The sequence below is a fragment of the Amblyomma mixtum genome, chromosome 7 (genome assembly GCF_055824585.1).
Source record: "Amblyomma mixtum isolate Tamu chromosome 7, ASM5582458v1, whole genome shotgun sequence".
In the NCBI taxonomy this organism is placed as follows: Eukaryota; Metazoa; Arthropoda; class Arachnida; order Ixodida; family Ixodidae; genus Amblyomma; species Amblyomma mixtum.
In genome coordinates this window covers 80,289,364-80,433,542 of record NC_143018.1, presented here as the reverse complement: position 1 = coordinate 80,433,542, position 144,179 = coordinate 80,289,364, and the positions used below count along the sequence as shown (strand labels likewise).

The 144,179-nt window shown below is 47.8% G+C and overlaps 1 protein-coding gene and 1 pseudogene across 1 annotated transcript; one reads left to right on the top strand and one right to left on the bottom strand.

Annotated features, from left to right (window-relative positions):
- Positions 1-20,983: 20,983 nt before the first annotated feature.
- On the bottom strand, positions 20,984-21,080 carry LOC149336616 (U6 spliceosomal RNA; annotated as a pseudogene).
- A 44,898-nt stretch (positions 21,081-65,978) lies between these two features.
- On the top strand, positions 65,979-136,987 carry LOC149336615 (uncharacterized). The gene is made up of 2 exons (XM_089554189.1): positions 65,979-66,661; positions 136,873-136,987. The coding sequence occupies exons 1-2, from the start codon at positions 65,979-65,981 to the stop codon at positions 136,985-136,987; spliced, it is 798 nt and encodes a 265-aa protein (XP_089410315.1).
- The last annotated feature ends 7,192 nt before the right edge of the window (positions 136,988-144,179 follow it).

Genomic DNA, 144,179 nt, shown 5'->3' with positions numbered 1-144,179 from the left:
CAAAAAAATACTACTAGAATTTAAAGCTTTCCGTAACCGTCTAGATAAAGATATAAAAAAAGCCAGACGTGAATATTTAGACAATGTATTTATACCTGCAGCAGGACAAATGGATGCAGTTTGGCGTAGACTGAACTCGATGCTAAATTACAAGATAGGAACTGAAAAAGTGTGTAAGATAAAAAGACATGATGCTGAGTTAACAGGAGAAACCCTCGCGAACGCATTCAACCAACATTTTGTTCAAGGTAACACCGCCATTTGCTCCAATGACCTAGCAAACTTTCCGCGTAATGATAACTCGGTGTTTCTGACTCCAGTAAGTGAAACAGAAACTGCAAGCATAATTCTGAATTTAAGAAATAGCAGTGCCAAAGACGTAGATGGAATTCAGGTGAAACCAATCAAACACGTTGCACATTATCTCGCTCCATGCTTAATGCATGTACTTAATTTATGCTTTCAGCAGGCCATATTTCCGCCCAAAATGCAGGTCGCTCGAGTAAGCGTGCTATATAAGAAAGGTGACAAAAATGATATGGGAAATTATCGGCCCATATCGATTCTCCCGGTCTTTTCCAAAGTCTTTGAAAAAGCTATTTTAAACCGATTGACAGCATTTCAAGAAAAGCACAAATTGCTAGCTAGTAGCCAGTTCGGTTTCCGCAAAGGATTTAGCACTGAACTTGCCCTCTTGACGCAGAAAGAACACATTTTAAGTGGTTTGGAGAAAGGTAAGCTAGTCTTAGGCCTTTACGTTGACTTCTCGAAAGCATTCGACACTATCAGCCACGCAATACTTATTAGGAAGTTAGAACATTATGGCATTCGCGGAAAGGCCGGTGTTCTTATGGAGTCCTACCTTAAACATCGTACCCAAATTGTAGCCATTGGTGATTCTTTATCAGATGCACTTCATGTTTCCCAGGGTGTGCCGCAAGGCAGCATCCTGGGCCCCTTTTTGTTCAATTTGTACGTGAACGATGTTTACGGTATCGCTCCATCCGCTACTTTTGTGAATTATGCGGATGATACAAGCGTGTTTTTCACAGGAGAATCAAGTGATCACCTAATAGCTGCAGCAAATGTAGCGCTTGCTAAGCTTGATGAATGGACCCAAAAAAATAGCTTGAAGATTAATGCTGATAAAACTAAAGCAGTTTTGTATCATACTAGGAACAAAAACATAGACACACAAAACACAATTACACTACGGTCAACTCCTGTAGAGATTGTGTCTAGTTTTAAAACTCTGGGTGTCATTTTTCAAAACACAATGTCATGGGATGCCCACATAGATTATATTACAAAAAAACTATCACAAATAGTAGGCATTGTTTCGCGAAATCGCCATGCATTCCCTCGCCACATTCTGATGCTGATTTATAATGGTCTTTTCTCCCCTAGACTTAATTATTGTCACTTGGTATGGGCATCGACTACTAAATCTAATATAGACAGAGTGCTCATTCTCCAAAAAAAAGTTTTTAAGAGCTGTCGAAAACGTACCAATGCACTACCACACACATGAATTATTTAAAAAATACAATGTAATTCCAGTAACAAAATCCTATGACTACCGGCTTTGCAAGTTGTTCAAACAAGAAACTAAATGTAACAATTGTACTATTCAGAACATAGCTCAGCTAGAAAATAATGTAGTTTCATACCAGACGCGTCATTTTGAACCATGGAAGGTTAACACAAATAGAACTACATGCGGTCTACAAATGCTGCAAAACAAGTTACCCCGATTACTAAACAGTTTGCAAGTTAAAAATATCCAACTCGACAATATAACTTTCAAAGCACTGCGCGATCTTTTCAAAACGAAGTAAAACGAGATTTTGTGTCTATAATATTTCCCCATGAATGTATTAAAAATGTGAGTACGTGTTACACTGAAATGTGGTAACAGTATATATGTTTTAGCGTTTTTTCTTGTAATATGTTGTTTTTTTTTCACTTTTTTTTTCTTTACATGTTGTGATAAAATATGCTGTGTATAAACTTTGTTTTACGACATTCCGCCAACTGCCAATGAAAGGGGGCCTGCGGCCCTGTCAAGCTGGCTTCTGGCAGCTTTTTCTGCAGGCTTCCTGCATCATGTAATGTGATGTGAATAAACTTCTTCTTCTTCTTCTTCTTCTTCTTTGCTCTTTGCCTTGGAGGACGGCAGTACGCCGACTTTGGCACCAGTGTCGATGAGGAAGAGCAGGCCAGAAATGCGATCCATGACGACGAAAAGGCGGCCAGGTGGAAGAGCGAGGTCACACGCCGCCGTCAGTGATCTCGCTGCACGTTTTCCGACCAGTTGCATGGTGGAGAACAGTGGCGAGCGTTGTGCTGGAAAGTTCGGTGATACCAACAGAGACGCGAACTGCGAGGACTGGACGTGTGCGGTCCACTCGGCGAAGACGAACGGCGGCGAGGTGTTGAGGATAAACCGTGCGGGGCATGAGAGGACGTCCGAAGGGCATCGATAGAAGCGGCCAGCTGATCGATCCGGGCCTCTAACCGTGAAATGACGGAGGTCTCCGATGGAGAAGAGAGCGCGGCGACGGAAGGAGAAGTCGCGCCGTGGAGTCGATCAGCGAGCTGGGCAAGGCGGTCAAGGGTCAAGTCGCCCGCAGCAGCCGAGACGAGGCGGGTGGACTGCGGCAAGCGTTGCAGGAAGAGTTGCCGCAACAAAGCGCCGTTCGAGTCTGCATTGCTTTCGCCCAGGAGCTGCCGCATGCTGTTGAGTAGCTGAGAAGGGCGGCGGGCTCCAAGCTCTTCGTAGGTGAGCTGCTGCTAGAGGCGCACACTCTCTGACGCCGTGGTGCGGTCCAGAATGCCCTGCTTTAGTCGCTGGTACGGGGTATCACCCAAGGGTGCAGCAGTGATGCCCGCTACCTCTACAGCCACCTTGGAGGTAGGTTGGAAAGTAAATGATGAAACCGAGATGCCTCCGAGGTGACGTGGTGCAGATGGAAGATGGCTTCCACTTGGGCGAACCAGATCTGCGGACATTTGGAACAGAATGTTGGTAGGCGGAGCTGGAGAATTGGGACGTCCCGTGGGCGCAAGGTAGCGTCAGGCGGAAGGTCGCCTTAGGGCAGTAGGTTGCTGGGGTCGGTCATGTCTTAGGCCGGAGTCATCACTGTTGAAGATTTGCGGGGTCGCAACGGAGCACCAGAGAGACGACCAGCGTGGCAGGCTTTTAGTTCCGAACTGCCCGTGCCGGGCGTGCGCTCCCAGCACACGCAGTCCATCTTTATTTTCCTCTAGCGCGCGCTGGTACCGCCGATCTCAGCGCCTGCGCTTTATAGCGGCGCCGGGCGCTATATCCATATCATTTGACAACACGAGAGCGTGATGCTATCAGATATGAAGTCGAAAAAATGATGGCACGGCGTCATCAAGCGGTCTAAGGGCTCAGTGCGGTCATGTTTTGTTTTCGTGAAGAAGAGATGGCACTCTTTGGTACTGCATTAATGACAATAGCTTCAACGACATAACTACGATTTGCACCACTCCCCTGTATCCAAGTAAATTTTCAAAGGTTCTTCTCTTCCTTGCACCAGAGGTGCCCCGCCAGAGACGGTTTGTTCACTTGAAGACTTGAAGACGCAGGGATAAAAAAAGGATACTTGAAGTTTTATATACAGATATTTACAGCGTATAGAAGTTTAGACACTCGAGACAAATTAAACGGCAAAAGGACAAACAACAAAAAGGGTGGAACTGGCTAATACTAGGGGAGGCCCCTACTCGGCGTAGCCGAAGATGCGTAGCATCTCACCTTAGCCCAGAACCGCGCTTCCAGCTCCGGGGCCCGGTTTTAAAGCCCTAAAGGCCCAGCCCACATTCGGTAACTTCCAATCATGTTGCACTATTATCATGATTGGCTCTTCAAGGGCATGGCCAGAACTCCGGCTTTTACAAGGTAGACGACACTCTCTACCACAAAATAAAATAAAAACGAACACAAATATACATTCGTGCCAGTACGTGTCCGAATCGGTACCGCGGAGCGGGGGACACCCGTACTTCCTGGCGCGTTCGCGAGCGGCCGCGTTCCGAGAAAGGAGACGCTTCGCTTTGAGCGCTCCCAGCCGCGTTCCGATGACCCCGCGTACACTAACGATCCCTTACACGCCCTTCCCAAGATTCTACAAAGGGCTCAAATGCCACTTTTAGAATTATAACAAAGGGATCGGTACGGGTCACAAAACCACCCTGTGGGTGACATACCGCGGATACACTAGCACTGGCACAAACAAAACCAAAAGCAAAATCATGCACATGTGCAACAACACAACATTAAGGAAAATGCTTAAGGCACCAAGAAAACATAGGCAAATTGCACACTAAAATACACACAGTCGCATGCCTGCCGTGCGCCGTAACACAGCATCCAAGTTGGTGCGTTGCACCCAGTTCGGCAACTCCAAGAACACACCCTCGTCCTGCTCGCGAACGAGCGCGCGCGCGCGCGCGCGCGCACACACACACACACACACACACACACACACACACACACACACACACACACACACACACACACACACACACACACACACACACACACACACACACACACACACACACACACACACACACACACACACACACACACACACACACACACACACACACACACACACACACACACACACACACACACACACACACACACACACACACACACACACACACACACACACACACACACACACACACACACACACACACACACACACACACACACACACACACACACACACACACACACACACACACACACACACACACACACACACACACACACACACACACACACACACACACACACACACACACACACACACACACACACACACACACACACACACACACACACACACACACACACACACACACACACACACACACACACACACACACACACACACACACACACACACACACACACACACACACACACACACACACACACACACACACACACACACACACACACACACACACACACACACACACACACACACACACACACACACACACACACACACACACACACACACACACACACACACACACACACACACACACACACACACACACACACACACACACACACACACACACACACACACACACACACACACACACACACACACACACACACACACACACACACACACACACACACACACACACACACACACACACACACACACACACACACACACACACACACACACACACACACACACACACACACACACACACACACACACACACACACACACACACACACACACACACACACACACACACACACACACACACACACACACACACACACACACACACACACACACACACACACACACACACACACACACACACACACACACACACACACACACACACACACACACACACACACACACACACACACACACACACACACACACACACACACACACACACACACACACACACACACACACACACACACACACACACACACACACACACACACACACACACACACACACACACACACACACACACACACACACACACACACACACACACACACACACACACACACACACACACACACACACACACACACACACACACACACACACACACACACACACACACACACACACACACACACACACACACACACACACACACACACACACACACACACACACACACACACACACACACACACACACACACACACACACACACACACACACACACACACACACACACACACACACACACACACACACACACACACACACACACACACACACACACACACACACACACACACACACACACACACACACACACACACACACACACACACACACACACACACACACACACACACACACACACACACACACACACACACACACACACACACACACACACACACACACACACACACACACACACACACACACACACACACACACACACACACACACACACACACACACACACACACACACACACACACACACACACACACACACACACACACACACACACACACACACACACACACACACACACACACACACACACACACACACACACACACACACACACACACACACACACACACACACACACACACACACACACACACACACACACACACACACACACACACACACACACACACACACACACACACACACACACACACACACACACACACACACACACACACACACACACACACACACACACACACACACACACACACACACACACACACACACACACACACACACACACACACACACACACACACACACACACACACACACACACACACACACACACACACACACACACACACACACACACACACACACACACACACACACACACACACACACACACACACACACACACACACACACACACACACACACACACACACACACACACACACACACACACACACACACACACACACACACACACACACACACACACACACACACACACACACACACACACACACACACACACACACACACACACACACACACACACACACACACACACACACACACACACACACACACACACACACACACACACACACACACACACACACACACACACACACACACACACACACACACACACACACACACACACACACACACACACACACACACACACACACACACACACACACACACACACACACACACACACACACACACACACACACACACACACACACACACACACACACACACACACACACACACACACACACACACACACACACACACACACACACACACACACACACACACACACACACACACACACACACACACACACACACACACACACACACACACACACACACACACACACACACACACACACACACACACACACACACACACACACACACACACACACACACACACACACACACACACACACACACACACACACACACACACACGCGCACACACGCACACACACGCGCGCACACGCGCGCACACGCGCGCACACGCGCGCACACGCGCGCACACGCGCGCACACGCGCGCACACGCGCGCACACGCGCGCACACGCGCGCACACGCGCGCACACGCGCGCACACGCGCGCACACGCGCGCACACGCGCGCACACGCGCGCACACGCGCGCACACGCGCGCACACGCGCGCACACGCGCGCACACGCGCGCACACGCGCGCACACGCGCGCACACGCGCGCACACGCGCGCACACGCGCGCACACGCGCGCACACGCGCGCACACGCGCGCACACGCGCGCACACGCGCGCACACGCGCGCACACGCGCACACGCGCACACGCGCACACGCGCACACGCGCACACGCGCACACGCGCACACGCGCACACGCGCACACGCGCACACGCGCACACGCGCACACGCGCACACGCGCACACGCGCACACGCACACGCACACGCACACGCACACGCGCGCACGCGCGCACGCGCGCACGCGCGCACGCGCGCACACGCACACACAGACGCTCGCAACTGGAGCGTTCAGTAGCACTGACATGAGGTCCGTTAGCGGCCACGTGAGCGTCCTTGGTCGCACCGAGCGTCCCTGTGTGCGTTCGAGCCCCCACGTGTCTCAATCGACACGATTAACACCTAATGGTCGCTATGCTCATTAGGCTGGCGCCACAGCGGGGCGAGAGCTCAAAAGCTGGTGCCCTCCAGGGTCAAAGACGTCCCGGTCCTTGATGGGTCCAAACCCCTGACTACACGAAGCACCTGAGGGCCCGCTTTCTCTGGCGCGCCGGTACGAACCGCGTGCTGCGTAAGGAGCATAGCCCTTGCCCCGTCTAACCATACCAATGCAGCCGGTCTCGCTACACTTGATTTGGTGACCTGCAGCACGGAACATAATGTTCCAAGAACCGACTTTCAACATGAAAGCTGCGCACCTGCCTCCTGGCACTTCGCCTCGCTTAGAGCCATTTGCCCCGTTCCTGCTCAGGCAAACACTGACGTTGCCGTTCTCTGCTGGATAGGCATTTGCCGGCTTCGTGGCATTGTCTAACTCCGAGGCTCCATGAGCTCCCTCGCAGTCACTTGACCCGAGCTTTCCTTGCGGCAAGTCGCCACTCATTTCCGGGTCCTCAAACGACCTGACCGGACACACACCGGGTGCGTTCGACAATTCTGCGGCGCTCTGCCCGGTAGGCGCAACAGGCCCACCTCCGTTCCCTGCCCCGGATGAAAGGCTCTTGCCACCAGTAACGCTACGGGGCACTTCATGACCTATGGCCGACACAGTGGGTGTTTGCAGCAACGCCAGATTTTCACCTGTTACTAGTTCTCTGTCCGAGGTGACAATCTTAGTCATAGAGCCTGCAGGAATTCCACTGCTGTCCTGTTTGTTATCGGACACCTTGGTCTCGATTGGTCCTAGATCGTGAGAATTGGGCTGCTCCTGTTCTTTGCTAGCCGCCCGCGGTGACGGAAAAGGTGTGATATTTCCGCGTCCTTCAGGAATCCTGTTGTCACTTCCTGAACCTTTTGCGGCGTTTCCTATCAAAGATGCGTTCCCGCATACCGGCTGATTGCTTTCAGCGTCCTCACTGCTGTTTCCCTGACCTGTGCATGACAAGCATAATCCTTTGGCTTCCAGCACAGCGGCCTCACCTCTCGGGACTCGGAGCAGTTCTCCCTGGCTGAATCACTGGCTCTTCTAGACTCTTTCAGCTCAGCGAGCTCCAGCGCTAGCTGCTGGCGTTTTGCTTCTAATACCTCCAAGACGCACTTAACATCCGGAGGTTTTTCCTCGCATTGCGGCGCCTTTCCTCCATTCACTTTTGCAAGCTGAGCCTGATAATAAGCTAAGCGCGCCTTCGCCAATTCCACTCGATACTTCACATCAAGTGAGGGCCGGCTTGAATAACTCTCCATACCGCCTTCCGTACCCCTCAACTGTCCTACCGGCTCGAACACAGGGACGTGAACAATGCGACCAAGGAAACTCACGGTTTCGATGCGTCGATCCGCATTGCCAGCTCCTTGGCGTCGAAGTCCACCTCCACTTTCACCGCACGCTGCGATGAGCTGTCGGACGCCGCTTGTCCTGTGCCCGCTGCTGTCGCCTTGCTTCGCAACGCTGGTGACTGTCGAGTTATCGACGCGCTGCTTTTCTGGACCGTATGCAGTCCCGCGTCGCTGGACTACTGCCGTGGTCCTTGCATCCTTGCCGCCGTTTCTCCGCAGGTCCGTTCTAGAACGCTGACCTGTTACCTTGTCGTCGCCTTTCTCCCTGCGTTCAATCTTCTTCCTGCGCCGTCTTCCGATGGCCGCAGGATCCTGTCGACTGCGCGAGTAAATTTTCACAGGTTTTTCTCTTCCTTGCACCAGAGGTGCCCCGCCAGAGACAGTTTGTTCACTTGAAGACTTGAAGACGCAGGGATAAAGAAAAAGGATACTTGAAGTTTTATATACAGATATTTACAGCGTATAGAAGTTTAGACACTCGAGACAAACTAAACGGCAAAAGGACAAACAACAAAAAGGGTGGAACTGGCTAATACTAGGGGAGGCCCCTACTCGGCGTTGCCGAAGATGCGTAGCATCTCACATTAGCGCAGAACAAACAACACAAAGTGGAACTGGCTAATACTAGGGGAGGCCCCTGCTCGGCGTAGCCGAAGATGCGTAGCATCTCACCTTAGCCCAGAACCGCGCTTCCAGCTCCGGGGCCCGGTTTTAAAGCCCTAAAGGCCCAGCCCACATTCGGTAACTTCCAATCATGTTGCACTATTATCATGATTGGCTCTTCAAGGGCATGGCCAGAACTCCGGCTTTTACAAGGTAGACGACACTCTCTACCACAAAATAAAATAAAAACGAACACAAATATACATTATATACATTCGTGCCAGTACGTGTCCGAATCGGTACCGCGGAGCGGGGGACACCCGTACTTCCTGGCGCGTTCGCGAGCGGCCGCGTTCCGAGAAAGGAGACGCTTCGCTTTGAGCGCTCCCAGCCGCGTTCCGATGACCCCGCGTACACTAACGATCCCTTACAATCCACGACACCCGGATCTGACTGCAACTCGAAGTACTTCTCGTCGGTGGTCTCAAGATCACGCCATACGGCGTATTTGAGTCCAAAAGAATTATATTTGGACTTTGGACCGCATTTTTTCTGCAGATCACGGGCCACGGGTCTGCAGGTCTGTGGTGGCCGAGCTCTGTTGTTTATTTTGACGACGCTATGCTCTTCGCGAGCAGTTTCGAGGAACACCTGAGGAGGCGAACCAAGTGATAGACGCAGACATATTTTTCGGACTTAGGCTGAAGTCAGGAAGGCTCCGCTTCCCCTACCAAATCTTGTCCTCGTTTTCAGCAAGGACAATTTGGGATCCGGCCAAGGAACGACAATCCCTATTTAATATTTCTCGAATCCAACCGAAAAGGAAATCGTTTGGAGGCATTTTTAGGCTGCAACCCTATCCATACAGAACGGTTCGTAAAGGGCCATTGTCGCACTGCCGTCGCTTTTTGATGCAGGCGAGAAAAGTAGACATTCTGTTTCAATGGTAAACACCGCAAATCGTAGGGCTCAAGGAGCTTTATTCCCGTTTGCAGGCACCACCAGTCCTCGCCCACCTTAATTGAGAGATATATCTGCTTCAGTATGAAGTTTTACCTGCAACATGAAACCCCATTTTTCGCCCACACAGCCGAGCATTTCTATCAGCATAATATGCGTAGTCAGAATATCTGGCCTTTAACACTTACGACTGCATGACGCTTACAGAACTGGCCTACTTGGAAAAAATTCGAGGTGCTTCTAAGTCTTCTTAGGTGCAGCAATGCGAAAGCCTTTCTCTTACTGCTGCCAATCAGCTCTACCACATGTGAAGGCGTGGGACTCGTTTGCAGAGCGTGTAGTAAGCACGCCAAAGTACTGATTATTTAGTGATTAAGCAATTGTTCAGTTTCATTCTTTACCGATGGATGTGTGAAGTAATTCAATAGTTGAACAAATTGAACCATTAATTAGTTTAATTATTTAATAATACAGTAGACTAATGGTAATGGCGATTTGATTGCATGGAACTGAATTCATTGTTTAATTAATTCCGTGCTTATAGCCGCCGCGGTGGCTCAGTGGTTACGGCGTCCGGCTGCTGATCCGAAAGACGCGGGTTCGATCCCGGCCGTGGCGATCTGATTTTGATGGAGGCGAAATTCTAGAGGCCCGTGTTCTGTGCGATGTCAGTGCACCTTTAAAGAACCTCGGGTGGTTAAAGAACCTCTCAAAGCCTTAGTCGCTTCAAGACGTTAAACGCCCATAGACCAAAGCAAGCAATAATTAATTCTAGAAATATTAATATGTCCAATCAAATATTTTACCGAACAATGTTTGTAATAATTGACTAATTGAAGTCGTGAATGACATCAATCAATTAGTTACCAATTTGATATACCATTTTGGTGAGTTAGATATTCTTGATATATACAAAACTATTCAATTAAACCATTCTATAATTATCCCTATAATTGATTGCTGACAATTCGCGCGGACGCGCTCTGATGATATGCTCTGCCGAGAGGTGCTGTACGCCCCACTCATAACACAAAAAATGCGTTCGCATTAATACCAACTTTCTGCGGCACTCACTAGAAGTTCTATTAAAAGGAATATTAAAAACACATTGCCACGTATTTCTGAACCCGCTGAATGCTGATTATGTATTTATTTATTTATTATACCCTCAGGGTTCAAACGTACATAACAGAGGAGTGTGGCTGGTGAAGAGGCATACACACTGTACATAAAACTGTTATTACTAAAAAATATACATAAATCTCTGCAAACCCAGTTCGAAAACAAAACTAACCACACAAAAAAAACAGCAAGAACACAGGTACAAACAGTAAATATCGAAATCGGGATTAGTGTTAATAAATACAGAAGAATATGACAACGAAAATAAATACATTTGCATTTGAAAATAAATACGTTGGAATACAGTTTATTTATATTTATTTATTTATTTATACACAGTACCTACAACGCCCTCACTGGGGCGTTATTGTAGGGGGGGAAACATCATAAATAAGAACAAACATCTAGTACACATTAAATTAGGCAAATGATGCGGTCTACAGAGAAAATACAATAATAATACAATAATAAACAATAATAAACAGTTGATGTGAATATTCCTGAATTTTTGCGCTACTCACATTTAAACCGATCGCACTCCTCTAACTGTATTGAAACTGCTTCCTACTTCTTCCCTTTGTTTTTGCGCGCATATGTGCCCAATTCTTTTTCTGTATTTTTGTTTGCTACCTAAGACTGTAGGGCTCACTGACTTGTATTGTTCTGTGTGCTTTGTGTCAGAGTACTTATATTTCTGCACTGCTGTCTCTTGCCACGTACTGCAGAGGTCGGCGCACTCGACCAGCTGCTCTTGCAGCCTTTATATTCAGCCCTGCCAAAGCAAGACAGGTAAAACAGTTCAGTTCACTTGTTTGAGAAGTTGACTTGTTGCGTTTGCTGAAAATCTTCGCCTCCTCTGTGTTATCTGAGCACCAATCTTTGCGAAAATTATTCTTCGACGCAAACAATAATCTGGCATGCTTGAGCTGCCTTAACACGTACGCTTCAACAAACCGCGTAGATCCACTTACGACGATAGATACACTACGGGCACTATGTCTAAAGCTGCCTTGAATTCACTAATTATTGCTTGAGATGTCGTTTATGTAGCGTCTTTCCTTAAAATGTGCGCGTCCTGTGTGTTATTTTAACATCAATATTACCGAGCATTACTCTTTCTTCCAAAAAGCAGCTCGTATGCTTGAACCAATAAAATAAAATATTGCCGAGTGAGTAAGTCGAAAAAAAGCTCAATTTCCCTAACGGCACACTTTCTTTTAACTCTTTTCGCAGAAGCGTTGTGCTTTCTTGACTACCAGGACGGAGGTTGTGTTCGGGGCCCATTGCAGGACAACGACCACCGTGGGAAGGCGGTGAACACTACCAGAACAGACCCAAAGCTCCGTATTCGCTCATGGAACACAATTCGTCCGGGCAGCAGACACCTGCATTGAAAGGAGATGTGTTCAGCTGCCCCGCCTTCACCTACGGTGCAACGAACCTTGCCGATGTAACGAGACACATGTACCTTGAGAGAGGAGGAGAGCCATTTAAAAGCTCGGAGGACCCAGCGGAGCTAGCGAAGTGCGATGGCAAGGGAGACATGCGGTGCCACACAGGAGGACGACCGCATCAGATTCCGATGTGCCCCTTAGCAACTGAAGACTGGAAAGCACTAACACGGCACAAGCCTACGCACAGTGGCGAGAGCAGCTTCAATAGTGACACGTGTCCTTCTACACCTGCAGATACGATAAATGTCATTACACAATATAGTACGCACAGCGGCGAGAGCAGCTTCAATAGCGACATGTGTCCTTCTACAGCTGCAGACACGATAAATGTCATTACACAATATAGTACGCACAGCGGCGAGAGCAGCTTCAATAGCGACATGTGTCCTTCTACAGCTGCAGACACGAGAAATGTCACTCCACAATATAGTACGCACAGTGTACAGAGCAGCTTCAGTCGCGACACGTGTCCTACAGCTGGAGACCCGAGAAATATCGATGCACAATATAGTGCGCACAGTGTCCGAGAGCAGATTCAGTCGCGACATATGTCCTTCTGCTGCTGCAGACCCGAGAAAGTTCACTCCACAATATAATACGCACAGTGTCGAGAGCAGCTTTAGTCGCGACATGTGTCCTTCAACAGCTGTAGACCCGAGAAATTTCGCTCCACAATATAGTACGCAAAGTTTCGAGAGCAGATTCAGTCACGACACGTGTCTGTCTACAGCTGCAGGCCCGCGAAATTTCACTCCACAATATGTTGCGCACAGTGGCGAGGGCAGCTTCAGTCGCGACACATGTCCTTCTACTGCTGCAGACCCGAGGAATTTCACTCCACAATATAGTACGCACAGTGTCGAGAGCAGCTTAAGTCGCGACATGTGCCCTTCTACAGCTGTAGACCCGAGAAATTTCACTGCTCAATATAGTACCCACAGTGTCGACAGCAGCTTCAGTCGCGACACGTGTCCTACAGCTGGAGACCCGAGAAATTTCGCTGCACAATATAGTACGCACAGTGTCGAGAGCAGATTCAGTCGCGACATATGTAATTCTACTGCTGCAGACCCGAGAAATTTCACTCCACAATATAATACGCACAGTGTCGAGAGCAGCTTTAGTCGCGACATGTGTCCTTCAACAGCTGTAGACCCGAGAAATTTCGCTCCACAATATAGTACGCAAAGTTTCGAGAGCAGATTCAGTCACGACACGTGTCCTTCTACAGCTGCATTCCCGCGAAATTTCACTCCACAATATGTTACGCACAGTGGCGAGGGCAGCTTCAGTCGCGACACATGTCCTTCTACTGCTGCAGACCCGAGAAATTTCACTCCACAATATAGTACCCACAGTGTCGACAGCAGCTTCAGTCGCGACACGTGTCCTTCTACTGCTGCAGACCCGAGGAATTTCACTGCACAATATGGTACCCACAGTGTCGACAGCAGCTTCAGTCGCGACACGTGTCCCTCTACAGCTGCAGACCCGAGAAATTTCACTGCACAATATAGTACCGACGGTGTCGACAGCAGCTTCAGTCGCGACACGTGTCCCTCTACAGCTGCAGACCCGAGAAATTTCACTGCACAATATAGTACCCACAGTGTCGACAGCAGCTTCAGTCGCGACACGTGTCCCTCTACAGCTGCAGACCCGAGAAATTTCACTGCACAATATAGTACCCACAGTGTCGGCAGCAGCTTCAGTCGCGACACGTGTCCCTCTACAGCTGCAGACCCGAGAAATTTCACTGCACAATATAGTACCCACGGTGTCGACTGCAGCTTCAGTCGCGACCTGTGTCCCTCTACAGCTGCAGACCCGAGAAATTTCACTGCACAATATAGTACCCGCAGTGTCGACAGCAGCTTCAGTCGCGACATGAGTCCTTCTACAGCTGAAGACCCGAGAAATTTCACTCCACAATATAGTACGCAAAGTGGCGAGAGCAGCTTCAGTCGCGACATGTGTCCTTCTACAGCTGCAGACTGGAGAAATGTCACTCCACATTTTAGTACGCAAACTGGCGAAAGCGCGTTCAATCGCGACACGTGCACATTTACACCTGCAGAGTCTGGATATGTCAGTCCACACAATACCATGCACACTGGCGAAAGGCTGATCAATGCCAACACGTGCACTTTTGCAACTGCAGAGCCTGGTTGTGTCAATCCACACGATTCTATGCACACTGGCGAAAGCCTGTTTAATCGCAACACTTGTACTTCTGCAGCTGCAGAGTTTCGATGCGTCAAACGACACGATACTATGCACACTGGTGAGAAACCGTTAAAGTGCGACATGTGCCTTTTTAGAACTGACGACTCTTGGACCTTAACTCGTCACAAGCGTACGCACACAGGCGAAAAACCTTTCAAGTGTGACTTGTGCTCTTTTACAGCTGCGCGCTATGACACTCTCGCCAAGCACAAGCGAACGCATACTGGCGAGAAACCTTTCATTTGCAACATCTGCTCTTTTGCAGCTGCAACCTCCGGCAACCTCACTATACATAAGCGTACGCACACTGGCGAAAAACCGTACAAGTGCGACCTGTGCGCTTTTTCAACTGCGCATTCTTTCAATCTAACTGTGCACAAGCGGAATCATACTGGCGACAAACCCTTCAAATGCGACATGTGCTCTTTTGCAGCCGCAACCTCCGGCAACCTCACTATACATAAGCGTACGCACACTGCCGAAAAACCGTACAAGTGCGACCTGTGCGCTTTTTCAACTGCGCATCCTTCCGATCTAACTTTGCACAAGCGGAAGCATGCTGGCGACCAACCCTTCAAATGCGACATGTGCTCTTTTGCAGCTGCAAGCTCCACCAGCCTCACTATACATAAGCGTACGCACACCGGCGAAAAACCGTATAAGTGCGACCTGTGCGCTTTTACAGCTGCGCGCTCTTCCTATCTTACCATGCACAAGCGAAAGCATACTTGCTAGGAACCCTTCAATTGCGACATGTGCTCTTTGCAGCTGCAAACTCCAGCAACCTCACTATACTTAAGCGTACGCACACCGGCGAAAAAACGTACAAGTGCGATTTATGCCCTTTCAGGTGTGCAGAGTCTTCAAAATTAAATCGGCACAAGCAAATTTAAACCAGGGAAAGACCCTTCCAGTGTGATATATGCGATTATGCAGCGTAAGTGCGAGGGGTTTTAAAGCGTCATATGCTGACCCACACTATCGCAGAGGGCTATCGCTGTACCCGGTGCTCATTCGCGTGTTTAGATAAGGAGAGCCTCAGAGAGCACCTGTCCGGGCACAGGCAGTGAAATCTTCAGATAGACGCGCCGATATCATGATGATGCTCCTGCAACTGGTGTACAATCTCATGCGCCTTACCACATAATTAAGTGCCCAACGATTAGCCGTCACGCGAGACGTAATTTTTCTAAAATATGACGGACATCCAGTATTAATCACTTGGTTACTAACGCAGGGAAATAAATACACGATATCGCATGTTTTAAGCTTTGTTCACATTTGCGCGCTGCTGCATTGTCTTGCTGATAAGTGACATTTTAGAACTGGACACAGCATCACTGCTTCGATATTTGTCTGAAAATCAAAGATTGTATACTGACGGATTTATGTCGCAAAAATTGCGAGCGCACTTTAGCCTAGTTTTGTGCTATGAATGCGAATGCATCGGTTTTGTATTTTAATCTCCGTTTAATTTCATTTATGTTGTGATGATTTTTTCTTCTTTTGTAATGACACGCCCACTCATTGGCATAAACTCGTAAGGCAACGCATATCTTACGTTCACCTTTGTTCGTCAAGAAGCATTGTGTTTTATGGCCTGTGCGTTGTATGCTCGCCTCGCAATCTGAAAGTCCTTGGCTGAATCGCTTGCATATTCGGAAGAAATGTTGTTTTTCTGTTTATATCATGCTGACGTCATCTGGCTGTCCTGCGACTACTGCAGCTGGTGAACGCTGACCCGGCGTTTCGTTTCCGATGAGCCACATATTGCTTTCGCAATGATAAACTGTAGACTACAGCAGGCTTGGCCACCCAGGGCATGCTCCTTTTTATAATAGAGCGTCACTTGTTGTGAAATATTCATAACTTCTTTCGATATCAATTTCGCTACTCCGAGCTCATTTCCAAATACCTGCTTACAGTGACAATGAAAAAGTCGCCTTGCGGACATTCTGTATGTTGCAATAAATTTATCACGGCACTTCGCCAGGAGGTTCTTGTGTTGACTGCGTCCTATTGTGTCTGCCGTTGTATCTAAGCTGCTCATTTGCACTTCGACATTGAAAAATGATTATTCACTCCACGTCTGAAGATTCCTTTACAAGAAAATTGTCAAACTGCTCGAACTTGGTTGCATAAGAAGCACAGTTCTCAGACTTGCTTCATTACACAATGCATGCGCTTTATTACACCAGCTGATGTGGGGGGGGGGGGGGGGGGGCAATAGAAAGCCTACAAGAGATTCCCCGTTAAAGCTAAATGAATAAAACCACAAAAATTGACGGGTGACTTCAACGCAGCTCTCCGCACGCCACCTGCCACAGCTGGAAGCTGGCGTCTTACGCTGCTAGCCGGCCTCCGGGATCTTCCCGTGGTGGCCACGTTCGGGTTGTCCGTTCCTCCGCTCTCGCCGTGGCAGGTGGCGTTTCGCTGTTCTACTATATGCCATGGTTGTCAGGTGGTGTGGTATGACAACGCCGACAGGGACGACTACGGTGAGGAATCCATGAACAGGGGCTAATTAGTTGGTTTCGAGGAAAGTAAATGACGCAATATCTGTCTCAGATATTTCGATGCACACCTGAACTGCGCCGTAAGGGGAGGGTTAGGGCGGAGTTAAAGAAGAAAGAAAGCAAGAATTGCCGAAGTGGAGGGCTCCGGAGTAATTTCGACCACATGGGGATCTTTAACGTGCGCTGACATCGCACAGCACGCAGGCGTCGTCTGCATCGAAATGCGGCCGGCGCGGTGCGGTTGGAACCCGGGTACTCCGGCTGAGTAGACGAGCGCCTTCACGGAGGGCGGGGGGGGGGGGGGGGGGGGTGTTGTCTGTGGTTTAAAAAAGCAAGTCGAACCCTATTCGTTATGCGTGCCTGATATAGCTAGGGTTAATAGGTTTCTAAAGCGCTACGAAGCAAATATACATCACTCCGCCAGCACCAAGATGCCATCTATTTGCGCAGCATTTCAATGGAAAATAACTTTGGACAGCCGTTGGGCATTGTGCTGACGGGTTTGTCATAGCGTGAAAATATCTTTCTTGCCGAAGTTGCAGTGGTACCAGGATCCCTTCCGCCATTCAAAATGGCTCAGTGAATAGGGCACTCGGGTGGTGGGCCCGATGATGCCACTCTATCCCGGCTTTGAAGGCAGTGTTTACTTGGGGTCGAAGCTGAAAAGAATCCATGCGCTGTGCGATATCAGGGTACAGTCGCAAGCCAAAAAGATTAGCACGCATGACGGAACACCGGAGCGCTGGAATGACAACGCGTGGCGCTGCGGGTGGCGAAGAGGCTGATCACGAGAATGCCGGGCAGTTCCCATTCCACAGTATTAGGGGGGTTCAGCGGACTGTCACGGACCGGCAAAATTTCTGGCTAAAAGAAGCGCTATCATCTATTGTTCCTGCGAGTTCGTTTTGACAAACCATCGTGAACATAAAAAAACAGTAATAAAAAGAAGCCATTTTTGCTCATGATGACCGCCCCAAAATAAAAGCCGCATGCACACTCGCGTAGGGTCGGCACTTCAATGCTCGGGCGGTGCACGCTTGATAAAGCGCACTTCCTGCCGTCACCCCCTAGGCTGCAAACATGGAAACGGCCCGGTAGGAGGTCTGCGAAGCGCAGCGCCGCCTGGGGAGAGATCCAAATTCTGATCGCCAGGGATCTGTGGTAACATTTTTTGCTCGCGACTGTACGTTAAAAATATCCACATGATCGAAAATATTCGGTAGCCCTCCACTACGGCAGTCGTTTATCTCTTTGCTTTTTCCACCGACTGCATTGTCTGTTAGAGTGAAATACAGAAAATCGTTTTTAGTTAATTTTCTATTGCGCACTTTACGATACCTCACAAGCTTGAATAACACATCGCGGGCTAGTTGGTTCATAGCAAAGCAGAACTGCAAGCTACTAAGGGACAAGAAAAGAAACGAGACACACACAGCGCTGACCTGCAACTGAAGGTTTATTTTTTCCCGCACTTCGCTAAAAATATACAGCAGCATCAAGAAAATAAGAAGAGCAACCGAGTCAGAAAAATGGTCATCGCCACCAGAAGTAACAGAGAACTCAGATCATCCAGCTACCGATAAAAAGCGCAATTCATTATCTTTAAGGGCTATGGAGGGAGTGCTGACACAACTTTCTAAGATGCGCGATTTTTACGGCTTCAGTGATTTTTCGCGTGGCTTTTTCATCGAACCTGCGCAGCACAGTCGTGTTGCCCAGCTCAGGAGCGCATTTACAATCTTGGCAGTGAATGCCAAGATCGCCTGAGATTTGTTGCTGCGTTACATTGTATTTGTGCTCGGACAATCTCTTATTAAGACATCTGCCGGTTTGGCCTACGTATGCATGACCGCGAGACAACGGAATAGAAATTCACGCCGCCTTGAGCACAAGAAACGAACTGGGCGCGATGATCTGTGGTGCATCCTGAGTGCTTACGACCCATTTGATTAACGCGCTTGCAGAGGCTTGGCAAGCGATACGGAGCTGAAAATAAAGCATTTATTCCTACTCTTTTTCCTGTCATTCTTAAGTTGTGTGAAATACCGTGTGTGTAGGGAATGACTGCGGCTTTATCCTTATCTCTTATTCTTTTTTCTTCTTTGGCTCTCAACACGGCCTCAGCCACTGAGGACAAAAGTGTCAGTGGGTAAGCAGCCTGCAGAAATCGGCGCGTATCGGCTAAAAAGCTGCTTTACAGTTCGTGGTTGCAGGATTTCTGTTCCAGAAGTCTGACCATAATTTTTACAAAAACAACTGAAGCTTCTAACAGTTGGCAACCCATTTTTGGTAAAAAATGAGGGACCTGTGGTTGATTTTTTAGAAGGTGACGGCGAAACGACATTGACAAGATTTTCTGTCGACATAAAGGACTTCTATTATGCCGTCCCTCATGTCGACTTGGTCAGTCGCATCAAGAACTGTACAGACCAGCATGGAGCTGTAAAATTTCAGAATTCGAATTGCATCTCAACTGCCGGCTTCCTTGAGCTACTGTGTAGTACTTAAGATCGACATCCGTGGAATGGAACAGTTCGCTTTTCATTCAAAGCAATGGAATTTGTATGTGCTCATCAATTGCACGTATCCTCAGTGATCTTAGCCATGCGAGACAGAGCGCTACACAGGTCCCTTCCGGGCAGCAATGTGAAAACAATCTATAGATTTGTGGTTGATTACTTTGTGACATTACAAAGCTAAGCAGGACGTCCTCCCTTCCGCAGTTTTCAAAGTTCTTAGTAATTTTTCAAGCATTCTGAGCCCATTGATTGTCGCTCAAGAACTACCACCAAACGGCTTCACACGGTTTCTAGAATTAGGAATATATTTTAACCCCCATCACGTCTGCTTGGCTTGTGTGTCTCGGGTCAACAAACCTTTTATCTCTTTTGATTGAGCGCACTCGAAGTGAAGGTGACTTTACTTTTAATCTGTAGCACTGAAGGTTGCGGTTAGTGGCTATCAAGACGATGGCGACTCGTTTGCCTAAGCGGTCGTAACGAAAAACATCGCAGTTTGGAGTATGGCCTGCGGTTCGGGGTTGAGGATTCATTTAGCCAAGTTTCAGCTAGTATGACTTTGCGCAGCAGCCATGCCAATCTTCTTTGTATCGTTCCAATTTTAGTATATGTACTTTGGAAGCACAAAGGGTTCCATCCCGGCCGCGGCGGCTGAATTTACATGGAGGTGAAATTCTAGAGACCCGTGTGCTGTGCGATGTCAGTGCACGTTAAAGAACCCCAGGTCGTCAAAATTTCCGGAGCCCTTCACTACGGCGTCCCTCATGGCCTGAGTTGCTTTGGGACGATAAACCCCAATAAATAAAACCAGTATGACTTTGTTGCACTAAGCGGTGTAGACTAGCAAGTGCATCGCATTTTGGTAACGGGCTTCTGATGTTAGCCCAAAGAAACGAAATAGAATTCGAAATCTATTTATGTTGGTGACTAGCGGGTAGCTACAGGGTAGACAGTATTACCTATTAGCTGTTATTACGCGTGATCAAATATATACGAGGTGTTTCCAGCGGCCATCTTGTTGTAACAGAGGGCGAATTTTTCTTTCTGGCTTTTCGCAAATTGGATGAGGTTCTTACGGCAAGACGGGTGTTGTGGAAATAGTATTGAGAGGTGCTATAGTCGGTTGCTTATTTCTTTTCGTTAGTGGTAACGTGCTGTTTTACTTTAAAACGTGAATTTTACTACGTATTACGGGTCTGATCTTCTTAGAGTCAAAACGGCTGCGCCTTTGTGCCTGTTCAGGGTCCATCGGTTCGATGGAAATAATAACGTTAGCCTTGCGAGTTCGACTATTATTTTATTCTGATTCAGCCCACCTTTCCTGGTTACTGTCGTCGAGCGCAAAGAATAACAGGTTACAACGACGAGCTCGATCTTAAGAGTCAAGTCTCTGAAAAATATCAGCTACGTTACTCATATTGTTTGCGGCAAGACACTGGACGTTGTCAAACTGTGCTTTAAGAGAGCGTAAATTTAAGGGATCCTAAATTTAAGGGAGCCTAATTAATAGAACGTAATTAAGGGCGTTAAATTAAATGTGCCTAAATTTAATGCAACATAAATTTAAAGCAGCCTAATTAAGGGAACCTAAATTTAAGGCTACCTTATTAAGAGAGCCTAATCCTGAATTATCGGGTCTTGTTTTAATTTCGTCAAACGTTTTCTCCTGATGGGCAAATTTGTCACGAATAGTTTTCATTTCGCATAGAACAGATGCCTGCCCAACCTTGACATCGTCCAGTGCCAGCAGCACTTCGTTGCTGCTATCACTGTTATTATTGGCGCCGCCAGTGCGGGTGGTAGGCTCAGGATGTAGCTCGACATCACCACACAGCAGTCAAAGATTGAGTAATACATGTGTAGAGTCATCGTCAAGAGGAACAAAGCACCGTGAACTCGGCACCACGCTTCAGCCCAGCCTAACGAGTTCGATTTGCGAAAAGAACGAATGAATTATTTACCTGCCCGAGGCAAAGGTGAGGCATATTAGCGAACCTGGCCGTCGCAGTGCCGCCGAGTCCTCCGTGAACTGCTTATGGGCTAACAAACTTGATGGGCTAACCAACTAGCCGAAACACTGGCGGTGTTGAATAAAGAAGTGGTCCAAACGACGATGTTGATGAGGATCCAGATACCACTTATTCCTGACTTGATTGGTCATGGCATCACCCGGCGCTCGGTAAAGACGTCTTGAGCACGCATTATGTTGTGAGGCGAAGCATGGAAGCCTCCCTCTTCGAAGGGTGGTCTTACTGTCTTCAGAACTGCACATTCCGAGGTGCTTATTCGAAAAAAACAGCACTGCCATGCTAGATATATGTTATCACAGATCAGATATGCCAGTCGCTTGCAGTTACTTTCAACGAATGAAGGCTGTTAACTGAATCAACAGAATGTTTAATGCGGTCATTAGTCGGAGTGTTTCAGCATCGTGAGTCCTGAAGTTGCCCAAAGAATGAAGAACACTACGTATTCCGCTTGAATGGGCTTGCGTCAAATGACGGACCTGCATTGAGCGCGTGCGTGGTGGCTGGAGCGGTGGGCGTGCTGGGGATACAGTAGTCAGCAGTTTGTTACCTTCAGAGCTCGCTTCTTCGCTGCGTGGTCGTGTTGATCGATCTGACCAGCAGATTAAGTCAGTGCATGATATGCGAATCGCAGTGTGAACTGGGGTGGAACAGTTCTCGTAACCGCCGCAGCTGTTCTTGAAATAATTTTTCAAAGGATCTGATGGAGTTTTCTATAACTGTACTCTGGGCGTGGCACAGAAAGCGCTGTTCCCTGGCAGCACTTGTCGACGAACGAGCGAAGTATCATCATGTGGGACTTCTGGCAAGACTGACGTGCTCATAGGCTCTACACCTCGGCGGGCCATGTCCACAAGAGACCAGTAAGTGATTTAATGCTGCTAGGCTTCAGTGCGCGCATTTGAACAGCTGCAGACTGGACAGCAGGAATGGAGGAAAGGCAGGACGTAGCGGCTCCCGTTATTCCCATTAGATATCGGCGGTTAGCGAATGCCGCTTTTTGTTCGTGGTGCTTTGGGGCACTCTAGTATTCCTTTTTAAAGGCTCTCCGTATCTCACATGCCCCAAGCTTCGTGCATGCAACTCTGGCCACTGCTACTGCGGGGAGCTATAAAAAGCTATAATCCGAGCTGCCGGAATCATTAGCGTTTTACTCCGTGTGATGTGTGCGAAATGTATTCATCAATAACTTTTAATGACAGGGGAGGCAGCACGTGTATTGCCACTACACATGCTACTGAGCGTCCCCGCAATTTCGTCCGCCTCACCGCGGTACGGAATACTTGCTAAATGTTAAGCCACGGAGCGATGATGAAAAAATTAACCTCTTCAGACCATGAAATAATAGCGGGGGTCAGAAAAAGCTAAAGCTGGAGGAAGGACAACTGGAATCAAACATACTGTGCGAGCGTCACAGGATGCAGGTGTTTATGCGGCTATCATTCCGATCGAGTCGTTAACGTAGACAATGTGAGGTGAATATAGCAAACAATACCAAGAATTGAAAACAAATATGTCGCGTCTCAGCATTGCGCGCAGCCAGAAGCTTTCGAATTCAGTGGAACCACCCACGAAGCCACCAGTTCACGATGCAGGTTGGTAAGCCTTTGCCAAAGTAACAAGGCTGCATGGTTTGCTTCTAGCTCGTACAGTGGAACCTTTACAGCTTCCCTGAAGCTGAAATGGTCGTTAAAGGTAAGGTCTGGGGGTCTTCTCATCTTCCAACACCTTTCGATCGTTAGGAAAGCCACAAGGGCTCCACTGTACGAGCTTGAAGCAAACCATGAAGTCTGGTTACTTTTGACAAAGACTGCACTTGCCGGCGACATGAGCCGGCGTTTCCTACAAGCCATCGCGCAATATCGGGGACCCGTCGATGTAGCGAGAGCACCGAGAAGTGATTGCATAGAGCGCCTTTGCGTGCATTAGGCCTCTGATGATATCGCATGGAGTGGAGGAAAATTTACTCCTTGGCTAACACGTTGGCCAGAATGTCGCGGACAGTGGCGGGGATAACTTTCTGGCTGCCTTGATCACTTAATTCATTCTTCCACGTTGTTTTCCGTGCTTGGGCTGCTGGCATGTTGTTTAGCGTATTCTTCGATGCGTTATCCATGCAGGTACCGGGCAAAAGGGTACCGGTTTCCTAGGTAATTCGTGAGTTGTACCCATTGCATTGAAATTCTTGTAACCATGGATCAGTTCCACGCCCGCTGCGCAGAGTTGCTGCGTCGCAGCTTCGGGAGACGCCTCTCATACAGAGCTTTAGCCACTGCCTCATGGTCCAGAAATGAAAAGGCCATAGAATAAATAATGCTGAAGTGGTCCATCCCAATCTCAATGTAACTGAGAAAGTGTGTTCTTTCGAATGTATGCTAAAATATTCAAACCATTAGCAACTGCGCACGGCGTCATTGTAGCAAAGGGCCCGAACGTTTCTTTCAGTAGCAGTGGGTGTTGCTTTCGACGTGGTGTGCTTTGCCTTGCTTATCAAAGTCGTATGTGTTTCTCCTCGTGACAGTACCCATTCACTTTCGGTTACTTTTGTACATATTCCTATTCACAGTTCAATGGAAGTTCAAAGTTGGTGGGGTGACTTAATTCGATTGCCCTTTAAAAAAAATCAACAAACAGCCAGTACCTTGGAGCCGTGCTCTCACGACCCAAGAACCCGTGGAACTCCAGAGAGGCAAAAAGGCTTTCAATGTTGGTGTGATGCAAGCGCAAAGCAACTGCGCATGGCTGTAAGTGGCAGTTTGTTACATTACATTTCTCGGCGTCGGAAAATGGTAACCGTGCCCGCCGGCCAACGAGGGAGACACGATTCCACCCAGTAGCGCATTTTGGTTCCCTCAAAGTCCGTTGCACTCTGGCCACTGTGGCTGCTGTGTCATCTCTGCGTGAAATTGAAACGACCTGTGTCTTATCATGCGCCACTGACATATGGAATGACATTTAGGAATATGGAACAAATTGATTTTGCATGCACTGCGGATACACAATTTATAAGTTTGAAAAAATTGTTTCTTCTCATCCATTAACGGTAATATGACTGTTAAGGCTAGCTGTTTCGCTTGAATAGTGCAGAGCACGTTTTACTGACTGATGCGAACTGCATGCGTAAAAGGATTAGCAACGTCTTGTGGGCGCGCACTGGACCATACGGATCCTATGTAACCTGTACACATGCAGATCAGATTCTGTCGCATGATGTAGGCCCGCGGCTACACTGTCAAGCCAAAGTTTTCTAGCATACATGCATTTTCTTCTGAAGCAGTCTTTCAATGAAATTCGCCTCCACAATCGAACCCCGGGCATGCCCCCTGCGTGATAACTTCAAGCTTGTCGAATATCCCTGTTCAGAATAAACTTGACATAATGATGCACACGTACAACTTCCGAATCGCTGTTCACTCTTCTAAGCCTTTTTTAACATTTGCACTTGTTGGCCGAGACCTCAACTGTGAGGGAACAGAACAAGGTTTGAGTGCACGGCAAGGGAATCATTGTACTACAGTGCTCCGCAATAATTTCCGTTGGCTAGTACTCCGCCTGCGGGAGCCCTTAGTTTTGCGTTTCGCCTCTAATTAAACATCGACACCAAAACCTGAGTATATAAAAAAAAACATTTCGCCTAAGAATGTTAGCTGTTCTTAAAAATAGGGTTCTTGAGTCAAAGAGCGTTCTCTTCGGCATATCACTGTCAGTGGTACTATGCATCAAAATGTTGCTAGAACATGGTAACTATCAAGGTGATAAAACAATATTGAATTATAAATGCACGTTAAATAAGTGCATGTTAAATAACCCTAGGTGGTCGAAATTTCCGGAGCCCTTCATTACGGCGTCTCTCATAGCCTGAGTCGCTTTCGGACCTTAAACCCTAATAAACAAAACCTATTTGTTGATAGGATTAATTTGTATTCTTTCTTAATATGAATATGCTTGCAGTTTAACTTCTTTTGCAGAAAATCACAACCATTCCTTTTTACCTACGTGTATTCATATTGTGTGTTTATTTTTACCCTCATGTCATACCTTCGAACCGAGGGGCCTTCAGGGTATCATGAATGAATAAATGCATGTGGCACTAGTGTTTCAAAATCTCTAGTAGCACACAAGCTATTGCTCGATGAGCTGTTACCGCTTCTGTAATTCGATTGAATTCAGCGCATTGAATATTGGGTAATACACGTAATCTTTGGGATGAATCTCAGCTTTAAGATGCATCATATATAACTGCCAGTAGGAGTGCTTAATGTAGTGGTGGCACAAAACCTTCAAAGAATTTTATTTTTTAATAAACGCTGTTCATGCACAAGCTTAGCACCCATAGGATTTGGATCGCATGTGCAAGTGTGAGCAAAACTGCTTACTTGGAGAGAATTTCCTCCGATGTCTTCGTTTCGATTACTGAGACCAGTGAGATGCGTGTTGTCATTCTTAGGTATCACAGAGTGGTTGGCTCCAAACAGTACGCCAGCGATGGTGGGACGCTGCATTGTCTGCTAACCCTGCACGCGATAACCAATGCTGGCTTGAATCCCTGGCGTTTCGAGCTGTTTTCATAATTTGTATTCAGATATGACTGTAAGCTCTTTTATGCCCCGTACTCTCGGAAGAAGCCGGGCTCACAGGTCCGCAGAATAAATGCTCCTACCCTTGTGTAAACTTTCCCTCTTTTTCTTTCAGGCAGAAATATTATACCAGCCGCCGCGGTGGCTCAGCGGTTATGGTGCTCGGCTGCTGACCCGAAAGACGCGGGTTCGATCCCGGCCGCGGCGGCTAGAATTTCTTTGGAGGCGAAATTCTAGAGGCCCGTGTACTGTGCGATGTCAGTGCACGTTAAAGAACCCCAGGTGGTCGAAATTTACGGAGCCCTCCGCTACGGCGTCTCTCATAGCCTTAGTCGCTTTGGGACGTAAAACCCCCATAAACCAAACCAAACCTTAGTCGCTTAAGGACGTTAAACACCTTAAACCAAACCAAACCAAACCAGAAATATTATACCTTTTTTTGTCGGATCGAAAGTATTGTTTAGCAGAAATCGTCTCTGTACAGTGCTGCAGGTCTTGAGTTCGATGACAATTCCTTCCAACAGTATTGCGAGTGCAGCCACGTCCGTGTCTCTTATAAGCTTTAGGAATTCAGGCTGCATGCTAAGACAGATCCTGTTGTAGTTCACTGGGCAATGGCTCTAATGTGCAGTAAACCTCTCTGTGGGACTGTTAAAGCTTCTTAACTCGTTGTTTAAAAGCTTAAGCAGAAGCATAAGCTTAACTAGGGCAATTTTGTTTTTCTGTTTCGTTTTCAGAGATGGCATGATCAATGATGGACCTTCCTGCGGTGCAGAGGCGGCTTTCCAAGCCTTTCTCTACAATTTTCCATGCGTCGACATCTCCGGTCTGAGAGATTTGATTCGGCGGTTCAGAGAAGAGTGGAGAACGTTCGTCGCCACAGATATCTTCCATCCGTGCTCTCGCTCGAGTGACACCCCGACCTGCTGGATACTTCGCTTCCTTTCACCGCTCAATAAATTCCTCCATCAAGCTGACGTTCACGCTACCGAGAATGCACCAGGGTACATAACGCTCGGCTCTCTCAGTACTGAGAAAGCCATTCAAGTCGTCGAAATCGACTGCCTCGTCGGCTGTTTTGTTACACTTTTCCTGCTGAAGATGCACCGCTGTGTGCAACGTCTGGATCTGGACTTCTCCGCACTTGTTTTCCACTATCCAGATGCTCTGGCCGCGTCCATTGCTGAAGCGCCTGGTCTGAGAGACATTACCTTGGACCCAGATACCAATTTTCCACGGGAGTACAGTTTTCTCCCCATAATAGCTGCACTGAGGCGCAGTAGCAGATTAGAACACCTCCGCCTCACTGGATTTGCGGTGGACTATGATATGTCGAATGAGTTCGAACATTTGCTGCCAAACAGCGGCATTAGCTTCTTGACCATCTTGTGCGACATGCCCTCGAGGGTGGCGAAGAAGGTGTTAAACGCAGTCAACCGTGGCGGTTCTCTGAGGGAGCTGTCTCTAGATGACATAGATAAGCAACCCTCGGACAAAGTGTCGAAGCTTCTAGCTAGTGCCTTAGCGAAGAACAAGACCCTGAAAACCCTCTCCGTGATAGGCGTCACAATCAAGGCGGCAAGATGGATCCTGCAGGCACTGAAAACTTGCGCTCTCGATAACTTGGCATTACACGGCCGAGGCTCTGGCCAGGGAACTCTCTCGGGGGCCGAGCTTGAGCAGGGCGCCGCGCGATTGAAGTCGCTGCGGTTGTCACTCCGATGCCTTCATTTTGCGTGCGCAAGTTCTCTAGCCGGGGCACTCCAGGCAGACTTCTGTGCGCTTGAGAGGATTCATCTTTCCGGAAGTGGTTTCGGCGACTTGGGAGCCACAGCTCTTGCTCGAGCACTGCTCACAAATAATACACTGAAACAACTGGATCTCAAGGGTTGCCGTCTGACTACGCAATCTGTAGAGCCACTTGTGTCAGCTTTGGCTCAGAACTCTACGGTAGAGTGGGTGCGGCTAGGTTCTTTGCCTCTCGATGAGAACGTCTCGTTCAGCCCAGTGGAACGAGTAGTCGGACGACTGATCATCCCGTTGAATACGCGCGCAATTCAAGGACTCGCCCGTGCACTGCGCAGCGAAAGCTTCACCATCACCACACTCCAACTGGAATGGACTCAAGGTGTGGGCAGTAGCTGCATCTCTGACGTATTTGAAGCCCTGTGCGGAAACGAGCACATCACGGATCTGTGTGTGCACTGGAGACTGGGAGTTCGCCAGGGGCTTCATGCATTTTCTTAAGAGGACTCGGTCACTGAGGCGGCTGGAAGTTTCGGATGCATACGCATGCTGCGAGATTGTGGAGGAGGTCCTGCACGCGCTGGCAGAGAATGATAGTGTCGTGGACGCTCGGTTCCCTGAGGTTGATCTGCGCTCAGAGGTGGAAGCGATGGCTTTGGAAGCTGCGCTGCGACTCAACAAGCAGCTCACCTCCCTCACCTTCCGACACCAGTGCCTAGAGGGGAGCGCTCTGAGGAGCTTGGCACAATCCATGGAGGACAACTACACCATGACGGAATTGGACTTCATCGACATTGTTCGCTACAGTGACGGCTATGCCCAGATTATTGACATCCTGAACAGGAATATGAGCCTAATGAACCGTGCCATCCTGTTCCTGAGGACTGATTTGCAGGAATACCTCGATGCCTTTCGCAAGCTTTGCGATAGCTGTGCGTTTGCGGAAAAGTATGCTGCGGTTGAAAATATTCCTGTGCCGGCAGCTAGAGGCACGATCGCAGCAGCATTGGACTGGTACGCTCGTGGGACATAATGACAATGTTCAACCTATGCATTTCGCGGTTTTCTAGACTGCAAACGTATGCGCGGCTTGGTTGGTTAGTAGTCCATTAACTGCGTGTTGGACAGGATATATTGGAAGAGCTGTCTTTACCCGTACGTGCGAATTAGGTAAAGCTTGGATTTTATTGTACCTGAAATTATTTGCACGCTCAGTGTATTGGCCGCCCTAGATTTTTATGGATGACTAATTTTTTTTTAGTTGTTTAGCCATTATTTCGTTCATCATCATCAGCCTGACTACGCCCTCTCCAGGGCAAAGGCCTCTCCCATGTCTCTCATCCGCCCACCAAACTTTCTGCCGCCCCCTGGTACGCTTGTCTTCTCTTGGAATCTACTCTGTTGCCGATAAGGACCAGTGGTTATCTTGCCTTCGCATTACATGTCCTGCACAAGCCCATTTTTTCCTCCTGATTTCGACTAGAATGTCATTAAGCCGCGTTTGTTCCCTAAGCCACTCCGCCCGCTTCCAATCTCTTAACCTTACACCCATCATTTTTCTTTGCATAGGTCGCTGCGTTGTCCTTAACTTAAACTTAACCTTCTTTGTTAGCCTCCACGTTACTGCCTCACAGGTGAGCACCGGTAAGATACAGCTCTAATACTAATAAAGATAATACTATTATAATAACTGCTGTTCATTAACGTTCTGATTGCATTGGATAATGTATATATTTGTATAGCATTCGGTTACTTTATCTGTATATTCATACTGATATGACACTGCACTCTTCGTCTCAACACATACATCTGATTTTTACCTGTGGCTATCTTCCTCTTCAACCCTTTTAGGCTACCTCGTTTCTTTGGAGAATGCTCGATTCTCCCCATAATAAACTTCCAGATGTCGGCTACCTTGCCCTTATTTATTAAATATGATAGCTCTGCTACTTCTCTTTTGTCTTTGGAGTTGACGCCCTGATGCTTTAACGTTTTTTTAATGAGATATTTTGTCTCCGGAGGTAGCTCGCCGGTTTCCTGTCGAACCCGCCTACCGCCTATTTCCACGGCGCACCCCATAATGATAGCTCTGAGATTATCGTTCATTGTTTCAACATTACGGTCGTCTTTCTCAGTTAAAGCGCAATTTCTATTCTGCAGCAAAATCCTGAATTCCTCTACTTTCCCTTCTACAGCTAACCGTTAAACGGCTTCCGCTTCGCTAGTTTCCGCGTTCCCTCTTCATATCTAAGCTAATTCGAGACCTTACCATAATGTGGTGGCTTCAATTGACCTCGTTAATTAATTACGCCACTAATTTATCATTGATCAACAACAGAAATAAGGTATGGGAGAACTTACGCAATTCTTGTGTGCGAATGGCAGAGCACTGGGAGCTGCTGCCACAAAATACGGCGCAATTTTGAACAAAAAAAGGAAACAACACCGCGCCGCCCGGACGGCTCTCGCCTGCGCCCGTCGTAAAACAGGGGAGAAGGAACCTCTGGTGAGCGACTAGCCTTGTGTGCGTGGCTCCCCTCGACCACCGCTCGCGGACGGGGCGCGCGGGGGGATTGCTGTCGATTGTTCTAAAATGTTGGAGATGCTTCTACTCGAAACCGGCGGAGAGGGCGTAGCCTTGCGTGTGCTAAGACATGTCATCCTCCTCTTCACTCGTGCGTCGGCGGTGGCGACACGACAGAAAGTTCCAGATGCTCATCGAAGCCACGCCCGGCTTTTGACCAATGGGGACGCGCGCCCAGCGCGAAAAGGAGACTGCATGGCCGATACTGTGTGTATGTGCCGCCTGACTTGGTGCGAAGAACAGACAGACGTTGGCGTTGACAGACAAGGGCGTTGACCGCTGTCGTCTAGTCCGAGCCGCCGTTTAATCTTCAGTGAAGCGTGCTCGCTCGACCCCCGGGACCACACCACTCGCCCAGCCGCGGTCCAAGGAGGCAGCGCGGGTCGGCATCGTCGTGAAGTTCTGGTCGTCGGACTGTCGCAGTGCCCGGTGAACAAATTGTGTTTTGTTTGTTGCCTCTCTTGTGTTATTTATTGGACTTTAGGTGCACTATTTCCTTTGTATTGTAATTTCTCTCCAGTTTGACTTTCCATGACTTGCATTGGTTTGTTATTCACTTTGTATGTGTTTGTACTAGTGACTGCGAAATCCTCTGTATCGTCTCATTGCTGTATAAATTTGTTTTGTTTGCGAGCCTTCGGCTCCGACCCATTCTGTGGCTTGCGACCGGCGAAAGTTGGGCACCAAATGACCGAAAGCCTCTTGTCACTTGGTAGCTGGTCTCCGCTGAGCTTGCCACGCTGAGTCGAGGACATCTCCTTTGAGTCCGAGACCGCTACCCCCCCCCCCCCCCCCCCCCCCCCCCCCCACGCGCTAAGGGTGTCTGGGAACTCACGCAAAAGTGGGTGATTTTGGGTGACAGTTGCTGTGTGTGTCGATGAGTTATTACGATGAGTTCAGTGCTGCTGCGTTGTGTTTCGGAGTGTAATGTTGTTGCTTAATAGGTCGCTGCTTATTGAGATCTTTCAGCGGAGTTTTCTTTGCGGAGTACTCATTTATATAGTGTCTCATCCATACTGCGTTAGGTCTTGTTTCTAGACGACAACACTTTTCAGCATGATGAAACCGGTGTGCCGAACGATTACAGTACTTTTCCGAGCGGCGCCATTGTGATAACAATACATTTCTTCATCGGATTCATAGATGAACTGCAACTAATACTCTGGGGGATGTCGTAGTCGTCGTCAGATGGGTGCCTTTAGCTCGTTGCACCTTCTTTATCGCCATCGTGCATCCGATGCTGCGACTACATCTGCCGGTCTCTGATGATCGACGGTAGGATGGAGCAGCAGTGATCTTGAGCGTAGTCTGCTTTGTAAAAATTCAGGGGGCACTTTCCTGGCCCACTGTGTGTGTGTGTGTGTTTTTTTTTAATTTTTTCAATTGTTATTTTATTTTATTTTTGTTTACTTCCTTTCTTTATTTTTTGCTTTTATTTTATTTTCTTTATGAAACCCATGGATTCACTAGATACGCCTTTATTCGTGCACAAACCCTGAGCCTGCGTCGCATTTGGTAGCGTCTCCACTTAAAGGGATACTGAGGCGGTTTTCGAATCAGCCATTTGCACATGTGGAGGTGAACTTACATTTTCTTTTCATGTTCGAAACTCGAAAAATTGAGGAAAAAGTGTTTTTCTCTGTTTGATAAGCGAACAATTTTTTTTCACCTAGCGCTGCTCATAGGAGATAATGCAACTGTGGACATGTATCGTGTTTTGAAGTTTTTAACACAAGTAGGTTTTCTCAACAAGATATAAATCATGACCCAGGGCTTCGGCCGCCGCGGTGGCTTAGTGGTTATGGTGCTCGGCTGCTGACCCGAAAGACGCGGGTTCGATCCCGGCAGCGGCGGTTGAATTTCTTTGGAGGAGAAATTCTAGAGGCCCGTGTACTGTGCGATGTCAGTGCACGTTAAAGAGCCCCAGGTGGTGGAAATTTCCGGAGCCCTCCACTACGGCGTCTCTCATAGCCTTAGTCGCTTTGGGACGTTAAACCCCATAAACCTAAACCTAAACCAGGGCTTCGCATGATGTCCCTCAGCCATTTCCTCATTCGTGAGAAAAAAGGCAGAGGTTTTTATTTGATTGGTTGGGATCCTCGATATCCTTGCCTAGCCAAGGATGGCCGCTGAGGCTACCTGACCTTTTTAAAGCTTTTAACATCAGCCATTCCTCAGTCTCGTTTTCTCTCTTATTACTAGGTAGTTAAACTTTTTAGGCCCTTTACACCACTGATCACGTTTCACATTTTTGTTAAATCCACCAGAAAAACATTTCCTATACCTTTTGCTTGGCGCATGATGGCCTCAGCTACCTATGTACCATTAAACCCAACACAACACAATTTTTTAGGGTCTTGAAGTAGTGTCATTGCTGATCACGCCTGCGATTTTTTTATTTTTTTTTTGGCTAGAACAGTGCCGCAGTCACCAATTGAAAGCTCGATGTTTAAATCTCCCGCGCCCTGCACGAGCGCAGGACAGGAGAACAGCGGGCAGGGAACCTCGTCCATGTCGGCCAACGTGACGTCACGTTGAGGAGCCGGGGATACTTCGGCCCACCCGAGCGAGCTTTCAGCGCGCGTTGTTTCTCGTGCTGCATGCGTTGTTGCTCGCACTGCGTGCGTTGGGACGTACAAAGCGTGTCAGCAGACCTTGAGAATCATGTTCAACTCGAGGTACTACTCTGCGTTCGTGTTCACGAACAACCATGGCCGCGACAGTGTCGTCTTCCATTGTTTTGCGCCATAAGCTCGCCGCACAAGCGCTCGCTGCTGTGACAGAATTCAAGCCAACCAAAGCAAGCGTACTCTGCTCGAAGCACTTTCGTAAGTGCGGCTACATGCAGGGCTTGTCCCTAATGTGATCTCTGGAGATTTCGGTCGATAAGGCGCGGCTGAACCATGACACAGTTCCATCGATTTTCTCGCGCATGAGAGGCGTGTCACCATTCCGAAGAAGCGCTTCTTCTATAAGTAGAAACATGCTCACTTACGGCGAAATACGATAGATGCTGTCTTTTTTTTAATTCAGTTCTAGCATATTTTCCTTCAGCCAGTTGGACAGGTGCACTAGGTAGTTATTTACTTTGGTTTCGAGTGCTGTTATCTCATGCGATGTGAAAAAAAATATTAGTGTCATCTGCATACATAATGATCTCTCGTGATTCAGGTATTTTCACGATATCATTAATATACACGAGGAAGAGCAGCGGTCTTAATATCGATCCCTGTGGCACACCCTGGGTTAGTTTTACCTGTGATGAAGTTGGGCCTTAATGAGTACTATTTGATAGCGATCATAAAGATAAGAAGACAGAAGTTGCAGGGCAACACCACATACACCGTACATAGATAATTTGTGTAATAAGATGTTGTATTGGACAGAATCGAACGCCTTTTTAATGTCGAGAAAAAGTCCTACTGTGTATTTTGAATCCTCTATGTTAGAAATTATTTTATCCTTACTGTAAATTATTTTATCCTTAATGTTAAAGCCTGCTCCGTTGATTTCTCTTTTCGAAAACCATATTGGCTTTCTGTAATAATGTTATGTTTATCAAAAAATGACACTAATCGGTTATGAATGACACCTTCAAAAATTTTTGAAAGCGTTGGCAGGACGGTTATACTGCGGTAATTTGCTAGGTTTTCAGGGCCCGCACCTTTATATATCGGGGTGACTCTCGCTACCCTTAACTTTTGTGGAAAGACACTTGTGGACAACGCAAGATTTATAATAAAGGCCAAACTAACGGATATCACAGCGGATATATACTTCAAATAAATCGGGCCGATGACGACGATTCAAGCAGCAGCATTATTTTTAAGCTTGTTTATTAACATTTCTACTTTGTAGGGAGTTGTTGGGCGCATATATATGGACTCTCATAACGGTGCAATGGCCGATACTGACTGATCGGTACAGTTCATTGTTGTACAGGCAATCGAGCCTACTTTAATAAAATGCATGTTCATAGCATCGTCGAGAGCATCACCGCGCACAGTCTTGCCATCAGTAGTGATTTCAGTAATGTTTAAACACTTTTTAGTTCTTCCAGTGAATGTATTTGCTGCATCCCACACCTTTCTAGGATTCTCTCTTATGCTATCGAATTTACAATGGAAGTATTGTTCCTTAGCTTTATTCAGATCGGATGTTAGTGCATTCCGGTTCTTTTTAAATTTCAAAAATAAACCTGGGTCTCTTTTGTGTAAAAATTCGTGGTACATTTTGTCCTTTGTTTTTATGGGACTCTAAAGAAGTGAAATCATCCATGGTTTTCGGAATATTTTGTTTCTACGAGAAATGACCTTTTCTTCTGGACATGCCACATCATACGAGGAACGTAACAAAGTGAAGAATATATCGAAGGCTTTGTTAGCGTCTTTTGTTTATAGATTTCACTCCAATCAGCTCTTTCTATCAGACGGGCAAAACACTGCAGAGTTTCATCAGTGATTTTTCGACGCGTATGAAGCAGCGCATCCTTGTCTTTCCTGGTTTTCTTTTCGGATACCGCAATAAAACATAATGGCAAGTGGTCGCTCAAGTCAGATGCGAGTACTCCAGAATAAAATTCATGAGGTTCTAAATTTGTTACGCATATGTCTAACAGTGTTGCACTCTGTGTAGTTATTCTTGTTGGCATGCGTATGCTGTTTTCAGAATCGTATGTAGAAAGCAGAGTCTTTAGTTCGCTGGCGTGCAAGTCATTGAAAGAAAGATCTATGCTTATATCTGCCAGATTAACGCATGAATACTGTATTGTATCAACAAAGGAAAAACACGTGTCAAGAAATTGCAAGAAGTTTCTTTTGTGCCCCATTGGAGGACGATACACAGCTAAGATCACAAACTTCCCAACTCCTGCTCCTAGGCATTCAATATCTGGTGATATAAATGAGAAACCTTGTAATATTTCATACGTGAGTGTTTCCTTTAAATATACAGAAATTCCTCCGCCTCTCTTGTGTTCGCGATACATGCCGAGGAATGTAGCCGGAGAAAAGTGGTGCACCATCACGAGTTGTAATCCATGTCTCGGAAAAGGACAGTTACAGCGAACGAAGGAAGTTAACAGAATCAACTGAATGTTCAATGCGATCACCAGTCGCACTGTTTTAGCACATTGAATTGTGCGTGAAGACGTCCAAAGAATAAAGAGCCCTAGGTATTGCGCTTGAATGAGCTTGCGTCAAATAACGCACCTGCATTGAGCACGTGCATGGTGGCTGGAGCGACGCGTGTGCTGGGTACAGCAGTCAGCAGTTTCTTATCTTCAGAGCGCACCACTTCACTTCGCTGTCGCGTTACCGACCTGAGCAGAAGATAAAGTGAGTGCATGATATGCGAAGTGCAGTGTGAGCAGGTGGTGCAATAGTTCTGGTAGCCGCCGCAGCTGTTCTTGAAATAATTTTTCTGCGGCTCTGGCGGAGTTTTCAATAACTGCACTGTTAGCGTGGCACAGACAGCACTGTTCCGTGGCAGCGCTTGTCGACGAACGCGAGAAGTATCATCGTGCGGGACATCTAGCGAGACTGACGTGCTCATGGCGTCTACACCTCGGCGGACCATGTCTGCAACAGACCAGTAAGTGATTTAATGCTGTTAGGCTTCAGTTCGCGCATTTGAAAAGTTGCAGACTGTACAGCAGGAATGGAGGCAATGCACGACGTAGCACTTGCCGTTATTCCCATTAGGTATGGGCGGTTGGCTAATGCCGCTTTTTGTTCGTGGGGCTTTAGAGCACTGTAGTATTTCTTTTTAAAGCCTCCCGTATTTCGCATGGCCCAGGCCTCGTGCGTGCAGATTTCGTCACACCTACTGCGCGGAAGCGATAAACTGCTATAATTCGAGCTGCCGGAATCATTAGCGTTTTACGCATGTGTGATGTGTGCGAAATATATTCAGCAATAACTTTTAATGACAGGCGAGGCAACACGTTTGTTACGTTACTGAGCGTCCACGGAAATTTGTGCGCCTCTCTAAGGCGCGGAATACTAGCTAAATCTTAAGCCACGGAACGATGAAAGAAAAATTAACGTACTTGAGACCTCTAAATAATAGCTGTGGAGAGAAGAAAGTAAAGCAGGAGGCAGAACGACTGGAAAGAAACATACTGCTAGAGCGCCACAGAATTCTGGCGTTTATGCGGCTATCATTCCGATTGAGTCGTTAACGTAGCAATGGCGATGTGAATATAGTAAACAATACCAAGAATTCAAAAACCAATATGTGGGGTGTCAGCATTGCGTGAAGCCAGAAGCTTTCGATACGAACGGAACCACCCACAAAGGTGGAAATTTGGGCAAGTCGGTATTGATCCATAACGTAAGAGTAGCGCAAAACCAGGACGACGGACACAAGGGGAGAGAGCACACCAACAACACAGGCGCTAACTTCCGACTGAAGTTAGCGCCTGTGTTGAAGCGCCTGTGTTGAAGTTCCGACTGAAGTCGGAAGTTAGCGCCTGTGTTGTTGGTGTGTGTTCTCTCCCCTTGTGTCCGTCGTCCTGGTTTTGCGCTACTCTTACGTTATGCACCCACGAAGCTACCAGTTCGCGAGGCAGGGTGGAACTTGCTGGCAACATGAGCCGCCATGTCCTACAAGCCATCGCGCAATGTCGGGGACCCGTCGATGTAGCGAGAGCACCGATGAGTGATTGCATAGAGCGTATTTGCGTGCCTTAGGCCTGAGATGATATCACATCGAGTTGAGGAAAATTTTTTCCTTGGCTAAGACGTTGGGCTGAACGTCGCGGACAGTGGCAGGGATAACATTCTGGCAGCTACCCTGAATTTATTCTGCTTTCTTGTTTATCGTGTTTGGGCTGCTGGCAAGTTGTTTAGCGGATTCTATGGTACGGTATTCATGCAGGTACGGGGCAAGAGGGTACCGGTTCCCTAGGTAATACCTGAGTTGTACCCATTCCATTTAAATTCTTCTAAGCATGGATTACTTCTACATCCGCTGCGCATAATTGCTCACTGGCAACGTCGGAAGGCGCCTCTCATACAGAGCTTTAGCAACTGCCTCATGGCCAGAAATGAAAACACCATGGAATAAAGAAAGCTGAAGTGGTCCATCCCATTCCCAATGTAACTGAGAAAGTGTGTTGTAGTGGACATCATAATGTATGCTAAAAAATTCAAACCGTTAGCAACTGTGTACAGCGTCAATGTAGCAAAGGGCCCGAACGTTTCTTTCAGTAGCAGTGGGTGTTGCTTTCGACATGGTGTGCTTTGCCTTGCTTATCGAAGTCGAATGTGTTTCCCCTCGTGACAGTGCCCATGCATTTACCATTACTTTTGCATATATGCCTATTCACAGTTCAATGAAAGTTTAAAGTTGGTGGGGTGACACGAAGCGATCGCCATTTAAAAATATTGACAAATCGCTAGCATCTCGTAGTCGTGCTCTCACGAGCCAAGAACCCGTGAAGCTCCAGATCTACAGAAAGGATTTCAGCGTTGCTGTGATGCAAGCGCAACGTAAACTGCGTTAGATTCTAAGTGGCAGTTTGTTACGCTGTATTTCTCGGCATCGGAAACTGGTAACGGTGCCTAAAGTCCAGGGTGCGAGAGACGATTGCTCCCAGTAGCACTTTTTAGTTTCCTCAAAGCGCTTGAACGAGAGCGGCCATTCTGACTGTATCTGTTGTCATCTGTGCCCGGAAAGAATAGACGTGTGTTACCATGCGCCACTTACAGATATACTAATATTAAGGGATATGGAACAAATTAATGATTTTGCATGCACTGCAGGTACGCTATTGAGACGTCTGAAAAAACTTTCTTCCCGTCCATTAACGGTAATTTCACTGGAAAGGATAGCTGTTTCGCCTCAATAGCACAGCGTACATTTACCAACTCCGATGCGAAATGGATGCATAAAAAAGATTAGCTAGCTCTTGTGTGCAAGCGATTGACGGTATGGATGCTGCGTAAAGCCTACACATACAGATCAGATTCTATCGCATGATGTAGCCCCGCAGCTACCCTGTCAAGCCAAGTTTTCTAGAACACATGCATTTCCTTCTGCAGCAATCTTTCAGATGAAATTCGCTTTCACAATCGAACCTCAGACATGCCCCCCGTGTGATAACTTCAAGCTTGTCGAATATGTTTGCTCAGAATAAACTTGACATCATGATGCGTACGTGGAACTACCGAAACGCGCTTCACTCTTCTCAGCCATTTGTAACTTATCAATTTCTTGGCGGACACTCAACCGCACCGTGAGGGAACAGAACTAGGAACAGGTCAAGAGCAGAACAAGTGCACAGGAAGGGAATCGTCGTACTACAGTGCTCCGGAATAATTTCCGTTGGCAAGCACTGTCGCCAAACTGCCTGCGGGAGCCCTTAGTTTTGCGTTTCGCCCCTACCGAAACGCGGACGCCGGAACCTGGATACAAAAAGACAGAACATTTCGCTTAAAAATGTTAGCTGTGCTTAAAAATAAGCTTCCCGAGTAAAAGCGCTCTCTACGGCATAGCACTGTCAGTGGTACTATGCATCAGAATGTAGCTAAAACATGGTAACTGTTAAGGTGGTTAACCAGTATTGCATTATAAATTTTAAGCAATTGTGCCAGAATTCTGATTTCAAGATAGTCCTTATTACCCTTCGTAAATTCTATTATAAATTTCTTAACTTTTTTTGAGCTCGACACTGTCATTGTTCCGCATCATGACCATCCATCGAAATTTAAACGCGCCATGTCCCATGATTTTCAGAATCTATTCATTCCACACTCTATACCGAAGATTGGAACCACTTACCTTCATACATCAGCACCAAAACTAATTTAACTTCTCAGAGCTTTTACGTTCATCCAATGCCATCTAGAAGCCTATTCATGTTTTTTCAATAGTATCTTGACAGGCAACTCGTCCTATTTCTGTGATTCTATCTTGACGTTTTGCTTTCAATCGTGATTTGTACTCTTGTTTTCCTATAGCTTTTGTTTATTTGTTGATAACAATAATTTCTATACATTCTTATTATGAAAGTCATTGCAGTTTAAAGGGACACTGAGAGAAATTGAAGTTGGCTTGTATCGACAAAATATCAGCTCCAGATTACAAGAACGCCACTCATACTGACAACCAAGCTCTTGCAACGTAGAAAAGTGCAAGAACCAAAATACAGGTATCGCCGCCACAGGCCAAACTCGCAAGTACAAGCGTGATGACGTCATAGGACATAACAGTGTTGCTAGAACCATTGGTTCTAGCAACACTGGGACACGAGAAGCCACGAATCAGTGAGGCGCAGCCAATGCAAGCGCAAATCTCCTTGACGTCGCCACATGGCGCCACGTACCCGGCAGCTACGCGCGTATCTGCAGCATCGAGACCAATCAGCGCCAGCTCAGCGGCGGTAGGCAGGCTCCCGGTATTCCGCTAACGCTAACAAGGTACACGGTATGCTAAAGGTGTCTATTTGCGAGAACATCGTTTGCGAGAACTTCGGTATCCATCGTAACGCTGGCAAAACGCCGGTGCAAACGTAAACGAAGCAATCGTAGCGACGGCCGCAATAGCCGATAGATGCCTTCAACGTGCGGCCGGCGGTAGCTTTCTTTTCCGCTGCTGCTAGGCCGCTCTGCTGGCCGCCAGAGTCACGGAATCTCCGTTACGTCATGTTCACGTCATGTTTCACGTCACTTCGTGCTGTGTCGTCATAAGAGTCCCAAGTTTGAATCAGAGCGGCGGGAAAAACATTTACAACTTCGAATCCAAATTTCTTAGAAATAAATGCACCTTTCGCTGCCGGCCAAGTGGCAACAAAGCCATGACACCATCTGTCGGGCTAGTTGGTTACGATCCATATCAGCAGCGCGAACACCACACAGGAAGCCACTCAGCGCTCTTTACCTTCTTCTCCCTCTTCTTCCTGTGTGGTGATATTCGCGCTGCTGATATGGAAAGCCATGAAACGCCGAACTATCAGATTTTGCTATAAAAAATATTAATAGAGCTCTCGTCACTGTCCCTTTAACTGGTTTTGCAGACTTCACAACCATTCCTTCTTACCTACCCGCATTCATATTGTGCGTTTATTTTACCCCTCATGTCATACCTTCAAACTGGGGGGCATTCAGGGTATCGTGGATGAATAAATGGATGTGCTACTAGTGTTTCAAAATCACTACTAGTACACAAGTTATTGCATGATGAGCTGTTACCAATTTCGTAATTAAATAATATTTATCGGGGCATTGAATATTAGCTAATACACGTAATCTTTTGGAAGAATTTCAGGTTTTAGATGCATCATATATGATTGCCAGTAGGTGTGCTTAATGTAGTGGTGGCAAAAACTCTTCAAAGAATCTTTTTTCAAAATCCTGTCGGTGCACAAGCTTCGCACCCATAGCATTTTCGTCGTACGTGCATCGCCTGTGCAAGCGTGAGCTAATCTCCTTAGCTGCAGAGAATTTCCTCCGATATCTTCGTTTCGATTACTGAGACCAGTGAGATGCGTGTTGTATCATTCTTTGGTATCATAGTGTGGTTGTCTGCAACAGTACGGCAGCGATGGTGGGACGCTACTTTGTCTGCTAAACCTGCATGGAATAACCTAACTAAATATTGCTGGTTTGAGTCCCTGGCGTCTAAATCTGTTTGCATAATGTGTATTCAGATATGACTGAGCTCTTTTCTGGCCCGTACTCTTGGTGGAAGCGGGGCTCGCAGATGTGCAGAATAAATTCCCCTACACTTGTTTAAACTTTCCCTCTTCTGCTTTCCGTCAGAAATATTATAACTTTATTTGTGGCATCGAAATTATTCTCTTGCAGAAATTGCCTCTGTATACTGATGCAGGTCTTGGACTTGCTGAAAATGCCTTCCGTCAGTATCTCACGTGCAGCCACAGGCGTGTCTCTTGTAAGCTTTAGGAATTCAGTCTGCACACTGAAAGATACTGTTGTAGTTGACTGGGCCATGGCTCTAATGGGTAGCAAATTTTTGTGGGACTGTTCAAGCTTCTTCACTTGATGTTTAAAAACTTAAGTAAAAGCATGCGCTGAAGTAGGCCATTTTCGTTTTTCTGTTTCGTTTTCAGAGATGGCATGATCAATGATGGACCCTCCTGCAGAGAGGAGGCGGCTTTCCAAGCCTTTCTCTGCGATTTTCCTTGTGTCGACATCTCCGGTCTGAGAGATTTGATCGGGCGGTTCAGAGAAGACTGGAAAAGGTTTGTCGCCACAGATATCTTCCATCCGCGCTCTCACTCAAGCGACACCCCGACCTGCTGGATTCTTCGCTTCCTTTCACCGCTCAATAAGTTCCTCCACCAAGCTGGCGTTCACGCTACCGAGCATGCACCAGGGCACATGACACTCGGCTCTCTCAACGCTGACAAAGAAATTCAAGTCATCGAATTTGATTGCCTCATCGGCTGTTTTGTTACACTTTTCCTGCTGAAGGTGCACCGCTGTGTGCAACGTCTGGATCTGGACATGTCCGCACTTGTTTTCCACTATCCAGGTGCTCTGGCCTCGTCCATTTCTGTGGCGCCTTGTCTGAGGGAGGTTACCTTGGACCCAGATACCGATTTTCCAAGGGAGTACAGTTTTCTCCCCATCATAGATGCACTTAGGCGCAGTAGCGGATTAGAACACCTCTGCCTCACTGGATTTGCGCTGGACTTTGATATGGCGAACGAGTTCGAACAATTGCTGCCAAACAGCATCATTCGCTCCTTGACCATCGTGTCCGACATGCCCTCGAGGGCTGCCAAGACGGTGTTAAACGCAGTCAACTGTTGCGCTTCGCTAATTAAGCTGTCTCTAGAGGACATACATAATCCAACCTCGAACAAAATTTCAAAGCTTCTAGCTAGTGCCTTAGCGAAGAACAAGACCCTGAAAAGCCTCTCCGTGATAGGCGTCACAATCAAGGCGGCAAGATGGATCCTGCAGGCACTGAAAACTTGCGCTCTCGATGAATTGGCATTATACGGTCGAGGATCTGACCGGGAACCTCTCTCGGGGGCCGAGCTTGAGGAGGGCGCCGGGCGATTGAAGTCGCTGCGGTTGTCACTCCATTGCCTTCATTTTGGGTGCGCCACTTCTCTAGCCGGCGCACTCCAGGCAGCTATCTGTGCGCTTGAGAGAATTTACCTTTCTGGAAGTGGTTTCGGCGACTTGGGGGCCACCGTTCTTGCTCGAGCACTGCTGACAAATAACACACTGAAACAACTGGATCTCAAGGGTTGCCGTCTGACTGCGCAATCTGTAGAACCATTTGTGTCAGCTTTGGCTCTGAACTCGACAGTAGAGTGGGTCCGGCTAGGTTCTTTGTGTCTGGATGAGAACGTCTCCTTCAGCCCACTGGAGCGAGTAGTCGGACGATTGATCATCCCGTTGAATACGCGTGCAATTGAAGGACTCGCCCGTGCACTGCGCAGCGAAAGTTGCACTATCACCACACTCCAACTGGAATGGACTGAAGGTGTTTCCAGCACCTGCATCTCTGACGTATTTGAAGCCCTGTGCGGAAACGAGCACATCACGGATCTGTGTGTGCACTTTGCTGGAGACTGGGATTTCGCCAGGGGCTTCATGCGTTTTCTGCAGAGCACTCGGTCACTGAGGCGGCTGAAAGTTTCGGACGTATACGAAAACTGTGAGATTGTGGAAGCGGTCCTGCACGCGCTTGCAGCGAATGACACTGTCGTGGGCGCTCAGTTCCCTAAGGTTGCTCTGCGCTCAGAGGTTGAAGCGGTGGCCCTGGAAGCTGCGCTGAGACTCAACAAGCAGCTCGCCTCACTCACCTTTCAAGAGCAGTGCCTAGACGGCTCCACTCTGATGAGATTGGCACAATGCATGGAGGTCAACTACATCATGACAGAATTGAACTTCCTCGACATTGTTCGCTACAGTGACGGCTATGCCCAAATTCTTGACATCCTGAACAGGAATATGAGCCTAATGAACCGTGCTATCCTTTTCCTGAGGACTTATTTGCCGGAATACCTCGATTCCTTTCGAGAACTTTGCGATAGCTATGCGTTGGACGAAAAGTATGCTGCGGTTGAAATTTTTTCTTTTATGCGTAGCAAGCCCATACTTATTCTGTGCCACGACCATACCAGTCCAGTGCTGCTGCGATTGTGCCTCTAGCGGCCTGCTAGAGGCACAATCGCAGCAGCACTGGACTGGTATGGTCGTGGCACAGAATAAGTATGGGCTTGCTACGCATTTCGCTGTTCGCTAGACTGGAAACGTGTGCACGATTTGATTACTTATTCTCTATTGACTCGGTGTTTGGACGGCATATATTTTATGAAGTCTTTACCTGTACTTGCGAGTTAGGTAAAGCTTATATTTTATTGTACCTGAAATATTTTCCTCGCTCAGTGTACCCTTGCAACGGCACTGCCTTTTTATGGATGACTAATTTTTATGCTTTAGCCACTATTTCATTCATCATCATCCGCCTGACTACATCCACTGCAGGGCAAAGGCCTCTCCCATGTCTCTCTAATTAACCCTGTCCTTTGCCTGTAATGGCCACTGTATCCCCCTGAACTTCTTAGTCTCATCCGCCCAACTACCTTTCTGCCGCCCTCTGCTACGCTTGCCTTCCTTTGGAATCGACTCTGTTACCCATAAGGACCTGCGGTTATCTTGCCTTCGCATTACGTGCCCTGGCCAAGCCCATTTCTTCCTCTTGATTTCGACTAGGACGTCATTAACAAGTGTTTCTTCCTTCACCCACTCCGCCCGCTTCTGATCTCTTAACGTTACACCTACCGTTTTTCTTCCCATAGCTCGCTGCGTTATCCTTTACTTAAGCTGAACCCTCTTTGTTAGCCTCCACGTTTCTGCCCGATAGGTGAGTGCTGGTAAGATACTGCTTTAATACTAATAATGATAATACTCTTGCCACGTATCATTTTAGTGTCCGTTCGTTCGCGCTCAAGGCCGCAGGAAAGGGATGTTATCATTTTTGTTTGTGACGCGAGATGCGACCGGACTAATCTGGACTGATCACAGCCATGAAGAGCTGCATCTACGTTTTTCTAGATTACTGTAGATGACCTTGACCTGTTATCTCGAAGTTTCCTTGGTAGCTTTAAATTGAGTGATACCGCGAGCGATTGGGATTCGTAGTTCGACGGTCGACGAGCACGTTTGTTGCTTACACCGCAGCCGAGTGATTCTGTTCTTTAGCGGGCGAAATTCAGCCCAAATATAGAGCTTCGTTTCCAAGACTGGTTGGTGTCTTCCTGACCACTTTACTGCCGTCACTACAACGTGACATCTAGTGGAGGCGCGGGGTAGCCTTCCATGTACCGGACACCCCCTGCAAGTCGTGACGCCAGCACTTTGAGCCATTCACCGGAGGACGTGACTCCAGTCCACCGCGCAAACCGATGTCTGCTAGGGGACGCACCTGAGTTCGGGACTCTGCAGGACCCTACTCGGAAGCGAAAGCCAGTAGCAACGTCCACCATGAGCTTGCCCCAGACGACGACTCCAGTCATCCTTCAGCAGCCCCGGGTGCCAACAACCTGCGACGCTTCGCCTGGCGCTGACCCCGAAGAGTGGCTAGAACAGTTCGACCGTGTAGCTATTTTTAACTAATGGGACGATGCCACAAAATTACGGTACGTCCTCTTCGCCTTGGACGGACCAGCAAGAATATGGTTTGAAAATGAGGTGGTTAGTCTCACGAACTGGGAAACCTTCAAGGAGTAGCTTTCTGAAGACCTTCACAAACGTCGTGCGAAAGGAGAGAGCCCAGCAGCTGCTACAGACTCGCATACAACACCCAAACAAGACCGGTGTAGTCTACACTGAGTAGATGAAGCGTCTCTTCCGGAGGGCCAACGCAAACATGAAGGAAGAAGGGAAGGTAAAGTTGCTTATGCGAGGAGCAACTCTTTGCCGGCGTCGTCCGCAAGCCACCGAAAACCGTCACGGAATTCGTGGAAGAGGCATTCACGATGGAAAAAACTCTTGATGCCCGAGCCCGCCAGTATGACCGCCAGCAGCGCTTTTTGTCAGCAAGCTGCATGGACATCGCTAACAACGATAACCTGCGGGAGGTTAAACGCGAAATTGTGCGAGAAGAGCTCCGACGATTGCTGCCAACAGCAACGAAGCCGCAGCTCACTTCGCTCACCGATGTCATCCGGGACGAGGTGCAACAGGCCTTGGGTGTGACACCGACCACCACGCAACCTCTGGAGCCTCCAGCCATGACTTACGCCGCAGCAGTGCGCCGTCCTGCACCTCGGCGACGGGACCCAAGCCCCTGTTGCCCTCAGCCAGCTGCGCCGTACCGCCGCCCTCTCGCCCCAACCCGCCCGTCCTACGAGCGTCGCACAGGGCCGCGGAAATGCGACGAGTGGAGAACTCCCGACCAGCGCTGCCCACTATGGTTCCACTGCGGCGAAGCCGGTTACATTCTCCGGTACTGCCCATACAGGAGAAGGGGTATTGGAGGGTTTTCTTACGACGCCCCACGACCCCGACCCGGCCAGAGACCAGCCGAAATCGAAGAGTTTTTGCGTCGGGAAGAATACCCATCGCCGAGCCGCCTATCACATCCCCCTCGCCATCGTCCCCGCGCTTTGTATCTCCTAGCCGAGGTTAGGCCTTGCGTGGATGCTCCCCCAGCTCCCGAAGGTTAAACTAAATAAAGCAGCCTCTGGAGGTCAGGTTGCTTCTAAGCGCAATAACGAAGATCCTCCACCGACGAAAAGACGAAAACGCAAGACCATGCCTCAACTACGACGACAACACCGACGACGATGACGACGACGACGCGGCCAGACTTGAAGCTTTTACCGCTGCCCAGTGAAGTAACTTGGGAGTACGCCCACCGCAGCCTCACTACTCGACGAAGCCGAGACCGGACACCGAAGACAACGTACAATACGAGAGCTCGAACAAGTGACCTTGAAGTTACGGTCGACGGTCACGCGTTTACTGCCTTGGTCGACACGGGAGCTGACTACTGTGTCATGAGCGGGCCACTCGCTGTCCGACTAGAGAAGGTAACAACAACTTGGGATTGCCCGCTGATCCGCACCGCAGGTGGCAACCTCATTACGCCGTCACGACGTTGCACCGCGAGAGTTACTGTAAATGAGAGACCCTATGCTACAACCTTCCTGATCCTGCAGCAATGCTCGCGAGACGTGATTTTGGGAATGGACTTCCTGAATGAACATAGGGCGATCATCGACCTTCCATCTAAGTCGATAAAGCTTTCCACGAACAAAGCCGTATGTGCAGCGACGACAGCGACTCATCACGTTGCCTTAAACGTCCTCGACGAAGCATTGAGCGTGCCGCCCCGATCAAGTGTCGTCGCCTGCATAGGTACTGGAGACATCGAAACTGCCGAAGGCGTCGTCGAGGGGAACACCCAGTTACTCCTGGATCGAGGACTGGTCGTCGCAAGGGGAGTCGCCCAAATCCGGAATGGCCAAGCCCAAGTGCTGCTAACGAACTTCACCGAAGAATACCGGCATCTAAAGAAAGGTACGACGATTGCTTTTCTCGACGAGCTGGCAGACATCAAAGAGATATTTGCCTTACCCAACCAACCAGTAGAACCATCTGACCAAGGCCACCAACCCACGTTCGACATCGACCCGGCATTACCCCGGAGAAGACAAGACCAAATACGCAGTCTTCTTGAAAGGTACAGCGATTGCTTCTCATCATCATCGAATGCCGGACGAACCCGGCTTGCCAAGCACCCCATTGTCACAGACGAACACGCCCGGCCACTGCGGCAGAGCCCCTACCGCGGATCATCGATAGAACGCCAAGCTGTCCGCAAGCAAGTAGAGGAAATGCTACGTGATGACGTCATCCAGCCATCAAGGAGCCCCTGGGCAGCACCAGTTGTCTTAGTGAAAAAGAAAAACGGCACCCTTCACTTTTGCGTTGATTACCGCCGCCTGAACAGCATTACGAAGAAGGATGTCTACCCCCTCCCCCACGTCGACGACACATTGGGTCGGCTGTGCAACGCTAAGTACTTCTCATCGATGGACCTGAAGAGCGGCTACTGGCAAATTGAAGTCGACGAAAGAGATCGCGAGAAGACTGCGTTCATTCTTGTGACTGCGTTCATTCTTGTGACTGCGTTCCGGTCTTGTGACTGCGTTCAGTCACAAGACCGGATCGGGCACTACTTAAGCAAAGCAGCTGCGCCAGCCACTTGGGGCCCGACACCGTTCGCCGCACCATGTTTACGGCCATCCTCCTGTTCCAGATGGTGACGTGCTGGCTGCCTTCCAGTGCGTGCCCATCCTCGGATTACCAGCCTTCAACTACCGCCTTCACCCTGAGTGGAGCTAAAAAGTGGAACCCGCCTTGGCTAGAACCCCCTCCAGTCGCCGCGAACTCGAATCCAGCCCGAATACAGCACTTCGCCTGGCAACGTACCGCATCGCCAACGTCACCAGTCACAAGACCGGATCGGGCACTACTTAAGCAAAGCAGCTGCGCCAGCCACTTGGGGCCCCACACCGTTCGCCGCACCATGTTTACGGCCATCCTCCTGTTCCACGTTGGTTACTTACCTTGTAAAGAATACCGAAGTAGCAACCGCTACCTTGTCGCGGTGTCGTGCCCCAATTTTGTCGACTGGCGTGGTGTTATGCGTCTTAGTTGTGATATGCTGGCGCTTGGAATGTTGTCGCGATTATTGCTCTTGCTGTCAGGCGATGTGGAACTTAACCCAGGCCCTCCCAAGAAGGATGATAAAGCTATCCTGGACGCTCTGCAGCGCCTTGAGGAACAACACGCAGCCTTCAGTACTGAGCTAAAACAGCTACGTACTACCCAAATAACCCATGAAAAGTTAATATCCTCACTAACAAACCGCGTGCTTGCGCTGGAAACATCCCAACAGAACTTGAGCACACACACGAACCTGAACGAAACAGGCGAACTTAAACATGAAATAGCAGTCTTAAAGGCCGCAAGTATTGATACCAGTAATCGAATGCGACGAAACAATTTGCTCTTCCTAGGCCTTGAAGACACTGAGAATGAATCCTGGGCAGAATCTGAAACAAAAGTCTTGTCATTCTGTTCGAATGAACTTGACATCGAGATAGACCCCACCAGCATCGAGAGTGTCCACCGTTTAGGTAAATTTAATGCTGAAAAAAAAACGTCCTATCATTGTTAAATTAGCACACTTTAAAACCAAGGACACCATCCTAACCTGCGGTCCCAAACTGAAAGATACAAGTTACGCCATCAGAGAAGATTTTGCTTTTGCCACACGTCTCGCTCGCTCTAAATTGATACAGTTTATTCGGCCTAAAAAATGCGCATTCAAGCTAAACGTTGACAAGCTTCATGTAGGGCATAAATGCTATGTGTACGACCCTGTGTCTGATAGCGTAATTGAGTCTGCAAAACAGCCAGCTGGTCGTGCTCAATCCGAGCAGCTCTCCGACAAACCATCACAAAGCACCGATTGACACCCCGCAAAACATGCTACGCCACTAAATCGCCCCCACCCTTCACGTTCCAAGCATCTCAATATCGTCTTCACTAACATACGGAGCATTTTGCCAAAACGAGATAAACTGCACAGCCTTATCGACGACACTGGTGCTGACATTGTCCTACTAACAGAAACGTGGCTACACGAAGGCGTGAAAGATACTGAAATCCTTCCTTCAAACGGGAACTACGTTCTTTATCGTCGTGATCGGCCCGGACGGAGGGGCGGAGGAGTGCTTATCGCCATCCGAAACACCCTATCATCATCACTCATCTGTCACGACACCAAACTAGAACTAACCTGGGTATGCGTGCACAACTTCGGATTGAAAGAAATATTGGGCATTTGCTACAGGCCACCAGACAGCGATTCATCCTTCTGTGACTCCCTTCATGACGCATTAACGGCGATTAAAAACACATATTTGAATTCGAACATCTTTCTGTTCGGTGATTTTAACTATCCACATATAAACTGGGCTTCCCTCTCTGTATCTAGTCATTCACCTTCCAAAGAATCGAAACAATTTCTTGACTTAACACTGGACTTCAACCTGCATCAAGCCATCACACACCCCACAAGAGGTACTCACACTCTTGACCTGTTACTGACATCTTGCCCAGACAACATTCACAGTGTAACTCTGCTTCCGGGCCTCAGCGATCACATGTTTCTGCACATTTGCACGTCATTACATCTTGCCCAGACAACATTCACAGTGTAACTCTGCTTCCGGGCCTCAGCGATCACATGTTTCTGCACATTTGCACGTCATTACATTCCAACAGGCGATCACCTACGAAAAAATTAATCACCGACTATAAGCGAGGTAACTTCGATTCCATAAATAAGGAACTTTCATTCTTTTTCACCGACTTCCTAGGTTCTTATCTAACCAACACAGTTCACGAAAACTGGGAAAGTTACAAGTCAACAATGCTGCGACTAAAAAATAAGTACATCCCATCCATTGTCGTCAAATCGGATTCCAACAATATTTGGTTTAACAAAAACTTGAAGCACCTTCTTAGTAGGAAAAAACGGCTTTATCGTTCCGCTAAACTAAGCCAAAAACAAGAAGCATGGGAAAGATACCACGCCTGTGCGAGTAAATATTTAAATGAATTGAGTGCTGCGAAAGATAAATTTTTCTCTGTTGACTTGCTATCCATTCTCAGAACAAATCCCACCAAATTCTGTCGTATCCTCTCCCCTAAACATAAATCTAATCGGTTCGATCTTGTAGGACCTGATGGCGAACCAGCTGATACTAATCAATGCGCAAAACTTTTAAATGACTACTTCTCATCTGTGTTTTCGCCTGTCAGCAATTCTACACCCACAGTTTTGCAAACCAATAGTCAAAAAGAAATGCCGGAAATTCAAATTAGCCCCGAAGGAATCTCCAAATTAATCAGTTCACTCAAGCTCTCATCATCTGCAGGATGTGACCAAATAAACAGTAAACTACTTAAAAACACTCTATCATTATCAAGCCAGATACTACACCTAATATTTACCCAATCTTTAGACACCGGAATCATTCCTGACGATTGGAAGATAGCCCAAATTGTTCCCATTTTCAAAACAGGTGATCGCGCATGCCCAGCTAACTATCGTCCAATATCCCTTACTAGCATATCTTCTAAACTTCTAGAGCACATTATATCATCAAGCTTAATGTCCCACCTTGATTCAATTAATTTCTTTTATTCTCATCAACATGGCTTCAGGAAATCATTTTCATGCGAAACCCAGCTGGCAGAGTTCACCCAAGACATCCTTAAGGCCATAGACGATAACCTCCAAATAGATGCAATCTTCTTAGACTTCTCGAAGGCATTTGATCGCGCACCTCACAACCATCTGCTTGTGAAACTTTCGTTCCTGGGAATTCCTGCTAATCTGATATGCTGGCTCGAACATTTTCTAAAAGGACGCTCGCAGTTCACATCCGCCAATAACATCCAGTCACCCTTAACAGATGTAACATCTGGTGTCCCTCAAGGGGCCGGGTTATCACCATTACTCTTCTTAATATACATCAACGATCTGCACTCTAATATTCAATGCAAATTGCGGCTCTTTGCGGAGGATTGTGTCATCTATAATGCAATAAGTAGCCCAACCGATAACCTCACTTTGCAACAGGATCTTGACGTTATTGCATCATGGTGTGAAAAGTGGCAGATGCCTTTAAATCTTACTAAGTGCAAATCGTTGTCCTTCCCTCAAAAACACACCTTGACGAATCACACTTACAGCATTTCATCAGTCCCTATAACCGTTGCAAAATCTTACAAATATCTAGGTGTACATCTCACATCAACACTTTCTTGGGTCACCCACATTAGAACCATTTGCTCCGACACTTCACTCACACTTGGCTACCTGAGAAGGAATCTGAAATCTGCATCCCCTAACATAAAACAACTCGCGTATGAAACATTTGTCCGGCCAAAATTAGAGTATGCATCATCCATCTGGCACCCATGGCAATCGTATCTCACCATCGAATTGGAATCAATCCAAAATCGTGCAGCTCGGTTCATCACTTCATGTTACTCAAGAGAAGCCAGTGTCACCACCCTCAAGCAGTCCCTCCGTCTCTAAACACTGGAATCACGCCGCGTCGTTTCCCGCCTATGCTTACTTCATACATTTTATCATAACACAAGATCACGGCACGCTCTATTAACCGCGCCACTACGAACGTCCTCCCGGCTTAGTCACGGTAACCCGATAGCACGCATTAGTGGCCACACGTCAGCTTACAACAACTCATTTTTCCCCAACGCAATAGCACTATGGAATTCACTGCCTAACGACATCGCTGCATGCACTGATCACAAAACATTCCGCGAGAAAATAACAATTCACCTCACATAAATCTTGATCACTTCTGCGCTCTTCGTAGCGAGTATTGCTTGACATATCTTTATTAAATGATGTATCACCTGCTGGGAAACCCTGATATGACTGCAACCCCTTTTATGTTTGTTTGTATGTTTGTTCTTTTTATTGTTATGCATGTTTCCATCATCGCCGTTGTAAACCAATATGCCCCCCCCCCCTTATGTAATGCCTTCGGGCCTTTAAGGGATCAATAAATGAAATGAAATGAAATTACACCAGACGGACTCTGCCCCAGCGACGTTCCAGCGTGTAGTGGATACGGTGCTCGCAGGCTTGAAGTGGCAAATTTGCCTAGTCTACATAGATGACCTTGTTTTCTTCTCCAGAAGCTTCGAAGACCACCTCAGAAGGCTTCGGATAGTGCTGGAAACAATCAAGTCTTCAGGCCAAAAACTGAAACCAGAGAAGTGCCACTTCGCCTACGAGGAGCTGCTGCTCCTTAGTCACGTCGTAAGCAAGGCTGGAGTTCGTCCAGACCCTCAGAAGACGGCTGCCATCGCAGAGTTTCCACAGCCTAATGACAAGAAAGCTATACGCAGATGCCTTGGATTGTGCGCTTATTACCGGCGATTCCTCAAGAACTTTTCGCCCATCGCTGAACCTTTGACCCAACTTACCAAGGCTGACGTGCCTTTTAAATGGGAAACGCCGCAAGAAGAAGCTTTCAAAGAGCTGAAGCGCCGCTTACAGTCCCCTCCTCTGCTCGGAGACTTTTATGAAAACGCCGAAACCGAAATTCATACAGATGCAAACAGTGTGGGCTTAGGAGCGGTCCTCGTTCAGAAAAATGGTGAACAAGAGAAAGTTATCGCGTACGCTAGCCGCTCTCTGTCGAAAGCCGAAGAAAGTATTCGACTACCGAGAAAAATTGTCTCGCCATTATTTGGGCCACGTCGAAATTTCGACCCTACCTGTATGGACGGCCATTCAAGGTTGTGAGCGATCACCATGCTCTAAGCTGGCTTGCCAACTTGAAAGATCCCTCCGGCCGCCTTGCTCGTTGGAGCCTGCGTCTTCAAGAATTCGATATAACTGTAGTCTACAAATCTGGCTGCAAGCATTCCGACGCAGACTGCTTATCGCGAGCCCCCGTAGACGCAGCACCGCAAGAGGAAGACGACGACGCTTTCCTGGGACCGGTAAGCGCCAGCAGTTTCGTGGAGCAGCGGCGCTCAGATCCCGAGTTGCAAAGCCTAGTTGATTATTTGAAAGGCAAGACCACATCGCCTCCCCGAGGGTTCAAGCGCCAACTGTCATCCTTCGTCTTTCAGAATAGTGTCCTCCTGAAGAAGAACTTTGCGCCCAACAGGACAGTGCATCTTCTTGTCGTGCCCCAAAATCTTAGGCAAGAAATTATGCAGGCATCTCATGATTAGCCGTCTGCAGGGCATCTCGGCATTGCTCGCACGTTGCACCGCATCCAGGAGAAGTAATATTGGCCGCGGCTAGCTGCCGATGTTTCCCATTACGTGAAAACGTGCCATGAGTGTCAGCGACGCAAAACGTCTCCGATCAGACCAGCCGGAATCTTGAATCCCATACCACCTCCAACTAAGCCCTTCCAGCAAATAGGGATGGACCTCCTCGCCCCTTTTCCGACTTCGTCATCAAGTAACAAGTGGATCATCGTGGCCACCGACTAAATGACCCGCCACGCCGAAGCAAAAGCATTGCCTAATGGTACCGCAACAGAAGTCGCAAAATTTTTCGTCGAACGAATTCTCCTGCGGCACGGCGCCCCCGAAGTGCTCATCACAGAGGAACGGCGTTCACAGCGGAACTGACAGAAGCCATCTTACACTACACTCATAAAAGCCATCGGAGGACAACTGCCTACCTTCCGCAAACCAACTTACTCACAGAGCGTCTGAGCAAGACCATCGCAGACATGCTCTCCATGTACATCGAAGCCGAACACAAGACGTGGGACTCCATTCTGCCCTACGTGATCTTCGCCTATAATACTGCCGTCCAGGAGACAACCAGGTTTACCACATTCCAGCAGGCATACGGCAGGAAGCCCACAACAACACTCGACGCAATGCTACCGCACGTTTCCAACTAAGACAACCTCGACGTCGCCGCCTACCTTCATCGCGCCGCGGAAGCCCGACGACTTGCGCGTCTTCGCATTCAAGACCAGAAGCACACCGACGCCCGACGCTACAATCTGCGCCGACGAGACACGCACGAGACACGCCGACGAGACCTCGATTCTGAAGTCATCGTCGACGGCACGACAGCATCTCAGCGACGCCGCACACGCCCGGAAGTCGTACATGTCGTACGCCTGAACCAATATTATGAACGCTAAAGGACTGAAGTTTGCATTCTCCGTGTTTATTTTCATTTTAAAGCATCGAGACGATGCTTCTTTGAGAGGGGGTAATGGCACGTATCATTTTAGTGTCCGTTCGTTCGTGCTGAAGGCCGCAGGTGTTACAAAGGTGTTATCATTTTTTGTTTCTGACGCGAAAAGCGACCGGACTAATCTCGATTGATCACAGCCATGAAGAGCTGCATCTACGTTTTTCTAGATTACTGTAGATGATCTTGACCTGTTATCTCGAAGTTTCCTTGGTGGCTTTAAATTGAGCGATGCCGCGAGCGGCGGGCATTCGTAGTTCGACGACCGACGAGCACGTTTGTTGCTTACGCCGCCGCCGAGTGACTCAGTTCTTTTGCGGGCGCAAGTCAGCCCAAATAAAGAGCTTCGTTTCCAAGACTGGGTGGTGTCTTCCTGACCACTGGACTGCCGTCACTACAACGTGACGCTATTATAATAACTACAGTTCATTAATGTTCTGATTGTACTGGCTACTGTATAGATTTGTGAGGAATTCGGCTATTTTAACTATCACATTCATACTGCTTTGAGATTGGCCTCTTTGTCTCTTAACGCATACATCTTGTTCTTACCTATGCCTATTTCTCTCTTGGCAGCTTTTAGGCTAGCTCCTTTCTTTAGTGAATGCTCAATTCTCTCCATATTAAACTTCCTTATGTCGGCTACCTAGAGCTTGTTTATTAACTTTGATAGCTCTCCTACTTCTATTTTGTCTATAGAGTTAGTCACCCTCATGCTTTGGCGTTTTTTAAAGATCTTTCGTCTGCTGCGGTAAATTGCGGGTATCCTGTTGAACCCTCCAACCGCCTACTTCTACGGCGCACTCAGTAACGATAGCTGTGAGATTATCGTTAATTGTTTCTACATTACGGTCGTCTTCCTCAGTTGAAGCGGAATATCTGTTCTGCAGAAAAATGCTGAATTCCTCTACTCTCCTTCTTACAGCTAACTGTTAATATGTTTCCTCTTCTCTAGTTTCCTGCGTTTCCTCTTCATATATGAGCTAATACGAGACTTAACTATTCGCCGCCGCGGTGGCTCAGTGGCTATTGTGCTCGGCTGCTGGCCCAAAAGACGCGGGTTCGATCCCGGCCGCGGCGGCTAGATTTCTTTGGAGGAGAAATTCTAGAGGCCCGTGTGCTGTGCGATGTCAGTGCAGGTTAAAGAACCCCAGGTGGTCGAAATTTCCGGAGCCCTTCACTACGGCGTCTCTCATAGCCTTAGTCGCTTTGGGACGTTAAACCCCACAAAACCAAACCAGACTTAACTATTCGGTGGTCACCACAACGGACCTCGTTATTTAATGAGACCACTAATTTACCATTGATCAACCACACAAATAAAGTATGGGAGAGCTAAAGTAATTCTTATGATGTGTTAATGCTAGAGCATTGGGTGTTGCTGCCACAAAATTCGGCGCAATTTAAAAAAAAAACAACACAGAGCAGCGCGTCGTAAAACGGTGATTGACTGTCCTTTTTTTTTCTTTATTGCCTGGCTTTTGCAAACAAAATTGGACAAAACAAACGATCAACAAAACACAATAAACGCTATGTACATATGCCTCGTGGTCAGCCAGCAGGAATCTGGCTTCGTCTAATTAAAATTCAGGCAGTGTGCAGAGCGGCTCTAGTTTTGAGAGCCACTCCGGAGGGTCCGCAGCGGCATTCTGAATGGCCAGAAACATGTCCATATTTTCGCGAAAGTAAATCCTGGCAGGTCTTGCGTCTCGGTCACAATGGTAGCCTGCCATTCTGGAGCGCCATATACAGTGGAGGCCTGTCAGCATTATTAAGTCGAAAGGCACCCCATCCTCATTTTCAGCAGATAAGTACCGAATGCCGTACGGGTCTAGCGGAAATTCTTCGTTTCTTGTATTTTCGGGACACAAGAGACCCGTTTTTGCGCATCGTATGCCAAGTTAGGCTGCGGCGCCTGCTGCCGGAGTACGTAGTCGGAACTGCTGAGGTTTACAGGAGGGTCAGCGGTTTTTACCGGGCAATCGTTGCCAGTGTAAGGTTTCTTTCCGCGCGGTTTTCGAATGACTTTCTGTCCACTGTGAAACGAAAGAAACTGTACCGTGCTTTGTGCGATGTAGTTTTCCCCGTGCCCTTGTACAGGACCTTGTACAGTGGAGGCCCAGGCAAAGATGTTTTAAAGAGTGTGAAAAAAATGCAGGGGCCGCCAGGAACAAAAACTTTTTTTAAGCTGCACACCGGAACCTTACCGGTTAAAAAATTTTTAGAGGAAAAGGAATTATTTTTACCTTTGCCCTGGGGATCTCACTGTTTGATTTGCAGGAAGCCGGAAACAATAGACCATGTTTTTATGCGAAGCATACTACTTTAGCAACCACTTCAGCCCTTCACCGTGGTTATGCGCCTCCAAATCACGTGATACATGACGTCACACCACGTGACACGATGACGTCACGACAGTAGAGAAACGGGGGCCCACTTCGCGCCGTCGCTGTGGTTGTGCGCCTCCAAATCACGTGATACATGACGTCACACCACGTGACATGATGGCGTCACGACAGTGGAGAAACGGGGGCCCACCTCGCGCCGTCGCTGTGGTTGTGCGCCTCCAAATCACGTGATACATGACGTCACATCACGTGACTTGATGACGTCACGACAGTGGAAAAACGGGGGCCCACCTTGCGCCGTCGCTTTGGTTGTGCGCCTCCAAATTACGCGACACGATGATGCTTCGCATTCTCCAGGCTTAACCAAGTTAAGCCTCAGCCATTTTTGTACACTGTTGGGAAGGGGTTTATTTTTGGTATGTGTTGCAGCGAATCTTAAAGGGTGATTGACTATCCTAGTGTGCTGGCTACCCCTCGATCACGCTCGCCGACACGGCGCGTGGGGGTATTACTGCCGATTGTTCTAGAATGTCGCAGATACTTCTACTCGAAACCGGTAGAGAGGGCGCAGCCTTGCATGTGCTAAGACATGCCCTCCTCCTCTTCACTCGCGCGTCTGCGGCGGCGCCACCTCAAAGTTCCAGATGCTCCTCGAAACCACGCCCGGCTTTTAACCAATGGGGACGCGCGCCCAGTGCGAAAAGGAGACTGCACAGCCGATACTGTGTGTATGTGCGCGCCTGCCTAGACCTAAAACAAGCCTATATAAGAAGGGCGTTGACCGCCCTCGTCTTGTCCGAGCCGTTTAAGCTTCAGTGAAGCGCGCCTGCTCTACTCCCGAGACAACACCACTCGGCCAACCGCGGTTCAATGAGGCAGCGCCAGTCTGCGGGACGGCATCGTCGTGAACCTCTGGTCGCCGGACTGTCGCAGTGTGCGGTGAACAAATTGTGTTTTGTTTGTTTTCCTCTCTCGTGTTAGTGCACGTTATGTGCAATAATTATGATGTATTATAATCTCTCTCGAGTTTAACTTTGCACGATTTGCATTGTTATGTTAATGACTTTGTATGCGTTCGTACGAGTGATTGTGAAATCCTCTGTATCGTCTCATTGCTTTATAAAGTTTGTTTTGTATGTGAACCTTTGGCTCCGACCCATTCTCTGGCTTGCGACCGGTGAAAGCTGGGCACCAAGCGACTGAAAATTAGCGACGATTACGTTACTTCCTAATGCGAAATTTGAGCGCAGCAAATGAGCTGTTTCACCTTTTCGATAGATTGTGGCAAAGAAATCGAGCAACACATGTATGCGCTATCACAGATTTTTTTTTTTATTTTTCACACGTATTCCTTTAACAAAGACTCCACTAACAGTTCTTGACAGTCATGAAGGAAGCTTTGTGGTCGGAGAAATAGACTGATATATGTTCGACTTGGTACACCAATGCTTGATTCTCAAAGACGAGATCTATACAAGTGCCTCGCGAGGTTGTCACAGCCGTGGGACGCGTTACGAGCGATAGGAACGGGATGTTCTCCCGCATAAGTGTTAGGAAATTGCTGTTTGTCTTTATGTTAACATTAAAGTCCCCCACTACTAACATCGGTGTGGATCGATGGACGGTTAATGCGAGTTGCAGGAAGTGCACGACGTCTTTCGTGAGTGCGGTAGGGGCGAAGTAGGCAGCTACTACCAGCAAGCCGTTGGGCAACTTTGCGGCGCACAGTTCGGCAACTTCATGTGACGTCCCAAACATTTCGACTGGTATTGCAGAGACACCTGTGCGCAAGTAGATAGCGACTCCCGCCGCTCTGTTGTGGTCTCTGCGAGCACCACAGCAGTATAGGAAATCTATGATTTCGAGAGGCTCTTCGGGATCCATCCAGGTTTCAGCAAAGCAAAGTACAGAGGAATGGCGCAGAATGTGATCGTGGTGTACGTCCTTTGCATGTGCGGCAAGGGAGCGTACGTTAAGAATGTGGTTGTGAATGATGAATCAAGTGCTGCCAGCGAATGACGCGTCCATTGGCTGTCTGCGTGTGTTACTGATGTGTGGTTAACATGTTAGGCTTCGCCTGTAAGAGTGGAACGCGACAGCGTCTTGCAACGCTGCCAGGGAGTCCACAGAACGCCATCGCCAATTCGGCTGTACGCCTGGCTGGACGGTAAATTTATTTTTTGAGGAAAGGAAATGTATCTCTCTCGCATATCTGGGTGGACACCTGCACCTCGCCGTAAGGGAAAGGGGGAAGATGGGAGTGAACGAAGACGCCGTATTAGCTAGACGCGCCTTTGTTCATTCAAAACCATTCAGCTGGCATTACGGAGTGGCTAGCGTGCTCGTATCGCACTCCGGAGACCCTGGTTCGATTCCCCAACTCGACCAATTTCGTTCTCGGTTTTATTGATTTATGCGTTCTAACTAGAAAGGTTAATTAGGCTATTTCATATTTATATTCTTGCATTTCTATCCATCGTGTTCTGTCATTAACCTGTCAATTGTTGGAACTGTCTAGGATGTTCGACACAACGTATATGAAACGAGCAACGTCTTACTGAGTGGGGAAGTGCGTGGTGGTGGTGGGAACGCGGCTTCGTACTTTCTGTTTTTTTTCAGCAGCGTCTCCTTCCGCGGACGCTGTTGTCGCTGCGGCGCGCGTCTTTGTTTTGTTTTCTTCTGACCTCTTCATTCTCCTCTATATTAATTAGGCTAATTGATTAATTAAGCAATTAACTAAACTCAGTCCAACTTAGTTGCAGCATCACTATACGATCCCTTTGATTGGTTGCATGGTTACTAGCCAAAGTACAATTGGCCCTATTTGAAATTCGCGCACTGTGACGTCACGACCATTTCGACCAATTGAAAAGCGTTACATTGGGGGCGGAGCTGGTTACGAGGCCGACGCCGACGCCGACGACGACGCGAAACCCAGGAACGGACGCCAAAGAGCTGCGCTCTAAAAACCTCTTGTGACTTGGTAGCTGGTCTCCCCTGAGTTTGCTACGTTGAGTCGAAGGCGCCTCCTTGCAGTCAGAGACTACGACCCCCACACGCTCTAAGGGTGTCATGGAACTCACGCAAAAGTGGGTGAAGTTGGGTGGCAGTTGGTGCGTCGATGAGTTATAACGATGAGTTCAGTGCTGCTGCGTTGTTTTTAGTAGTGTAATGATGTTTCTTAATAGGTGGCTGGTTATTGCGACCTCTCAGCGGAGTTTTCTTTGCGGAGTACTCATTAAAATAGTGTTTCACCCATACGGCGTTTAGTGTCGTCTCTCGACGACACCACTTTTCAGCATGATGAAACCGATCTGCCGAACGATTACAGTACTGTTCCGAGCGGCGTTATTGTGGTAACAATATATTTCTTCATGGAATTCATAGGCGAACTCAACTCATACACTGGGGGATGTCGTAGTCGTGCTGAGGTGGCTACCTTAAGCTCGTTGTATATTCTTCATTCTCATCGCACCTCCGATGCCGCGACTACACCTGCCGGTCTGAGATGATCGACAATAGGATGGCGCAGTAGTGATCTTGAGCCCAGACTGCTTTGTAATAGGCTTGTCATAGGGCTGAGGGGGTACTGTATAGCCACCCCAGGGAGGAGCTTGGGCGCCCCAAACCTGTTTCCATTCATCGCGGCAGTCGACTCGCCCTTCTCGGAGGGGTAGAGTGGCACTCAGTAGTGCGAGGAGGAATGCTTCCCTCTCTCCCTGGGCGGCGGAGGTGACAATTCCAAGAGGGGTGATGACGTCATTCGCGTGCCATATCTCTGCCATGGGTGTCTGACCGCGGCTGGAATTTCGCTCAAGGAGCCAAGTAATGTTAGACCTTCTCTCACATTAAAAGCATTCACCTACGCTCCTCTTTGTTTCTGTGTCTTACTTTCTTATCGTGCTTAAATAAGTGCAGCTTCAAACTAAGCATTCCCGAGAGTGGCTGCCATTCTGTTCGAGGACCGCCAAGAACGCTTGGAGGGAATACGTCAAGAGCTTGAAAAAGCTTTGGAAGAGGCTTCTCGACAGAGATGTATTTCATCCACAAACAGCCAAACCACATCGAAAGAAAAAATGTGGAAGCAAGTTTACGATCTAAATTGCAGCGACTCGTTCACCATTCCTCGCCAGACCGCCCCTGCTGTACCGATAAATATAAAAGAACAGGCAGAGATATTCCGTGAACATTTTTCTGCTGTATCTAGTTCTTCTCAGTGCACAGAATCATTTTCAAAGAATAAGACATATTAGAAAGAGAGCCTGCAGACAACTTGAAGTGCTAACGATCAATACAATAGTTAAATTACGCTACAAGGAACTGAGAGTATTTTGTTCCGGCAAACAAGCAGCACCAGGACCAGACGAAATTTATTATGAAATGCTCGCCCATCTTTTTGAGCCCGCTGTAGAAGCATTTCTGAAAATTTTTAACAAAATATGGGTACCAGCAGAACTGCCGGAGGCTTGGAAAAACCATTATTGCACCATTGCTGAAGCCGGAAAACGTTCCTACCTCCTCTTCAGTTATAGGCCCTTGGACTTGACAAGCTGCCTTGCTAAATCTTTTGAAAACTTTCAGAACAATCGGTTAATTCTTTTGCGTGAATCTTGAGAACTTCTTGACGTCAATCAGTGTGGATTAAAAAATACGCGCTCAACAACGGGCCATCTATATGTCCGCCTTGAGAACATAGTCCGAGAAGTACTTGTCCAGAGACAGCGATATCTTGAGCTTTTTTTTGATTTAGAGAAAGGCTGTGAAACCACATGGAGGTTTGGGATTCTATGTAACCTTGGCATCTGCTGGAAGATGCTAAAATGTTTGAGCGACTTTTGGTCCAAACTTTCATTCGAATACGTCTCGATGCCACTCTTTCAAGGAGCTTCTCTTAGGAGAACGGTGTGCTTCAGGAATGAGTGATAAGTACTACACTCTTCAGGGTAAACGTGAATTCAATAGTGAAAATCGGTTTGGTTTGAGTTCTTGGCGTTTAATGCCCAAATGCGACTCAAGCTAAGAGGGACGCCGTAATGAACGTCTCCGGAAATTTCTACCACCTGGGGTTCTTTAACGTGCACTGACATCGCACAGTACACGGGCCTCTAGAATTTCGCCTCCATCTAATAGCGAAATCATTCCAAAGTCGGTCATGTGTTGAGTATATCGATGACCTCCAGATTGCTTGCACATCCTCTAGCGTATCATCGTGTGAGGGACAAATACAGGTTACGGTTAATAAGCTAAGGACATGGGCAGATAGAAATGGGTTCACGTTTTCCACGAAAAAGTCACTAGCTCTTTAGTTCCTGCTTAGAGTAAGTCTGCGTAATGATCCCACCCTTTATTTATTTATTTACTGAACGAGCCTAAAGGCCCAGCAGGGATTTTTCTGAATAAAGTCCCACAACCAGTGAAAGACGAGTACAAATTTTTAGGAATAACTTAAAAATGGCATTCCTTCCTCATCAAACGCCCTCAAAAGAAAAACCTCATTCTGAAAATACTCAAAGTCCTCTCACTGAACCACTGGGGGTCTGATAGGACATCTATTTTACGTATTTACCGCTCTGTGGTATTTTCTTTCCTAGATTATGGGTTCGTGAAGTATGGGTCTGCAAAACCATCATACCTAAAATGACTGGACCCAGTGCATAACCTTGGTTTACCTCTCTCATCTGGTGCATACAGAACTTCTCCTTTAGATAGTCTGCTCCGCCGAGGTGGCTCAGTGGTTACGGCGCTCGGCTGCTGACCCGAAAGACCCGGGCTCGCGGCGGCCGAATTTTTATGAAGGTGAAATTCTAGAGGCCCGTGTACAGCGCGATATCAGTGCACGTTAAGAACTCCAGGTGGTCGAAATTTCCGGAGCCCTTCACTACGGCGTCCCTCATAGCCTGAGCCCCTTTTGGACGTTAAACTCCAACAAATGAAACCTTAAATAGTCTGTATGTCGAAGCAAAAGAACCCAGTTTCGAAGAGGAGGAAGAGAAGGAAAAGGCAGGGAGGTTAATCGGAAGAATAATCGGTTTACTACCCTACATGGGGGGAAAGGGGTAACGAGATGAAAAAACGAAAGCGAAAGCAGATTAGCACAAAATTGAAGTCAGTGTAAAAAGTCAGCGTTCATTAAAGTCACAGCCTATCACGCAGGCCAGAAGCTCGCAGGAAGTGTAGCAGCGCCTTGGAGGCCTTCACCGCCGACGATCGCCGCGGTCAGTGGCCGAGAGTCTTCATTTCCGTCAGTGGGCGTGGATCTAGAGGCTCCAGCGCCTGGCTGAGAGACTGCCTGTCAGCGCTGTAGGCAGCGCAGGGCTATCAGCCATACCGATTAAGAAAGAGTAATGGTTGATGAAAGCTACACCAAGCCAGAGGCGACACAGGAAAGTTTCTTCATGTCGTGGTATTCCGGATGGAAGCCGGAGCTTCAGATCTGGGTCCAAGGATTCTAAACATGAATTGGAAAATTGGCCGGAATTCTACGCGCCAAGCGTGATGTCCCAAACAAGTGCGCGAAGCCTGCCCGTTCTATCAGTGCACGTTAAAGAACCCCAGGTAGTCAAAATTTCCAGAGCCCTTCACTATGGCGTCCCTCATAGCCTGAGTTACTTTGGGACGTTAAACCCAATAAACCAAACGAAACACTTTCGAAGGAAAAAAAGCGAACACCACGTGCACACATATTACAGCAGTATCTGGCACTGCAATAAAACTGTGTGAACTGCACCGAATTTCGCAGTGACGGCTAAATAAAAGCAGATTATGTCGGAAGCGAGGTAATACAAAGAAAGTGGCAAAATATAGTACGGTTCCCAAATCTGTGCATCCATTTTTATTGCCGAATGTTATGCTGTATTTGTAGCTGTAGGCAGAAAACAGTGTAATAAATACTTAACCTGCTCATGGCATTACATTCTAGAAATGCAATCGAATCCTTAGCAGGAATCTTAATACAGAAGGAAAAAAAGTCGTAACACAGGGATATACGATAAAATTCTACTGGGTGCCGAGCGATGTAGGATTAGATGGAAATGAAAGAACGACCTCTGTGTTTCACAGTGTCGCAATCCTGAAAAAATCAGCATGCCCATAGAGACTGCAGGAAATTAGTAGAGAGAAATGTGAAGGCCAAATGGAAGACCACTGGGGAAAATGAAATAAACAACACGCTGCATTCTTTGAAGCCTGTCCTTGGAGAATTCAAAACCTGCACGTCACAGGAACGTTTTATAGAAGTAATTTTATGTGGTCTCCGCGTGTGACAAACAAACACCTTAAAACTTCTTGCTGACCATAGAAGAGAAACCTAGCTGTGAATAATGTGGAGAAGAACTTACAGTAAGTCATATATCCTCGTGTGTGGAACTTGAACAAGAAATAAAGTTCTTCCTTCAACTTCTTATCGAGTGCATACTTTTCACCCAACCCCGCTCTCGGGTAATAATCTAACTGCTGACATGTCTTGTGTTTTTAGCTTTTCTGGAAAAACTGGTTTTCTTAGTCACTTTTTCATATCTGAGTCCCTGGATGGCACCTGTCGCTTTGGTGAGAAAGAAGGAGGGCACACTTCGGTTTTGAGTCGATTACGGCCGCTTGAATAACATAGTGAAGAACGACGTCTACCCCCGTAGTAAAGATCAGCCGTTCGAACCGATGATGTTATTGTAGGAACGAACTCTATTGCCGAAAAATCTGGCGTCCGGCAGCGTAGACTTGCGGGTCCGACAAGGAGCAGTCGAGCGCCGCGACTGCTTACCCTTTTAGGCGGTCGCAAGCTAAAGTGCTATAACCATTCAGCTGAGCGCCTCCTGCGGATGTCATTCCTGACAGGGTGGCGGGCGCGTTTCGGCGGGGCGGCCACTCGCTCACTCCCAGAATGCTTAGCATCCGCGCACCTGCACCAAGCCCAGCGAGCTCGACGGGTCGAAAAGGGCAGGCGAGCGTCCGTGCGGGGGGCTGAAAACCTTTATTAACCACGAACATGCAGCAGCGGAAGCAATGCTTCGAACGGGACAGCTGCCGAGCAGCCACTGCAGAAAAGAAACCATAAAGTAAAACCAACAGTATACCAGCGGTCATTATGACGATGGCGTTGAGGATCTAGATACCACCTATGTCGTGCTTGAGTGGTCGTGGCCACGGTGTTAGAAGTACTTTAGGTGATACAACGGCGCGCCTCCGCCGTGCAACCGCCGCGGAGAACATTCGGACGAACTTCCGAGAATGCCGAGAGAGGGCGCCACTGTGTGTCGGGCCGGTCGGGTCTACCGTGTCCCATCGCCGCACTATTCTACCGCTATCTCCGCGCGTGGTGCTCACTCCACGTGCTAGCTAGCTCTTGTGCTGTGCTTGACATTCGCCGTCGCTCTCGCGCTCTTCACGAGAATCATCGCTCGGAGAAGCGATTATTCTCACCGACCATTGCGCCCAGTCGCACAGTGAAGAAAAAGTGACGACATGGGGAGAAAGTGCTTCTTTCCTCGATGTAACTCCGGTTACAAGACGTGCTCTGAGAAGGTGTCCCTGTTTGCAGCTCCAAAGGATGAGGACCGCCTTAAAGCGTGGCGACACGCCATACCGCGCAAGGACCGCTTGCTGCAGCCGACTGACCACGTGTGCGAGAAGCACTTTGAACCGAGCTTCGTCACTAAAACATGGGAGGCTCATTTCAACGGTCAAGTTTTAGCAAGTGCGCCACGAATAGCTACTTTGGCTGGTGACGCCATTCCGACGATTTTTCCCGGATGCCCGGATTACTTGTCGAAGAAGACAAAACGAAGAAAAGAGCCTATGGATCGTCAGAACCCCGCCGCTTCCAAGCGGCATCGTGCTGCAGACGAAGGCCCATTGGGCACACAGGCACCCAACGACGGCGGAACTTCAAGCGAATCCCTGCAATCATCCAGTGTGGACAATGGAAGTGCGCCTGAAAGCTGCTCAAGTTTGACCAGTCCGGATGCTGAACTCAGGAAACGGCCTTTCGATGAAGTTTTTCACAATCCTGGGTGCATAACTTTGCCAACTGATGCGTGGGCATGCCATAAGACTGACATCGATGGGGTGCGGGCGATTGTGTTCTGTGAGGTGCAGATTTCTCGAGCCGCAGTGGTACTGCCCGATGCTGTTGAACCTGATGGCAGGTATAGCTATATGGGTGCTCTTCCTAGCCATATAATAGTAAGGAAAGCAATCAGCATCGACTCGGACCTTGTTGTACCTGTTGCCTTGCTAGGTAAGCGTGTGACTCTTCAGTATCTTGAAGTTCCTTGCGATATAGCATGCACTGCTGATATTGAAAAGCTGTTGCTGCATGTGCACCAGATGCACTTGTGTGTTGGTGGGCCAGGAGTCAAGCAGTACACAAATGTTCGCCCGGCTACTGCCTTTGTTGACATCACCAGCCGGTGGCGGCACAATAACTGTGCTTTCTTTGTAAAGGGTACCGAGACTGCATGCCCGCGCTGCAAGTGCCTAGAAACAACACTTCGAATACACTACAAGCGCATGCTGAGCAAAAGTACAGGAAATAAGTTCGTACGATACGTCCGCATGACTACTGCTAAAAAGGGCGATGGTGCTCTCTTCAGAAGGGCTCAGTATGCTTTGAAGAAATCGGTTAGCCGTCCGACAAAGAGAGTGAAGGCACTGACAACTCAACTCAAGGACACTCAGAAGAAGTTATCGTCGATTTCTGATGAGGCCCTAGATGACAAGCTCCGGCATTTGAGACTTCCAGAAGGGCAGACAGCAGCTATTAAAGAATGCATAGCAGCTGCCAGATGCACCAACAAAAAGAGCAGACGCTATACCGAAGAATGGCTTTTACTCTGTCTTCTCTTGCATATACGCAGTCCATCAGGGTACTCTTTCCTAAGAGACAACAGCATCTTACCACTTCCTTTCACATCAACTATAAGGAAGTACTTATCTATGGTGCGTGTTAATTGTGGCTTTGACACCCGTTTCCTCTCTGCCTTCAAAAGAAAGCTGGCGACAAAGGATAGTTTTAAGCGGCGTGGAATTCTGATATTGATGAGATCCATGTCCGCAAGGAAATGAAAGTTAATGCGAGAACAATGACCTACATTGGTCATGCGGACTTCGGAGACGAGGCACAAGCACCCAACCAATTGGCAGACCATGGACTAGTCTTCGCGTTGCGTTCTTTTGGGGAAAATTATTTCCAACCTATTGCAGTCTTTGCAAGCCGTGGACCAACTAAAGGGATAATACTGGCACAACTTATAATGAAGGCTATCCTTCTACTTGAAGACGCTGGTGCACTTGTCGATGGAATTGTGTGTGATGGTGCTGCAACCAACCGGTCAATGTGGAAGCATTTCGGTGCAACAGGAGTTCTAGAAGGCGCTAGAAATAGCTTTTTGAACCCTGCATGTGACGACCGTGATGTTTTTGTTTCTTCGGACGCACCACATCTCATCAAATGTGTACGCAATCGCCTGTTGCAGTACAAAATGTTTAGCATCAATGGGAGCCGAGTGTTTTGGTCCCATTATGATAAGCTCTTTGTGGCGGACATGAAATCTCAAGGTCGACTCAGGGTATGTCCAAAACTGTCGTTTTCTCATTTGAATCCAACTAATACAGAAAAGATGAGAGTAAAGCTGGCTACTCAGCTTTTCAGTATGAGCGTTGCAAACGGCCTGCAGTTTTATTCCAAGAGAGGAATAGAGGGACTCCGAAATGTAGAAAGCACAGTTGAGTTCACAGTCAGATTTAATAATTTGTTTGATGCCCTAAATCGCAGACATCCAAACGAAGGGCTGAGGTTGGGTGGCGAGGACTTTAAAATGCTGGAGTCTTCTTTACAGTGGCTGAATGAGTGGGAGAAGGATGTCAAGACTGGAAAAATTGATCACCACAACTTTTTATCTGACTCAACTGCTGAAGAGTTGCGAGTGACCATACTTTCCACAATGCAGCTTTCTAAACACCTTTTGGAAAAATGCGACTTCAAGTATTTCCTGAAAGCAAAATTTAATCAAGATGTTCTGGAAAAATTTTTTGGCGTCATCCGTCATGCAGGTGGCCAAAATGAACACCCTTGTCTGCCAACTTTTCTGCAGCTTTACAGCATACTGTCTATTTACAGTCTTATGAAACCGCCTAAGTACCGGAACTGCCAGTTGGAGGCTAAAGAGGAACCGCGTCTGCTGAGTCTTTCAGATCTGACAGCTGCATTTTTAGAAGATGCGCCTAGTCAGTCTCAATTGGAAGAGCTTAAGGCAAAACTTGATGGCTATGTGGAAAACGAAATTGAATGCGAGGCTGTGTTTGAAAATGTCTCCATGGCGACCAGTGTGACAGATTGCATTGTTTACTATGTGACAGGCTTTCTGTCCAGGAAGCTACTGAAAAACACGCGCTGTTCACAGTGTAGACTCGGGCTAGTAGCAACAGATAATGTGGCAAGAAAGCCTGAAGCAGCTCTCGTAATGTGCAAAACCCGTGGAGGGCTTAAACATCCTCACTCCGCGCTGTTCTACTTTGTGCAGCAGACAGAAAAAATATTTGAGAAGCACGCTGATGACAAAGAAGTGTATGACATCACCATTGACTACGCGCTAGAAAACTTAATTTCTCTTTTCCGTGTCCAGAACATAAAAGAGATATAATGGCACAAGTGTTGCACTACTACGTCGGATTGCGAATGCGCCATTACTGCAAACAGCTCAAGAAAAATGAGCCCAACAAAAGCCAAAACCTTCACAAACTCTCAAAGCTGGTATAAGTGGCATGCTGCCTTTTTATGGAACAACGTAATAGGTCGTCATGAGATGATACTGTGCATAGGACTATGGCTAAAGATGTACAGAACTACGTTTAGAGTTCAGTTTCCATGTGTGTTGTCTCTTTCTGCCGTTGCTGTCGATATTTCGTTTAAATTTGTCTCTGCCGTCTCTGTTACTTGTCAAGAACTGCTAGCATCGCTGATAATTACTTTGCTGTTCGCTGGCATTCGTCAAAATAAATCATGTGTATCGCAAACTCTGCCACTTGCCTCATTTCCTCTGTGTTGCGGAATCGCATCTGCAGCTTGTTTGCAGTTTACACAAGTACCAGCTTGAAGCATTAAAAATATAGATATGTGTTATACACTGTCATGAAACTGTGTTGGAGGCATTGGGCAAGTGAAAAACAAAAATTAAAATGGTAAAAACTGAACATATCAAATCACAATGCGCCGCCCCAACAGCACCACACTGTGGCAACCGCAGTTCGGCACATCGCGATCAACGCCGATTTCGCATTTAAAATCGCCTATATTCGCCTGCAATGCAAACAAAAGCGTTCAGCGACGATAACAGTGCCGTGCAACGTTAATACTGTCCGCTTAAGGAGCGTAAATCAACGCCACAGCGCCAGGGTTCACTGGATCACCCGTAAGACGGAACGTGAAACAGGCTCGGCAACGGGCACGGGCGGATGGATGGATGGATGAATAGGAGCGCCCCCTTTGAAACGAGGTGGTGGCAATTGCCACCATGCTCAGCTTTTCTTTATTTATTATTTTTTTGTTTACTGTGTTGGCAATTCTCATTAAGATTCTCCATCAACTTTGCCTACGGCCCGACTCACGTTAACGCCATCTAGAGGCGGACGAGGGAAGTAGGGAAAAATGTGTCTCGCCTCCGGGGCCGTCGTCGTATCACCTAAAGTACTTCTAACACCGTGGTCGTGGCAATACTCTGTCTGCTCGGTAACGACGTCTTGCGCTTGCTTTTCTTTGAGACGCAATCTGTAGACGCCTCCGGCAATAAAAGAGGTCTTACTGTATTTAGAATTGCACACTCTCAGGGAGACAGCATTGTCGTTCTGGATGCACGCTCTCACAAGTGAAATGCAGGGCCTTCGCAGCAAATTTCAACGATTGTATAAAGTTAAAGGAATCAACTTAATGTTTATTTTATTCATCAGTTGGAGTGCAGTCATGTTATGCTGTAATGTTTGAGCAGCGCACATCATGAAGTAATATGTTCCATAGCGCAGCAAGAACTCAGGGGACAAACACAAGCGCTTACATCCACCAAGGCTTTGTTTCGTGCACACAAAATTTATACATGAAAAAAAAAGATACATATCAGAGAAGATAATTTGTGAACAACAACCTTAAAAAGGAAATGAAAGCATGTTTCACTGCCGTGAGTCTAAAAATGCTATCTCTCTCTTTGTCAGCAACATTGACTTGCTGCTGACGCAGCTTTCAGCCCCAGCCCTTTTGATTGCGGCGGCCTCTATAATTTCTCTTGTTAATCTATCCGCATTTCTACTAATCACCTCGCATTCTTTAAAACCAGGTTTGCATTTATGAGGGCGACAGTACCGTGCCGAATTCCTGGAACCATATTGTTCCGGATCTGACACGTATCGTTTATTCTTCATGTATCAATTATGTGTGCACCAAACAAAGCCTTAGTGGAAGTTGGCGCTTGTGTTTGTCTCCTGAGTTCTTGCTGCGCTATGGAACATAACGCGTACCCACTAGCCCGAACAATCACCCTGTCATGAAGTGACCCAAAGAATGAATAACGCTCCGTACTCCGCTAGATGGGGCTGGCGTCAACGGTTGAGCGCGGCGCGGTGGACAGCGCGACGGGCGCGCTGCGCAGTAGCCGGCAGTCGGCAGCTTGATGCAGTCCGAGTGCGCTTCTTCGGTGCGCCGTCGCGGCGATCGATCTGACCAGCAGATAAAGTCAGTGCACGGTATTCTACATGCAGTGTGAGCAGGAGGTGGAACAGTTCTGTAGCCACCGCGGCCGCAGCTTGAAACATTCCACGGTTCCGACGGAATCTTGGAGAACGGCATTGTGGGCGTGGCACTGGCAACTCTTCTTGACGAACGCGCGAAGGATCACCGTTCGGGACTTCAGGCGGGACTGGCATGCTCGCGGAGTCTACACCTCGGCCAGCCATGTCCACAACACGCGAGTAAGTGACTCCATGCTGCCAGGCTTCATTTCGCGCAATTGAACAGTTGCAAGCAGGACAGTAGGAATGGAATAAAGGTAGTGCACTACGCCTGCCGTTGTTTGGGATTCACGTCGGTGGTTAGCGAACACCACCTTTTGTCCAGGGTGCTTAGGAGAACGGTACTGTCTATTTTTTTAGGCTCTCTGTATCTCGTGTGCTCACGCCGGGAAAAGGAATGACCCCGGTCTTAGTGCATGCGCCTGTGAACACTGTTACCGCGGGGAAATAATAAAACAAGATGATGCGAATTATCGGCGACATTTGCGTTTCCGCTCGTTCGATGGTACGTGCTAAAGATTTTAATCGATAACGTTTAATTACAGGCGAAGCAGCGCACGTATTAGAATACTAGCATGAGCTTAAGCGTCCGCGGAATTCCGTACCCTTCACAACGGCGTAGAATCCTTAACGAATCTTACAGCTAACAAAAAAATAAATTCTTGCACTTCAAACCAAGTGAAAGAATAGCGGTGGAGAGAAAAAAAAAGGTTGAAGGTGCAAAGAACCAGTGAAAGAAAAAGATAGTGAACAGGCGCATGAAGATGCTGGTGCTGATCCGGCTATCTTTTGAATCGTGTCGCCACCGTGCCAAGTACGAGACGGATCGAGCAAGCAATAGCAAAAAAGTGATAACAAAGAAGTGATATCTCGGCCTTGCGCGCTGTTCGAAGCTTTCGAAAACTACGAAGCCGGTAGTTGTTCGTGCTGTGCTTCGTACCGTCCGCAAGTGCTGCTGTGCGTGATAGGGCGGATGGCCGAAGATGTTGGCACCCGATGACGATATGTGCCGGCGTTTCCTACGGCTCCCTGCGCTTCGTCGGGAACCCGTCGATGTAGTAGCTTGAGCTGTCGAGACTTGTGCGCAACGCTTCACTGCATGCGTTAGGCCTTAGATGATTACGCCTCGAGCCGTTGAAAGTTTCTTCCTTGGCTATCGTCGGCTTCAGTGTCGCGGACAGTGGCAGGGATGGCTTTTTTCTGGCTCCTACTCTTCTTTCTGCCACGGTGTATTGCGTATTTGGGGTACTGGCAAGCTTTTTTTTAACTCATTCTTCGGCGGGGTATCCAGGCATCAGAATCAGAACGTTTATTCAAGCAGAAATTGTTACAGAAATTGCTGCGTAGTTATCTGGGTCCTTAGCCGTTATGGCTAGTGATGGATCCATTACAAACATTATCAGAGTTATACAATCGCTATATGGAGCATCGCTATGAACAACAACATTCGTGTTTAGCTTGATGCATCAAATTTCTTGTTGAGATAGTGCCGTTTTAGCTTAGACACAAAGTCCGACGTGTATTTCATGTAACACGGAACGGTATTCCATATTTTAGCCCCGATAAAAGATATTGAGCGCCGCCCGCATATGTTGTGCGCTAAGGGTAAATTAAAATTATGTTGTGCCTGCCTAGTGTCACGTTTTGGAGAGATGAATATGTAAGAATGTAGAGGATGTAAGGATGTAGAGTCCGTGCTAATTATCTGGTGGACTAAAATGGCCCTTTTGTACTCGTGTACATTGGTGAAGGGCATTATGTTTAATTCATGTACTGGTCATGGTGGTACCGGTATCAGAAGTAATGCACGAGTTGTACCCATGCATTGCATTGAAGCCCTTGCAACGATGGAGTAGGTTCACATCCGTTGCGCAGAACTGCTTACGGGCAAATTCGGGAGGTAAATCTCATGCACAGCCATTGCCTTATGGTCCTGAAACGCAAAGACCATGGAATAAAGAAAGCTAGAGAGGCCCTTTCCATTCGCAATATAACAGAGAAAGTGTGTTGTTGCAAGGGAGGTCAGAATTTACGCTTAAAAAATTGTAACCGTTAGCACCTGCGGAAGGCGCCATTGTTGCAGAGGGCCCGAACGTTAGTTTCAGTAGCAGTGGGTGGGATTTCGGTGAGGTGTGCTTGGCCTTGCTTATCAAAACCACATGTGTCTCCCTTCTTGACAGTGCCCATGCATTTAGGATTACTTCTGGGGACTGAAGTTGGCTCCATTGTGTCGCGAGGCGAGGGCGCTATCTCTACGCCACAAAGGCGCATGAGTTCAGCAGAGATAAAGGGAGAAAATGCAGCTGGCAAAGCACTGGATGCCATGACATATGATGGTTGCGAAGAGGTTTCCTCGAGTCTGGCGCCACGAAAGCTGCGCGCTTGCCAGGGAGCGGATGAGTGGGGTGGAAGGTGGACATGAATAGTTGCTAAAAGTTTCAAGGAGGCGGGTTCGTGCTGAGGGATTCCCGCATGCTATCGCGTTCAGATGTGGTTAGGGTTACTAACACGTTTTCAAGGTTTCGTGCGCTAGCACTACCGCTCCCAGTTCTGAGTTGCCCCCAATTTGTCCGTCCGAAGCCTGTGCGTGCACGCTGGTTACCATGGGAACTCCTTCTCCACGCTGGCGCTCCTTTCCAGAGGAACACATGCAGGAAAACGCGGCGTCGGAAGGGGAGGAAAAAGAGGCATCTATCGCCTCGTTTACATGAAACCGACCGCGGCAGGTCGAGTCAGTGTCGAGTTGATTGAGGTCAACCCAACTCGATGACACACTGTTTACATGTACTCGCTACTAGCGAGTCGACTCTCCCGGCGCGCCCTGCGAGTCGCGACCGCACGAGTAGTAAACCGCCAACCGCTTCTGTTGTCTCCCGCAGAAAATGCTTTCCCCAAGCGTGAAAGAGGATAAAAGGTATAAAAGGTAATTTGCAGAGGGGGCTGCTAGTGAACCTACCCCTTGCGGCGGATTTCAGGGTTCCAGTCCACGCGACCCTCCGACCCGATTCGGAGGCGTTTACGTGAACCCAGTAACCGAGTTTCTACCGACAGCTGTACTCAACCCAGCCCTATTGTTTTCATATAAATACTGCTTTTTGAGACGCATGCGGATACGTCCTTTATAAAAATGGTCTATAGACAGGCGACAGGCTTGAATAGACAAAAGAAAATATCTCTAGGAAGTCAGTAGTCTATAAGAAGTCCATAGGCAAAAGTCTATTAAAATTGTATGGCCATAAGTCTATAAATTTCCTATAGACTGTCTCTAGCTTTTGTATTGCCTAAAGACTGTCTATAGCATTTGTATTGCCTATAGACTGTTTCTAGGACTTGTCTACAGAGAGTCTATAGACTGTCTAAATAAATTTGTAAGGAGTCCTTGCGCCTCTTCATGCGTACGGGCCGAACAATACGGCGGATGGTCGCGTCCGCCCGGGCGGACCAGGTTGGTGAACTTCAGCTTTCGTGCACATGAGCGGATGCCACCGAGAGGTCGCAGTGAAGCCATTGGCTGCTGTTCCCTGACGTACCAGGTCTTGCCTCCTCATTTTTTCCTGTGCAATATGGCCTCTCGCGAAGCGGAGAGACCAGGACTAGGTGATAGTAGCTATGCCGAGAGACATGGAATATTGGCCGCGTGTAGCAATTACGAGTATTGATAGCGACTTCGAACTTCGCCGCATGCAACAGCGGCCAGCGACAATTTCTCCCAAGTTGTTTTGTCGCCGCCTACACTGAGTTGACTGAGTGGCCTTCAAACCTACGCAAGACGTACACAGTGGTGGTGTCGGGAAGTGTTTATTTGCTGTTTGTGATTGTTACAAGTGTTATTTATTCCCGCGGGGATCTTCGTGAACAGCAGCAAGAAGCGATCCCAAGCGTGATTTCCTGTGCATACATTTGTTAGGTTGGGGCAACCAAAAGGAAATAAAAATAATAAGCCGCGGCCTGCACCACGTACGTACAACAGGCTTAACCCAATTGGAAAATAAAAGAATAGGCCCGTAGGCAAATTGTACTTTCGCCACCCGTGGGTGAAAAAATAAAAGAAAAGGGATAAAAGCTACTGTAGCGACCCACAGCCGGAGGAGCGGGCCCGGGGATACTCCCCTGATCTCCCCTGGGCAGTAGCGGAAGGGAAGGGCAAATGGATGGGAAAAGTGGTTGTAGGGAATGGGTTGGGACAAAGGGGGCGAATGGGAACAACGAGGTTTTTGCTCAGATCCTTCGATTGTCTCGACTCCATTGCTGGCCTGACTGGCCAGGGCAGGGAGAGCATCGAGATTGCCCAATGTTGCGGCCCCACTCACGGGATGCCCGACCACCCACCATACGCAACGGCCTCCTACCGTCGGAGAAAGGAAAACCTAACAGGAAAACCTGACACCTCCGTGGGGACCCATCTGTGCTTCCTACCATCCATCTATGCACTTATTTCCTCCCCTTGCTTGCTCTTCTCCTACTGAGGGTAGAGTGTTCAAGGCCGGGTGACCGGGCCACTAACCAAGAACGTGGCTTAGGGTGAGATGGCCCGGGCCTACTCCACCGGTACTCCACAACATCGACGGTTTTTGCCAGACTCTTCCGAGGCTGTACTAGGCCCTCATCCCCCGGCGTCCCGCAGCTTCCCCGAGGCAGCGTTTCCTCAGAGCCTGGCCACTATAAACCCCCGCGCGGACCTGGTTTCTGCTTAACCAGAAACAGACGCGTCGGTAGCCAGACTTGCACGCCCCCGAGTGCGGAGGATGGTAGCATATATTTGGAAACCTTTCGGCGTTTTGACATGCCTTCCGGGCCGGATTTCGTGGGTCCAACCTGAGTATAAACCCAGGCATGCCTCCGCTCAGGCATCGGACCTCACGCGCGCGACTGGCCCTCACAGTTGCCTGGGAGTCGCTGCCACTCCCATAGGGTTTTGCATCCCCAGAGGATGGGTCCCGGCCGTCCCATCCCCACCGCTGGCGTTGCACCGGAACAAAGCCTAGTAGCCGAAAATACACCGGCCCGTACCCGGTGGGGGGGGGGGGGGGCACGGGCAGGCCGCACAGTCGGATTCCCCCGCCCTGTTCATACAGTAAGCTTCACAGCGCGGTGACAAGTGCGAGTTTGTGGAAATGATTACCGTCGTTACGAGTGCTTTTTCAACAGTTAGTAAAATCGCCTGCAAATATATGGTACGTTGGAAAAGCTCACCACACACGCCTTGTTTTCCGAATGTTGAAAAGAGCTTCGAGCTCTACAGCTAGTCGTATTCGTTGCAATGGTTCCAGTGATCGCGAGCGCAGGTCATTGCTGCGACGAAGCCATCAGTGATATTGATCTTACTTTGCGTGTATACTGTAAGGAAACCGCCGTGAAAGCGACGTGATCTTTTTGAATTCTGTGCTTTGCCTATGCGAGACGGTCTCGGCTGCACGGCCGTTGAGCTGTTTTCTGCCGGGAACACAAAAGCGAAGCCACCACTCTGTGGCACTGTGGAGCATAAAGTGCCACTGGCGACTATGGGTGGCCGCATTACGATGGTTTGCCGCCGGCACTGTGTAATATGTGTGAAAACTGGCAGCTGTCACTTCTGGAGTGACTTCCTTTCTTTTTATTTCCTGGAGGCCTATATCTGCAATAAATAGTTTGTGGAGGCCAGTGTTGAGGTCGCCCAGGAGGCGACCACGGCCACGTTTATTTGAAGCTGCCTGAGAAGAGGTAGCGACAGAGCAGCGGCCGCAGCGTCTGGCGAGGCCGAAGTCCAGAGCGTTCTCTTCTGCGCGAGCCGGCGTTCTCCTGCGCGTGCCCACCGCTTCTTCGTCTTCCGCGTGCCGAAGCGGTGGCGCTACAGAGGCCCCCACCCAGCACGAACGTCCGGTTTGTGCGAAAAGGACAGAAAACACGAGAGGAGAGGGTGGAACAAAAGAAAAATATAAACTGGGAACGAAAGGCAGGTGAGTTCAGGTCGGTAGTCCGGGAAGGCAGTCAGGCTGGAGAACAAAGCTCAGGCGGTCGAGCCTGGCTGCTTCGCAACGGGCGAGGGAGGCAGAAAGCGGAAGGTGAGGACAGGGGCAGCAGACATGAAAAGTAATCCAAGATACGTCCACGGGATGGCCGGGAACAAGTCTTGGGGGCAAGTGGTAGGGCTGACAGCGCGCTCGATGATGGCCTGAAGATACACCAGCGTCCAGATTTGCAAGCGTGTTTAATGCGTCGCCCCAGCGTGTGTGGTAGATGATGCCGCCTGTGGCAACAGCAGCGGTAGTAGCGGAGGCGATGGCGCAGGCGCTCGAGGCGGCGAAGAAACGGCAAGGCAGGCGTAGGCGGAGCGAGCAACGGGCGGCTGCCATCTGATTGGAAAGCCGGGGCTGCTTGGGTAGTGGCAGCGGTGGATGGAGGAGTAGGGCGCCAGTCCGGCACGTGAGCGTCGGAAGGAACGGGGTGCGCTGGTGCTGCTACGACAGGCGGTGCTGGAGGGGGCCCGCTGAGGCGCGTCCATGTCGCATGCATGCCACCTTCGGCGACTGTCTCTTTTGTCGCAGAGGCAGAGTCACTTGCGAAGCCGCCAGATGACCAGGGAGCCGTGGGAAGCATTGCGGGTTGCGCATTAGCAGCGACAGGGTCCTGGTGTGGCGTGCATGCGTGCCCCGCGACAGGAAGGACAGATGGGCTCACCGGGGAGAGGCATGAGGGGACAGGCGAACATGTGACGAGGAGCGGGGCTGCGGCACAGGTCGGGTTACTTTCCGAAGAGGTGGGGCACGTGTCGAGAGAGACCACTTCTGGTGGTGGTCCCAAGGCAGGCGCCACAGCTGGCAGGCAGGGCTGCTGGGCAGGAGCCGTGGGACGGGTGCTCGCACGTGGATCGGCGTCTAGAGCCGAAGCTTGTTGTACCGTGTGGGATGCAGGGCGGGCAAGGTTTGCGCCGAAAAACTTGAAGAAGGCGTCCTTCAAGTCATCGTAAGGGTGTTCACCCGGCGGCGGAAGGTCAAGCTGCGAAAAGAGATCGGCGGGCAACTCCCTTTTCACGAGGAGGTACTGCCAGATCTGTGATTGGACGCCGTTCACGTGTAGCTGAGCGTCCACTTGCAGAAACCAAACTACAGGGCTGTGCGGGCGGAACGGCCACAGTTGCAGACGTGAAGGGTCGAGAAGCTCGGGTGGCTGCCACTCGACTTGAGCCAGGTCCTTGGCGAGAGGGCAGGAATTCGAGGGTGCGGTCGTTGTTAAAGCAACCGGGCCGGAGACGCTGGACTGGGGTGGAAGAGTACTGGCCAGTGACGGTTGCGGCGTGCTGTTTCCCAAGGATGCAGCCGAAGACGAGTGCGATGCTGGTGCGGGCGCAGGCGCTGGCGGTGGCGAAAGCGAGTCCGCCTCATCATGGAGCGGCAGCGGGTAGTATGATACGCCGTAGTAGACGAGGACGGCAGCGCGCAACTCGTCGTAGGGCCGGCATCCCGAGGAGGGGCAGGCGAGTCGGCAGAGGAGGTCAGGCGGGAGAATGTCGCAAAGGACTGCGTGTTTAAACGGATGGATGGTAATGCCGTTCAAGTACATCGCAGCCTCCAGTTGGGCGAACCACCCGCCGACGCCTGCTGGCCGGAACGCTGGAAGCGGGGGGTTGAAATCCAGGTCTTGCCAGCCTGCCACGCTGGGACGCCTCTGGGATAGAAGGCGCGGCTCTCCGGGTCACCACGATGTGGAGGCCAGTGTTGAGGTCGCCCAGGAGGCGACCACGGCCACGTTTATTTGAGGCTGCCTGAGAAGAGGTAGCGACAGAGCAGCGGCCGCAGCGTGTGGCGAGACCGAAGTCCAGAGCGTTCTCTTCTGCGCGACCCGGCGTTCTCCTGCGCGTGCCCACCGCTTCGTCGTCTTCCGCGTGCCGAAGCGGTGGCGCTACAAGTTGTGTGACGAATAGAATGAATCCAACTTCCCTGAATGGGATCATGAGCGGAGCCAAAGCAGCAGTGTTAAGATCGGGTTTTAACATGTTATCACCATATCAGGACCTACTAGGTGCGAACAAAAATCATTGTCACAGGTGTTTTACAGTGCGAAAATTTCTAATACTGGTCGACTTAGTAAAGCATCTTCTTCATGAGCACTTGATGTTATGTAAAAAAAAACACAGCAAAACCCACACGCCTGAAGATTTCACGAGACATTCCCCGGAAGCCATGTGCCGCAGTAATACGCAGCGGTCTCCTCGGTGATAGGCATCAGGACAGCGCCGCCGGGCTGGACCTGTTTCCTCAACCCAGTAAAGTTGGGTACGACTGAAGTCTGCAGTGAAACTGTAACGAAACCGCACGAAAACACAGGACTACTGAAAGGAAGAACACAGACACAGCGCTGACTTACAACTGGGTGCATTTGGTGCGAGAGAGTATTAAATACAGAAAGCAAGCACAAGAAAAAAGCACAACACTCTACGGAAATCATTCGATAGTGTCTAAGAAAGCTGCTTCTTTCATTGATAAGTGAAAAGACGGTTCGCTCAAGCATCCATTTCCTTTGCGGTAGATGACAGAGGCTTCATAGATCTCCCTTTGTATCTGGCTGCTATACGTGCCCAACAGTTTGCACTGCCTGAAGTGAGGATTGAAACCGCATGTAGTCACGTGTTCTGGAATAGCAAGTTTTGCTATTCGTCAATTCATTTACATGCTCTCTTAATCTATCGTTAATGCAACGACCGTTCTCCACGACGCAAGTGGCACCGCACGAGATAGGAATTTCGTAAATCACGTCGCTGTCTCATTCCACATATTGCGTCACATGCTTTATGCTGCGTTCAATTTTTTTTTTTTTTTTGCAGAAGACCGTTCACTTTTCTTGCACAACCAGCTCAAATTGTTGGGAACTGCGAAGACCAGGGCCGGCTTGCACGAAACAAATAAGACCGGCTTATTTCCAGTCTAATCTTATTCGCGGTCTAAAAGCTCTCTCGATTTTGAGAAAAGAAAATGCGCATTGATGGTTCACTTTGTCGATGAGTGCCTCAAGTGCACCACGAACTCCGACTGAAAGTTCGCTAACTCAATGTTTTAGTCGGCGTCGTGCGCACTTGAGGCACTCATAGACAAAGTGAACCATCAATGCGCATTTTCTTTTCTCAAAATCGAGAGAGCTTTTAGACCGCGAATAAGATTAGTCTGGAAATAAGCCGGTCTTATTTGTTTCGTGCAAGCCGGCCCAGATGTACGCTGCCACGACCCACTATCTTTTTTAGCCGATGGCTAACACCATGCACAAATGGAATGGAAGCTATCTTCGCGGAATTTCGTTCATAAGGTATGCAGAGATCTGGTCGCAGCTTCTCTTTCAAATGCTGGTAGCACACGCTGCTAATGGTGTACGTAGGGTAGCCCGCAGCACTAAGCCTTTTAGGTTGCGTCTCAACACTTTCAAAAATGCGGTGGTGGCATGACTTGTCGAGAGCATTCCTGAAGGCACTAACGGCTACTTCTCGTTTCACCACCTTGGAGTGCGCAGACGAACACAAAAAAATCTTCCGTGATCGTTGGGCATGTGACTAGCACAGGTGTGACTGCTCGAAGAAGAGCTTTGTGTCTAGAAACTGAAGTTCATTTCCGTCGGGCACTTCCCTGGTGACCTCAAACTCTACAAAAGCGCCTGAAAACGGAGTGAAGGGCCTCGACGTCCTGCCAATTTAAACCCCAGCCATATTTTTTTGTTGGTTCTGATGCATGAGGGAAAGCACAATATCACCGGCCACATATCACCGGTGACAGAACTCGGGGTAAAACTTCGCCCAGGAACCACACCCACCTAATCCCGGAGTAATCCCCGCAGGGGGGCGTCTGCAGCATGCAGACGTTGGTGAGTGGCGACACCACGGGGTTAACCCGAGCATCCGCAGGGACATCCCCGCAGGGGGATGATGGTGAACAATGCGTCACCACGGACCCGAGCATCCGCGCTTAGCCGTGCGTGGCATCGCCGTGTCCGGGGAAAAGGGGATCCTGGTGGTTGAGCCGATGCCGAGCGTTTGAACCCTTAAGGCCCCTCGGCGGAGGCAACACACCACTTTGGCCCCAGCTTCCTGTAGACGGCACCTCCGGCCTGACCCGACCGGGGGAAATCGGCAGTCGCCTTTTTCTGTTCTCCTCTCATCTTTCACTTTCCTATCTCCTTTCTTACAACTTTCCTGTATCCTCCTCCCTTCTTTGTTTTTTCCTCTTTTTCCTGGCGGCGAGGGTTAACCGTGTGTGACCAACTACCCTGAGTTGAGTCATATTAGGTTATAGTTAAGGTGTACAGCTGGCGTGGGCAGGACTTTCTTTCAAGTTCCTGTCGCGTCCCTTTGTTGGACTCCATGGTGGGTGGCTGGCACCATGACCGAAAAATATCAATTTTTTATGGCTCCCCCCTTTCCAAACACGATCGCTCTCTGAAAAGAGGGCGGAACGAAGCATCAGACTTTTTCATGAAAAAGAAACCAACTTTCACTAAGTTTCATGTTATACACAGTAACTGTGAACAAAAGCAAGCCCGAATCATATCCCCATTTCTTGTTACCAAATGCCTAACAGATACCTTAGGGCCTGGCTACAAGGTATCCAAAATGTCAAGCGGCGACCTACTCCTCGAACTACGCGAGAGCATCCAGTGCTCGAAACTTGCAAACATCGATTCCATAGGGGACATCTCTGTCTCCGTGACTCCCCACCGATCCCTCAACTCAGTCAAAGGCGTTATCTCAGAGGCTGACTTTATCCACCTAACAGAAACTGAAATGCTTCAAGGACTATCCGAACAAAATGTAATAGACGTCCACAGGATCAAAATCCGCAAGGATAACAAGGAAATAGACACCAAACATTTGTCCTCACATTTAACACCAGCAGCTTGCCCGAAACAATCGAAGTAGGATACCTGAAAGTCAACGTAAGGCACTACATACCCAATCCCCGTCGCTGTTTTAATTGCCAGAAGTTTGGCCATGGCTCACAGAGCTGCCGCGGCCGCAAAACCTGCGCGCAATGCGCATCAAAGGACCACCAGTCTGAGGAATGCGACGCAGCACTACGCTGCGCAAACTGCGAAGGCGACCACGTTGCATACTCCAGGGCGTGTCCGTCCTGGAAAAAGGAGAAAGAAATCATCGCCATTAAGACCAAGGCAAACATTTCATTCAAAGAAGCCAGAAGGCGTTTTGCACTTAACAACACATTCTCCTTCACAGCGAAACCAAACATCGCTGATGTGGTGCTCAGGGGCGTAGCACCACACAGCACTCCGGCACATGCCGCGGCCAGTTCTACTGCGACTGTAGCAGGGCCACCCACGCCCCAGGCAGGGACAGCGAAAGCTGCTCTGCCAACTCCAAGCCAGGGAGTGCCGGCCCATGGGTCTGCATCCCGCAGGACTTCCCCCCCTGCGGGGGAGGCCTGACACCAACACATCCGCGGCTTCCCCGCGGTCTTCCAGCACCTCCAGTGAGGTGATGGAGGTAACTCCCGATCCGCCCGCTTTGCAGCGGCGGAACAGCTCTCTTGAGCGGAAAAAAGGCAGGGCCACCATAACGGCCCCAGAACATAAGTAAACCCCCAATCGTTCATACCCCAAACATAAACATGGCTTTTCTAGTTCAGTGGAACTGCCGAGGAATATTGAGAAATTACGATGACATAAAAAGTACCGACGATTACATTACTTCCTAATGCGAAATTTGAGCGCAGCAAATAAGCTGTTTCACCTTTTCGATAGATTGAGGCAAAGAAATCGAGCAACACATGTATGCGCTATCACAGAATTTTTTTTTTTTATTTTTCACACGTATTCGCAATTTCGGCTCGGGCGGTGCACATATACAGATCCGCCGCCACCGATCTGGCTCTCTGATTGCCAACGCACAGGGGTTGCATTGGAGGAGGAGCGAAGAAAGGAATTAAGTTCGAGCCGGCGCTTTGACAACCGGAGACTCGCAGGAAGAGGGGGGAGGGGGGCGGCGTGTACACCCAGCGGCAAACGATGGGGGCAGAAGCGCGCGCAGCAAGCGGACAACACGATAAAGGGAGGAGGGAAGAGATAGCAGCGACTGACTGATGCCGCTGACGCCGATAGCGCTGGGGGAATGAAAGGGGGGCGGAGCTGGTTACGAGGCAGACGACAACGCCGACGACGACGCGAAACCCAGGAACGGACGCCAAAGAGCTGCGCTCTAAAATATTTTAGGGTCAATATCACCCGTAGCCTTATGTCTCCAGGAAACCAATCTAGGTGCACAACATATGAACATCCTGAAGCATTATAAAACTTTTAGACGCGATCGTGAGCAGGCAAATAGACTCTCGGGAAGCGTCGCGATTGTCATACAAAGCGGCGTCCCTGCTCAAGAGATCAGACTGAAAACAAAACTTGAGGCAGTTGCAGTCAGCATTGTCAGCTACAAAACAATTACAATCTGCCCTGTATATATTCCTCCACATCTCACACTAACACTCCACGATCTACAAGGCCTCATTGATGAACTTCCAGAACCATATCTAGTAGTCGGGGATTTTAACGCTCACTCCCCTTTTTGGGGAAGTGAGCGCTGTGACTCTAGGGGTCAAATAATCGAAGATTTTATCCTCAGAAATAGTGTATGCCTTTTAAATACAGAAAAAGCCACATACTGCTCCCCTGCCTCAGGGAAAATGACCTGTTTAGATTTGTCTTTTAGTTCACCTTCTGTTTTTAACGATTTTAACTGGGACGTCATTGACAACCCATATGGCAGCGATCACCTCCCTATACTAATCACTTTAACATCCCCACCGGAAATAATCCCCACAAGGCCACGGCGCTGGAAGCTTCACCTCGCCGACTGGTCACTTTTTAGAGCAAAAACAAATTTAGAAAATATGCTTTTAGAAAATCTCACTATCGACCAAATAAATGAAAAGTTCACTAAATGTATCATAACTGCCGCACTCACAGCTATTCCTCAGTCGTCAGGAGTAGCGCGACAAAACCAGAAAGTATGGTGGACAAAAGACTGTAAGGAGGCTAAAAAACAACAAAATAGAGCTTGGGGTAAATTCCGTAGGTATCCGACCTATGAGAATCTCTTGAATTTTAAAAAGGCAAAAGCTAAAGCTCGGTACGTCCGTCGCAATGCCGAGAAAGCTTCATGGCAGAATTATGTTTCATCTATCAACAGTCAGATCCCATCTAAAAAAATGTAGGAGCAGGTTCGAAAATTAAATGGCACCTTTTCACCATTCACAATTCCTTTTTTAACAACACCCGGCACACAAACAAGCATAGAGGAACAGGCAGACATATTAGGGGAACATTTCGCTGCAGTCTCAAGTTCATCTCACTATACACAGTCTTTTTTAAAATACAAAACCACAGCTGAAAAACAGAGGCTCCCAACAAGTGGAGGCGCAAATGAAGAATACAATAGTCTAATTACCCTCCAAGAAATCAATAAAGTACTATCTGCCGGCAAAAAAACTGCTCCAGGACCCGACGAAATACATTATGAAATGCTTGCACATCTTTCCGAGCCAGCCGTGGACGCACTTTTAAGATTCTTCAACACAATTTTCATATCTGGGAAAATACCGGAAGCCTGGAAGAAAGCTATTATTGTACCGCTTCTTAAGCCTAGTAAACCCCAAACTTCTCCTAGCAGTTATAGACCCATAGCCCTGACCAGTTGCCTTGCCAAATCCTTCGAAAGTGTCCTAAATATAAGACTAGCCTTTGTTCTTCAATCTGGTGAACTTCTTGATATCCATCAGTGTGGATTTAAAAAGGGATGCTGCACTCTTCCAGCACCTCCAGTGAGGTGATGGAGGTAACTCCCGATCCGCCCGCTTTGCAGCGGCGGAACAGTTCTCTTGAGCGGAAAAAAGGCAGGGCCACCATAACGGCCCCAGAACATAAGTAAACCCCCAGTCGTTCATACCCCAAACATAAACATGGCTTTTTTAGTTCAGTGGAACTGCCGAGGAATATTGAGAAATTACGATGACATAAAAAATATTTTAGGGTCAATGTCACCCGTAGCCTTATGTCTCCAGGAAACCAATCTAGGTCCACAACATATGAACATCCTGAAGCATTATAAAACTTTTAGACGAGATCGTGAGCAGGCAAATATACTCTCGGGAGGCGTCGCGATTGTCATACAAAGCGGCGTCCCTGCTCAAGAGATCAGACTGAAAACAAAACTTGAGGCAGTTGCAGTCAGCATTGTCAGCTACAAAACAATTGCAATCTGCTCTGTATATATTCCTCCACATCCCACACTAACAGTCCACGATCTACAAGGCCCCATTGATGAACTTCCAGAACCATATCTAGTAGTCGGGGATTTTAACGCTCACTCCCCTTTTTGGGGAAGTGTGCGCTGTGACTCTAGGGGTCAAATAATCGAAGATTTTATCCTCACAAATAGTGTATGCCTTTTAAATACAGAAAAAGCCACATACTGCTCCCCTGCCTCAGGGAAAATAACCTGTTTAGATTTGTCTTTTAGTTCACCTTCTGTTTTTAACGATTTTAACTGGGACGTCATTGACAACCCATATGGCAGCGATCACCTCCCTATACTAATCACTTTAACATCCCCACCGGAAATAATCCCCACAAGGCCACGGCGCTGGAAGCTTCACCTCGCCGACTGGTCACTTTTTAGAGCAAAAGCAAATTGAGAAAATATACTTTTAGAAAATCTCACCATCGACCAAATAAATGAAAAGTTCACTAAATGTATCATAACTGCCGCACTCACAGCTCTTCCTCAGTCGTCAGGAGTAGCGCGACAAAACCATAAGGTATGGTGAACAAAAGACTGTAAGCAGGCTAAAAAACAACAAAATAGAGCTTGGGGTAAATTCTGTAGGTATCCGACCTATGAGAATCTCTTGAATTTTAAAAAGGCAAAAGCTAAAGCTCGGTACGTCCGTCGCAGTGCCGAGAAAGCTTCATGGCAGAATTATGTTTCATCTATCAACAGTCAGATCCCATCTAAAAAAATGTGGGAGCAGGTTCGAAAATTAAATGGCACCTTTTCACCATTCACAATTCCTTTTTTAACAACACCCGGCACACAAACAAGCATAGAGGAACAGGCAGACATATTAGGGGAACATTTCGCTGCAGTCTCAAGTTCATCTCACTATACACACTCTTTTTTAAAATACAGAAACACAGCTGAAAAACAGAGGCTCCCAACAAGTGGAGGCGCAAATGAAGAATACAATAGTCTAATTACCCTCCAAGAAATCAATTAAGTACGACCTGCCGGCAAAAAAACTGCTCCAGGACCCGACGAAATAGTAGTAGTAGTAGTAGTGAAGACTTTTAATCGACCATAATTTACAGGCCGAGCATTTCGACCGCCTGGGCGACCAGAAGCCGCTGTTCTTCTTCCCCTTCAGCGCCAAGCCAGTCGAGCCAGGTGGTGATGGATAGAGAGGGTGGGGGGAAGGAACCCGACTGCTGAGCAGCCGGGCAATAGAAGAGGCAATGGGCCAGGTCCGCATAGATACAGGGGCAGTTGGGACAGGAAGGGTCCGATCGATAGTGATAGAGGAAGAGGCGGGACGGGGTGATAACTGCATTCATCTGAATGTGCCGAAGAAGGCGAGACTCCGGCACCGTGAGTGATGGATGAGGGGGAGGGTAAAGGCGTTTGTCGAGGCGGAGCTCAAGGTAGACCTCTTTTATGGTGCGGCGAAGGGTGAGTCTCCCACCGTCCTCCGAGGGCTTGGGCCAGGGGATCAACGGTGCCCGGAAAAGTGTGTCGCGGGCGAGCTGATGGGCCAGCTCATTGCCGTCAATCCCTGAATGCCCAGGGACCCACCACTCTACCTAAAGCCCTCACTCAGGGGACTCCCCCCGAAGTTTTTGATCAACTCGCCTCTCTCTACCTCCCGCCCCCTCTGGCACCCTCCTACCCGGTGTACTCGGGTGGACCTAACCCCGATCTGGACCAATGCTTCACTTTCCGGGAGCTCGAATCTGCTCTGGCTGCTAATTCTACACGCTCGGCTCCCGGTGAGCATGCCATTACATACACCACACTTCGCAACCTTCCTGACTGCGCCAAAGATTCCTCCTTCAAACCTACAATGATGCCTGGGAGAGCGGCTGCTTGCCGAGCTCCTGGACATCCTCCCTTATTTCTATGATTCCAAAACCGGGCAAACCTCCCTCTCTCTCTAACCTCCGCCCAATCTCCCTGACGTCGTGCGTTGGTAAGACCCTTGAGCGAATGGCTCTGACTCGCCTCTCTGATTTTCTTGAGGCACGGGAGTTCTTCCCCCATTCTCTCATTGGCTTCCGACGCCGCGTCTGTGCACAGGACATGTTTCTGATTCTCCAGCAAACGTTCCTGTCCCCTACACCTACTCAAATTTACGCACTTGTGACCTTCGATGTTCGCAAGGCCTTTGACGGTGTCTGCCACGATCACATCTTTTCTCAACTCGCCTCTTTGGATTGTGGCTCCCGCATGTACTCCTATATCCGCTCATTCCTCTCTAAACGTGTGGCTCGCTTTCGAGTAGATACCCACTTGTCTAACCCACACCACCTCACCCGTGGCACTCCTCAAGGTGCTGTTCTCTCTCCTACCCTTTTAAATCTCGCTATGGCCCCTCTCGCCTCCCAGATAGCTGAAATTCCCGACCTGCATCATATATTTTACGCCGATGACATCACTCTCTGGTGTTCATCTGGCTCTCCCGGTCACGTACAGGACACCCTGCAACGTGGCCTAGATCTCATCGACTCCTTTCTCACCACCGCTGGCCTCTCTCCTGCTCCTGAGAAATCCGAGCTTCTCCTTCTCAACCATTCCTCCTACCAGCGCTCACACAACCACTTCGTCTCTCTCCACCTTTCTGGCTCTCCCATTCCTGTCGTCACACAGTGCAAAGTTCTTGGCTTCCCTTTGCATGCGACTAAGAATGTGCAAGCCCTCCACCGCGCTGTCACCACCTGCCACTCTGTAACTCACCTCCTGCGGCGCGTGGTCACTCGACGCTCAGGTCTCCACGAGGCTCACGCGTGCCGAGTTGCCCACGCGCTGGCCCTCAACAAGGTCTTGTACTTTGCACCCTACGCTTCCTTCACTCAGACTCAACTTAACGCTCTCGAGACTGCCCTTGTGGGCCTCTACAAGGCAGCTCTCAACCTCCCGACGAAATACATTATGAAATGCTTGCACATCTTTCCGAGCCAGCCGTGGACGCACTTTTAAGATTCTTTAACACAATTTTCATATCTGGGAAAATACCGGAAGCCTGGAAGAAAGCTATTATTGTACCGCTTCTTAAGCCTAGTAAACCCCCAACTTCTCCTAGCAGTTATAGACCCATAGCCCTAACCAGTTGCCTTGCCAAATCCTTCGAAAGTGTCCTAAATATAAGACTAGCCTTTGTTCTTCAATCTGGTGAACTTCTTGATATCCATCAGTGTGGATTTAAAAAGGGATGCTGCACTACAGACCACCTTGTCCGCCTTGAAAATACTATCAGAGAAGCTTTTATACACAAGCAACACTGTCTTAGCGTCTTTTTTGATTTAGAAAAGGCATATGACACTACCTGGTGGTTCGGGATTCTCCAGGACTTAGCTGAGCTTGGCATCCGTGGCAGAATACTGAACTCCATTAAAGACTCTTTATCTAACCGTTCATTTAACGTCCGTCTAGGCTCAACCCTTTCGAGGGATTTTATTCAGGAAAATGGAGTGCCTCAAGGGTGTATTTTAAGCACAACTCTTTTTATTGTAAAAATGAATTCTCTTAACAAAATAATACCAAGGTCCATAACATATTCAGTCTATGTTGACGATCTTCAGATAGCGTGCATATCTTCCAATATATCTACATGTGAAAGACAAGTACAACTTACAGTCAACAAACTGGCAACATGGGCAGAAAAGAATGGTTTCCAGTTCTCACCACAGAAAACAGTAGCCTTACTTTTTTCACTCAAACGAGGCTTGCACACAAATCCAACATTACACCTAAACCAAACCGAGCTGCCTTTAAAAAAGGAACACAAATTTCTAGGCATCACTTGCGACAAAAAACTTACTTTCCTGCCTCACATAAACGCACTGAAAAAGAAGGCGTCCCTAGCACTGAACATACTGAAAGTCCTATCACGCAAACACTGGGGTTCTGATCGGGTATGCCTTCTACAGATTTATCGCTCTGTAGTACGTTCCGCTTTAGATTATGGCTGCATAGTGTATGGATCAGCAAGGCCGTCGTACTTGAAGCGACTGGACCCTGTGCACAATGTGGGTTTGCGTCTTTCAACTGGTGCTTACAGGACATCACCCATAAAAAGCCTTTACGTAGAAACCATTGAACCACCACTTGCAGACAGACGAACAATGCTCACATGCTCATACATTTTAAAGATCCGTTCCCAGCCTAAACACATCTGTTACCCACTCGTTACAAAGTGTCCATCCGAACACTATTTACCAACAAACCTCTAGCGATCAGACCACTCCTTCTCCGCTTTGAAGAGAAATGCCAAGAACTGGACATAATGAACATATTACCTAATATTGCCCGCAAACCTGATCCACTCCCGCCTTGGTACTGCCTACAATCTGTGTGCGACTTCACATTAAACCCAAGTTCGGAAAAAACATACACCACATGAACAGATATTACAAGAATATTTAGCACTCAACGAAAAATACGGAGAATACGAAGCATTTTATACCGATGGATCAAAATCGGCGCACTACGTGGGAAGTGCTGTAGTTCAGAATAATTGGGAAAAAATAGTACGGCTACCTGAGTGTGCATCCATTTTCACCGCCGAGTGTTACGCAGTCTTACTGGCTGTAGAAAAAATAATAAATGAGAACATTCAGAACAGTATCATTTACACTGATTCTCTGAGCATACTAACCTCACTTCACCATAGAAATGCAGTGACACCACTAATTGGTAATATCATACACAACATAACAAGCGCCACAATACAGGGACAAGACATAAAATTCTGCTGGGTTCCCAGCCACATTGGAATCACTGGCAATGAGAAAGCGGATGAATGTGCTGCGAAAGCTCGGAACAAACAAATAAAGAAAGTTAACATTCCCTACAAAGATGGCATGAAGTTAGTGCAGTATAAGCTCAGAGATAAATGGCAGTCTGAATGGAATATTGAAGGTAATAATAAGCTCCACTTAGTAAAACCAGTTATAGAAGAATGGAAGTCATGCTCCCACCAAGAAAGTTTCATCGAAGTTATTTTATGCCGTCTCCGCACTGGACACACACATCTCACACACAACTTCCTACTTACAAAAGAAGACAAGCCTGTTTGTGGAAAGTGCGGAGATGAACTAACAGTAAACCACATATTATTCTCATGTACAGAACTTGAATCACTAAGAGCAAGACATTTTACTACCTTTTACAAAGAACACATTCCTTTTCATCCAGCATTGATTTTAGGCGAAGATGCACTTGTCAGTATACCCTGTGTTTATAGCTTTTTAAGGGAAGCCAGTATTCTTCATCAACTCTAATCTACTCACCCTGTGCTTCGCTACATACTATTATACACCTCAGCCACTTTCTCAATCATGAGAAGGAGGCTGAGGTCTTTTTCTGAGTTGTTGGGAGCCTCGAAATCCTTGCCGAGCCAAGGATGTCTGCGGAGGTAACCCAACCTTTAAAAGTTTCTGCTATGAGACATTTTTAAAATTCTTGTCTTTCATCAGCTAGTTAGTAAAAATAACTTTTAAGCCCTTTACACCACCGTTTTTATCCACTTTGGTTTCAAACTCTGCTCAAGCATATTTTTTCCATACCTTGTTCTTGGCGCATGATAGCCTTAGCTGCTTATGCGCCAATAAACCCAACACAACACAACACATAATCCCGGAGTAAGGCAGTCAGTCTACGCCCACGGAGTCTAGTGGCGAAAATGGTAAGGGATAGACTTCGAGTTCTTCCCATTCTATCAATGGCAACCATAGTATGACCGACCCCCAATATGGGGGTGGGTACTGGTCGACCTCCGCCATTGCCTTTAAAGGTGCACTGAAGAGGATTCTGAACATGTCTTTTTGCCGCGGGAACTCGATCCACACGTTCCTAGCATTCTTAGAAACAGTGACTTATTGCCCTGTGCGGCCGATTTCCCCAATTAAAACGAATTAACGTCCGGCTCCCGCCTTTTTTTTTAATTCTGCCTCGTACGGTGGGCGGAGTCGACCAACGCGTGGAGCGCCTTTCACCCAGTCCCGTGGAGGCTTTGCTTTCGCTTTATTTTGTTTTTTAGGTTTCCATGAATAAATAGTTTCATTCGCAGCTAATATAGCCGCAAAATAAGCCCGAAGAAATAAAAATACGCGCGGACTATTTGCTACTACGGACTACTACGTATTACTCCGCCGATGGCAGAGCGGCAAGCCGCCACGGGACTGGGTGAAAGGTGCTCCACGCTTTGGTCGACTCCGCCCACCGTACGAGGCAGAATTTAAAAAAAAAAGGCGGGAGCCGGAAGTTAATTCGATTTAATTGGGGAAATCGGCCACACAGGGCAGTAAATCGCAGTTTCTAAGAAAGCTCGGAACGTGTAGATCGAGTTCCCGCGGCAAAAAGACAAGTTCAGATTCCTCTTCAGAGCACCTTTAAGCGCGACCGGAGAACGCGAACAAATGCGGTAAACTAGTGCTCGCTAGGTGAAGCTCTGTCACGGGTGACAAGTGCAGTTTCTGGGCAGACCGTCGCGCCAGACACGACAAATAATCCGATGTCAGGTGCCCGGGAGGAAAAAAAAACTTTCCAGAGACGCCGCCACCTACAACTGTCCCCGCGCAACACATGCCAACTGACGGACTGACCGGTCACAGTTGGAGAGGATAGTGGTGCCAATACAGGGGAACTGCAGGAAGGGTCAATTCTGCACTCTTATTCGTTCCCGATGCACGGGATCGGTTAGTCACATCCGGGTGAGGAACAAAGTACTTGAGGGTGTAGCTACTGAACACCCCCCCTGCCACCACTGTATGCGGCCGATTAGTCACACCGGGATGAGGGCCAAAGTACTTCCCAGTAAGGATCTTAAACGTTTATTTCCGGAAATATAAACAAGAAACATTTATACATGCTAAAAAAAGGCATATATAAAGTTATTAAAAAATCCGGTTAAGGAGCCGGCGCAGCCAGGTTTTGCACAAGTGCCCAGGTTTTTCGTACTTTTTATGTAGGATACACAATTCACAGAAAAAAACAAAGGAACATCATGTGTCCTTGGCGGAGGCAAGGTGAGTGGCTGAGGGGAAGAAACAGACAAAAAAAAGATTAAGAATATGGACGAAAAAACTGAAAACACTAAAAGCCACCTGGAGCGCGCACGATACCGAACTCAGATCAGAAAAGGCACCTGTAATGCCTTAAAAGAGGAAAGGCCTGAATATGGGGCAAATTTACTGCACTAAAGAGCATTGCTCATAGAAAAAAACCTAAAAATGGCAATGCCATTCAGGAAGGAATAGAAGAAGATGCATATGACAATGAGTGAATGAGAAAAAAAAATTCAATCACAAAAATAAAGTGATACAATCATACAAAAAATGTTATGTTGCAGTCATACAAACACAAACATAAAACAAACAAAAAAGAGGTATGTGTGCGTGTCTATGTATGCAACCACACATATTTGCATATGTATGCCCGCATACACACACATACAAGAAAAAAGGTGAATATGAACGGAAAAAAATTGAGCTGCAGAGAAGGGCAGCAAAGTCATACCAATTGCGCAAAACGGCTTAAGACAATTGAAGTTCCAATGAGGCCACGGGTGCTTAACCAAATGAAATCCCTTAAGGAATTTATAGTAATTTGGCGGCAATTGTGTCCGCGATGAAGTAATGGCGTTTAATGCGTGGGAAGATGACGGAGTCGCACTTGCGTGATGTGGGGGATTGTTTCAGGCTTTCGTTTATATCGACGGCGCAGACGGGACTTTGGATCACTAGATTGTTTATTGGAAAGTGATCGGCATGGGTAAAGCCCCGCCCGCAGCCGCAAAGCCTTGATCTTGTCCCTTTCCGCCAGAGCTGGCCCCTGGTTTCAACCATTTGTTGCCTAGAGATTCCTTGCGGAAGGCCGCTCTGTCCTTGGAAATGTACCGGTCTTGCCATGCTGCCAGAGATCTGCGCCTAGACTCTTTGAGGACTTTAGCGACGTCCGCGGCGTCCTACACGCCTTGAGGCACGTCTAAGATGTCATAGAGAGCTTTTTTGACATTGGGGAGACACTATCCGACGACCACGTCTACCCTCTCGGAGCCGAGACGCTGCAGCCTCTTAAAAGCCTTAAGTTGTACCTCAGGGGCCAACCAAGCTAGATTCAACAACGCGAGCCCTCCCCCCCCCCCCCCCCCCCCGTTGTTATATGGAAGATGAGGAAGTACCAATGTACAGCTTTTGTCAAAAGTTTAGAGCCCAGGGGGTCTGCTTCTGGGCCACATTGCTTTGCTCGTAATGCGTCATCAGCGTCACAAACCTGCTGAAGGTAAGAAGATTTTTGGTCCTGCTCCCTCCGATGCGTAGGACTTCCATTAGTGCTACAAGAGCGCCACAATAGTGCTTAGAAGCAAATCCCCTGGGCTCTAAACTTTTGACAAAGGCTGTATTTCCCAGTAAGGCTACTGAAAGAATACATTTTCCCCTCTTTTCCCCTCTGGCCGCTCTGTCCTTGGAAATGCACTGGTCTTCCATGCTGTCAGAGATCTGCGCCTAGACTCTTTGAGGGCTTTAGCGACGTCCACGGCGTCGGAAACGCCTTGAGGCACGTCTAAGAGGTCATAGAGAGCTTTTTTGACATTGGGGAGACACTATCCGACGAGCACGTCCACCCTGTCGGAGCCTATACGCTGTAGCCTCTTAAACACCTTAAGTTGTACCTCAGGCGCCAGCCGAGCTAGATTCAACAACCCGAGCACCTCTCCCCCCCCCCCCCCTTTCGTTATATGGAAGATGAGGAAGTACCAATCTACTTCCCAGTAAGGCTACTGAAAGAATACTCTTTTCCCCTCTTCTCCCCACACACCTTTTAGCTCAACCAACCTGCATCACAGGAAATGACTGCAACAAAAGAGCCCCATTCTTCCCTCTTCTCAGTAGAGGATGGATAAAAAACATGTCCAGGCTATTTGCCCCCCGATGCAGTACAGGTTTGTGTGGTTGACCTGGGGAAGGGGTTTTCGCTGCCAATAAAAATGCTGACTTCCAAGAATTTGACAGGGTTCATAACTTCGCTACGCCTGTGGCGACTGCTGTGGTATCGTAATGACCTCGGTTAATCTCTAACCGCGTTTACGTGAATGCGACAGAAAGCGTATTGAATCGACTTTTGGAGAGAAAGAACTCGGTTTGAGAAGCAAAGGCGTGACTCGTCAGGCCACTGCTTCATATGCAACATCCGATTTCACTTACGATCCGATGGCATCATTTCCGGTTCGGTTGCCGTCACTTCCTGTCTTCTTACGTCACTCCGGTTCCGGGATGATCGTGACATCACAGATTTGTCGTGGCACCCACTTCAGAAGAAATTTTAGTAGTGCTACCATTCCTCGCTATTTGGCGCTGTCTCTCAAGTTGGTCTTGTGGAAAGGGGACCCCACGGGGCTTTTCAGATCAGAAATTCGGGCCTTTCATGACATACTGCGCTGAAAAAAACTACAAAACGAAGAAACAGAGGTCTTCAGACCTTCTCGCGGAAATTTACACGAAAGAGCAAAACAGCAAACTGCTGTTGCTGCAGAAACTTGGCGAAATGGCTGTGCAGGTGACTCCGCACAGCACCATCAACTATACGAAGGGCGTTTTCTAGCGGGAACTGCTGCCAGGGACTGATGCCGAAATGGAACAACTCGCCCAGCAAATGAGTTAATGCACCCCTCATAATGCGGTGAGGAGGAACAAAGAAGAGATAAAGAAAAAACATGTTGTCCTAACATTTAATGGCACAACTCTACCAGACTATATCTATGCAGCAATGTGCGCCCCTATATACCAAATCTCAGGCGCCGCTTCAAATGCCAGCGTTTTGGACACGGATCGCTGGCATGCTGGTGCCATCCGACATGTGCCACTTGCGGTGAAGATGAGCATGCAGAAGAGTTATGTCAGTGCACACCGAAATGTGTCAACTGCAACGGTGCGCACGGCGCTTACTCCATGTCGTGCCCAATCTGGAAGACGAAAGAAACCATATAATACCTGGAGGCTAGGAAGCGATTCACCTTCCCAGATAAGGGCAGTTTTGATGAAGCGGGGACCGCAACCGCCTTCGGATTCGGTTGGCCCACAGGTCGAGCCGCTGGACCTGGTGTCATCATCCAGGTGCCCAACTCGTTCCCAAAGGCCAGTGGCAGAGCCCACAGGCCTGAAAATTTAACGCTAAGGTCACGTGACCTCCTCCGGAGGCCCTCTGCCGCAGCCATCGGCAGCCGATTCCTCAGTGACAGGCACCCAGGACAGCCAGCGCAGTTGGGCTGGACCTGTCCCTTCAACTCACTCAAGTTGGGTACAACATATGTCTGCAGTGAAACTGTAACGAAACAGCGCGAAAACACGGGAAGAACGCGGAAACAGCGCTGACTTCACACTATTTTGTGCGAGAAAGCATTAAATACTGAAAGCAAGCACAAGAAAAAATCTCAACACAATACTTTGAGACAGAAATCGAAATAGCGCTGCAATAAGACGTACACAAGAAAGACTGACACAGGACTTGCGCTAACTTCATCTAATATTATTTACTGCAAAGCCAGCAAATATATAGAAAATTCTAGGCAAGCGCAATAAAAACACCGGTACAACAGGCATCAACCAAACCGTTCAAGATACATAAGCTATCTCAGTCTTGAAAAGGCGGACCGAGGTAACACTCACGCAATCTGATCCCCTCTTCCTAATGTGGAATGCTTCCAAAAGCTTCCGCGCCTTCGTATCTCCACTCCTGCCCAGAATCTTTTTCTCCCGAAGCAGTGGCTCACACTTCTTGCATTGCTGGCATCTTTTTTGCCCCGGCCCATGTTCTGCCGCACGATTACACACGAAGCACTCAGCGCAGTGCTGCAAAAGATGTGCACCTCCTATATTTGTTAGCGATCTTGCGTGCTCAGCCGCGCGGTCCTTAACGCACCGCCCCGTTTGGCCCACATAGCCTTTTCCGCAGGTCAGTGGTATTTCATACACCACACCTGTGCAGCACTTCACGTACTGCTTGTCATGCTTTTTGTTGCAGGAGCTCTTTTTATCGCTCCCAATGCGCGCGCATAGCTGGCCAAGCTTTCGTGGGGCAGAAAACACGACCGGCACGCCATGTCGCTTTGCCACCTTCTTCACATTGTGCGCGACCCTGTGCACATAAGGCACCACTTCAGGTCTCACGGAGTGTTTGTTCGGCTCAGCCGGCTTCTGAAACATCGCACCCTTGATTTTTCTTAGGAGGGCTTCAGCAACTGCTGTGATAACCGTGCATGGGAACACCGCCGAAACCAACCGATCAACTTGTCTATCAAAACTCGCCTGCATAGCATGGTGGCACGAATTCACGAGAGCCGACTCAAGGCAGAGGCGAGCAATGGCGCGTTTTACAGTTTTTGAATGTGCTGATGTGTAAGGCAATAGCTCCTTCAGGGCTCGAGGGGAGTGACACCAACAAACATGATCCTCGCCCAGGGTAATATTAAGATCCAAAAACTGCAAGCACCCCCCTTAGGCAGCTCGTGAGCGAACACCAACCCCCTACCCTCTTTTTGGAAGTTAGCTAAAACTGTGCATACAGCATCCGGGTAGGTCAAGTCTTTTTGTTTTTTAAAAACCACTAGAAAATCTTCAACATACCTAAATACTTTTAGTACTCCCTTCCCTGTTAAACTTAGTTCTAGGGCGCGGTCAATAAATTCTAGAAAAATGTTAGTAAGCACTGGAGCTACGCAGGATCCGATGCAAATCCATCCCTTGTCTTTGGCGATAAAATTTTTTGTCAAATGAGACAAACGTCACACTAAGATAAAATTCAAGTAACTTGATAAAATCACAAATTGACACGCCTGAGGAGTTCTGGAATTCAACAGCACCACAACTTTCTATGGCATCCCTCACGGAAGTGAACAAGGCATCGTGGGGCACCAGAAGTGTTGAGTGGGAATAGACAAGTTGATCGGTTGGTTTCGGCGGGGCTCCCATGCACGGTTATCACAGCAGTTGCTGAAGCCCTGCTAAGAAAAATCAAGTGTGCGATATTTCAGAAGCCGACTGAGCCGAACAAACAGTCTGTGAATCCTGAAGTGGTGCCTTATGTGCACAGGGTCGCGCACAATGTGAAGAAGGTGGCAAAGCGACAGGGCGTGCCGGTCGTGTTTTCTGCCTAACGAAAGCTTGGCCAGCTATGCGTGCGCATTGGGAGCAATAAAAAGAGCTCCTGCAACAAAAAGCATGGCAAGCAGTACGTGAAGTGCTGCACAGGTGTGGTGTATGAAATGCCACTGACTTGCGGAAAAGCCGATGTGGGCCAAACGGGGCGGTGCGTTAATGACCGCGCGTCTGAGCACGCAAGATCGCTAACAAATATAGGAGGTGCACATCTTTCGCAGCACTGCGCTGAGTGCTTAGTGTGTAATCGTGCGGTAGAACATGGGCCGGGGCAAAAAAGATGCCAGCAATGCAAGAAGTGTGAGCCACGGCTTCGGGAGATAAATATTCTGGGCAGGAGTGGAGATACGAAGGCGCGGGAGCTTTTGGAAGCATTCCACATTACGAAGAGGGGATTAGATTGCGTGACTGATACCTCGGTCCGCCTTTTCAAGACTGAGATAGCATATCTTAAACGGTTTTGTTGATGCCTGTTGTACCGGTGTTTTTATTGCGCATGCCTTGAATTTTCTATATATTTGCTGGCTTTGCAGTAAATAAAATCAGATGAAGTTAGCGCAAGTCCTGTGTCAGTCTTTCTTGTGTACGTCTTATTGCAGCGCTATTACCATTTTTGTCTCAAATAATGCACCATCTAGCCCAAATTGACGTTCTTATAAACGTACTACTTCCCTTACTTCGTCCCTTCTCCGTTTTTTTTTTGCGCTGAATTCTATTTAACACTACTGAAATCATTCGATAGTATCGAAGAAAGCCGCTTCTTTCATTGATAAGTGAAAAGACGGTTGGCTCAAGCATCCACCTGTTCTGCGGTGGATGATAAAGGCTTCATAGATCTCCCTTTGTATCTGCTTGCTATACGTGCGCAACACTTTGCACTGCCTGAAATCAGGATTTAAACCCCACGTAGTCACGTATTTGGGAATAGCAACAGCTTTGCTATTCCTGGATTCATTTGCATGCTCTCTTTATCTGTTGTGAATGCAACCACCGGTCTGCCCGACATAAATGGCACCGCACGAGAGAGGAATTTCATAAATCACGTCGTTTCGCATTCCACATATTGCGTCACGTGCTTTATGCTGCGTTTAACCATTTTTTTTTGCTGAAGACCGTTGACTTTTCTTGCACAACCAGCTCAGATTGTTGGAAGCTGCGAAGACCAGATGTACACTGCCACGACCCACTATCTTTTTTAACCAATGGCTAACACCATGCACAAATGGAATGGAAGCTATCTTCGCGGAATTTCATTCATAAGGTTTGGAGGGATCTGGTCAACGCTTCTCTTTGAAAAGCTGGTAGCACACGCTGCTGATGGTATCCGTAGGGTAGCCCGCAGCACTAAGCCTTTTAGCTTGCGTCTCAACACTTTTAAAAATGCGGTGGTGGCATGACTTGTGGAGCGCATTTCTGACGGCACTGACAGCTACTCCTCGTTTCACCACCTTGGAGTGCGCAGACGAACATAGAAAAACCCTTCCGTGATCGTGGGGCATATAACCAGCATAGGTGCGACTCCTCGAAGAAGAGCTTTGTGTCTAGAAACTGAAGTTCATTTCCGTCGGGCACTTCAATGGTGACCTCAAGCTCTTCCAAAGGGCCTGAAAACAGGGAGTAAAGGGCCTCGACGTCCTGCCTCGTTAAACCCCCGCCATTTCTTTTAAAGCGAAAGCTTTACTACTTGCACTTTCAGCCTTTGCCGTGGCGCGGCGGTGCCACCACCGGCGCCTAACGCCTGCGCTCTCCGCTAGGAGCGCAACAGGTGCTTTGTGACGTCACGCCGAAGAGAAGGGCGACCGACTCGCGCCGTCGCAAGCCGCGGCGGTGCCACCACGGCGTGGCCTCCGCGATCGAAGCGCGCTTTTGAGCAACGGCGCGCGCCGCCGCCGTAGCAGATCGCGGCGGCCACGGTCACGGGCGCTTAACTCCTGCGCTCTCCGCTAGGAGCGCGATTGTGGCGTTACGCTGAAGAGATTTAGGCTCGACTCACGTCGCTAGAAAGCAGTAGCTGTGCCAACCACCAGCGCCTTAACATTGCTTCGCGGCGATGCCGCCTACCGCTAGGGAGGCTCGTCGTAATGCGCGTAAAAGAGAGCGGCGAGCTACAGAGACAGAGGAAGAGCGTCAAACAAGACTGACTAAGCGACGTGCTCAGTATGCGGCTCGGCGAGAACGTGCGAGCTCTTTAGTGGATGATGGGACTGATTCGCTCAGTGTTGTCTACAGTGAAGATGGAGCCAGCTGTAGTCTTAGCAGTGACGGAAGTTGGAACTTGACTAAACGACTGCGACGAGCCCATGAAACCCAGGAAGAACGACAGGACCGGCTTCACAAGGAATGTCAGTAGTGTGTACCTTGGATTTACCAGGACACTTACCATGAGTGCCAAGCATGTCGTTGTAGCCAGTGCAGGAACAGCAGTTCTACAGTCTGCATTAACATCACCAGCAACCAAATATATCCTCACAGCCGCAGCGATTATAGTTTCACTACTAGTTGTACATAGAATAGCCAAGTGATCACCACAGCAGCACCAAGGTATACAACAAGTTTCACACAAGCACCACAAGAGCACGACTATCGTGTGAGCGAGGGCGTAGCCATGGGTATTGCTTTCGCGATTTCCCGGCTTAACCAAGTTGAGCCACAGCCATTTTTTGTTGGCTGTGATGCATGATTGAAAGCACAGTATCAATGGTCACGTACCACGCGTGATAGAGAGAACCTAGGGTAAAACATCACACAGGAACCACACCCACCGAATTCTGGAGTAAGGCAGTCAGACTTTGCATACAAACACCGCAACAGACGGGGCCAAGAAGAGAAGATACAAACACAGGCGCTGACTGCCAACTGAAATAAATTTATTCCAGCAACGGCAATATGTAGAAGCCCATGCCTCACCCACATAAAAAAAACATGACATTTAAACTAGGTGGTAAGTTTCTTCGCAATCAGCCATCGAGAAATCTGATCTGTTTTCTTTTCAAGCTAATAGGAAGTGCTGACGCACTTCTCTCCTCGTTGTTAAATGGTATACGCTTCAAATAATTCGCGTTGTTTTTATGCACAGAATGTACCAACCAGGCCGGCTTATTCCTGTCTTGGAGGACAGTGTCTTCGCCCACGGAGTCTAGTGGCGAAAAATGGCAAGGGATAGCCTTCGAGCTTTTCCGCTTCCGTCAATGGTAACCATAGCATGACCGACCCGCAATATTGGGGTGGGTCGTCCTCCGCCATTGTATTAAAGCGTGGCCGAAAAACGCGAGCAAATACGGCAAACGAGTGCTAGGCGCTTAAAGCGCTCTCACGGGTCACAAGAGCAATTTCTCGGCAGATATTCGCGACAAAGATTGCAAAGCCGGGTGCCGGGAAGGGAACAGAAACTCACCAGCTGACTGCCAAATTGCCAGCTGACTGAGTGACTGACCGGTCACAGTTAGAGAGGATAGTGGTGCCAATACAGGGCAACCGCGGGAAGGGTCAATTCTGCACTCTTATTCGTTCCCGAAGCACGTGATCGGTTAGTCACATCCGGGTGAGGAACAAAGTACTTGAGGGTGAACCTACTCTGAACATCCCTCTCCCCCCCTTCCCCCTCCCCTGCCACCGTTATATGCGGGCTATTGGCCACACTGAGATGAGGGCCAAAGTACTTTCCAGTAAGGCTTTTGTACGTTTATTTCCGGAAATACAAACAAGAAACATTTATACATGCTAAAAAGGCATGTATAATGTTAATAAAAACGGTTAAGAAGCCGCCGCCGGCCAGGTTTTGCACAAGTGCACAGATTTTTTTGTATTTTTTACGTGCGATAAAAGTTTCACAGAAAAAACAAACAAAGGAACACCATATGTCCTTGGCGGCGGCAAGCTGAGTGGCTGAGGGGAAGAAACAGACACAAAAAAAAGGCTAAGAAAATGGACTAAAAAAACTCGAACGCGAAAATATACGGTAAACTAGTGCTCGCGAGTTGAAGCGCTGTCACGGGAGACAAGTGCAGTTTCTGGGCAGTCCGTCGCGCCAGACACGACAAAGGTGCCGATGCCGGGTGCCCGGGGTGAGGGCCAAAGTACTTCCCAGTAAGGTTAAATAAATGTTTACTTCCGGAAATACAAACAAGAAACACTTATACAAGTGAAAAAAGGTATGTATAATGTTATTAAAAAAACGGTTAAGAAGCCACCGCCGGCCAGGTTTGCACAAGTGCGCAGGTTTTTCGTACTTTTTGTATACGATAAACAATTCACAGAAAAAAGAAAGAAACATTATCTGTCCTTGGCGGCGGCAAGGTGAGTGGCTGAGGGGAAGAAAGAGACAGAAAAGAAGTTTAAGAAAATGGACTAAAAAAACTGAAAAGACTCAAAGCCACCTGGAGCGCAGGCGACACCGAACTGAGACCAGAAAAGGCGCCTGTAATGCCTGAAAAGAGGAAAGGCCTGAATATGGGGCAAATTTACTGCACTAGGCAGCATCGCTCTTAGAAAAAAACCTACAAATGGGATTGCCCTTTAGAAAGCTATAGAAGATGCATATTATAATGAGTAAATGAGAAGTAATTAAATCACACCGAAAACGAAGTGATTCATCATACAAAAATGTTATGCGCCAGTCATAGAAACACCAACACACAAACAAAGAGGTATGTGTGCATGTCTATATATGCACCCACACATATTTGCATATATATGCCCGCGTACACACACATACACAATACAACAAAAAAGGTGATTATGAACGGAAAAAAATGAGCTCATCAGAAGGGCAGTAATGTCATACCAAATGCGCAAAACGGCTTAAGACGATTAAAGTTCCAATGAGCGTACGGGTGCTTAACCAAATGAGATCTCTTACAGAAAGCCCGTTTTCCTTTGCTGCCTTCCTGGTGCCAGCACAAAGGAGCCGACGTGGCCCAAACGAAAGACCCAGAACCTTGCAAGGTTTCTCCCTGGAAAAGATCTCGATCAAGGGAGTGTACTTCTATCGCTTGATCTGACACATGTGCTGTAATCCCAGGTGACTTCCACATCTAAAATGTACGTGCAGTGGGCCAGGTACAGAATGATAGCTGGTCTGTGCCTGGTCCCATCACGATCGGTGAAGAGTTTCTCTCGCGTCACCTGGGCCCCGGAATGAATTTCTAGTAATTTGGCGGCAATTGCGTCCGCGATGAAGTTATGGCATTTCACGCGTGGGAGGCTGATGGAGTCGCACTTGCCAGTGATGGGGGGGATTGTTTCAGGCTTTCGTTTACATCGAAGGCACCGGCGGGACTTTGGATCACTAGATTGTTTGTTGGAAAGTGATCGACATGGGTAAAGCCCCGTCCGCAGCCGTAAAGCCTTGATCTTGTTCCTTTACTCCAGATAGCTTGCCCCTGGCTTCAACCATTTCTTGCCTAGACGTTCCTTGCGGAAGGCCGCTATGTCCTTGCTAATGCACTGGTCTTGCCATGCTGCCAGAGACCTGCGCCTAGACTCCTTGAGGGATTTAGCGACGTCCGCGGCGTCAGAAACGCCTTGAGGCACGTCTAAGAGGTCATAGAGAGCTTTTTTGGTATTGGGGAGACACTCTTCGACGACCGCGTCCACCCTCTCCGAGTCTAGACGCTGCAGCCTCAGAAACGCCTTAAGTTGTACCTCAGGGGCCAACCAAGCTAGATTCAACAACCCGAGCCGCCCCCCTCGTTATATGGAAGGCTAGTTAGTAAATGCGGAAATGAAATGGGGAGATGCAGTAGCCATTTTACCTATTTGCAGGCGTGGCGATCCAGGTATTAGTCACACCGGGATGAGGGCCAAAGTACTTCCCAGTAAGGCTAAACACATTCCCTGCTACTTGGTAGGGTGTAAAAGGCTGGTCATGCAAAGGCGAACAAAATGCGGCATTGGCTGGCCAGAGTAGGCAGGGCCGAAGCCCCACTGCTTTTTGTTTGCTTCCCTGCACTGTCCACCCAGGTTGCCGTTGCCGAGCTAACCGAGGAGGGAATTGGAATGTGTAAGTGTAATACATGTTCATAGGGATAAAGGGATGACCCAGCGAAAAAAAAGAAAGAAAAACTTGGAGAAAAAAAACTGAGCAAAAGAACGGAAAAGAAACTTCGAATAAAATAGCCTCGCAGCAGACGAAATTTGAAGAAGTTAGATGTAAGTAAAATTCACGCTAAAACGTGCTTCGTGAACCGGTTTAGGCAGTTAAGGCTGCCTAGTAACACTCTGGAGCTTAGCCAGGCGACATCCTTCGGCGAGAGGCCCAGTCTCTGGCAGGCAGCACGCGTCTTAGTGCAAGACATGCTGCGTGCGCCAAAAGCCGCACCTGAAGACTTGAATTTTTTGTTAGGAAAGTGTCGCTCCAGACACGGATACTTGTTGGGTTTCTCGGTGCATTTGGAAAGTATCGCGTGGCCTCGTTGGCGTCCCAAACGGTGGCTACATCAATAACTATTGCTTCGGTGGGGGTTATAAGGACTATGTCGGGTTTCGGTTTCACCCAATCGGGTGAAATGAAAGTACGTTATTTTTTAACTATTGCGTTTGTATTTTGCTTCCTGACCAGGCCAGCAATTTGGCGGCTAATGAAATTATGGCGCTCAGTGCGCGGCAGGGATACGGATTTACATTCTTGCAAATTGTGGATTGCCGTTTCAGTCCGTTCGCCACACCTGCGACACAGGCGGGCGCTGGGGTCGGTGCTATGTTTGTTGGTGAAAGTACGGGTGGGAAAAAAATTTGTTCGGAGCCGCATTGCTCGAATGCGGTCTCCGTCCTTGAGATGCTTTGAGTGGTAGCCAGGTCATGAGTTGCCTAATGGCTGGATTGGATGTGCAAAGAGATCTTTGTTATTCTATTTGCTGATGTACTTTTTCCACCGGATTGAGGCGCCACGTTTGAGGGCGGCATTCACGTCGGCGGCTGATTTAGTGCCAGCCGGAACTTGGAAGATGTTGGCTATACGGTCGTAAAGAGACTAGAAAACTGTATCAGACAGTGACACAATAAAAGGCTTGTTCGGCTGGAGCATTCTCAAGAGAGGCTTTGAAGTTTACACTAAGAGCAGTGCGCTCAAGTTGAATAAATCCAAGCCCATCACACCTGGAGGGCACCCAGATGTGTGAACTTGGAAAACCTCGAGAAAGATGAAGAACAATTTTTTTATTTTATTGCCATTTTCATGTGAAGAAGAAGAACAAGAAGAATTTGATTGCGGAGTAGCTTATTCCCTGAAGAACTATTCAGTTTGTTGAAATGGAACGGTCAGTTGAAAAGCCAGACTTGAATGAGTTGCATTTGTTCGTTGCCTCTAAGCGAATAAGTATAAGCTTTGAAAACAGACGATAAATAGCCGGGGAGATAGATATGGGGCAAAATTAGCTTGCACCCCTGGCGTGCAGGCACTTCGGGATAAAGGTGGTTCTAGATTCCTTCGTCTCCTGTGGGATGAAGGCGAAATGTAACCAGTTGTTCATTATTATGTGAAAGATTGGAATGGGAATCTTAGCAAGCTCCTTCACTGTGACCCCCTCTGGGCCTGGAGCTGTTTTTGATCAGATCGATTTAAAGGCAAGCATCACTTCGTTTTCAGTGTAAAAGGATTCATCGATTTCAAGCTGGACTTTTGATTGAAGAGGATCTTTGACAGGCGCCGATCCCTCGCAGGAGATTGGGTCATAGGTTGCGTGAAGGTCAGCCATTGGACAGACGCCAGGTTTACCGCCCAGCAAGAGGTGATCGCCAAGAACATTGGCTCCAAGAGCGTAGAGTCTTTGGTCTTCCGCATACCGAGCTCGTCGTTGCTGGCTGCGGTTGCCTTTTGCTGCAGGAGATGGAGGTTGGCTACGCTGTTTTGGGGATTTCACACACTCCAAATGCTTTTTATGTCTTCTTAAGAACAGCAAGAGTTAAGGGGCTTGACGCCAAAGATGAGGCTAGGGCTATGTCTATGCCAGCTGTTCGAAGACAATTAATAGTTTCCTCGAGATCGATAGACTATTCTTTGGGGCGACGTGGTTGAGTGGAAAATGGTGGGAGGCGGGGGGCCTCGGAGACTCCTGCCGCCCCTGCTAAAGCGAGGGCATCCTGGTAAGCTTCCTTCTGCCTTTTCTGGGCTACAGCAGTGACGGATCGAGAGGGGAATCTTCTGTGCAGTTCTTCGTTCATATTCTTGACGTATACGAGCTCAGCTTCAACCAGAGCAAGAGCAATGACGTCTGTTTCGTTCCAGCGCCAATGAGATTAAACTGGAGGATGGTCTTCAGTGTTATCCACTTGGATGTCTTGCGTTGGAGTGGATGCCATAGGCTGGTCCAAGTGGTGGGACTCCTGTTGTAGTGGTTCTGCGCGTAGCCTCTCCAGAATGAGTTGGTACTTCTCCTGGCGGCGCGCTTTCTCAACGGCTTCTTGTACTGGAAGAATACCCTTCTCCTCCCACCTCTCTACATACCTTTCTGCCCACCCACCCGGTATCACAGGAAATGACTGCAAGGGAAAAACTTCAATCTTTCCTCTCCCCAGTACAGAATGGAGAGAAAAATGCCTAGGCTATTTGTTCCCTTACCCAGTACATGTGTGTGGTTGCCCTGCGGAAGGGGTTTTCCCTGTGCTCAGAATGCTAATTTGAAAGGGTTCATAACCTCGCTACGCCTGTAGCGACTGCTGTGGAATCATAATTACCTCGGTTAATCTCTAGCCGCGTTTACATGAATGCGAGAGAAAGCTTCTTGAAACGACTTTTGGAGAGAAACAGCTCGTTTTGAGAAGCACAGGCGCGACTCGTCAGGATATTGCTTCATCCGCAACATCCGGTTTCACCTCTGATCCGATGATATCATTTCTGGTTCGGTTACCGCCACTTCCTGTCTTATTACGTCACACCGGTTCCGGGATGATGGTGACATCACACTTATTTGTCGTGGCACCCACTTCAGAAGGAATTTTATTAGTGCTACCATTCCCCGCTATATGGCGCTGTCTGTCTCAAGTCGGCTTTGTGGCAAGGGGACACCGGGGGACCTTTCAGATCAGAAACTCGGGCCTTTCATAACACCGTTGTAAAAAACTACAAAGCGAAGACATAGAGGTCTTGAGACCTTCTCGTGGAAATTGACTCGAAAGAGCAAAGCCGCAAACTTGGATGTGCAGGTGATGACTCCTCACTGCGCCCTCAACTATACGAATAGCTTAATTTCCAAACAGGAACTGTTACAAGGGACTGATGCAGCAATGAATGAACTCGATCAGAAAAGGAGTAATTTCAGCCCTTTGAATCGCGATGAAGAGGAACAATGCAGGGATTAAGACAAAGCTTGTTCTCCAAATATTTAACACCTCAACTCGACCAGACTCTATCAATGCAGCATATATACCAAATCTAAGGCGGTGCTTAAAATGCCAGCGTTTTGGACACGGCTGGCTGGCATGCTGGGGCAAGTCCATATGTGTCACTTGCGGTGAAGATGTACATGCAGAAGAGCGATGTGAGCGCACACCGAAATGTGTCAGTCGCAGTGGTGCGCACAGGGCTTACTCCATGTCGTGCCCAATCTGGAAAAAAGTAAAAAAACCAGATTGAATACGGAAGAAAACATTCAGTACCTCGAGGCTAGAAAGTGATTCACTTTCCAAGAAAAGGCAGTTTTGCTGAAGCAGGGACCATAGGTTGGCTCACAGGTCGAGTTTCTTGACCTTGTGTCGTCATCCAGGTCCCCAACTCATTGACAAAATTCATTTGCAGAGCCCATAGGCCTGAGGATTTCATGAGATCTCCCCAGGAAGCCCTCTGCCGCAGCCTTATGCAGCGGCCTCCTCGGTGGTAGGCACCCAGAGCAGCGCCGCTGGGCTGGAGCTGTTTCCTCAACCCACTAAAATTGGATACAACTAAGTCTGCAGTGAAACTGTAATGAAAGAGCGCAAAAATACAGGACTACAGAAGGGAAGAACACATACACAGCGCTGACTTACAACTGGGTGTGTGTCGTGCGAGAAAGCATTAAACACAGAAAGCAAGCACTAGAAAAAAATACAACTCACAACTGAAATCATTTCATAGTGTCTTAAAAAGCTGCTGCTTTGATTGATAAGTGAAAAGACTTCGCTCAAGCATCCACCTCCTCTGCGGTGGATGATAGGCTTCAAAGTTCTCCCTTTGTATCTGGCTGCTACACGTGCCCAAAACTTTGCACTGCCTGAAATAGGGAATGCAACCACATGTAGCCACGTGTTTGGGAATAGCAACTGCTTTGCTATTCCTCGGTTCATTTGCATGCTCTCTTAATATATCGTTAATGCAACGACCGGTCTGCCCGACGTAAACGATACCGCACGAGAGAGGGATTTCATAAATTACTTGGCTTTTTATTGCACGTATTGTCACGTGCTTTATGCCGCATTCAGCCTTTTAAGGGAGCACGTTGTTGGGGGAGCCAGTCGAACGTACTCAAACAAAAGAATTGCGCTAAAAAAGACACGGACGAGAAGAGGACATGGACGGGCGCAAACTCGCGACTGATTTTATTCAGAACGGACACATATATATATACTTTGATGCTTATCCAATCATTGCCTAAGCGCACATGCCAGGAAAGTTTTCTTTCTTATACGATTTGACAGTAGAATCGCATACGCATTCATCACCTGACTTATCAACCTATTTTTGCTGACGGCCGTTTAATTTTTACACAACGAGCTCAGTCTGTTGGGAGTTGAGAAAACTAGACGTACCAGACCAGACGACGATGGTCAACAGCTTGCACGTATGGAATAGAGGCTATCTTTGCTGAATTTCGTCATAAGGTTTGGAGGTATCTGTCTGGTCGACACTTCTGTTTCGAAAGCTGGTAGCACACGCTGCTGATGGTATCCGTAGGGTAGCCCGCAGCAGTATGCCTTTTAGCTTGCGTCTCAACACTTTCAAAAATACGGTGGTGTTACGACCTGTCGAGCACATTCCTGAAGGCACTAAAGGTTACTCCTCGTTTCACCACCTTGGAGTGCGCAGACGAAAGGGACAAAAAATCCTTCCGTGATCGCGGGGCATATAACCAGCATAGGTGTGACTCCTCGAAGAAGAGCTTTGGGTCTAGAAAGTGAAGTTCGTTTCCACCGGGAACTTCCCTGCTGACCTTAAACTCACCAAAGTGCCTGAAAAGAGAGAGTAAAAAGCCTTGACATCCTGCCACGTTAAGCCACAGCCATTTTTTTTTATTGGCTGTGATGCATTAGTGAAGCACAATATCACCGGTCACATATCACGCGTCATAGATAGAACTCGGAGTAAAACATCACAAAGGAACCACACCCACCTAATTCCGGAGTAAGGCAGTCAGTCTTCGCCCACAGAGTCTAGTGTCGAAAATGGCAAGGGATACCCTTCGAGCCTTTCCGCTTCCATCCATGGTTATCATATTATCACCGGCCCACAATACATTATGGGCTACTGGTCGTTCTCCGCCATTGTCTTCAAGCGCGACCGGAGAACACGAACAAATGCGGTAATCGAGTGCTCGCTAGTTGAATCGCTGTCACGGGAGACAAGTGCAGTTTCTGGGCAGTCCGTCGCGCCAGACACGACAAAGGTGCCGATGCCGGGTGCCCGGGGTGAGGGCCAAAGTACTTCCCAGTAAGGTTAAATATATGTTTATTTCTGGAAATACAAACAAGAAATACTTATACATGTTAAAAAAAGACATGTATGTATGGGTATGTCTTCGAGATTTTCCGCTTCCATCAATGGCAACCATAGTATGACCTACCCGCAAAACAGTACGGCGGTACTGGTCGTCCTGCGCCATTGTCTTCAAGCGCGACCGGAAAACCCGAACAAATACGGTAAACTAGTGCTCGCTGGTTGAAGCGCTGTCAGGGGGACAAGTGCAGTTTCTGGGCAGTCCGTCGCGCCAGACACGACAAAGGTGCCGATGCCGTGTGCCCGGGGTGAAGCCCAAAGTACTTCCCAGTAAGGTTAAATATATATTTATTTCTGGAAATACAAACAAGAAACACTTATACATGTTAAAAAAGGCATGTATGTATGGGTATGTCTTCGAGATTTTCCGCTTCCGTCAATGGCAACCATAGTATGACCTACCCGCAATACGGTACGGCGGTCGTGGTCGTCCTGCGCCATTGTTTTCAAGCGCGACCGGAAAACGCGAACAAATCAATCAATGAATCAATCAAATCAATCAAACGTTTTTATTTTCATCACAAATTGATGAGGGTTGGCTCAGGCAAAAAGTGGAAACAACTTCCACTTGAAACAGCCTGAACCCCCCGTATACATGACTTGCAGCGCGGGGGGACACGTGTACAAAACAAAACAAAAAAAGAACACGAATAAGATTTGCGTGTGAAATAAAGCGCAAAACATTTGGCACTTAAGCTGCACATTCTAGTAATACAAAAAACATGTCAAGCAAAGCGGTCACTAGATCTCAAATATAAAAAAAAGTGCGTCAAGTGATTAAAATGCGGTCTCAGGCACAAACAACATAAATAACATTACAATCGTAAACATATGTCCCGGATGTCTCTCTGATTGCAGGTGTCAATACAGACGTTGTTCAAGGTAAGCTTATTTAGCAGTGTTGGAACGCTATGGCGGAGCATTTGATGACCATATGTAGTGCGTGAAAAGGGGATCCACCAAAATTCAGGATTTCGAAGAGTATATGCTGGGTCATTTGGTTTTAGCGCGCACATGTCCAGAAAGCTGTCGTGGATATGGTGAAGGGATTTTTTATACCTTGTCGCTAAGTAATATTCGTAGAGCTTTGAAATTTTGATGATATTGAGGCGGGTAAACAACTCATCCGTGTGAGCTCGGTATTCAGCGTTTGCGATAAAACGAATTGCTTTCTTTTGCACACGAAAAAGCTTTTGGATATTTGTTTCCGTGGTACTGCCCCAGACCAAAAAACAGTAACTGAGATAGGGCAAAAACAGTGCATTGTACACTATGAGTTTGATTGACACTGGTAAACAGGAGCGATATTTTGCAAGAACACCCGTGCATTTTGAAAGTTTAGATAGAACATTGTCAATCTGAGCATTCCAACTCAAATTTTCGTGAAAAATAACTCCTAGTGCTTTAACAGAAGGTGAAACGTTTATAATGGAGTCCCCCATGCATAAATCAAAGTTTTTAGAAATTACACGTTGCCTAGGGTGGAATACGACTGCTTTTGTTTTTTGTGTATTTATGATTAGAGAATTATGTTCAATCCAAGCCCTCAGTTTGTCTAGCGTACTGTTTACAACTGGAATTATTGAATCAGGAGTGTCGCCTTTAAAAAGCATGTTTGTATCGTCTGCGTATATTATGTACTCTGGTGTGTTGTCGATGTTCGTGATGTCATTTATGTACAAAAGAAACAACAGCGGACCTAAAATGCTTCCCTGTGGAACGCCGGTTTTAACAGTCAAAAAAGATGAGGCCTGCTTTGTTATTACTACACATTGAAGGCGATGCTGCAAATACGACTTTATAAGAGACAGAGGAGTGCCGCGAATGCCTAGCATTTCCAATTTTCTTAATAAACGCTGGTGGTTAAGGCGGTCGAATGCCTTAGAAAAATCTATAAATATACCTAGACATATCTGTTTATTTTCAAAAGCACTCAAAATAATCTCTTTTTGCATCAACAAGGCGGTTTTAGTATACTTGCCCTCCAAAAATCAGTGCTGGCATGAAGAAAGTAAGGAACATTTAGCGCAAAACTTTGTTAGTCTACTGTGGATAACCTTCTCTAAACCTTTAGAAAAAACTGGTAGGATGGAAATGGGCCTATAATTTGACATATTATTTTTGTCTCCACTTTTAAAAAGCACACTAACTTTAGAAATCTGCATTAATTTGGGAAACTGCCCAGAAAACAAAGCAAGGTTATATATGTAGGTAAGTGCGGGAGCTACCAAACTGATAACATGTTTTACCGGTCCTATTTGAATGCCGTCAATATCACAGGCTTTACTGTTCTTGAAAGAGGTAAAAATGCTGCAAATTTCATGCTCATCAGTTGGTCCAAGAAAAATACTGTCAGGATTACGTCTTATATCTAGCCCCACGGTGTCATATGATGGCACATTTGCAACAATGTCTATGAAAAAAATATTGAATGCTTCTGCCAATTCTGATCCTTGTTTCCGGTGCCCTTTATGAATTAATCCACTGACAGGAGGTACAGTTGATGCACGACAAAATAAATGATTAAGATTTTTCCAAACGTCGCTGCTTCCCTTACAGGCTTCAAATTTATCATGCAAGAATGCTCTTTTCTCGCGCTTTAAAAGAGCAGTCACCTTATTTCGATATTGTTTATAGTTCGCCAAGTCACTCAAAGATTTAGTACTCAGAAATTTTTTAAAAAGATTTGTTTTCTTTCTTATCATCTTTAGATGCGTTTTTGTAATCCAGGGCTTGCGGTTTTTTCCCTTTATCCTGACAGTCTTTTCTTCGAAATGTTTTTTATAAATCGTTTTAAATATAGAAATGAACGACTCGTAGGCTGCATCCACGTCCTCAGAGTGGTACACATCATCCCAGCTAATGTTTGTGATGCTCGTTAGGAACGCGCCAAGTGTAAGGGGTGTAATATTCTGTATGGTAAAGGAAGGTTCATTGTGCGCTACTTTACGAGTGTCTTCTATGAGCATGAAAATAGGAAAATGGTCACTAATATCACTACAAAGGACACCCGAATGCACATGGCTTGCGTCAATATTCGAGATAAATAAATCGATTAAAGTTTCTGTGCGGACGGTAATACGGGTCGGAGTTTCTGTAAAAACGGTGAGTGCATTTGACTCTAGGATCGAAAATAACTCTGCACGAGCAGGCGAGGGTTTAAGGATATCGATGTTAAAATCTCCTGCAAGAATAACTTTGAACCTGTTTTTGTTCACGGATTCCAGGATATTGTCAAGGAAAACGAAGAAATTACTTAAATTAGAATCAGGAGGCCGGTAAATTACACAGCACATGTAACTACGAGACTTCAAAGTTAGACACTCAATATCGGCATTGATCATGCTGAGCTCTGGGTTCAGTTCGAAACCCAGTCCATATTTTGCCAGAACTGCCACACCACCACCAATTTTGTGTGATCGGTTCAGAAAAAAGGTTTGATAACATGCAGGTTTGTATACTTCTTCTTTTGAGGTATACCATGTTTCTGTTAACATGATCACGTCGAAGTCAAAAGAAAATTCATTTAAAAAGGTAGCCAATTCTTCTTCTTAATGTCTTGCGGAACGGATATTAAGGTGAAAGCATGTCAGCCTGATATCTTTGTGGGAACGGACAGCGGCATTTACATCAGATGGGGGCACCGCCATTTCCATTTAAACAATCTTATCAAGGTCCTGTGTTTGTCGGATATGAATGACATCAGATGACTCGTCTTTCTTTGCAAGCACCTTTCCGTTTTTGATCCAGACAAAGCTCCACTTGTGTTCCTTCTTTTTTGATATGGCCATTCCAAGTAACTGCTTAACTGCCGGGCATAAATGTTCATTGATAAAAACAGGGGCGCTGGCGGAGTGGCCAAGATCGTATGTGGAAATGCGCATCTTTTTCGCCTTCTGCAACACTGCATCACGCTTGGAGCGGTGCCGGAATTTGACAACAATATTCGGCTCAGCATCCGAGTTCATTGTTGGCACGCGGTGACAGATTTCAATGTCATCATCAGCAATGGGCACGTGCAGAAGTTCCCCAATGTCGTGAAGAATCTTAGGAAGATGCTCGTCCTGTTTTTGAGGTATGCCTTTCAGTTCAAGGTTACAGACCCTTGAATACTGCTTGGAAGCCGTGATCCTCTGCTCATGCAAGTTAGCAACTTTTTTCAGTTCTTGGCATTCAATTTCCTATTTTTCTAATTTTTCATTTCGCTCTTTGAGCGCCTTGTTGTCTGACAGCAAAGTGTCGTTTTGGTCACTTAGAAACGATAGGCTTGTCTTCAGTTCCCGTATTTCATTCCTTAAATCTCGTTCAAATCTCGCATCTCCTTTCTTAACTCCTCACGAAATTGGGCCAGCTCAGCCATCTCGAGCTGCTACCTTAGTGGCTCAATGCACAACACACAACACAGGTTTCTGGCAGCAGATAGGGCAGCAATACACACAGAGATACAGTAATATAAAATTGATTTCCAACCTGTAACAATGCAGAGAAAAAGCGTCACACGATGCGTCTATGCCGCCCGCGCTGCTGCCAAGTGGTCGCGGCGTCGTCTTCCAGCTGCCTTTATAGCAGCTTCTCCTGGTGGGCGTGTCGCACTTGCGCAGGTGTCTTGGCAGTTATCTTCTGCCTTGGAAGATGGAATCTTCTGTCTTGGTCGTTATCTTGTCTTGGGGCCTTGGAAGTGAGCGCGTGCAGCTCTGCCAGGCAGGAAGTACGACGCGCTGTGCCGAAGTGTTCAGATTCCACGTCTACGTGCGGGCGATGCTGCGATGTCGCGTCACTGGGGGCGGCACTGACAACTCATCGACCGTCCGCGCAGAACTAGTGCTCGCTGCTTGAAGCGCTGTCAGGGGGGACAAGTGCAGTTTCTGGGCAGTCCGTCGCGCGAGACACGACAAAGGTGCCGATGCCGGGTGCACTGGGTGAGGGCCAAAGTACTTCCCAGTAAGGTTAAATATATGTTTATTTCTGGAAATACAAACAAGAAACACTTATACACGTTAAAAAGGCATGTATGTATGGGTATGTCTTCGAGATTTTCCGCTTCCGTCAATGGTAACCATAGTATGACCTGCCCGCAATACAGTACGGCGGTACTAGTCGTCCTGCGCCATTGTGTTCAAGCGCGACCGGAAAACGCGAACAAATACGATAAACTAGGGCTCGCTAGTTGAAGCGCTGTCAGGGGGGACAAGTGCAGTTTCTGGGCAGTCCGTCGCGCCAGACACGACAAAGGTGCCGATGCCGTGTGCCCGGGGTGAGGGCGAAAGTACTTCCCAGTAAGGTTAAATATATGTCTATTTCTGGAAATAGAAACAAGAAACACTTATACATGTTAAAAAAAGGCATGTATGTATGCGTATGTCTTCGAGATTGGAGAGGTATGTCTTCGAGATTTTTCGCTTCCGTCAATGGCAACCATAGTATGACCTACCCGCAATACAGTACGGGGGTACTGGTCGTCCTGCGCCATTGTTTTCAAGCGCGACCGGAAAACGCGATCAAATACGGTAAACTAGTGCTCGCTGGTTGAAGCGCGGTCACGGGGGACAAGTGCAGTTTCTGGGCAGTCCGTCGCGCCAGACACGACAAAGGTGCCGATGCCGTGTGCCCGGGGTGAGGGCCAAAGTACTTCCCAGTAAGGTTAAATATATGTCTATTTCTGGAAATAGAAACAAGAAACACTTATACATGTTAAAAAAAGGTATGTATAATGTTATTAAAAAGCCGGTTAAGAAGCCACCGCCGGCCAGGTTTGCACAAGTGAACACGTTTTTCGTACTTTTTGCACACGATAAACAATTCACAGAAAAAAGAAACGAACATTATATGTCCTTTTGCGGCGGCAAGGTGACTGGCTGAGGGGAAGAAAGAGACAGAAAATGTTTAAGAAAATGGACGAAAAAACTGAAGCCGCAAAGCCGCCTGGAGCGCAGGCTGTACTGAACTGAAATCAGAAAAGGCGCCTGTAATGAATTAAAATAGATTAGGCCTGAAAATAGGACAGTTACTGCACTAAAGAGCATTGCTCTTATAAAAAACCTACAGATGGCAATGCCATTTAGAAAGCAACGGAAGATGCTTATGAGTATGAGTAAATGACAAAACAAAACAATCACACAAACAATAAAGTGATTCAGTCATACAAAAAATGTTATGCTCCAGTCATACAAACACATACATAAAACAAACAAAAAAAATTACGAGGAACTTTAGCGGCTAAAGTGATGAAAGGCGAAAGCCTGAGTGCTGCATTCTGCTACGCGATTGTTCACTTCACATTTTGTTGGTGCATTAATTAACTGCCAATTAATGACGCTTAAGCTTCACCTTTAGGAGTGGAACGCGACAGCGTGTTGTAGCGCTGCCAGGGAGTCCACGGAATGCCACCACCCGTTCGGCGCGACGCGTTGCCGTTTGAACGCAACGCTTTTTAAGGAAAGGAAATGGGGCTTTCTCTGTCGTCTCGGTGGACACCTGAGCCGCACGGTACAGGAAGGGAGGAAGTGTGAGTGAAAGAAGAAAGAGGGGCCGTAGTGAAGAAAATGAAAATTGTATTTGAGGAAAGGAAATTACGCATTAACTGTCTCACATATCTCAGTAGACACTAGTCGAAAATTGTATTTGAGGAAAGCAAGTTGCGCAGTAACTCTCTCACATATTTCGATGGATACCCGTCAAAATTCGCGCGTGGTGACGTCACGACAATTCGGAGTAATCTGAAACGCGAACAAATACGCCTTGCTCGTCGGTATATTGGTTTTTGAGGAAAGGAAATGTATCTGTCTCTCATATCTCGGTGGACACCTAAACCTCGCCGTAATGGGAAGGGAGAAAGATGGGAGCGAACGAAGACACCGTAATCACTAGACGCACCTTTGTTCATTCCAAACCGTCGAGCTGGCATGGCGGAGTGGTAGCGTGCTCGACTCGCATTCCGGAGACAGGGGTTCGATTCCCAAGCTCGGCCAATTTCTTACTCGGTTTTATTTATTTATCTGGTCTGACTAGAAAGGTTAATTGGACTAATTGGTTAAGTAAGCTATTAACTAAACTCAGTCAAACTTACTTGGAGCATCACTATACGATCCCTTTAATTGGTTGCATGGTTAGTAGCCAAAGTACAATTGGCCCCGTTTGAAATTCGCGCACTGTGACGTCACGACCGTTTCGACCAACTGAAAAGCGTGACATATCTGTCGACAGCTCCTGCTTACAACGATGAGGCATTAAAGGCTTCCGCCTTAAAAAAGGGTATGTGTGCGTGTCTATGTATGCAGCCACACATATTTTCATATGTATGCCAGCATACACACACAACAAAAAATGTGATTACGAACGAAAAAATTGAGCTCGTCAGAAGGGCAGCAAACTCATACCAATTGCGCAAAACGGCTTAAGACAATTGAAGTTCCAATGAGGGCACGGGTGCTTAACCAAATGAGATCTCTTACAGAAAGCCCGTTTTCTTTTCCTGCCTTCCTGGTGCAAGCACAAAGGAGCCGACGTGATTCAAACGAGAGACCCAGAACCTTGCAAGGTTTCCCCCTGGAAAAGATCTCGATCAAGGGAGTGTACTTCTATCGCTTGATCTGACACATGTGCTGTAATCCCAGGTGACTTCCACATCTAAAATGTACGTGCAGTGGGACAGGTACAGAATGATATCTGGTCTGTGCCTGGTCCCATCACGATCGGTGAAGAGTTTCTCTCGCGTCACCTGGGCACCAGGATGAATTTCTACTAATTTGGTGGCCATTGCGTCCGCGATGAAGTTATGGCGTTTAATGAGTAGGAGGCTGACGGAGTCGCACTTGCCAGTGATGTGGGGGATTGTTTCAGGCTTTCGTTTACATCCACGTCACAGGCGGGACTTTGGATCACTAGATTGTTTGTTGGAAAGTGATCGACATGGGTAAAGCCCCACCCACAGCCGTACAGCCTCGATCTTGTCCCTTTCCCCCAGATATCTGGCCCCTGGCTTCAACTGTTTGTTGCCTACACGTTCCTTGTGGAAGGCCACTCTGTCCTTGGAAATGTACTGGCCTTGCCATGCTGCCAGAGATCTGCGCCTAGATTTTTGAGAGCTTTAGCGAGGTCCGCGGCGTCAGACACGCCTTGAGGCATGTCTAAGGGGCCATAGAGAGCTTTTTTGACATTGGAGAGGCACTGTTCGACGCCCACGTTCACCCTCTCAGAGCACAGACGCTGCAGCTGCGCAAACGCCTTAAGTTGTACCTCAGGGGCCGGACGAGTTAGATTCAACAACCCGAGCTCCCCCCCTCGTTATATGGAAGATCAGTTAGTAAATAAGGAAATGACATGGGGAGATGCAGTAGCCACTTTACCTCTTTGCGGGTGTGGTGATCCAGGTATTAGTCACACCGGGGTGAGGCCCAAAGTACTTCCCCGTAGTCTAAAAACATTCCCTACTACTTGGTAGGGCGTAAAAAAGCTGGTCATCGGAAGGTGAACAAAATGCGGCATTGGCTGGCCAGAGCAGGAAGGGCCGAAGCCACACTGCTTTTGGTTTGCTAGTCTGCACTGGCCTCCCAGGTTGCCGTTACCGAGCTAACCGAGGAAGGAATTGGAATGTGTATGTGTAATACGCCCTCAAAGGTGTAAAGCGATGATCCAGCGCGAAAATAGGAAAAACTGCGGAAAAAACGAAAAAAACTTCAAATAAAATAGCCCCGAAGCAGACGAAATGTGAAGAGTTTAGAAGAATGCAAAATTCACGCTAAAACGCACTTCATGAATCAATTTAGGCAGATAAGGCTGACTAGTAATACTCTGGCGCTTAGCCAGGCGACATCCTTCTGGCAGTTGCCCAGGCGCTGGTAGGCAGCAAGCGTCTTAGTGCAAGACATGCTGCGCAAGCCAAAGGGCGCACCTAAAGACTGGAATTTTTTGTTAGGAAAGTGTCGCTCCAGACACGCATACTTGTTGGATTTCTCGGTGCATTTGGAAAGTAGCACGCCATTGTTGGCGTCCCAAACGATGGCTGCATCAAGAACTATTGCTATGGTGGGGTTATAAGGACTATGTCGGGATTAAATTTACCCCGTCGGGTGAAATGAAAGTGGGTTCTTCTTGAACTATTTCTTTTGTATTTTGCTCCCTAGACAGGCGAGCAATTTGGCGGCCAATGAAATTATGGCGCTCAGTGCGTGGCAGGAATACGGAGTTACATTCTTGCAAAATGTGAAATGTCGTTTCCTTCCGTTTGCCACACCTGCGACAGAGGCGGGCTCTGGGGTCGGTGCTATGTTTGTTGGTGGGAGAACGAGTGGGAAAGAGATTTGTTCGGAGCCGCATTGCTCGAATGCGGTCTCCGTCATTGAGATGCTGTGAGTGGTAGCCAAGCCATTTGTTGGCTAATAGCTGGTTTGTATGTGCAAAAAGATCCTTGTTATTGTATTTGCTGATGTACTGATGCGTCATTCACGTCGGCGGCTGATGTAGTGCCAGCCGGAAGTTCGAAGATGTTGGCTATGCGGTCGTAATGGGACTGGGGAACTGTATCAGACAGTGACACAATAAAAGGCTCGTTGAGCCGGAGCATTCTCGAGAAGGCTTTGAAGTGTACACTAAGAGCAGTGCGCTCAAGTTGAATAAACCCACGCCCTCCACACCTGGAGGGCAGCCAGATGTGTGAACTTGGAAAACGCCGAGGAAGATGAAGAACCTTTATTTTATTTCCACGCCCTCCACACCTGGAGGGCAGCCAGATGTGTGAACTTGGAAAACGCCGAGGAAGACGAAGAACCTTTATTTTATTTCGGAGAAGCTTCTCAAAGTGAGTGGACTCCGATTTCACCAGAAGTGTGCTGGAGGCGCCATAAAGGAAAGCTGGTGAAACCAGATGGCGCCAGCAGTCCAGCTTGTGAAATCGTTTCAAAGAAGCCTTGGAGATTAAGTGAAGCAAATCTACCGCTTTGGTAGATTCAACCAGGGGATTTTTATCGACAAAAAAGGAGACTCCAAGGTATTTAATGGGTTTGCTTGGATTCTTGCTGCTCACAGAGCAGCCGGCAATGTCGATATCGGGAAGATTGTAGTGGAAGCCCTTCATGTAATGGAAGGTCTCCAACCAAAATATTGAGATTTAACAGGATTAAGGTGAAGATTGACATTATTTAAGTACCCAGAAGTTACATTCAATAAGGAGCGCAGACCCTCGAGAGTGTCTGACATCAACAGCCGGTCGTCGGCAAAAGCCATCGCCGAAAGGGAATTGTCGGCGGTAAGCACGACGAGTTGGAAATCATTAAATTTGTAGAGAAGTGGATCCAGCACTGCATTAAACAGCAAGGTTGAGAGAGAATCACCCTCCTTGGTGCTACGTCGTGAAGGAACACGAACATTGTCTCAAATCCCAGCACACTGGGACACAGTGCTGCAGTCTCTCTACATTTCGTGGATGATGAGGGAGGTTCTGGAGGGACACCTCGAGCCTCGAGGGCTGAAATTATTGCGGGGTGGGATACGGAGTCAAGGGTCTTCCGTATGTCTAGGCTGACACCGCAGAAGGCCTTTCGCTTTTTCTTCACGGTTTCCCTGAAGGACTATTCTCTGAAGGACTATTAATTTTGATGAAGTGGAACGGTCATTTGAAAAGCCAGACGTGAAGGAGTTTAGTTTGTTGGCTCTGATGCATGAGTGAAAGCACAATATCACCGGTCACGTATCACACGTGATAGAGAGATCTCGGGGCAAAACATAACACAGGAACCACGCCCACCTAATTCCGGAGTAGGGCAGTCAGAGTCTTCGCCCACGGAGTCTCCGGGCGAAAATGGCAAGGGATGGTGTTCGAGCTCTTCCGCTTCCGTCAATGGTAACCATAGTATGATCGACTCGCAATACAGTAGGGGTATTGGTCGTCCTCCGCCATTGTCTTGAAGCTCGACCGGAGAACGCGAACAAATGCGGTGAGCGAGTGCTCACTAGTTGTACCGCTGTCACGAGAGACAAGTGGAATTTCTGGGCAGACCGTCACGCCAGAAACACCAAAGAATCCGATGCCGGGTGCCAGGGAGGAAATAGAAAACTTTCCAGAGACGCTTCCACCGACAACTGGCCCCGCGCGACATATGGCAACTGACGGTCTGACCGGTCACAGTCGGAGAGGATTAGTGGGGGCAATATGGGGGACCCGCGGGATGGGTCAAGTCACCGCACTCCGAAATGCATGAACTGCAATGGTGCACACTGCGCTTACTTCAGGACTGCGCTTCAGGACTCCGAATCGATCTCCAAGTCATCCGTGGAGGATATGGAGGTAACCGTAAGCCTTCCGCCATCCTTGCTGACCAACGATCCCCGCTTATCTGGCTGTCGCGGTAGCACAGGAAAATCTATCACTACGTTCGACAAGGATGCAGTGATATGCTGCTTACAGAATGGTACGTTTTTCGAATCTGCCCCGCTTCATAATTTACTTGCGACTGCAACCTGTTTTATAATGTGACCGTTTTTTTACTAAAATGGAGCTCCAGAGGCGCAAGACATAACTGACGATATCTGCGCCCTACTAGAGGAACACTGCTCACGCTTGTCTTCACGAAACACTGTTTAACAACACTCGTAACAATATATTCAAATATTGCACATATTTTCGAAAAGACGGTTTTTGCGGCGCTGCTGGTGGTGTGGCCATATCATCGCTAACGTGGACGTCATAATCATCGAGCTGAGCTTCAACACTTCTTTAGAAGCCGTCGGAGTAAGGGTTTAACCCGGGTCTAACTACCATGGTTTCTCTTTATCTGAGCCACCGCGGTGGCTGAGCGGTTATGGCGCTTGGCTGCTGATCCAAAACATGCGGGTTCGAACCCGGTCGCGGCGGCCGAATTTCGATGGAGGCAAAATTGCCCGTGTATTGTACGATGTCAGTGGACGTTAAAGAGCCCCAGTTGGTCAAAATTACCGGAACCCTTCACTGCGACGTCCCTCATAGCCTCAGTCGCTTTGGGACATAAAATCCTGTAATCCTCTTTATCTACCGCCAAATAGTTGTTCTACCATTAATGAGCTGCTAGAGATAATGCGTCAATGCTCATCATCCGCTTTGGGGTCAGTGGTAAAACAAATATAGACGGGAATATGATCGAACAGCTGCTAAACACAACGAATATTGTCGCATTGAACAACGATGACGTGGCCCATCTGAACACTGCAAATAGAGCTTACTCCTGCATACGTCAATCACATGCATCACCTGGATTATGTCTCCATTACTCATGGAATCTATTTGAAGTCCTTTTAGAAGTGATGATTTCCCCATCCACCTGCAAGCTGGAACTTCAGCTCCAGGTCTTTGAGCTAGACCTCCTCGATTGAAATTAGGACAAGCCCAATGGGACCATTTTTAAATATGCTATAATAGTGCATGCAGATTCGGTATATTTAGCTATATAGGTAGCGAATACTATAATCACCAAAATAATAATCTATGTGGGTTTAAGATCGATCCTTCGTTCCAATGGGAAAGCTCCAAAATATTCGAATTCGTGGAGGAACGAAGACTGCCGCCAGTTGAGAAAGGCCCGAAATAATGCATGGCCAGTCTTCGAGCAATGGTTGCTACACTCATAACCAGAAAATAAACTAAAGCTAAAGGGTGGTATGTTCGGCGGAAAGAAAAGAACGGGTCTTCGAAAAAAATTTTTCCGGTGTAAAGTGTCAGTCTTTAAATATATTAGTACGAGAAAAAAATACGCAAGGTAGATGGCGAAAGTCTGGTATTTACTACCCCTCTTCTCAACACAAATCGCTCCGACTCCAGACGTGCGTACAAAAGGGCAGGCCGATATTCTGGGTGAGCATTTTTATAAAGAATCGAGTTCTACGGGATACACGGACGACTTCCTGAAACTTAAAAAGAACGCTGAACGCAAGAAACTTCCACGCGCAAGCGCAAGCGAAGAGTACAACTTTGAATTTACACTGTTTAGAACTCGTGCTAGAGAACTGGAAAAGCTACCGCGGTTGCCCCAGGCGAAATTCATTACAGCGTTCTGCAAAATTTGCCTCCTCCTTCCCTTGATGCATTACTGTCCTTTTTCAACCGCATTTGGAAGGAAGGTAAACTCCCTAAAGACTGGAAAACAGCAATAGTGATTCCGATTCTCAAGTGTGAAAAAATTCGTTGGAGGCACTCAGATATCTCTTAAGTGCGGGAATGCGAAAGCAGTTTTCTATTCATTGCATTCATTTGAATTTGCCGCGCTTGAATTCATTTCACGACAGAGAAGAGCGTGGCGAGAGGAAGCGGCGACGTCACGTCACGTCACGCTGCGCATGCGCTGCGCGTCGGCAGTTGTTGCTTGGCGCCGGATCACACTGCTTCGACGTCCTTTCGTCTGATGCGACGTCATCATCCACTTTTCCCCGTGTTTGAGCAATTTTTGCGCAAATTATAGATCTTTAGGTGATCTTAAGTACTGATCACGCTTCATTACACATTTTTCAATCTAATCTTTCACAAATCCGGCGTCTTCCCGTTCATTCTGTGATAATTTTCTCTATGCTTCCGATGGATGTGACGTCACACCGTTCCCGTCGCTATATCGACGTCCGCGCTCTATGGAGGCATTTCGTTGTTTCTTTTTTTCGCTATAATTGGCTATAATTAACTGATCACTCTACAGTAATAAAACTTGGCGTTGGCGTTACGTTTTTCCCCTATATATGATGCTACCATTAGTTTTCTCCTATCTTTATCAGTTGCCGCGTTATTCGTGGAAGACGGTGTTACACCGGACGTGTAACCGTCGCCTGGCTGCTGCTGCTCTTCGACGACTATCTGCTGAGGCTCCTTCTTTTCTGTACCGAAGAAAATGACAAAGCAGCGGGTCAGAATTGCGCCGCGACAACGCCATCATGTGGGATGTATGAACTATGAAAATAATAGAAGTATAAACTTCTCAACGACACAGCTCGGTATGAAGAACGGCAACGTCGAACAGAAGAGGATCGCAGGGCAAGGCACGCCAAGAAAAAGTTCTTTAGACGCATCAACCATATCTCAAGGAATTCATGAACTGCATATGAAGCAGACAGCAAAGAATGAGGAAATCAGATGAGTGAAAGCACAGTATCAGAGGCCGCATATCACTCGCGATAGAGAGAACTCGGGGTAAAACATCACACAGGAACCACACCCACCTAATTCCGAAGTAAGGCAGCCAGAGTCTTCGCCCACGGAGTCTGATGTCGAAAATGGCAAGGGATAGCCATTGAGCTCTTCCGCCTCCGTCAATGGTAACCTTAGTATTGCCGACTCGCAATACAGTAGGGGGTATTGGTCGTCCTCCGCCATTGTCTTCAAGCGCGACCGCAGAACGCGAACAAATGCAGTAAACGAGTGCTCGCTAGTTGTACCGCTGTCACGACTGACAAGTGCAATTTCTGGGCACACCGTCGCGCCAGAAACGCCAAAGAATCCGATGCCAGGTGCCCGGGAGGAAATAAACTTTCCAGAGACGCTCTTACCGACAACTGGCCCCGCGCGACACATGGCAACTGGCGGACTGACCGGGCACAGTTGGAGAGGATTAGTGGGGGAAATATGGCGGACCCGCGGGAAGGGTCAAGTCACCGCACACCCAAATGCATCAACTGCAATGGTGCACACTGCGCTTACTTCAGGACTGCGCTTCAGGACTCCTAATCAATCTCCAAGTCATCCGTGGAGGATATGGAGGACACCGTAAGCCTTCCGCCATCCTCGTGACCAACGATCCCCGCTTCTCTGGCTGTCGCGGTAGCACAGGAAAACCTATCACTACGCTCGACAAGGATGCATGATATACTGCTTACAGAATGGTACGTTTTCGAATCTGCTCCGCTTCATAATTCACTTGCGACTGCAACCTGATTTATAATATGACCGTTCTATTACTAAAATGGAACTATACAGGCGCAAGACATAACTGTGACGATATCTGCGCACTACTAGAAGAACACCACTCACATTAGTCTTCACGAAACACTGTTGAACAACACTCGTGACAATATATTCAAACATTACACATATGTTCGAAAAGACGGCTTTTGCGGCGCTGCTGGTGGTGTGGCCATATCATCGCTAACTTGGACGTCATAATCATGGAGCTGAACTTCAAAACTGCTTTAGAAGCCGTCGAAGTGACGGTTTAACTCGTGTCTAACTACCGTAGTTTGTCTTTATCTGAGCCACTGTGGTGGCTCAGTGGTTATCGCGCTCAGCTGCTGATCCGAAAGATGCGAGTTCGAACCCGGTCGCGGCAGCCGAATTTCGATGGAGGCGAAATTGCCCGTGTACTGTGGGATGTACACGGGCTTATTCCTCCCCTCCCCCCCCCCCAAAAAAAAAAAACAAAAAAACCTTTGCACATTTTCCTGAACGTCCGTTTTCGGGCTCTCATTGGGCGAGATGTGATTTTTGACGTAGAACTGGAAACCTTTTTGCTGCGTGCTGCGTCAAGTAGTCCCCTACTTTGTACGTTCAGCGTTTCGCGGCTGCTTTATTTCACACAATTCCACGTTCTACGTGTTGGTAGTTATACGAGCACAACTCGTAGTGATTGTCTAGGTATCGTGGTCCTGCCGTGACCCCAACGTTGTCTTGCCATGCCGCCGGCGCGGCGACGACGGCGGTGCCATTCGCCTGCGGATGCGGTGGGCAGCAACCTCGTCGGGCGGCAAAGAGCCCCCCATTCATGTCTTTATCCCACCATGGGACACAGCGACGCCAGTGGGGATCATCCCTTTTTGGCTTGACAATTAGCGCCGACCAGCCGCCTTGAAGGAGGCATCTGAGGGCGGAACAAAGACACTTCCTAGAACTGAGTAATGAAGGCCCCTAATCCCGCTGGGGAAATGTCCGGACAGGTGCTTTGACCTTCGTGGACATGCCGTGGCGGGATATCTCAGCCGTCGGCTTGTTGCCCTTGGTATCCAAATGAATATTGCTCGCGTAAACGTTAACATGCAAATACTGAGTAATAGTACAACATCTGCACCGTTCACCATTTATTTTTCAACAACAAAGCGCACAAAATTTTTTGTGAATAAAAGAAACCAAAAATCGTTGTTTCTATTTATTTATGTTTTGATATACAAAATCTGTCACCCCTCTCTCCCCCTCCGCCCTTCCTAAATCCACTCTCTGGGACCGCCACTGGCTCCACAAACCATCCCTAACATCACTGGGAAACGAATCACTGTGAAAATGGAACATAAGTTTCTCTATTTACTTTTCGATGCAAAACTGACATTTAAGCCGCACATTAAAAAGCTGAGGCCCCCACGCAAAAGAAAAAGCAAAAAAGACATACTGAAAATTCTTTCCCACAAGACTTGTGGGGGGGGGGGGGGGGGGGGGGGGGGCAGATATAATTTACTTACTCCGGCTGCACCGGTCGGCTGTACCGGTCGCTAATCCGTACCAAGACGGACTATGGTTGCATTGTTTATAGTTTACCCCGGCCGTTTTTCTGTCAGTCGACGTCTATTTCTACGCTGGGAATCATTTGGCGTGCGAATTTGACCTTTCTGTAGAAATTGTTTCAATATAAAAAATACGTTCCACTCTCAATGAAAATGCCCCTACAATGCTAAGTATAATAACAATGTTGAACCTTCGGCAATGGTAAAAAGTGAGTTTCAGGAAATTCATGAAAAATACCGTGATTTTTTAGCTTTCTGCTCGGATGCCTCCAAAAGACGTGATTGCGTTACTGCAGCTGCTGTGCAGGAGGCTTCAAATGGTCATGCAACCCAAATGGAAGTGTGTACTATACTCATTTGTAGTAATACATAAGTAATAATATAATAAAATAAAAATAATAAAATAATCAACACAAACAAAAAAGCCGGTAATTTACAAAAACTCGAGGAGCCTTATGACATTAATTATTTCAAAGCAGTGATAAAACTTCAATTTGCGATACGTGGTTGCAGCGTTCACTTCTGCTGGGTTCGAAGCAATGTTGGTATGGCTGGGAACGAGTTTGCCGACTCCGTAGCAGGAAATGCAACTGTGATCGATACCTGCAAGATGAGAGTTCCTTGCCAGGACTATGAAGGGAAAATTCAACAAATGGTAATGTCTCTATGGCAGCTCGATTGGAACCGCAAAAAAAAGAACCGACTGCATTTGGTGAGACCAAATATAAGTTAATGGAAGGATTTCCATCGCAAAGACAGATTTTACGAAGTCATACATTGAAGACCACGAATCGGACACACGCATCTAACAAACAGCTACTTGCTTTTAAGAACACAAGAATATGAATTCGAGCACTGTAATGACCCGCTTTCAGTTGCTCAGATTCTTTTAACCTGTTCATTTCATGAAACTCATCGCCACGCGCATTTTTGAAAATTTTATGAATACTCTATGCCATTTAATCCTTCTCTGTTATTAGGGGATGACTCCATTGTGCAATCTGACGACGTCATGCGTTATTAAGGCGAAAACCTTTAATGTCTTATCGTTGTAAGCAGCAGTTGTCGACAGAAATGTCACGCTTTTCAGTTGGTCGAAAGGGTCGTGACGTCACAGTGCGCCAATTTCAAACGGGGCCAATTGTACTTTGGCTAGTAACCATGCAACAAATTGAAGGGATCATATAGTGATGCTTCAAGTAAGTGGAACTGAGCTTAGTTAATTCCTTAATTACCTAATTAGACTATTTGGATTGGAAAACGTTTGTCAGCATTGAGCCCTAGTGGGCATTATACTAGGTGGCTTCGAGCCCATGGCTCTTGGCGACCTTGTGAGCCCACTCAGTGGCCCGGACTTGCGTCAACGGGTCTGAGCTGGCCAGTATAGCCTCCCACCGCTCTAGAGAAGGGACTGGTAGTAGGTCCGCCGGTGGCGGCGCCTTTTTGCAGCTCCATAAAATGTGGTCATATCCGGCTATCTCGTCGCATTGTTTGCAAGTAGCGTTGTATTGTGTTGGATACATGTGTGCTAGTCTCGACGGGCTAAAGAAGGCTCGCGTCTGGAGCCGACGCCAAGTTACCTCCTGGCTTTTGTCGAGCTTTTTGTCTGGTGGCGGATAGATCCTCCTTTCCAGTTTAAACTGATTGGTGTATTCGTGAAATGATATGAATGTATCTCTCGTGAAATTTGGGGACTCAACCCGGCTCACTGCTCGGCTGACATAACCTCGAGCTATACTGTGAGTCAACTCGTTTCCCCTGTTCCCCGAGTGTGCCGGCACCCATATTAGTTCCACCTCTCTTTGGTCCCAGTCTTTATCTCTTAGGATTCGTTCTGCCTCCTGGGAGATCATACCCCGCGCAAAATTGTTGATAGCCACCTTGGAGTCGCTAATTATGGTGACTGCTTTGGTGCTGGCCATTGCCATGGCGATAGCCGCCTCCTCCGCTGTCCCTGAGTTTTTTGTTTTGACCGAACCGGCCGTTAATGTTTCACCCGAGTCGTTCACGGCCACGACCACAAAGGAGTCGCCTCCTTCGTATTCCGCCGCGTCTACATAGGTTGTGTATTCCGAGCCTTCGAGCTTGGCTTCAAGGGCCTTTGCTCTGGCTCTCCTCCTGCCTTCGTGAAAAGCAGGGTGCATGTTTTTTAGAAGTGGTTTAATATTGAGTAATTTTCTAACTTTGGTCTGTAATTTTGCCTGCGCGTTTCTTTCCGGAATTCTATCATGTAATCCTAGGTTTCTCAGGATCTTTCTCCCCGGGGGTGAGGCCGCAAGCCTCCTTAATTGCGCAAATATATGTGCCTCGCATAGTTCCGTGGTGGTGTTGTAGATCCCCAGCTTAAGAAGTCTCTCCGTAGGAGTGCAGTGGGGCAGCCCCAATGCTGCTTTATATGCCTGCCTTATGATCCCATCTATTTTGTTCTGTTCTGCCAGCCCTTGCTTGAGGTAGGGAACGGCGTAAACTATTCTGCTTATCACGAAAGCCTGAACCATTCGGCAGAGACCTTTCTCTTTGACTCCCCGTCTTTTTTTAGCTATTCTCCTTACGAGCCTGGTTGTCATGTTAATTGTGGACTTAAGCCTGTTTATTGTCTCTGTGTTCTTTCTATTGTCCTGTATTATAAGTCCTAGGACCCTGATTTTGTCAACTCTGGCTACCGGAGTCTCATGTACCAGTACGTGAATGTCTCCTGCGTTGGTATCGCGTTTGCTAGCCCCCCGGATCACCAGAAGTTCGGATTTGCTTGGCGAGCATTTTAGTCCTGCCCATTCCGCGTAATCCTGGACAATATCGATCGCGTGTTGGAGATTTTGTTCTATTTCCCCATCGTTTCCTGTATGCGTCCATATTGTTATGTCATCCGCATATAGCGTATGGTTTATACCTTCGACAGTCTTCAATAGCTGCGGTAGGTTCTTCAACGCCAGGTTGAATAAAAAAGGAGAGCACTGAGCCCTGCGGAGTTCCCTTGTCTCCCAGCTTAATAGTTTCTGACTGGATGTCTCCTAGATTTATTTCTGCGGTTCTGCCGGTTAGAAAGTCCCTTACGTAATCGTAGGTCCGCTTTCCAGGGGCAATCTCCGCCAGATTAGTTAGTATGACCTCGTGTTTGACGTTATCGAAGGCTTTATGTAGGTCTAGGCCCAGTATAGTTTTGGCGCCCCCTTTGTTGGGCGGGTCTATGATGTCTGCTTTGAGCTGGAGCATGACGTCCTGCGTGGACAACTTGCTCCTCCGAGATATGAGGTGTCCACCGAGATATGAGAGACAGATACATTTCCTTTCCTCAAAAACCAATTTACCGACGAGCGAAATGGGCGATGGGGTTCTATTGACTCCATGGCAGCGTTGCAAGACGCTGTCGCGTTCCACTCTTAGAGGCGAAGCTTAACATCTTAACCACACATCAGTGACCGTACTTTAGGTCAAAGAAGTGCACCCCCCCCCCCCTGAATTTTGACGGGTGTCCACCGAGATATGTGAGACAGTTACGGCCTCATTTCCTTTCCTCAAATACAATTTTCTTTTTCTTCATTACCGGCCATCTTTGTTTTTCTTTCACTCCCACTTCCTCCCTTCCTCTACGGTGGGTTCAGGTGTCCACCGAGATGACAGAGAATGACTGCGCCATTTCCTTTCCTCAAAAACCGTTGCATTCATCGCGCGGAACGGGTGGTGGTGTTCCGTGGACTCCCGGCAGCGCTACAACACGCTGTGGCGTTCCACTCCTAAAGGCGAAGCTTAACCGTCATTAATTAGCAGTTAATTAGTATTCAGGCATTAATCACTAATTAACCATTAATTAGTGATTTGTCATCGCTTAGTAATTAGCACTCAATTACATGTGAAGCCACCAGTGCCACAGAAGCAGTCAAAGTGGTCCGAAAAACGCTTTCGCCTCTACGCACTTTAGACAGTCAAAGTGCCCCCTGAATTTTGAAATAAGATCAAATTTAATGATCATACTTTTGTGAGCAGAACTTTTGAAAAGGGTACCCTGGCACTGACAAGAGGGCGCCGTAGCCAAGCACGGTGGGAGGGAACTCCTCGCTCTCTTGCAAGTGGCAAAACCCTGCCATTAACTTCCATTTAAATTTTGGTTTTTACTCACATCAGACCACTGCATTTATTTCATTCTACATTAGATTTATTTTATTCCAGTCGTTTACGCTGTATTTTTAGTCTAGGTTTTAATACCCGGCCTGTAATCATCCCGTCGGTCTACCTAATATAACACAAACTTGAATACCTCTCTGGTACTCTTTGACCTTAGTCGCCCTTGCGCCATTAAACTCAAAACTAACTACCTGACACAAGTTGTAAATTTATTGTTTTCAAACTACGCGAGATGATTAGAATTATGTGTTGTATGGCGCAGAAGTTTTGTGGTGGAAAAATAATGATCGTCTATACCTAATATCGTCACATTAAAAGGTAAAATATAAGAATGAGCTCTCTGGAGCTGATAAAACCACGCTATAAAACAAGGATGCCAGCAAAGAACAAGCACCGCCACCGCTTCAGGCAGCACTTCTAGTTGTGTTGTCCCTTAGTGCAGTTTTACCTTGTTGCTTTGCCACCAGTCCAAGCATTGTGGCACTAAGCCAGGACACCAACTGAACCCATTGAAGGATGCAGTATGCACATATATACAGGGTGTGTCACCTTATATTGTACACAATTTTTTAGTATAGGCTTTTTGGGTTACAAGAGCGATTTTGTTCCGCATAGCATTGTCAGAGGTGTTGTACATCAGAATACAGCTACGGCGTGCTAACTAGCAGGCTGGTTAACTAATGTTCGATAGTTAACTTTTTAACTATTACTATTAGGCCCTAGGCCTTAATTACTGAGAGTCGTGTAGTCCACCTTGAGTAATATTTATAGGAGTTTTTGGAATTTCTAAAAGGCGGATACCTTCCGCGCTGTGGCCCAACATACTTTGGCTATTTCGACGAGTTACGGGCACTGGAGACGTTGCTTTGCCTGCAAGCTTCTCGAAAGGACATGCATTTTGGCATGATGTAGCAAAGAGTTGTTGGGCCTCTGCGTTGAGGACAACCGCGTTCTCGAAATTCTAAAAACCGATATAGATATTACTTATTCTGGGCTACACGCCTCTGAGTAATTAGGGGTCTAATAGTTAAGATTAACTATTCAGTATTAGTTAAGCGGCCTGCTTGTTACCATGACTTAGCTGTATTCTGATGTGCTACACCGCTGACAATGCTATGAGAAAAAAGTACTCTTTTAACTAAAAGAGCCAATTTTTTTTTGTGTTTGTAACTCGTATGTGAAACATTCTGTATATATCTAGTGTTATGTAAATAGTTTCTCACCCCTCTTATATGCGTCTTGCCTGTCGTCACACAGCAACTATTGCTTCATTTCTATGACTAGCACGTGTTCCTAACATGAAAAACATTATGTACTCTGACTGCTAGATTGGTGCGGCCGAAACCTTTACGCTTTTTGAAAAGCATTCTTTTGATAGCCAACTTTTCGTTCTTCCTGATATGCACTTGCACGTAGCTCTCTGAGAAAGCATGCGATGAAATTCCTTGCAGCATAATCCGAAGTGCTCATGTTTTAACTTGCAACCTACTGTTCTGAACTGGATCTAAGTGATCCTAACCAGCTGTCAGTAGTCGGCCTATGCTAACTCTTACTCATCCTGCCTTTCTTTCTTTGGTATCTCAGGCCACCTGGTATTGTCGTTGGGCCTTCCCGTTTCTTACATTCATTAATGACCTTCCTTTCAGCGTTTCATTTAACTATTCATTGATTACTATGTGGCCTGCCATCCTACAATCAATACCAGCGTTCCAACCGTCCAGAAGAACCATCTGCTCTCTCGAGAATGACTTATTTGCCAGTATTAGTAGCACTGCACTTCCCAGCAGTGGCTAAGAATGTCTTAAGGTTTCTCTTGAAGTGTTTGACAAACAATTTGTCTTTATTATCACCCATATGGGGTCATTCGTAGATTCTGTTTTGTTACCGAAGCCGCTCAACCAACCAACTCAGAAAAGCTGCGGAAATCATTCTTTTGGTCGTCTAGTCAACTTCATCACCAAGTCAATGCTTTTTATTCATCGGCGCAATTGCAATTTCAGCATCCTGATTTTTCCAAGCTTCAAAAAAAAAACACAGTAATGATTGCTTGCACAAGCCATGGACGGCCCCAATATCTGTGATATGCAAGAAATTATTTTAAAATTTTGAACGGCAAATTGCTCAGTTACTCTGAATAGCTTAACTCTCCACACTTCTCTGTACGAAGAAGTTATCTTCGGATGTTCACAATGAATCGCTGAGCAGAAATCAATTTTGCCGAAACACTTAAGAATGTGATGCCACCACTTACGTGCGGGACAAGCAAAGTTTGCTGTTTTTAGCTCAAATTAAAAAATCGCTGAATAACCATACAGGTGTGGTTACGTTACTACTGACAGCTTTCATCAGACTGTGCAGCTATACTGACTCTGATCATTTTGGATAGCGATTCAAAGAGCTCCGAGGGCAGCAGCAGCAGCAATGACGAAACCTAAGTACCCTCTGAGACGCCTTACAGATGGATACTTGCAGTTTTACTAGCATGGGGGCGCTTTTGTGCTATTAAAACTAAAGCCCCTAAAAAAAACTAAAGTAGCGACAAGACGCCCTCCCTCTTCGCTCCTCCTCCCCCGCGCGCCGGGCGAACGACTTTTGTTTTCTTTGTGATTTCATGTGACTGCGGTGGCGACCTCTAGCCCGCTCCGAAGGAACTAACGCCCTTTTCATTTGGTTGCGCTGGATTCCCGTACTTGCCGAGTTCTTCTCTATGTCTCCGCATTAGCCGTGCGTTCCGCTGCATAAATACATCGGTGACTTAGGAGAAACATTTGCATGCTTCACTGAATCGTCTAAAGGCAAAAATGAGCACGCCTAGATGAATAGTTTTGGTATAGCCGCACGCGCACCGTGTCCGGTTGCGCCGGGCTATCGAGAGTGGGGCGTGCATTGAACGTGACCGTAAATCACGAGACCATAGAATTAATTGGCGGTGATATGTTTTGGTGAAGAGGAGTATGCAAACAGAACGACCGTCCCCGCCGGAACGCTGGACGTGCTACAACGGATGCACAGGTTTGACATTTGAAAAGACACCTGCAAGTGAATGCATTCTAAATGCCTGTAGTTCATTCGCTCTTCTAGTGGCTTTTGGTTTTGGTCTGCTGCAGTGTATCGCGGACCAGGTTAGACGCTTGAGGGAGTGCTCGAAATACGGTATGAAGGCCACGCTACGTCTGTACTTATCTGTGCCTCCCCTAATGCTCTCTCGCGTGCATGAACTGTAACAATATAGACTCCGGCATTACAATTTTCTTTGGAATAGCGACTTAGTAAGGAGAAAACCTACCTCGCAAATATCCTTCGCCCGCCAGCAATGGGATAATGAAGTTCTTCGTAAATATTTCATCGGCATCAGTCATTTAGTGAGAAGCAAAACCTACCTCGTTTTTTACACATCTGTCCGATAATCTTCCATATTCGTATAGTCGCTATTGGAGCACTGCACGGGCCTTAATTATTCACGCGTCCCGAGCCCGTCAACCTTTTTCGTTACCTGCCCCAGCCCGGCCCGATTTTTTCGATATAGGCCCGAACCCGGCCCGGCCCGCGAGGTAGGCATGGCCAGCTCAGGCCCGGAAACAGCCCGAGTACTAAATGCACATCGGTAAAGCACATCGGCACATCGGATAATGGGATCCTCACTGTGGGCAACGTTAACAAAAAAAAACGTTTTAGCATTAATAAAAGAGGTTATCACAGACTTTCTCGCATTCGTAGCCTCCTTCTAACTAGTTAGGCGTCAAGGGTAAGCGAGAATGCGGAAGTGATGTTACAAAGTATGACAGGAAACGCGCGACCCACTTACGATGGGCACTATCACGCATACTCAAAGCTACTGGTCATATTTCGAGAGTAAACGCAAGCCAGCGCGTGCTACCTGGTGTTTCCACCAGCGGTGCCTACGGTGCCTTGATGCATATCGGCGCGGTAATTCTCTTTTTGTCTTTTTCTATATATATATATATATATATATATATATATATATATATATATATATACACACACAACATACACGCACGCACGCGCGCGACTGCAGAATGTAACGCGTGCGCTTCACTATGTCAGAGCGCAGTTTCATCTGCGCTTATAGTACGCATGTATGTCTAACTGCGGCATGCGCTCAAATTTAAGAAACGTCACTCTACAGTTAGATGTGGGCCTCGCGTCAATTACACGTTTGCGTGCGTGCAATCACGATGCGCTCAACGCAAGCGCCCTCCCTCATGTCGAGCTTGCTGCGGCCATACGCTCGATCGCGAACAAACCACTGCACAGCGTAGCTTGAAAAAAAAAAGGAAAACTCAGCAGCTATTGAAAGCACGTCCCTTACGTTGCAAAGTATGGTCGATGGCGTTGCGTTAAAATTCGCCCCGCCAGTTCTGTGTAACCAAACCTTCCTCCGGCCCGCGTCGGTTTTCGAGGATGGGATCGCGAAGAACCGCTTTCCACCGTCGTGACGGTTCTTGCACCCGAAGGCCCAGCTGCTCGTCATGCCGCACAGATAGGCGGCTTGAAGTTAGGTGACTGACACACGTTCCGAGCAAAACAAAAGCCGCTGTTCTTCACAGCAAGCAAAAGCGCAGTGTCCGCAACTACGCCTGCCGAACCTACGGTGCGCGGTTGGAGCGGACAATATGGCGTCCGCGGCGGCGAAAAGCGCGGGTTCAAAGGGCTTTTGGGCGCGAAACCATCGACCAATGGGAAGAGGCGACGGGCGCAGGAGAGGGAGAGGCGGCGTTCTGCAAAGGTTGTCGCTACTTTAAAAATTTCCAGGGGCTTTAATTAAAACGGTGTGGCTGGCGAGGTTCCATCGCCTGCCCATTTCCCTTGTGCTGGTGCAGTGGTGGGGTGTGACACTTTCCTCACTCTTGGAAGCGAAGTGCGAGGAGGACAGTGGAACTGAAGGCAGCGGCACGGGAGAGAGAAGCTTACCACAACCGGTTTTCCCGATTGTTCGCGCCGTCGTCGACCGTCGCCGTCCGTCATGTACAAGCGAGTCGCTGCCGCTCTCGGACGAGGCGGGGCCAGTGACATCGCGTGTAGTGGGGCTCTGCCCGCGGTCTGAATCGGTGATCTCGTCTGTCCTGTGAATCGGCCTCTATTACGGTCGGCTGCCTATACGTTCTCGGAGAGTCTCTGCAAGCAGAGCACCGTTCTTCTAGGCCACGATCGTATTGTTGGCCACCAGACATACCTCGCCTTCCTGAAACAACGATGCACCCGTTCCCATGGAGACACGTGCAGTACATAGCAGTGCAGATTCGCCTGTGGCTGCCTCCACATCTGTCTGAGGGTATCCCGGGACCACCCGCAGAAAGCTGAGGTGGCGAAGGATGGCACCCGAACAAAGCATGAACAGAAACATGACGAATGCCCCCAACAGCGTAAGCCCATCCGAAACAGCCATTACGGTCAGTATGGCTAGCACCACGACCGGCTTAATTACTTCGCGACCTGTTTACTACGCCGCCTCCTACGACGGTGCGCGTCCGCGAAAATATCACGTGACTCTGCAGGAGGGACGGCGCGCCACTAAAGGTGGCGCCACAACTTACCCTCACTTCGGCATCGCCCACCGTACGATTATGTGCGCTTGGGCTGGTACTTAGCCTTGAAAGCCGACCTATAAACCGCGGCACTTTTTAAGCTCACATCGCAAATACGTTGTGTTTATATTCATAAGATGCTATAATCGGGCACAGCTTTCCGTATGCAGTGATAGCTACGAACGCTAGCTGCCAGCTAACACGCCTGCGTCTTCGGCTAGTGAGCGCGCGAGAGCAGCGCAGAAGCCGGCGTCTCGTGCTCGTAGCTTCCTGTGCCTAGCCACAAAAAGCTGTAACCGACTAGAGGCTGTTAACAATATTTTTTTCTCAGAGCAGCCGTTTCGTCTTTATAAACAAGCTCAAAGAGCATTTGTATTGGTGTGCGCGGCTCTGGTGCAAGACAATATAGCCGGTTGTGCTCTGGTGCTACTTGCGCGCTACAGCAGGGCCTTTTTGTGAGGCTCTGTGGTGTCGTTCGAGAAAACAGTGAATTCTTTGCAAGTGATGGCAGCACCAAGTCTTCAAACTTCTTTAGCGGCCTTAGCCCCCTCACATGGACAAGATCCACGCTTGATGCAGCAGCTTCCAGGCAGATGATGAACCCTACGAAGGCCAGAGTAGGGTACGACAGCCCTCCTTGGTCCATGCGTGCTATGATGACAGTAGTGGTGGACTGAGAGGCTTGGGCTCGCAAATTAATGAGGCAGCCCTCACATTGCATGCAATCTTGCATCGCTGTGACCATGAAGCCAGCAATCACTGCCAGCGTGCGGGCTCGAATGCTTCATTGAAGGGCACCTGAAAGAATGAAAGCAAATTGGAACTTAGTGACACTAGAAAATGCTATTGGAAGCATTTCATTCCTAAATCAACCTCTTGCAGGCTCAGTGCCCGAAAATTGGTAATATGCTCTTAATTCACGCAAACAGGTCATTTGGCAATGGATATAAGACTGAGCTGTTCAGGCGTCAGCACTCTTCGGAGGTCGCCGTTCAGCCACTGCTAAGTGCAGAATGAATGCTGTCCATTTCTCTTGGTCGAAGCCTCAGTTGTTGATCCCCTCATTCAGACACTGAAGGTCATTTTGGGCAGCACGTGAACTCGCTGTTCTGGATCAATATCTCTACTTTTCTTGCTTGAGGGACATTTCGTCCATCACCAGGGAGCCAAAGCGTGCCTGCAGATGTTAATATTCAAATGTGACAGAACCTTTTATAAATAAAGTTGATATATTTCACCTCCTTGTAGTGTAGTTTTGCCTCCATGTGTAGACGTTTCTTTGTAAGTGACCACACCTCTTCGCCGGTCCACTTCAAAGATGGCACACGGGGTCCACCCTGGCGCACCCCGCCTTCCCGAAGCAAACGAAGTACCGGTTACCGTTGAGACATGTGCTCGGGCGGTGCAGATACGCTTCTGGCTGCCTCCACACCAGCCTACGGGCCATCTTCGAGGGCCACACGCAGAAATCTGAGGTGGCGGATGACGGTCCCCCACCAAAGCATCGACAGAAAGAAGATTAACATCACCAACAGCGTAAATTCGCCCAAAACGGCCAGTATGGTCAGTACAGCTAGCAACAGCGTCCTGGACCACCCTCTTCTCTACCCGAAGCAGAACTCATCAATTTCTTCAAAGCTCGCACCCGTTGCCCAACTGGGCACACCCCGCTTTCGGCAAGCGAAAGAAACACCGGTTTCCGTTTAGACACGTATTCGTAGCGGAACAAATTAGCTTGTGGCAGCCTCTACGTCTAACGAAAGCATTAACAGAAACAAGATGCGCATCCCCAGCAACGTAAACGCGCACAAAAACGGTCAGGACGGTCAGAAGAGGTAGGACCAGCATCACTGGCCATTATCTCCTCTCCTCGAAGCAGGACTCGTCACTGTCTTCTGTTCCCCGCAGGGGCGTCTGATTCATGCAGACGTTGGTGAGTTGCGACGCCATGGGTACATGAGCATCCGCAGGGACATCCCCGCAAGGGGAACGATGGTGAGCACTGCGTCACCACGGACCCGAGCACCCGCGCTTAGCCGTGCGTGGCATCGCCGTGTCCGGGGAAAAGGGGATCCTGGTGGTTGAGCCAATGCCGAGCGTTTGGACCTTTAAGGCCCCTCGGCGGAGGCAACACACCAATGCTGACAATTTGAACTTTGCTGCACGTGTGGGTTATGACTGCCAAATTTTTACTGGAGAGCTCGTGCTTCGTTTTCACAGTATGTGAGACTTGCAGGCATGATCTCGGTTGTGTGATGAGTAGATAGGTGTCGCAAAGTGCTTATTGTAATACGAATTCTCTCCTCAAAACAAAATTTGTCATCCTAAATGAAAAGCATTCTTTTTGTTAGCGCTGACGTGCAGAAGGAAAACAGCTTCAAGTTCATCGCATCAATACACCTAGAATACGGTAGTACATACACGGTTTTGCACAAAACTTGGGCAACTGACCGCTTAAAGCTTTAAGGGCTAGAGCGTTACAAAAGCCTACAACGTCAAACTCCGCCACATACAGAGGTTTACACGAGCACAATGTCATGCACAGTGTTGCCTACATTGGGTGTGATAGTAGAGCTGGCTTAACAGCTCACGACGGTACATACAGAAATAAAGAGTTCACTGCGCGAAAGGGTTAGGACACCAGGGAGGCACATTCACGACACTTAGAAGCGCAGACTGACAAAGTTGTCAGTCTGCGCTTCTGTGTCGTGAATGTGTCTCTCTGGTGTCCTAACCCTTTCGCGCAGTTAACTCTTTATTTCAGAAATGAACCACTAGCCCGGCAAATCCTTTTGCAAAATATTTTTGGTAGACACACTACGAGTACTATTTTAAAAGCTTGCATAAATTCTTTCCCTAATAACACACCGCGAATGGTGTGTTATTTTAGCATGAATCTTAGGGAGAATTTTTCTTCGGTGCGACCGTCAACCTGGCATCCTTAAACCATCGCTCGAAATTAATGCCGACGGAGGAAGCGCGAAAACAAAAATGATTTTCTCTAACGCCATACATTCTATCAGTTTTATTTGCAGAGGTGGTGTGCTTTCCCGACTAGCACGACGGAAGTTGTGTTCTGGGCTCATTCGAAGACAACGACCAGCATGAAAAGGAGGTGAACACTACCAGCAATGAATCCTATCACCTGTATTCACTTATTGAACAGGACTCATTCGGGCGACAGACGCCAGTATTGAAAGGAGAATTGCTCAGCTTTGTACAAGCAGCCCACTGAAATGAGCTGCACATGCGTAAAACATCACAGCTGATTGTTCCAGGTCAAATATGAGTATGCCACTAGTTGTCAAGTGGCTCAAATAATTAAAAGATAATGCATTTGGAACCAATACAGCTAATAAATAAAACTGGGCATCTCACAGAATAGCACACATGATCCAAGTGATAAGCCCATGCAATGCAGCATTTTTCATGCCATTTCTGAAGAATTGTCTATCTTCCATTTATATAGAAATCATCACATTTAACTGCTTGGAGTGCCCAGCATATTTTTATCTCGTGCCCAATTTCATAATTACGCTAGATGCTAAACATCAAAAAGAAAAAACCTACGCGGGACTGCAAAACTTTGGAGACTATACTGGTTGCGACATTCTCACAAAAAGTGTAGAGATATCCTTTCATATTACTCACTGGGCATCAACTTAGGTAAAAGTTTATACATACCATATACCCTCTTGTAAGGTCCGCACTTTTTATATTACTTTTTTTTTAGCAATTACTCTAGAACAGGGGGTGAGGCTGCCCCTCCTGCGCCTACGTTTCAACGAACTTTGCCGATGTTACGAGACACATGCACACTGAGACAGGAGGAGAGCCATTTAAATGCTCCAAGGGCCTTGCGGTGTTTGCAAAGTGCGAGGGTAAGAGATATATGCGGTGTCACTCAGGAGGACGACTGCATGAGTGTATCATGTGCCCTTTTACAACTGACGACTCTGCAACCTTAACTGCGCACGAGCATACACATGCTAACGAAAGGCCTTTCAGTGGCAGTACGTCTCCTTTTACACCTGCAGAGTGTCGATGTGTCACTGCACACGGTATTCTGCACACTGGCAAAAGCCCGTTCAATCGCGACACGTCTCCTTTTACACTTGCAGAGTCTGGAAGTGTCACTCCACATGATAGTATGCTCACTGGCGAAAGCTTCTTCAATCGCGACACTCCTACACCGGCAGAGCCTAGATGTCACTACACACGATAGTATGCACACTGGCGAAAGCCCCTTCAATCGCGACTTTTCTCCTTTTACATCTGCGGAGGCTGGAAGTGTCACTCCACATGATAGTATGCTCATTGAAGAAAGCGTCTTCAATCGCGACAGTTCTCCTTCTACACCTGCCGAGCATAGATGTCCCTCTACACACGATAGTATGCACACAGGCGAAAGCCCCTTCAATTGCGACACGTCTCCTTTTACATCTGCATAGTCTGGAAGTGTCACTGCACATGATAGTATGCTCATTGGCGAAAGCAACTTAATTGGAGACACCTGTCCTTCTACACATGGAGAATCTGGAAGTGTCACTACACACGATAGTATGCACACTGGCGAAAGCTTCTTCAATCGGGACACGTCTACTTCTACACCTGCAGAGCCTAGATGTCACTACACATTATAGTAGCGCACATTTAGAACTGCTCATTCTGAAAATTTAGCTTTGGACAAGCGAATGCATACTGGCGAACCATATACCCTTCTAGATTAACCAGCTCGGAATATTCTTGGAAGCTAGTGATGTCAGGCCCTTTTTTGCGACTATCTTAGGTGTGTTTTAGTCGACTACATCTGTCGAATAGGGCCAGTGCGTACACACTCAGTTTACTGTCTGAATTACTTCCACGATCAGTTTGTTTTGTGAATGCTGAGCGGTTATACGACAAGCGACGTACCGCCCTCTCCTTCACTCTACAAATATACGATATCTCGAGGCTACGAATAAACTGTCGCGCCGAATAACGGAAATCTGGAGCTAGGCTACAAGCAGGGCATACAACTCCGTTTCTTCAATTGTTCCATGGGACAGACTATGTGAAACAGTGAGATCCAGCCCAGTGCTTTTGTGAACTGAACACTGTGGCACAATTTTAAAGAGTCGAAAAAGCGCTCCGAAGTCTTTCGTGTAGAACTTCTGGAATTACACTATGCTTTCACAAGCAAAATACAAAACAAAGTCCGAGCATCTGTGCATAAAGCTTAACTCCACTTACTTATTTTTTTTGTCGGTTCAATTTACGTACGCCACTCGTAATTTTGATCTTTGTGAAAGTTGCCTTTATGCACGGCTATTTTCTTTAGTGCATAAATTTACGTGTGCGAACGACTGGCTCTTTGTTTTTCAGATAGCCGCATGCACGCGTACTATTGGCAGAAAAACATTACCAGAGTGTGTTTTCTCACACACAAAAAAAAAGTGGTTGTAGCACTGCTTTGCAATCAAGTCGCCAAGAATTATAGCGTTGTTGTTTATGCTTGCTGTCCTAAGCCTTACCGTACACCTTAATTAAGAAATAACTCACTGCTGGAGCGAAGCTTGCACGCTGAACTTCCCTAAACAAACATGCTTTTATTTCATGCCTTTACTCACCTGCAGAGATGCTCAGTTTTTTTCTTGTTAAATATGAACTACCCGAAACCTTAATTCGCTGTAAATGCCACACGCTTTAAGCTTATATGTACTCGATCATTGCGATGGATTGTATTAATTTGGTTTCGGGTCAAAGCAACGCAATCCACCTGTCAAATACTTAAGAGTGAACGGTGCCGCCGCGGTGGCTCAGTGGTTATAGGGCTGGGCTGCTGACCCGAAAGACGCGGGTTCGATCCCAGCCGCGCGGTCGAATTTCGATGAAGGCGGAATTCTAGAGGCCCGTGTACTGTGCTATTTCAGTGCCTTCCAGCGCTTGGTGAGCCCTCGGCGTGCCTCCCATAGCCTGAGGAGCCGAGGGTCCACCTCCGGTGTTTGCTCGGTGCGATCCACTTCTTGAGTGTACCGCAGAGCCCCGCTGTTCGTACGCAGCGATGTACAGAAGACTATGAGTGCAGTCGTCCTCATTGGCGCACTCCCATGGGGAACTGGGAAGCTCACGCGGTAAATGTTCAATGATGTGCTATTATCATCAAGCACTCACCGAGCACACGAGGTATTTGCTAAACAAGCAGCAGAAAAAAGAAAGCGAAAAACGGATATCGGAATGAGCATCCAGTCAGCCACAGTCACGCGGCGCGGCTTTGGGCGGGGCGAAGTGACGGCGACGGCTATTGGTCGGTGCTGGCTGTGTTCGCGTTTCGAAGGCACTCCAAAACCTCCAATGTCTCCGCGGAGCTCTGTCGAGCCGAACGCCATGCACACATTTTGTGTAGCAGCGTAAGTCCGGCTGTCGAGTTGAATGACATTCAGTTGGACAGCATTCGAAACGCCCTTGTAGCAGGGATATTAGTTCTGGTCTTTATTAATGGTAAATCAATGGTCTAACTGTATCATCGCTGAAAGAAAATTAAGAGAAAGAAAGAAATCAAACACATGCTGCAGTTCTCGGTCGCTGGAGGCAAAATCGGAGGTCGAGAAACTCTCCATTTGTTCGATTTATTTCCTTATTTTGATTTTCCCTGAAAGGTATTAGTTCATGAGCTTGCTCATTCGGCCCTCTTCTTCCGATATGCCCCTTTTTGTAGCGTCGAGAAAGTCTACAAGCTGCATGTAATATACGGGAAGGAAAAAGGCCACAGGGCACAGATTACGTGGTATTGAGCAAAACAGAAGGCACCCTGCGACCCGTTCGCTGTTGTTCGCAGCAGTCGAGACTCGCAACAAACTGAGCGCCTACAGCACCTTGTCGGAACTAATGTGCCTAGCTTCTATGAAATTAATAAAATTTAGTTAAGACCCCGTCTCATGGTATATCATGTGCAACATTGTTGGACAAAAACAAAACAAGAATTTGAATATTGTATGTTGAAAGTATCGAAGATAATGCTCCGTTCTTCTGATGCGTAGCGAAATATCTTTTAGAGTGTTTCCATCGGTCTCATCGAACAGTTAAGACTGCCATAGAAAATCATTAGGGAACGCTTTTGAGGATCGCAAAAACGTTAATAGAAAAAAAATGCAAGACTGCAGTCGGATGATATCCGCACATATCGATTTTATAGTGAAATCTTCCGTTATATGAAAAAAATTGCGTTCACAAACAGTTTCCATCTCAGAAAGGCTTGTTCCCAGTGTATTAGGGCATGGGCGCACTTTACCTTTTCCTATGTACGACAGTGGAAGGAAAGATGCTACATTACAAAAAAAAAACAAAAGCAGGGAATGGAATGCGCATTTATAGGATAGAAACATAACGATCTGCGATGGTAAAGTGTCACAAGAATAGAATTAATGGCGCAAGCAGGAAAAGCGGCAGGGAAAAGATCAGCATCATAGCAGTTCCACAACACATGAGCAAAAACTACACAAAACACCAAATAAAAGATCAGTGAGGCGTGAGCCTTTCTCAGAGCCGCTGATACACAGCATACAGAGGAGCTAGGAAAAAACATGAGAATAAGCAGTTTATAAAAGGCGAAAGCCGCGGTGGGTCCAAACTCGAAAACTACTAAGTCACTGCTGCCGCTTCTGAGTTAACTGGCGTTCTGCCGCACATCAGGCTGGTAGTACAATTCCAAATTATTCACGCTGATTTCTCTTTCCTCTAATTTCTCTTCCCCAATCTTTGCACAGAGGAGAGCCCCGTGCTCCTTTATTGCGCATAGGCGGTTTCGTCGTGGCGTGACTGTGACTGCGTCCTTGACTGGGTGACTGTGTCTTTACTGTCTGACTGTGACTGTGTGACTGTGACTTCGGTTTTGTTTTATGTTTTTTTCTGATTTTTATTTTTTGGCCGGCACTCAGTGCTTTCTTAGACTGTTACTGTGACCATGAGTTTGCAGTGACTTGGGTTTTCTCTTTTTTTATTATTTATTCCGATCCCCGCAGGGAGGCGTCTGCAGCATGCAGACGTTGGTGAGTGGCGACACCACGGGGTTAACCCGAGCATCCGCAGGGACATCCTCGCAGGGGGATGATGGTGAACAATGCGTCACCACGGACCCGAGCATCCGCGCTTAGCCGTGCGTGGCATCGCCGTGTCCGGGGAAAAGGAGATCCTGGTGGTTGAGCCGATGCCGAGCGTTTGGACCCTTAAGGCCCCTCGGCGGAGGCAACACACCACTTTGGCCCCAGCTTCCTGTAGACGGCACCTCCGGCCTGACCCGACCGGGGGAAATCGGCAGTCGCCTTTTCCTATCCTCCCCTCTATCTTTCACTTTCCTATTTCCTTTCTTACAACTTTCCTGTACCCTCCTCTCTTCTTTGTTTTTTCCTTCTTTCCTGGCGGCGAGGGTTAACCGTGTGTGACCAACTACCCTGAGTTGAGTCATATTAGGTTATAGTTAAGGTGTACAGCTGGCGTGGGCAGGACTTGCTTTCAAGTTCCTGTCGCGTCCCCCTGTTGGGCTCCATGGTGGGTGGCTGGCACCATGACCGAAAAACCTCAATTTTTTATGGCTCCCCCCATTTCAAAACTTGATCGCTCTCTCAAGAGAGGGCGGAACGAAGCAGACGACTTTTCTCAAAAAAGAAAAGTATCATTTCCAAAATTTCACGTCATCCATAGCAAAACAGAAGAAACGCAAGCAAGGATAATATCCCC

Excerpts from the sequence above, each read along its gene's own strand:
- LOC149336615 (XM_089554189.1), top strand. The coding sequence starts at position 65,979 with ATGGGGAGAAAGTGCTTCTTTCCTCGATGTAACTCCGGTTACAAGACG. Across the intron at positions 66,662-136,872 it reads GCTGTTGAACCTGATGGCAG|ATACGCTTCTGGCTGCCTCC; the intron begins GTATAGCTATAT and ends CGGGCGGTGCAG.